This window comes from Strongylocentrotus purpuratus, unplaced genomic scaffold, assembly GCF_000002235.5.
Source record: "Strongylocentrotus purpuratus isolate Spur 01 unplaced genomic scaffold, Spur_5.0 spur5_scaffold_6, whole genome shotgun sequence".
Lineage (NCBI taxonomy): Eukaryota > Metazoa > Echinodermata > Echinoidea > Camarodonta > Strongylocentrotidae > Strongylocentrotus > Strongylocentrotus purpuratus.
The window spans coordinates 7,792,107-7,910,758 of record NW_022145612.1 but is presented as its reverse complement, the minus strand read 5'-3'; the positions used below and the strand labels follow the sequence as shown (position 1 = coordinate 7,910,758).

Below are 118,652 nucleotides of genomic sequence, written 5' to 3'. Positions count from 1 at the left end.
CTATTCTTGTCTGACCTCCCTCACCCAATTTCTCCCAGGGATTTTATTTCTGCGGGCAGAAATTAACAGGGCATTCCCTTTTCATGTTCTCTTATTTTCTATGTTTCTGTTCATTGCCTCATTCTCCCTTGTCACCTGTCTCACCCTACCTCAGCCTAACTAAATTGCACCAGCCCTCTAGAGTAATGTGGAATATTAATCAGGTTTTAAGCCCAACCTCTTGCTGCCATGCATCGTCATCCACATGTGGTGGTCGAATGATCTTCATAATGACACCAAAGTGACACTCGGTGGATCATCAAGGGCTTATGACACATGCTTCTACGACATGTACTCCGCGGTATTTATCTTCACTAACCGAATTCCTTACTTCAACCCTAGTGGACTGTACATAACACTATACCTAACCCTAACCAGGGAGGTGTTTCTAACTCTCATATCCCTGCCTTAACCCTAAACCCGAATCTAATCTAAAACCTAATCACAACCCTACGCTCAACCCTAACCCCATACTTTTGACAAAAGAGAAATTAGTGATCCAGGATTCTCTTTCCTGGGATTGGATTGTGGATACAGGTCTGTGGAAAATCTCCGACAAGGAAAATAGAAATAGATTCTTAACTTTTCAGGTGCCCATTTTAGTATGACAAAATATATCGATAAGTCCTATCCCCCAAAACATATCTTTAACAATTTATTTTTCTTCACATTTTCACTTGCCATTTTAGAATTCTCTGAAGCCACCCCTTCCCCTTCATATAATAGAAAATATTCTCATTTGTTTTGGATGTCTTATAAACATTGGGATGACAAAAATGCACAAATTTCAGCACATATTGCAGAGAAATTGAAGCCTTGAAGTTAAATCGAAGATGTTGCGAGGATTTCAAAAAATCTACAAAGAGCCCAAGTTTAAAAGTAGAGAGATACTCAGCCTGGAGATACTTATTGATTTTTGTTGTCCTTGTTTGTATTTTTTATGTCCAAGTTTTTATAGCAAGATATATTGAAAATCTTGATGAAACAGAGAGGAACTCAAGCGTATGTTTAATAGGGCGTTCCTCGAATAGTATGTACCCCGACTTTGTCAACAAAATTATGAAAATCGTAAAGTCCATACAACTTTTGAATGGGTTCGGTCACTTTCACTATAAACGATCTATAGAAGAAAAAAATGAACAAAATTAATAAATCATCCCAAAATAGCTTTGGAAGTCAATTTGAACACCTTCCGTTTTGGCATGGTTGGAGATATTTTGAACAATCACTCATCTTTTGAGGTCCATTTCTTGCTCCGGTTTGGGTCCATCAGTCCAGCTGATGATATGAGGAAGGGAGAAGCTTCCTTGCGTTTCATATTAGATATCAACAGCTGTCCTTGGGTTAGGGCATTCCCCTCGTTAACCCATTTCATATTTGAAAGCCATCTACAAGGACACCGTTCATGCAGGTGCATCTAAATATACCATGCGTCAGATGGCAAGTCCAGCTCAAAAGCAAGTTAATTCGATCAAAACTAGAAAATTAACAATCAGATCCAGTATTTCCAAAATTTGCGGAATTTTTGCTCGTCATGTAGAGGTGCCATCAACACTTTACTAAATAGAGATGCGAAGGTCGCGAATTCGAGTCCCGGCGCGGCACTAGTGTCCTTTTGAAAAGACATCAATCTAAATTTGCCACTCTTCATCCACGTGTTAATAATGGGTACCGGTAGGAAGGATTTCCTTGAACGCTGTTACCAACGGAATCGGCACCCTGGCGAGAGCCGGGATAATATTGGAGTAACTTGATGAGCACCTTGCATGGCGGATATCTCCAATTTATTATAATCAAAAGGATGTGAGAAAATCAAAGAAATGTTATCATAGTACACATGTACATACGACTTTTTAAAAAAAATGTGAAGACCGATCGTCACAGACAAACTGGCAACTTGGTCGATACTGCATTAATGTCATGAGTATTCTACTGAACGCATAATTATGACTGTAATGTTGTCTATATATTTCCATTTTTAAGATACTGATATTGAGATGGTGGAGATTTATTTCGTTACGATCCCTACATAAATTCTATTTTGTATACAAACATGACAAATTAAATTATTTTTTTCATGTTTATGAATAAGAATACTTATGGTACACACTCAAAAATATCATACAATTTTTTAATTCATGAAGAATGGTAGGTATATAGACACCTTTCCAGGTATGATTTCATCACTCTAATATTATTGTTTCCTGACGAATCCTCTAAAGTTTCTCAAATTATAATTATCAGCAAATATATGAAAATAATGTATTCACTCGATTAGGATCATTATATTCTACTATTTCATAATGCAGTGATGAAAGTAGTGTCACAGACGTCCTTGCATGTAAATATAGATTGCCCAGGCAGGCTTATGCAGGTCAATTTACTTATTTGAAAATCCCTTTAAAATTATATAATCATGTTTATGCAGTATTCTCCAACCGACTTCCCTGGACTTATTTTGAATGATGAGTAGAGGCCATAAATAAATTATATGAATTGTATGGATTGTATACTAATTTCGCATACATTTTCTTTTACTTTTTTTCTTATAAATTCGAACCAGCCCATCAAAATAATGATCGCACAATTATCCTTGGCACACTAGTTGCTGCCTCGACAGCTATTTGATTTCTTACACTTCACTCGCTAACAAAAAGAATATCAATGTATGTTTAAAAGGCGGGCTTATATTTTAGTATATAAGTTGGTTGGAAGAAAAGAATTTACAAGAAACTTTCATTTGATTTGATAAGCTGAAGACAAGATAGTAAATTATATTGTATGTCTAGTGGTCTAATACTATTTCTATTTGAGGGATGTCTAACCTGGTAACATGTCAGAGGCTGTCGGCTCATTTCTATTTATCATTGGTACACTGACGGCATTATAGAAGTACACATTAATCAACATGTCATAAAAACCAGGTGGATATGTTTTAATTCTATGATTCATAGGACGAGCTGCCAATTCCCTCCACGCCTATATCCATGTGTCGCGACCCCCCCCCCCCCGCCCCCCCCCCTCTCTCTCTCTCTCTCTCTCTCTCTCTCTCTCTCTCTCTCTCTCTCTCTCTCTATTTCTTTCTTTGTTGGGGGAGGGCTGCCAGTGTTTTATCTCGTTTTTACTATTCAGTCTATCCTTGGAGGGGGTGTGGTTCCCCTGTTCGACAGCTCCTAAATTGCTCTTTAAGTTTCATCCTCCTACTTCACTCTCTTTCACATTGTTCTATTTTTAATTCAAATTAAATTACTTTACGTAATTCAGTACTGCCCATAATGAAGATGTCGCGATTCTGTGACATAGTGCCAAGTTTAAACTCATATTTTGAATCATGCCCTAAAAATATAACATTCGTTGAAATTTCGCCAATGAGCTGCGGCGATGACGATGCTGATATTGGAAACCTACCTCAAATCCAACTAAAGTGACCATATAATTTTCTACGTTATGATCAATACCAACTGCTAACTGGTGTCATGAGAGTGAGTCCCAAATGTACTTGCCACTTTTCCCAAGTCTTATAAATACGTCATTGAGGGGAGTCGCTAAAGACCCCCCCCCCCTGAAGTGTCTATCGGCAAGTATGGTACCTTTTTAAAACTATTATCAGGAAATTCTTCTACTCTGTCTCTGTATGCCTTTTGTAACCATTGTAAGATTTTGCTTATTAAAACATGTATAGCAAACTTTTCGGAAAATCTATTCTCCTTTTGGATGCTGGATAAGATCATTATAATCACCAATCACGTTCTATTTACGTATACTTTGCCTTTCCAGTAAGATTCGAATGATTTTGAGTTGAACAGATTCGTCAACGAGAAAGAAAAAAAAAAACATGGTTCGATGCCTTCATTGAACCCTTCATCACCTTTTAATTTTTTTGTCAGGATGGTGTTACAGGGCGAGAACGGGGGCACGGGGCACCCCCCCCCCCCTCAACAGGCACACGATTTGGCAGTCATGCCCGGAAATAGTTGAACAACCTTTCTTTTTTTTCTTACGCTTTTCTTCCTCCCTCGTCTCTCTCCTCTCTCTATGTCTCTCTCTCTCTCTCTCTCTCTCTCTCTGCCTGTCTGCCTGTCTGTCTGTCTCTCTCTGTATCTCTCTGTCTCTCTCTGTCTCTCTCTCTCTCCCCCTCCCTACTTCTTCCTCTCTCTCTATTTCTCTCTCTCTCTCTCTCTCTCTCTCTCTCTCTCTCTCTCTCTCGCTTGTCAGAACCTTTTTGGGACATGTGCCCGCCCCTTAGAAAATGAACACTGGTGCCGCCCCCTGTGTGTTGGGCGTCTGTCGCATACGATTACCTCATGTTACATGCACATCATACCCCTTGACGTCCACTCCACGTCATAAGACTCATGATCTCGTATTTAACATCGACTGACAGAGAAAAAGTCTTTCAATCCTTGAACTGGATAAAAAAAATCCTTCAACAGAATCTTTGTTTTCACTGAGTGGTGAAATGACAAAAAGTTTTAAAGAGACAATTAAAAGTTCCCCTTTACCCTCCACTGACTGATTTTATCATTGCATTTTAAAATCAAATCATTTCACGAATTTCATTGTTTTCCTGTGAAAGTCCTTGAAATGTCCTGTATCGCGCAACATGCAAAGAGAATCTGTCAATTTTTGAGCAGGCCTAGTCAAAATATATGTTTTTGTTTTTTTTAAAGTTTTGAAAAGAAAAAAGTCTCCCTTTTGTCTAAGAATATCAATTTTTCATACTCGCACATTTAACGATTTCATTCTGTTCCCGTTTGTACCATAATCTTTATGAATCTAATATTGGCCTGTATTACGTAAGATACGAAGGAAAACAATCTGATAAATATTCTTAAAGAGTAGTAAAATAGTTTTTTTTTAATTCCCCTTTTCCCGTCGCACGAATATGAGTATCATTAAATTGCAACTTAAACCACTGATTTCCCGCTCTCACTCTGTTCCTTGAGTGTAGGGTAATCTATTAGTCCTTAAAGATCTAAAATTGGTCCGTCTAGTGCAATCGAAACGTCATGGTAATTAGAAAGGTGCAGCTTGTTTGAGCCCCACCATGATATTGCCTTCTCGTACATTTTTCTTTAGAAGTATCTAACGAAATGTTCATATTTTCATGTTTTGTCTTTTCAAGGATAAGAATAATTTGGTTACAGATCTCAAGTAGAGGATATTCATAGCTACAGGGGCACACGGTGCTACATGCCGCCCCCCCCCCCCCCCCCATCGAAAGGAAAGCAAAATAGAAGACAAAAAGAGGATAAGGTGACATAATTATATAGGGAGAGCAAGGGGAAAAGGGGCGAGAAAAGAAGACGATGGATGGGACCCCTCCCCTATAATACCAGCGGCATTGTAAATTCGTATTTCAACTGTTATTGTTAGTAAAACCTGCCCCCGTCTCCGATAGCAGAGCCATCTCAAAGGCTAAACACATGCTACGCATCTGCCAACTTGTGGGATCACGAAGAAACACTTGTTATTAATTTCTTTAAAAGGCCTCGTGCTTAGTAATCCAAAATATGATAATGCTTTTCTTTTGTTCTGTAATTTGCAGAAAAGAAATCGTATCTTTCCAGAGGTGTTATCAGAATATCACATTAAGTTTCAAAATAAGAGATTACGAAAACGTTTTAATTCAACCGTCTGTATTTTGTTCATTCCAGCTTTCAGACATAAATAGGGTAATAGAATACATGGACATTCAAATAGGCCTAAGATATTGGTACATTGTGTACTTTAAATAGCTGCAATCTATGCCAACTACATAGTGCATTTCCAGGCAAACTTTTATACAAAATATTGTTTGCACTTTGCAAAGAGATCGTAATATTACCCTCACGGAAATCGGTACAGGTACAAAATAGATCAGGGTTAAAATAAAGAAATATTCACCGAAAAGGGGAATATATCAGATCATGTATCAATCTTACTGTGAAATGTAATAACCACACGATCTGCGAATTACCGCAATAGCAGATCGGATTTGGGCGCTTTAAAATCCGCAACTTTTCCTGAATGTTGTTTTAAAAGTGCTGCTCACACTATTTATTTCTTTTTTTTAGATAAAAAAGGTGTCATTTGGGGACTAGAGTATCATCACTTTTACTAGTATCTTTAACAACGTTACGTTAGCCTTACTTTCGTTGACGTTACTTTTGAAGACGTTTTGGTTATGAAGTCAGCATCGAGTGATGAGCGTGAGGAGTCACTTCTTGAGAATTGGGATACAAATTCTATCAAAAAGGTCAGTTATTCTGTTTATTGTGTTTAACATTCATGACCGTTTTGATTTATCTGTTTATATTTGTTTCTTCACAACCATTATTGATCACATGCGACCTACTGAATTTAATGTTTTGTTATGATTTTGTTTTTGATTTACTAATTTCTTTAAGGTATTGATGTTATGTATTCATTGATATAAGATTTTTAGTAAGTGTATAATGATTTGGGGATACTGGATGGAAGACATTCCCAGAAGGCTTTAACTGCCGTATGACCAGACGACCGAAATCCAGGGTATTCTTCTAGAGCTCCTTAGGCATCACCTCAAATTTTCCTGGAAATTTGCAGAGATTTACACGATTTACAACGATTCCACACACTTTCCTATCATTGCCTGTAAGTCCAAGAATATAAGCATGGTAAGGTGACAAAGACAGAGAGATAGAAAGAGTGGAAATGGAGATAGAGAGAGAGAGAGAGAGAGAGAGAGAGAGAGAGCGGGAGAGAATGAGAGAGAGAGAAAGAGAGGGGAGAGAGAGAGAGAGAGGGGAGAGAGAGAGAGAGAGAGAGGGAGGGAGACAGAGAGAGAGAGGGAGAGAGAGAGAGGGGGGAAGAGAGAGAGAGAGAGAGAGAGAGAGAGAAAAGACAAAATAGTTATTAAATACTTCTAGACTTTTCTTGGTAATGATAATTTTTCATTGAATAACTTCAAAGAGAATATAGGTTTATTTCTTTAATAACTTGATCTTTAGCTAACGCACTTACCAAACATAATTCACGACCCTTGGAACTTTCTCTTTATTCAGATTATCATTACTATGTAGCACTGTTGTTTGATTTTGCGTCTTATCATTTAGATGTTGAAAAATACTATTCAAATATCGGATTTGATTTAATTTAATACTATATACCTAGCATTGTCAGAAACCTATTATATACACCTGGGCCCTGTCTTATAAAGAGTTAATATCTATTTACGATTGATATCAATCGCAACTATGTACATAAGAGATAGTAGACTGCAAACTTGCGATTGATTGGAGGACTTGCGATCGATTTGGTTTTGTTTTGATTGGGTTTTAAGGTAATTCAGTACCAATCGACTATTTATGCCCTTTATGCCTAAGATCATCTTCAACTCGCCGTGCGTAATGACGAAGAACTCAACAAGCAACTCGTTTTAAGGCGGGGCCCTGGATGGCGAGAATCTAACCTTGTTTAAAGATGTCAGCACCGAGCACGGATTGATCTGGATCTCGTGTATGAGACTGAGCATTTACCAATAAACTACATTATACCCCAGTAGAAAATGAACAGTGCTTAACCAACTCTCATCCTATAGTCTTTAATATTGGTAACCATGGTTACACATCCCTTCAAATTCCTCTGGCTATATTCGCAAACCAGGAAAGTACACAGAGATTACGTTACATTTTATCTTGATCATCTAAAGATTATAATTTATTTAAGGAATCTTCTGTCATCTCCTTCAGAGGGATTGAAAATGGAAAAGGATACAGATATGAATTGGGGGTTTACACTCTTCCTCAAAAAACGGTTCACTAACTATACACAAATTGAAAGTGCTCTTGTCTATAGCCTGTTACTTTCTATCGATCTTTTAGTCTACTATTGTAGCTCTACCTCTCTCTCTCTCTCTCTCTCTCTCTCTCTCTCTCTCTCGCTCCCCTTTTTTTTCTACTTAAACCTAATTATACTTAAACATATTGTTAACAAAACTGGTTTCAGCACTTTATCTCATTATATTGAATATGATTATTCATCAATTGATTCACTTATCCATGATGTCTACATTTTATTCACTTGTTTTTATTCATCTATTTATTTCATGCTATTCATTGGATTCCATATATATATATATATATTAATTCATTCAAATTTATTTATTCATTCATATATTAATTTCTATATTTATTTATTTATATATTTATGTGTTCATTTATCAAGTTATTTATTGAACGAATTATAACCGTTTCAAATTGGAAGTGAAGCCTATGTGTTCATTTATCAAGTTATTTATTGAACGAATTATAACCGTTTCAAATTGGAAGTGAAGCCTATAACTATGTTAATGTTTCAAGAACATTTTCTAATTTTCTTTTTTTACTTTTATTTGCAAAGCTAGTTGTTTTATTTAAAAACAGAGGATGGGCTAGTGTAATTCTAAAATGCTTCTAAATATATTTTCAATAGTCATGACTCTTGAGTGATCTTTAGTTATTTCATGATTTGAATTTTGGAAGAGAGCCCAATAAGAATTCAGTATGTGCTTTACGTCATTATGACGCACGTCACATTCGATCACATGAGCTTTTCCCTTCCTTGGTCATGCATGCGTTGTCGAATGTTAGAGATTTTCTCAAAGTCAAAGGAGCACATGAGTTATATATGTTCATATAATTATGTACGAACTTTTATCAGCACTACCTTGTGCTCCGTAATACTCGAATACAATTCTTGGCTTTGTATCATTTTTGAGAATGTAGAAAAAAAGCTGAACAACAAGACAAACTTAAATCTCATTAAACAAAATTTAAATTTAATTATTGCTTTGTCGATAATCTTCCTGCTTTTAATACGCAATGCCTCTACACATCATTGAACTAATTTCATTAATGACCTACGTCAAACCAACCCCCCGAAACACTACAACAACAAACAAAAAATTAAACAAAACTAAATTAGTATGATCAAATTATAATGGAGTTAAAACGTTGACTAGTGTGCTTCACAATAATCTTAAATATTTGTAGATACAAGTATTATGGAGTCACACATAGAAACATGATTACTATCGAACAATTGATAAATATGAATGGCCAAAACCTTGCCAATATTATAAGTATCCATAAGCATAAACATCTTCTTAACGACATAATTCATATTGCGTTAATTAGATTTTGTAATTTTCCCCATTGCCAAAACCCAGTAAACTGCAGACTGTATACGTTAATTGGACTACCGAAGATTGTGTTTTAATTTATGCACGTGAATCTTTCGACGGGTCAGTTTCGCTTCATTCTCCGGCCCCGAATATTACACCTCGTCGGCGTATTAATATTTAAGATAAGTCAAAGTTTCACGCCCGTGTAAAATCTCTAATGGAAACTCAGAACAAAAACAAAGAGAGAGACTTGATTTTATTTGAGCTTTTTCATGCAGTCACGTGTGCTTGGGACACTCATAATTTGAAGAATGAAAACTCTTAAGTCAGTTGAAGCTCTCGTGCGTCATTACCTTGTAAAATGGTTGTCTTCATCAGCTTCTTCCCCTTCACTATTTACTGCAAACTTCCTGTCAGATAGCTCCGTTCCCCTTTTAAGGACACGTTTCCACTTTCGCCACTTTATTCCAAAAAGCTCTAACATTACGCGCGCCCGATTTGCGACCGTCATGACAAGTTTAATGATATTCCCCATGTCCAGATAAAATGATATGGAAGTGGGAATGATTGTTTCTGTATCATAGGTATAGATCGTGCCAAACTGTTTCATCCCCCGGTCTGTGTACACTTCTAGCATTTAAATGACAGATATATTTTATTTTTTCTTTAATTTTATATAACCGCTTCAGTCACGTGGTCTCTAGGAAAGTTTGGAAAATGTGCCGGATATAAGTAATACAAGTCACTCTAAGAGCCATAATAAGTCAAAGTCTTACTCGTATGTTGTCCATGCAAACGTCCCCCGCTCTCAGTGTCCCCCTTTGCCAAACTTGCTCGCTTTACCTCAGACCTATATATCAGCTTAGCAACTACCGGGCGAACCCCCTTTTTAGTAAAGACCTCCCCACAGTCGGCAGGCCTCTGTAAGGACGGATCAGCAGACGACAAGAAATGCCCAGGAAATTCGTCCAAGGATTCCAATTTCGTTCACCGTGAGCTGGTGTTAAGCCATATTATTATTAGGTAACGGCTTGAGTTAAGTGAAAAGCTTGGATTGCGCATGGCTCTTCAAGGTTTAATATAACCATATTAAGGTAACTTTAACAAGACGATTCTCGTGATCAGCTGACTGGATTACAGGTGATTTTTGAGATTAATAAAGGATAAGATTCGGATACCGCTATCATGCCGAGAAGGGAAGACACCATAGATCTGGTAAGTAAATATAATCCTTGCAAAAATAAAGTAAACAAACATCATAAATTATTTTTGTTAATCTTGTAAGTACCATAATGATCATCACCATTTATCCACAGTTCCTCAGCCATTTAGAAAAGAGCGAATGTGCTATCAGGGAACAAAATGTTTTTATATTTGTTTTCTGAAATATTGACAACTGTGATAGGTCGATCGAATTAAGGCACAGGGATGATGCTCTGATGAAATGGCATAGTATACATCTCATATTCTCATTTAGGTTTTATTTGATGATGAAATGTTTATTTTGCATAGTATAATGTTCTATCGCGATGTGTGTTGGCAAAAGAATAATAAATTTTAAAATGCATGTAAGAAAATAAACATGAAAACAATAATAACATACAATAATGATTAACTGTTTTTAGTAAATATTATAATGCATTATACAATCACGTCTGTATTGTCTACAGGTGTGTGAAGGAATTTCAGTTCTTACCGCGTTCCCTTATCGTTGTGATATCTATTTGGAATAACAGGCTATTAAAGCTTCCGTGATGTGTAACACGTTTAATTGAAAGCGGCGTTAATGACCTATCCTCAATAAGGCGTTTCCGATGTACACCCTCCCGCTTTGCATATTGGGGGAAAACAACATATTCGGGGAAAACAATAAACACCTTTTTTACAATTCTTTTGTGTTGAGTTTACTCTAAAATTCATATTTATATTCAACAGAATTATTCATATTGCTTCAAAAAAATTGCTGAAATGTTTCCAAATTACCTGGGAATTAAGTGCCTTGGGGAAGCATCCATACACCCCCTATCGCAGCCTAGGAGGGTACTTCGAGCTGAAAGCACAAAAATAAATTTAGGAACTTTTTATGACATTAGTGTGTCCGATAGAGAAATATATTACACTTCATTTGGTAAGGATTCTATTTTTCTTTTAAATCTCTGCGCACTTGGTTTAAGAACCCTGGATCTTCTACTGATATAATTCGCCCCTCCATCCATCCCCACCCCCCCCCCCCAATCGATTTCTGGATAAATCTCTGTATAAGGACTATACCTAAATGAACATAAGCCGTGATATCATGATGTTTCTTATCGGCTCCTAAAACAATAATGAACCTCCATCTCCTGTTGATCCCCCGATGTCGCGAGTCTTTCCACACCGTTGTTAAAATTCTATCTTTATCTTCTCCTTCAACCATTTATACTCCTGACGTATTTCCTATCTCCCCTACTCCTTTCAAATTGAGATTTCCGACGTATTAGACGCAACAGGGCATAACCTGATAGCTTTGTCCCAATTGGCTGTCTGCTCGCAAAGGATGATGGGAAGGGCTTTGCTTTAAAGGTATAGCTTCAGACATGAAGCATCAGACATTAATCTGATTGACCTTTACCAATAGAGTCCACTTTAACAGAAAGCCCCATTGCAGAAGCAATTATGGACTGGTTGACCCAGCAGTATATATTTTACTGGAAACCGGAATATATTAGAATCAAACATGTCTTGTGTCTTTTTCCTTTTTTGCCTTGAATGGAAGTTGGAGGCCTAAATATGGTTCTGCAAAGTGACTTCATAGGTGTATGTCCTCTCATAACAATTTCAAATAAAAGTGGGGCAATGAGCTAGAAAAGGCCCTTAACTACTGGGATATCACATACAGATATTGAACAGTTGAGTATAGGAAAGATTGTGTTCAAACTTGAAATTATAGTTTGACGGTAGAATATTCTGATGTGATTTTATATAATCTTACATAATTCTATATATATCATATACTTATGATATATGATATTATAATACTGTGTTAGTTGATACTCTCGGTCACTGGAAATTCTATTGTTAATCTTTCGTAAGTGAATAAATATCTTCTAAGAAATATCTCGCATGATAATCATTTACATAAATTTCATCTTCACTAAAGGGCGGTAAAAATGGGCAAACCTCAGAAAACATTGCTGCATCTGATAAGAAACAGAAATAAACATATGATACCACCATGACCAACTCCCTGTAGATCATAAACGCCTAAAAAAAAAAAACAACGCCTACGTCACTCAACAAAAAAGGGGGAAATCCCCTTTTATACTATAACGTCATGACACGGTTAAGAGTGAATTATGGGAAGGCGACAAACACGGCAGGAAGATCAGATAATGCCATGATGAATTATTTCCTTGAAGAGATGTTTTATTGATTTAGTTGTTTGATTGTTTGTTTGTTCTCTGTCTTGTTTTAGAAGATAATGTCGATGGATATTACGGTGCCTCAATGTTGCGTATATTAGTGTAATTAATATGTTGCTACAAGTTATTACTTGCTATACTACTGTTGTTATACTACTACAACTACTACTACAACTACTACTACAACTACTACAACTACTACTACTACTTCTACTGCTACTACCACCACTACTACTACTACTACTACTACTACGACGACGACGACGACGACGACTACTACTACTATACTACTTTCTATCTTTATTGCATCTATCTTCCTTCATACACTATGATCTTTATTGCATTCCTCCTTCACAGCAAACAAAGTTAATAATGATGATGATGGTCATAATAATGATAATTATTTATTTAAAAAAATATGCTATACTTATATCACAGAGGTGTCACTATACAATGTCACTATACAATGTACAGTCATGTACATAGAACATGCACAAGTCCACACAATATTATTTATAGATCTGTCCTGATGGCAGATATTTGACCTTATACAAGAAATTAAGTGATTAAAATCACGGCTTATGAGGGTTTTTAATCTTATCTTAAATATGCCTCATATATAATTAGCAACGGTCACAAGTACATTACTATAGCTTTAGTCCTACGTGTCATTTAGCAACGAGGCTGTTTTTCCAGGCCAATCATTATTACTACTCAAGGTTGATTAAAAATAGTGTCCTTGATGTTCATATTTTGTCACTCTTTGGTTTTTGAATTTTCCAGAAAAGGATTACAGTTTGATTCATTATTGCTTAATTACAGGTTGTAATGTCCTGGAATGTTATTTTCATTGTTTATGAAAGAGTTTCATCAGGATGGTGGTAATAATGGTTTGAACATTCTTGGAAAATTATACCTGTTACAGTTTCGATGTGATACAAGATCTGTCAAACTATTTTCATTTCCCCCCATTGTTTTTATACGTTGTACAATAGTTTAATGACACATTATCCAGTGATTATTATGTCTTTCTGATGAGGGAAAATCAAGAAAGTTAACTGAAATAGGAAAAAGCTGTAAATGATACCGACTTCCTCGTTTCTAATTAGTCTCATCTTGAAGTGCCCCATAGCTCTGCTTATAGTTATGAATCATAATTTCACCGAAAGCCAGCCTCAAAAGCATTGGACAAACATACTACATCCTGTTTTTCTGCTCACTCGAAAACCTCTCTGAGAAAAAAATTATGTCACGTATTGTCTGCCATCAGCTCTACCTGAAAATCTTCGTTTAATGTAGATAATTAATATTTATATATAAACACATAATACATATGTGTATATAAATTAATAATCAATGTAGATGTCTTAAGAGATATTGTGTAAAATATCAAACAATTGTTTTTCAAAAAGTTTCCTTCTACGGAAAAGAAAATGTCAGATGCCAATTGTTTCATTAATGCATTATTGTTATTTTGTATTGCACAAAACATATAAAATCATTAACTATCATTTTTCAAAATTCCCTTTTGTCTTAATTATGTTTATGAATGCTAAATAGTCATGTAGATGTCGATTGTTTCATGTTTTATGTTTTTTATTCACCTAAACGATTTGCCTACAGGTTGTGAATATCTTGAACAATCGTTAAGTTTATCATGTTCCCATCATGAATAGTCAGAATCTGTTTGTTTAATTTTGTTACTCTCTTCAGCTCACATTCTAGATCTAATTAATTATTCGTCCTGGACAATGCACATGTCAGACAATGGACATGAATTATGTTAATCAGATCAAATGAATTGAATTGAATTCTTGCCAATTCCTGATTTTCTGTTATCCATTCACTTTACAAACATATTTCTAGACCGTGATAGTTTTAGTGAAATAAAGAGAGAATAGACACGAGTGTGTGTAGGTACACGGGTGTTATCAAACTAGTATAATAGTTCTCTGAAGTGAAGTAAATATATCACAAGCTAAGTTTTATAGACATAGCTCATTCACAAATAATTGTTGCGTTTTACGAATAATCTTGGGATCTCTAGATCGGCATTGTAGTTCCGACCCCCCCCCCCCCCCCAACAAAAACTGTTAAGCCCCTATAAACCATATTTCATTTAACTATAGTTAGTTTATTTGTTGTTGATGCAAAGATATTCTGCAGTTTTTGGTTTAGGTTGTTGTTTGTTTATTTGAATGTTATTTTTTATGTGTGTGTGGGGGGGGGGTCTGTGTACCTGTGGTAACTTTGTCTTATTGTTTAAGTAGCAGGATATTTAACTATATAAACAAGACCAAACATTACCTGTATTTTATTACAAAATAAAATCGGGTAATACAGTTAGCTAGGTCATCTGCATTCTGCACAGTAATTGCTTTTAATTAGGTTACAGTGAAGTCTAAGCTTAATTGTGATTAATAATAATAATAATAATTACAGTGCTTATATAGCGCCTAACACTTACTTTGTCAGAAGTCTCTAAGCGCTCTACAATAATGCAGCATAATTACCCTGGCTTTAGCAGTGCAGCTGTTACGCGCGCTGCGTTTCAAGGAATAAATTCCTACCAGGTACCCATTTACTTCACCTGGCTCATTATTTAAGGCTTCAAAAAATGACTAACTCATCGACCTTTTAATGTTTAAATGACATTCAGTAGTATCAACATTGTCTAACTATACAATAGAATGAAACAATTCACAATGATATAAATCCCATTGTGCCCATTGTCTTAAACGTCTGTGTGACGTCACAGTAGAGTCATCATTACATCATATCCTATGGCATCAATATTTGAGCTGTATAATCCTCTGAATAATTAAGGGTGGATTATGTTAATGACGACAGTCTGTTGTAAGAAAGTTCAAGAAAAACAATTGCAATGAGAAAAACCAGATACTTCATATTTATTCAATGAATGCTTTACGATGTAGTTATTATTTGAAGTAGTGATTTTCTAGACATTAGGAGTGTAACTGATTTTGTATGGTTGTCCAGATGTTTGTGATTAAAACACTTGGAAGAAACAAAGCCAGTCCGGATGAAGTTTTGTATTACTAAATTGTGCATAACGGAGAATTGTTAATAACCAATTACTCAAGGAATTCATTAATTTTGTTCATGTCGTCTTATAAAATAAAATTCTGAATAAATTTAAATGACTTGTTTTGCGCAACTATGCCCCCGATATAAAGGTCCTGTCTAAAGAAGGGGAAATTCTGAATTAACATGAATTGCGGAAATTTTGTTGATCTATTTTAATCCACACCTCGACAATTTAATAATTTCGCAAGCATGAAATTGACATTAGAATTATTTGAAATACATGTACTATAAGAATAACAAAATTGGTAACCGAATCGCGTTTTGAAACTAGTCCTTACTTCGGTTGAGAAAAATTGCATTCAAAAAGTGAAATAATGTACACGGTCGTCATCTGATTACTGAAGAAAAAAAATTGTAAATAATTTGGGATGTTTCAATTGAGCAAATACTCCATATATCACTAAGGTTACTTAATAATAGGCTAATGTATAGACCTATACTAGAGATTGTAGTTTTGGTCCATGTCATAATAATGGTTATTTTGAACTCACTTGGCAGCATCCAGAAAACTTCCGTTTTTCAGTCCATATTTAAGACCGGTGTGCCTCAAAATAGATGCATTCTGGATCCACTCCGATCACCCGCTAATAGTTTAATTATTTTTGTATTGACATTTTGGCAGTCATGGTATCTGCGGAGTCTGAGCTGAGCGGACGCAACTGAATTATCGCATTCTGTATAAGGATTTTCTCAAATTGGCAACAAAAAGTGAAACGGATGATGAAAGATGTAAAGCCAAATTTCCGTCGCTATTTACTAGAAATATTACGTTTTTAAAACGAAATTTAAAAAGTCATCTGCAATTAGAAGGTGTAGAACTATATACATAGCAACAATCAGAGTTTAGAAAAACGTTAATATTTTGGTAACCTTGTCCGTCATCGCTCTCTTTCATATTATATTTACCTTTATTACAAAATAGTTTGTTGAAATTTGTAACCAGGTTGTTTCTGGCATCATGCGGGGAGGGGCGGTCTTACAATAAATTTTCAAATACCAATTCCGATAGGCCATGGATTTTTAATATCTTATTATATGTCTATATTTCCTTTCCCCGCTCCCTTCCCCGCCTTTTGCATCCATTAGGAGCACACCCCTTCCCGTGCCCATGTATCAGCGCCAATGTTCTGTCATTCTAAGTGTCTTATCCTATTGGCAGGACTAGATTTTCAGTCTTGGAGTCCGTTTGGAAATACTGATGGCGCTGTTTCACATTGAGAGCAAAGATATAGCGAGCAAGAGTGACTGTTTAGGCATTATTGTTGATTAGTTTTGTGAAATACAGTTTTTAGAAATTTCAACTTAATAAAGTTCATTCCTTGTTATGTTTCTTAACCAAAGGATATAGAAAGAACTTCTATCATGATGACCACATACTTTTAATTTTGTCACAAATGTGGCTTTCGTTGGTCAGTCAAAACAAAGAATGGATTAGAATGTTAGGTTCGCTGTTGGTTTACAACTGGCATTAAGTGAATAGTGGTCTAGCGCCCCCAATCACCAAAGGTATGCATGCCTCAGAAGTAAAAGGAAATTAAACTGAAATTATTTGGGCTATCTGTTTCAGATTTACTAATATTTTCACGCAGGCGCGTACACAGGGGGGGGGGGGGGGGGGGTGTTTGGGGGTTAAACCCCACCCTTTGGTAATTTTGTGTGTGTAAACCCCCCCCCCCCCTAAATTTCTCTAAAACCCCCCCCCCCCTTTTGGATTTTTTTTTTTTTTTTTTTTTTTTTTTTTATTAAAAAAAAAAAAAAAAATTCACATGGTTGACCTAAAAAAGCTGACCTTACCCCCCCCCCCAACGGAGCAAAATGTCAAATTTTCAAATTTCGAGACCAAAAAAAAAAAAAAATGTGTCCTCTCTTACCCCCCCCCCCCCCCCCCCCCCCCCCCCCCCCGCTTATTCAGCGGTCGGCTGAGTCGTTGCGATTTTTTTGGGACCAAAAACAAAACAAAAAAGTGACCTCTTACCCCCCCCCCCCCCCCCCTCCCCCCCCCCCCCCCCCCGCTTATTCAGCGGCTGGCTGAGTCGTTGCGAAATTTTCGGCCTGATTTATAAATGTTAAACCCCCCCCCCCCCCCCCCTTGAAAAAATCCTGCGTACGCGCCTGGTTTCACGGGACCAGCCATATTGTTCCACATTATTGCAAATTAGCATAAATGTTACTTTTGTTTAGCGTGATTACTATAAATACTTAACCTATTCCAGTACACGTCTTTGTCTACCTGGTATTACTAGCAGTCGTTTTTTCTCTCTTTTCTTCTCTTCCCCTTTATCAATATAATTATTCTTCCTTTTCTACTTACTTACATAAGACAATCTTTCTCCTTTTTCTCCTCTTCTTTTTTCTTCCTATTTTTCCTTCTTACTCTTTATTTTCTTCTTCTTCTTCTCCCAGTTCTTTTGTTCTTCAATCCTCCCCTCTTTCTCTTCCTCCTCTTCCTCATCCACCCTTTCCTATTTGTATTTTCCTTCTTCGTCTTTTTACCCCCCCCCCCCCCTCTTTTTTTCTCGAAGAAATGGAGACATCATAATTTGAGAACGAAACTTTAAAATATCGTATGCCCGTATTGCTTTATGCGTCTATTCTTCCATCTTTGTCGCAAGACATAGTAGGCAATATACATGTACATACTATCCAGGGACTTCCTATGGGAGGCACCAACGTATAGTTACAAAATATCATGAGAGCATTGTTACACAACGTTAATAAATTTAACCAGGGATATGTGACTTTAACAGTGAATTTATTTATGTTTACTCTCTCGTTATTGTTTTTTATTTAGTCCGATATATAAATAGACTGTATGTGATGCTTTTGGATCTTTATTTGTATCTGAATAGTAACTACAATATGATATTTAGTTGATTATGAAGAAAGTATATTGTGTTTTATATACCCCCCCCCCCCCCCACCCCCAATCCCTTATCCGTTGCCTCACCGTGTAAGTGACCATTATCACCCATGCAATCAGGGAGGTAACACATCTCCCTGATGCAACTATAAAATGTGACCTTAGTTTGTTAATCATCATCCACACGATCGCTTTTTCTTCTTGTCTTCTCTTCGCGTCCTGGTATCGAGTCTTCTAAAACTATATCCCCCAGCATTATAGCAATATAATTATAGCGTATAGCGACGCAAGGATATCAACTCGAGCCTCCCATCTCCTGCATTCTCCATCCGCCATTCCGTAATTTTGATAATCCTCTCTCTCTTGATAAATCACAGAAAGAGTGAATCCCTCTTTGAAAGATTATCCAAATCTTGTAATTACGCATAGGATTATAATCCGTATTTGCCAACAGACGCTGTGCGACCCGGGGTGGTAGTGGGGGATCACCCCCCCCCCCAGTACTTTGAGAACATGCTTGTCAGACACACAAACGCTAAACAAAACTGTGATTACCATTTCTTTCTTTTTCTTCTTGAGAGATATTTTTTAACACTACGGTGCCCCTCCTTTACAAAAACCCTGGCGCCGCCCCTATGTGCAGACGTAGGCTCTCAGACGACGTCTTTGATCCGACTATACCACAGCATCACATAGTCGGGCACATTATTATTAGGCCTAGACATAATTATTCTGAACTCTCCATGAACCTTGCCTTGTTGAAAATCTTTGATGTCGAACCCCAATCGTCGCACACGAAGTCAACGCCGTACCAATTCAGATCATTTTGTATACAGTGCGAGTCAAAAAAAAGTTTACACCTAGAAAATTGCTAATTATTTTCAAAATTATTTATGTACAGTAAATTATTATACATCTTATGAAAGAGTGTTTTATCCCGAATCATTTAGTATCAATTTTTGTGGTATGTGTTCACGTTTGGATGAACTTCCCAGGGGGCATTGTTTGCGAGAGTGCAAAAATCGACTTGCGTCAAGTTGCTTATGTGATGTTTGGATAAAACAATTGGGATTCGGGTATTAATTCGGTCTTTGCAGATCCAAATAACATCCCTAATGCCACACAAAAATATCAACGAACATAAATTTTGTGCGCGCGCGTGTATGTGTGTGACTTTGCCTCTGCAAAAAGCATTATGCAATGCATTTCATTTGATACATTCATCATTCTCTCACTCCGCTAATCCCAACATAATAGATTATGTAGGCGTCACTTTGGCATCACTCTCGTAAACAATGCCTCCTGTTCATCCAAGCGTGAACACATACCACACAAAAATGATACCAAATGATTTGGGATAAAAGACTCTTTCATAAGATGTATAATAAGTTACTGTTCACAGATGATTTTTATAAATAATTACCAATTTTCTAGGTGTAAATTTTTTTGGACTCACACGGTAGAAGTACACTAGCTGTTCCCTGTAATGATGGAATATCTTTTTGTCTTACCCCTGTAATATGAAATGATTGTGAAATTATGCTTTATTCTTATTTGAGAACGTGTTTATCTTTTCAGTACTATATTATGTTTCACTCTGAAGAGTCATAGAGATTGACTCAATAAAGAACAGAGAATTAGATATACATGTAATTTTATCTATACAAAATAAAGCATATTGTCATGATAATTTAGAGCTAAGCATTGTAAATCATCAGAGCATAATTATATTTGCTTTATATCAGTTGTTGAACAGGGGCAATTGAGCGTTAATTGTCATGTCATTTTAATTTCCAATTAGCGGTAGTCAACATTTGACGATGACATTGTAAAGGTGTCACTGCCAAATTGAGGACGCTGTATAGAAAGCATAAACGAATAACATTAATGAATAAACAAAGGTAATCCTTGAAACCTTCTGTGAAATCTGTTTTTGTATTTGTCTAAGCCATACAATGACGCGCAAAAATATTGCTTGGAAGTGATGATACAATTCTAAATGCAGATACTTTTGCATTGCTGGGTTATTCGAAACTTTGTTTCGCTATTATGATTTTAATTTCCCGTCTATTGATCTCAGTCATTTCGAAAGCCACATAAATCATCTGACTGGATACTGTACTTGTATCATTATATCCTGATAAAAGATTGGTTTATATCAGACTCATCAAAGTTTTTTTCAGGATATGAGAGATTAGGATACTACCAATTTACACCTCAGTCAATACTAAACAAATCGTTTGTGTCATTGTTGCATGCTGGTTTTTTTCCTCTATCTCTTTCTTTATCTCATTATAATCCCCGCTGTGATATCCGCGCCATTCAAGCTATCCGTCCATAATGATTTCCATGCGTTTCTCAAAATCCCCCTTTCAATGTTATTTCCTCATTTAACACATTTTATCTTCTTAATCTCTTAGATGATCATGTATTTCCAAGATTAAATGAGATATAATCCCTTCTAATAGAAAATTTATGATTACCACAAACACTGCAGGGTGTGGGGTATATAGCCCCCCTTGAGAAGTAACAAAACAAAGGAAAGGGAGATACCAAGCACCGTATTACAAAGAGTTGATATCAATCGCAAATAAGTAAGCGATTGATATAAGAGATAGGCGAGACTGCAAACTTGCGATTGATTGGGATCAATCGCAACTCTTTGTACGACAGGGCCCAGGGTGGGAAAAAAGAAAAATAGAATCGGAGAAAATCTTGTCGGAATTAATTTAAATCCTCCCCCAATATCTTATTTCGTTTAAAATGATTTTCACGTTTGGATTTCTCGTCGGGAACCCCCCCCCCCCCCCCCCCCCCCCATCTGAGAATATGGGGGATGTCGGTGAATTTTGTCTTTCTAAAATTCTAGCTCCACCCTTGTTTGAATAAATACAGACTAGGCAGGAAACTAAGCACTTATATACGGTCTAATGTTACTTTACATTCTGAATATGAAAGTTATGGATCATAATTATATACCCATACCCATAAATAGATTTGACGAGAGACAGGGGAAATGGACGTAGGCTATATCGGGAAATAAATCATGAACATTATTATCCTGCTATACATGCAGGTATACACGTGGTGATCACAAATAGAATGTCTTCGATTGAAACATTAATTTTGCATCAATATTTATCAAAACCTTTGTCATCTAAACCTTGGTTTAGTCTTGGTGTAATATCATCGTTCATTATTTCTTGATAGGACGTGACTGAAAATAATAGCCCCCCCCCCCCCATAGGGCCTAAACCTTATTTTTCGACCACACACAAAAAAAAAACACCCCTCTTTACTAATGATTGTGATTTCTGCATTAATAATATGCAAAATTTGTATCTTTTTCACAAATTCACTAGTCTGGTAGTGCTCGATTTATTTGTTAGTGTTAGAATCAAATGCAGGATGGTAATTTTCCATCTTGAAGAAATAGTGCATCACTCTGTCTACGCTCAGTAGCCCAAATGGCAATGGTAACTTCCTTGAATGGCTGAGGTCTTTTTTAAAGATAAAATTTCACAAATTACGAAAAGAATTAAGAATATCTTAATTTACTTTGCTATATTACTTACCAATCGTACCCAATCATTGTACCCTCATAGGATTTTTTTTTAATCCAACATAAATTCCGCAGACAGTACCCGAATTACTTTGATGATTTATTACATATAATTTATTATAGAAGCTCCAAACAAGCTGTAAATCATAGCTTCCATTTAAAACAGCATGATAATCAGGTTGTATAGTAATAGCCGACAATGACAAACTCAAGGTGACAACTTGAGATCAAAGATCAAGATAATATACCTAGTCAATGGGAGCTATCATTTATATGACGTCTATAAAGATATGGTACTGTCTTGATATCATGCCAAGGATTCCATTCATGTCTTAGGCTATCAACACTAATCTCTATCTTCTCTATCTCACGAGCCAAATTGGCAACACCAGTCCTACGCGTATAGGCTAGTTGCTGAATGAAAGGATAGAATTATTCATCTCGACTTTGATGTGGCTTAGATGAAAGAATGGGAATATACTACAGCCCTGCTTCAAAACGTTTCATAATTCCAAACGGACATAATTCATTACGTAATTTATGAATAGGCCTACATGCATGTATATCTGATGGCATTGACATGAGTTTAATTTTCCTGCCATACAATGGCCTAAAATTGTAGCCCACCTTTTAAAATATAAGGTTGAACATTTTTTTTAGATAATATGGATACATTTTGCGTATTTGAAGAAATACCTGCATTAAAAAGGGAAATTTACGATGTTTTTTCCCTTGGGGGTAAGTTTTCTAAAGAGAGATTGATGATTTAGATCTATTTGTTTAATTAAAACAATTATATTGCACTTGAATTTCAGGCACACGTTAAAAGCATTTTAAAGAACAATTTTTATTATAATCGTATAACCACTTTCTTGTTTCATTACACGTTCTAAAATATCACTAAACACTGAATAATTTTCCCCTCAATTAATATACCTTCATTACGACTGTTACAAATCAATCGAAATGAACTAGGTTTTACTGTTCGAAGGCAATAATATTGTTGACCTTTCCCAATTTTATTGAATTTCTTATGCCATGAATATTGTGCACAGACTCATAACTATCTCGCATAAACGTCTTTTTTTTTTAAATCAATGATTAACCCGTAAAAACTCCAACAAAACCAATATTATCAGTGGCGGATCAAGGATTCTCTGGCAGGGGGGGGGGGGGGGGGGGGGGGACACAAGTCCGAACATTATGGAACAAGCAAGAAGAACAAGAAGAGAATGGGAACATAGGTGGGGAAGAAGATGAAGGACGGAGAGGAGAAAAGGGAGGAGGAGAACAACAACAACAACAGTATAGGAAGAGGAGAAGAAGAGGAAGAAGAAGAAGAAGAAGGAGAAGAAGAAATGAAAGCATGCTCCTTTTTGCTATTTGTAAAAAATTCCGCTTTTCTTTCTTTCTTTTTTTTTATTTGGTGGGGGGGGGGGGGGCGGCTAAGGACGCTTGCCCAATTAGTTCCCTGAATCTACCTTTGGTTATTGATAGTAAAATGCAGCTTATTTCGATGTGACTCCCATTTGACTTTAAATCGTCCATCAATAATATTATTCATGTGTTTTGAAAGACATCACCTGAGGCTAAGATTCAAATGATTTGATTGCTGAGAGATCGATTCTAATGCCGCCATCCTCTTCATCCCGACCACTTCAAGAGTACCAATCTCCGTCATTGCCGTTACCATGGCAACGATGGTGTGGGCGATCATACATTGGTGGGATTATTGATGGCGTACATGCTTGGAAAATCTGTGAGCTCATGTGTTTACCTATACTCTTGCATCAATATTACCTCGAATTGTAATAATCCTTATCAACCTGCCGTCGAAAATATAGTGCCAAAAGTCTCAAAAAATACACTTCTTCATGCATGTTGAGAAACGGAAAATCACATTTTTAGGAGTCGTATATGGATAACTTCGTTTTGGAATTGAATCCACGTCAAACTAGAAATCATTTCAAATTAGATTCCACTCTAAATAATTGGTTCAAATTGCTCTTTGAGAGTGGATTTCACTATAATTATTAGGGTGAATTTCCATTACAAAACTAGTAAGACGATCACTATATAATTAGGACTCCTTAAAGAGTAAATGTTAACCCTGTTCATTCAGAGATCTACAAAATCAAAGCTTATATCAAAATAATATGGTGACAGTGTGGGAAGATAATATAGAACAAAGAGACCAAAGAAATTTTCTTTAATTATGATGGATAGCTTATATAATGAATTTTAATTCCTAATTTTATATTGCAAACCAAGGTCGATACAATATGTGAACTGTACATCAAGAATACAGTATGCCTGAAATGTTATTTTCTTGTCGCTGTGTATATAGGCAAGTGATTTTGTTCAAATCTCTCTATCTATTAAAATTAAAATTAAAATCTCTTTAAAAAAATACTTTTTGATGTTTATCTCTCTATTTTTCGTATTTGGTGATACACAGAGCTCGAACTAAAAGAAAATTTGTTAATTAAAATCAGTAAATTTATAAAATTTGCCGTGTCACTAAAAATCGGAAACGCCCCTCCCCCATCCACACCATTATCCGCATCGTTTCATATAACCTTACGTCATTAATATCCTCACGTAGCACTTCGAACTGTCAAAGCGTTCAAAATAAAAAAGCAATAAGCGAACTGTTTGATTTTCAGCTATATTGGTTTCTTTCCACCTGTTCCTCACATAAGATGGTGACAATTTTAATTTCACTTCTCACTCCCGCCAAAATAATATAGGCCATATCATTAAAGACTTCGTGTGTTTTTCCCTCGATACTAAATTGGCGTAGCAACATGAGACATGAGGGGGGGGGGCCTCCTTCAAAAGGCAACAAAGACAGACAAGAAAAAAGAAGAGTGTTTGAAAGGGAAAGGAGGAAAGGACTGGACCCTTACCTATATATTCTCCCGTTCCATATGGGTGCCACCCCCCCCCCCCCTCCCCCACCGCCACCCCGGTGTGACTGGGGTATTTATGAAGAGAGAAGAGGGCAGGACCAGCTACTTACGTCAACCGTCATCTTTTATTTTCGAACACGCTCGAGATTCTGGTTGTCTATCTGATCATGTGATCATCCTGAGGAGAGCATGCTCTTGTTCAAGTTCACATCGACCATAGCAGATGTATTTTTCTCTTTCTTCTTTGGTATACTCCTGAATTCTGGTGTACTTGCCTCTCAGTTAAGCTCATAATGTTATTTCCAATTCCCTCCATCTGCCATGCCATTCTATGCCTCATTATGTATTCAACCTTCAATATTATTGTTTATTAAATCATACCGATTCCTTTCTTCCGTCATTCTTTTGTCTGTCCCTTCCAGCTCATGTAACATTTATTTATCTTGCATAAATTTGGTGGTCTTCCTTAACTTAATATTCCTTCATTAACGCTGTAATTTATCTTTCTTTTCCTTTTTTCTTTTTTTAAATTTCATAAATCAAAATTACGTGACGGTGACCTTTCCATAAAGTCTATCGATTTTCCTTCGCAAGAGACATGTGCATGAATAATCGCGTGGCTATACTTAATCCTTGGACAATCCATTTTACAATATTTTATAATATATCCTATGTTATCCGCCCCCTCCCATTTCAACGAAATTTATCAAAACAATTATGTGTAATATACAGGTTTTTCATTATATTAAGTTTGTTAGTCGCATGAATGTAAACGTATAATTGAGAGCGTTATCCGTAAGCAGACTTAATAACAGATGATCAGAATTCTTAGAGAAAGAAAAAAATGTCACAACCGCGCTGTATCGTGGCAATCCTGTTTCATGAGCGGATCCAGGAATTTTGTTAAAAGGGGGGCATGCATGGAGTAGAATGCAGGTAAGGCTGCAGCGTCCCAACCAGTGGCACCCACCCCCCCCCCCCCTCCCACCACCACCACCCGCAGACTCAGGCAGTTAGTCGGTCTATCTTTAGTTTTTATTCCTTCTCCAGTTGAATCATTTTCATGACAAATTAAATCTTCATTGCTATAAAGTTTCACCTTTTTGTTCTTGTTCGCTGTTCCCTCGCTATTGCAATCTAAAACTGGAAAGTGTATATTTTGAGCGAGTGACGTCAGCCATTTAACAGAAATGTGCCCGTACTACTATATGCGTATAAAACAATTTTTATTCTAAAAAAGAAAATCATCATGCATGCTGAGCACATGGTATCACTGTTGTCTTAACTTCGGATGCATCTAAATTCGATTCCAACAGAATCCAAGCTTCTTTACGAACTCGATTCTGTAAAGGCCATCACAATAAGAAGATCAAAGATAACTTCGTTGAATATTCATGACTTTATTATGACGCCATTGATTATATTAAGGCAATTCACAGAGTGCAGGTTCAGAGTCGCTAGAGAGCTTTGACTGACGCACATAGAGTCAGACTAATATAGCTGCGGGGAAGGGATGGGATGATGAGAGTTAAAAGCTAGACCCCGGTGACAGCAAAGAAAAAACAATGGTGGTATGAAGATAGGACATTGATTGATGTGTCTTTTCTTTTATTCAAGAGCCTTTATATCAAACATGAAAGACTATGTGAGATTATTTCGCTATGGTGGACGTAAAAATAATGACTTGTGCTTTCTGTCTCGATTTTCAGACCTATCCTCGAGCCCCCTCCCCTTTCTATGCAAATTATAGGCAGATCCAGGGGAATGCCCCCCCCCCCCCATTCCTAGTAATAGGGGAAAATCTGAAATCAAACCTTTTTCCCCTTTCTATATACAAGGGAAATTGTTGCCCTTCCCCCACTTAAAAAAGGCCTGGAGGAGCGGTGAGATTCCTATAACTATGTTCCAGTGGAGGGGAAATACTATGGGAAAAATTCGCCCTCCCTTCCCCAAGATACTCTCAGATCCGCCCCTAGCTACACGTACGCACCGCATCCTCATTATACGCCATCGCTGATGGGAGATCTCGATCTTATTTACCTTCCAAGTCGGGATGCGATCCGTCTTGATTGCCCGCATGGTTAAGCACATCACAAGACGTATATTGTCAATTAGTGCAATTAATACTAATCTGTGCTTCATTAAAGGAAAGTTGTTTTCAATGATAGTTTAATGAAGAGAGGATTGTTAAGATGCTATCTTCGAAGAGCCTCGTTAATGTTCTGCGAAGATTAATCTTTGTAAACATCGGGATGTTTGACGTACATCCTGTCATGATTGTGAAGTGCATGTACGTGCTGGATCGTGTGTCCTTCTCCCATGGTGTCTTGTCTTGTTTCTTAACATGTCTTGTTTGAGTTGTTTAACCAGGATAGCCTCATCAGTATGTTCTCCCTGAGGACCCTGCAATTATAATATTCTGTCTGTGCCCCCCCCCCAACTTTGGAACAATCTTCCCCATGAAATACGCGAGTCCCCAACGTTAGAAACATTCAAGAGTAAACTTAAGACTTATTCTGTTCAATATGTAATGTAATGTAATCATATTTTGTTTGTTAAACTATAACACGTTATGTAAATATTAACTATTTTTATTGTATGATTGTTATCAGGAATTTGTTATTATAATTATGTATCATGTATTGTTGTAATTTGTAGGTTAGCATAACTTTAATTTTGTTTTTGTTAAGCGTTTAGAAACTTTGTATTAAGCGCTATATTATATACCGATTACTCTGACGACTCATCGATTTTCCATGGTTTTAACACTGATTATACTAAATACATTATTCTACTTCATCAACAACATCACGAGCGACAATAATATTCTGCCCAGGCATATCTATTCCGTCTGCATTGGCTTCTGGGTAGAAGTCATATTCATTCAAAATTGACTAGAAATAAATAATTAAATTGATATTCTAATTTAATTTATATGAGTATACAGTGTCAAAATGTTGTCAATGTCAAAATGAACACTCTAACTGTTCATAATTTTATCGAGAACGGAATCAATGGTGTATTACCTCTTTTTTCACAAGGTTGATTACTTTGCACCGACAAAACTTACATCACTACAGGTTTAATTGAAGAAAAAACATTATGTTGAGAACATATAGCTCATAATAATTGTTATAGTTAGAGAAAGAAAAAAAAGTCGAAGCAAGAAAATGTTCTTAAATATTAATGGCATGTGTTGATCAAAATCACCATGCAATTTCATTTAACTTTAATGAGCAACTAGCTAGGTGACTTCAGCGATATTGACCCCCCCCCCCCCTCTAAAATAAATCTAGAAATAACTAGAAATACCCCCCCCCCCTTAATATACGTCTACAGGGTCGGATTCCGTTGGTCAAAAGTTTAGTTATAAACTGAAGCATTTCATTTTTCCTTTCTGTTCATAAACTGTGAGGGCGTGCTTGTGGAACGAACGAACTTGACCATGATGAATCTAACCATACCCTGGAAACCTGACGTCTCAGTTTACAAAGGTCACAATCTGATTTTCGAATCAGGCTGCTATCTTGATTAGTGATGACGAGATAACACCCAGCTTCGTGAAAGTCACCTTCTGCTATTTAATTTCAACATTGTAGTTGGTAAAGCTGTAATAATAATCCATCTTAAAACCTTGATCGTGCATTTTTTTCCCAGTTATCTTTTTTTAGAAGGGTCCTATTTTTAGGGATCGCTTCGTTTACGCTGGGATCCTTGCTCAATAAAGTAAAGCTCACTCTCAGAGGAGTTATTTAACCGTAACTTTGGAGTGGGTCTCACTATAATTTAGAGTGAATATTATATTCAATTCCAAAAGAAGTAATCCCTGACCCCTAATGAACTGGATGGCCACTCTTCTGCCTATATACCTTTCATCTTGAATATCTTCGCAAATGAATAAGAAGAACCTGAACGTGGCATGAAATTATTTTAATAGAATATTTTAGATTTTGTAATAAATAGAAGATTTTAGATTAGGTCAATAATAAAATAATTCCTTAGGTTTTTTTGTTGTATATGTGACTGTCTTCTATTCATGAAGATTAGAGCTAACATTTTGTCATAGGTTATAATCAATAAAAAATAATTATCCTTCGTTTTTAAACATTAAATTGAGTGCATGCAAGACGTGTTGGCGTGTAGCCTAAAAAGTAATATACCGTTGATTCACCTTACATACAAAATAATTATTGTCGTCATCCTCCGATTTACTGATGTAATTACTTGCATGCAGTATATAATTTTGGTCATAAAATGTGTTTTCATTGCTAAAATAATTTGTGTACAAAATTATCCTGCGTTGGTTTTTTTTCTACTCATGATACAGTATGTGCAAGAGCACGTGTACTCCAATTTACATTATTATCAAGTTTCATATTTCTTTCCACCAAATGATATTTTGAAGGAAAGAATGCCTAGAAAAATTATGTAAATTGTCGCAAAATTTTAATGAGAAGAATTTACAAGCACATGCAGATGCTTGTTTTCAACCTTTAAAAAAAGATAAACAAGTATACATCGTTACAACATATAGTTGGGCATGTTCATATATAACATTAATCTGTGTATCTATCTATACCCTCAATCTCTACCTTAAAAAAAATTAAGATGCTCATAAAACATAATTATATAGTTGTGTTTTTGTGTATATTGTGATAATTATATATTTATTCATACGGACACACACATACACACGCACATACAAAAATATGTATGTATATTAAATCATAGGCCTTGTCCGGTTTTGACCATTAATAATTTATAGCCGAGTAAATCCGGTTTCAATTTTCAAGGGGGAGAGTATAACTATCATCATGAAATCATGACAGCCATGTAATTGCCATCTACCTTGCACGTGAACAATAACTGTCTGCATGTAAACCATACCACTGATCACTTCACGGTTTACTATTCCCGCTTTCTGATTTCAATTATAGTACTTGGCATTTATCCAACTGAAATTGTTTACCCGCACAATATTGAGAAAAGGACAAGAAAATTATATAAACATGCATATTCCAACTCCCTGATTATAACTAACCAGTGGTGCTTTAAACTGAAACCAATCTGATATTTAATTGCAATCTCTTCAGAAGAAAGCTGAAAAGGTAAACGTTGAGTCTATACCTCAAGCTATCGGGAAATAATGCTGGTACCTACCACCTCTATGCGTGTACTCAAGAAGTACCAGTACCACCAATACTGGACATTAGGCGCCGCGCGTGAACCGTGCATATACAAACTAGAGTTGGCTTCCGCTGTTTACCTTTTTCAAATTTCCCGCCCCGCGCAAACAAAAGCTTAGCTCTGAATGAGACCAAGGGGGAGGGTCTTTATCGATTGAATTGTGAGCTTTTTGTGTATTTGCCTTTTGAAGAGCGAGATACAGACGATTTCATTGACAAAACTTCAACTCCAAGTACCGTTATAAAAACCTGCTATAGCGTGAAAATGTCATGTATACTGATCAGAGTAGCTCAGAAGACTGAGAGGTAAACAAAATCGGATCGTATTATCTTTGAATTAATTTTGACTAAATTATACATTGAACAAGGCAGTTTAAATACAAGTTCAAGGCGTAAATGGTAAGGGTCAAATGAAAATAAGGGAATCGGCTGTCAAACCATTTTCAGTTCTGACGATTCCCTCCTTGCCACAAAATTAACAAAATATGAGAGAGAACGCCCCCATGTATACCCCCTCCCAAACAAAAAATATACCTCCGGGCTATGGTGGAAGAAGCATAAATGTGATTTAATTTCTCATCGTTAAAAAAAACTATACTAATGAATGAACTTCGGGTGAACATCTTTAGGCTGTAAAAAGAGTCATGTCAATCTAATTCGTAAAGATAATTGACAGGAATATTCAGTTATTGAACTAGAGGGATATAATTTTGACAAAATTAAGTGCATAACACATCTGATATACATAGGCTATACACAATGAATATCCTCGTTTAATCTTGACACACAAAATAATACAAGCTCTCGTCATAATTCCATACACAGTTTCCACTTTTTTTTTAGATAGATGTTGGAAGGGATGAATATAAATGGTGGGGAGATGAGCACTCAGTAGGAAAAACAAATCCCTATATTTTAACAAAATACAAAACAAAAATAGAAACAGAAATAGGTCAGTCCATGGTCAGTGCTATATAGGTCAGCTATCCGAAGTCATGACCTTCCTCTCGTACGAAGCGCCGCTGCGGTCGTGCATGTGGAGGAGAGAGAAAGTTTAAGTTCACCCAAGGAGGAATTATTCACCACAGACTGGCCAAACATGGGAAGGAGGAAGTGCCGGGGGACAAACTTCGGACCCTGTCCCTCTCCTCTGTTTTTGTTTTTGTTTTGTTATGTTTTTTAATCGTTCATTCTTTAGAATTAGAAACAAAAACTATTATCGTTATGCTCGCATTAATGAATAATGGAAATACAACATACACGGTGATCAGCATGGAAAATGCATGTTTATAATTGCATGTATGTGCATAGAATGGGCAGCAGCTTCACCAATGAGCAAAACAAATTTAGAAAGAAAAAAAAATTATATAAATACATTAAACAATTGTTCTAGACTATTAGTACTATTTCGTTATTTTATAGTAAATGTCTTTTTTTTTTGCGTTGTCAGTCTCCGAATTTATTCTTCAATTAAACAAAAATTATTAGTGAATTAGATGGAGGACATGTCAGATAGTTATTAGATTTATTTATTCGTCTATTGAAATCTTCCGAGACTATACTATTTTTATGTGACATGACTAGGACAGGGTTCTGGATTCATTTGCTTATTTAATCTGGTTATTTCAGATGTTTATGAAGGAAATTAACTCATCAACATGATATAGGTAGTTCCGTGTTCTTTCTATATACCACTGCCACAAAATACACATGCTTGTTCAAATGCTTTCGATCCCAGTTCCGTGACAAAACGCATGTAGACTTCTAGATAGCGATCAAAGATAGTGCATTGACATCACACACAAAACATAGCTCTAGGATACCTCCGTGCATAACTATAAGTGAATGGAGGAATTCGTCGCTTCATTTGCTCAAATTAAAAAATTGAATAGGGGCCATCACTACAGTGACCTGCGTTGGCCATTTTTAATAATTATGATTTTAACAATTATCTAAAGACATTTGTCACTATAATTTTCTCTTTATTTTGTTCAAGTTTTCAGTCATGTTTTATAAATTCATTGAATATTTCTAATAATCTATAAATATCAAAACCCCATTTGGAAGTTAAAAAAAAAAGATATACACCTGTATGTATGTCAATTAGCTCGAAGGAAAAAATAACAATACTGGCGTGTTAGTAGTATACTTCCTATTCTACAACAGGGCCCGCGCCAATTATATAACGGACGTACGGACAAAAGAAAAGTACACATAACAAGTTGATCCACGGTACGATATCGGTAGTATCTTATGTTCTACACGTGCTCAAATTCACCGTATGTTTACAACGAGAGATTGGGCTATATCGACTATACAATGAGGGTAAAAGGTTTGAAAATTAGTGTATTTACAAAAAAAATAGATAGTATAAGATTAAATTTTAATTAAAAAAATAAACTTTTGATGTATTTGAGGATAAATATTGATACTGCTGACAAACATATTGCCGCTTACTGTAACCCTAATTTATTTAAGAGAGTACAAGCACCCCTATAAATAAATGGACTTGCTGATCATGTGAACACCACGAGCCATCACATGTACGTCTGATTCCGAATAACTATATGAATGAAGGGATACGTCATGGGAGGTTCCGATATGCGACGTGCTGATTGGCTGGGTTCGAATACGCGATACTTGGCGCTTAACAAAATATCTCACTTAATGTCTGACACTCGAGCAAGATGGTTGCCTCCAATTTTCTAGAGACACAGCCACCAAGAAGTAGCACTCCTGAAATGGAGGATTCTGAAGTTATGTTATCTCTTTTGGTCCCATCGAGGATACCTAGTCCGAGTCAAACACCACCTCCGCCTTATTCTGTGGAAGATCTTACTACAAACCAAATTAAATGGGTTGTTCGAAAGGTAATTTGCACATATTTTTGCCATGAATTTGTGATGAAGTCGAAGATTTCTTTTGTCTGAAAAGTTCTGAAACTTCTGGGTTTTTTTACGTCAGCTCAATGTTTCATATTCTACCGCCGGCCCATGACCGGTGTTTGTTTTGATTAAGTTTGTTACATATTTCTCTCGTCTTTCGTAATTTCAGGTCGATTTGGGAGCCACTGATGCTGCAAACGGAGATGTTCTTCTTGATTTGGATTTGGACGAAAATGTGAAGGAGAAGAAACGAGATGGCACTCTGCTTGCAGACGAACAGCCTCCTGCTGGTGCCAATGAGGAGGAGGAGGAGGTGGAGGATCCATGGGCCCTGTCTGAACTGAAAGACACAAGCACACCTTGGAATGGTATGTTCATTCATTTTTTAATCGGTCAATAATCATGGCATGCACCTATTTTAGTATTTGCAGGATGGTTTCAAGACATTTAATTTTTGAATTCAATATCATTTTTCATTTTATTTTATTTTGTAAAGTTTTGACTGTTTCTTAAAGTGTTTGTTGTTATAACTTGTTAATCTTTAGACTTTGTCTTTTTGACTAGACCGTTGGACCGTTGGACCGTTGTTTTGTGACAAGTTTGTCTCTGTATAGTTGTAGGCCTAATTGTAATTTTGTATCTGAAAATGAAATGGAATTTAAAAGACAGAGTGAAAGATAAAATAAACCTGCTCTGTTTTGATCATGTTGATTGAGATTGAACTGAATCATTGATGTTGGCTTCACCTCGAGTCAGTGACTAGACTGTGGTTGATGGGAGAGTGAATAATTCTTAGCAGATTGTTGTGGGAGATATTTGTCACTTGTTATCCTTTTTTACTGGCTTTTACAGTAGGCCTACACTATAAATCTCTAGATCAAATCATCAAAAGCAGCAAATTGTTGTTGGCCAAGCAATGCCAATACTGATTCTACATGTAGATAGGTCTAGACCTCTATAGCCTTATAGGCAATAAACCTGTATTCCATTTCCAGTCATCAATGTCAATGATCAAGGGAGTTTAATATTAATTTAAGGATTAGCCTGAGGACTTAAGGTGTAGAAAAAGCTCGAAAGACATCAACTTATCAAGACTTGAGATATCATGAATGCCCAGTATGCCTAGCCTAATTTAATTGGCCCGTAAATCCATAGACTCTACTGAAGAAAAATTAAATTCTAGGCCTACTCATTCTCATTTATTTTAAAATGTACTAGGCCTAGAGGGGTCTAATTCTTATTCCATTACGGTATTTACATGGAACAGTAGCTAAGCCTAAGTAAGATCTCGTTTCACATGAGAACATAATGTTAGTTACCGTTAATCTTTTTCTTTTCCCAGCATCCATGTGGCTCTTTTCCATATATAGATCCGTGTAGATCTAGACCGATGTACTCTTGTTTTGTATTCAATGATTTTCTTTATTTTTGCCGAATAAATAATAACAATAATAGGTACATTAAACAAAATATGTAATTTATTTATGTGGTATTTACTTTAGTTCCCATCCATTTTGTGTTTGGAAAATGTTTTCTCATCGTGAAGTAGATAATTACTTAAGATAATAATAATATGAGAAAAACAGCTGTTTTAATATTTTTTTATTTTAACAGACATAGACTGGATTAGTTGTTAAATTAGGGTAATCACTAATCAAGCTCATATCATTTTTAAGGTTTGGAATTTGGATGGATCGAGTCTTTTATGATGAAAATGATTGTTGAGTTTGGTTTTAGTCTTAGATAATGAGATTGTATTCTCAAAGGATAAAGACAGGCAGGATGTACTTTTATTTACAATGTCCAATAAATTATTCGACAGTGTAGTCCTTTGTTTCAGTTTTGATCGAGTTGTGGAATTGTTGGACATTACATTGTGATTAATGTTGTAGATGTAAATCATGTAACTTTGAGTAGTTTGAGAGTCTAGTTGACATTCCTTACTTAGCCAAGATTGTGAGAAATTTGATTATAAATGATATAGTCTACCCCATTTTTTCTTGAAGTGGAAATGTAAATAGTATACATACATCATGTATGTAGTAGAGTTTGGGCAAATACCCTTTCCTCTCGTAGACCAAAATGTATTTCCACATGTATCTTTACATGGTTTATACAGATTTGCACTTCATGAATTATAAAATTAATTCAAAGATTTGTATTTTTGTCGCTATTAATATTCTTTTGAGATTATGAAGCACAACACACATTACCTATAGAATTACTGTCTGATGATAACATAATTGTTGACATTGTGGAATTCAATCTATTAATTATTCTCACATTGATTCCCCATGAAGAAATATAAAGAGACTTTTCTAATAGATCTCTTTATTCCATCTAACAGATTGACTGATAATATTTTATCAGCTTATTCTGAACTTTATTTTCATTTAATTTGGTTTGTTCTTTGTTGAATTTAAAATTTAAGAAGGCATTTTACAGATTTCAATAAAAAATCTTTGTTGGGGTGGGGTGAATAGATCTAGTTGGTAAGTTATGGTAATTTTTATTTTAACTGTGACTTTAATTGATATGATCACAGCATGCATTAATTTTTATATAATTCTGAAAGGCCCATATTTCCCCAAAAAAAATAATGCAATGTACAACCTGCTTTCAACTTAAGTACCATATGCTTAATATACTGATGGAATACTCTCCTTCGAAAGCCATATGCATCATACATGACACATCTTACACTTATAAAAGAGCATTTCAATGCAGTCCGATCTTTCCCCACGTGGCGCTCCACAAAATGCCGGTACCGGTGTAGGTAACTTCCCTGTATACTCCCTTCTATTCGCACACTAAGCACAATGAAGAAATTCTCTGAATGCATTCCATAGGCGTGGGCACCCAGTTGTGTGTAGTGTGTGAAAGTGTGTGCATTGACGTATAAGGATGGATTGAAAATCTACGGAGCAGGATACATGTACAGCATGTGTGTGTGTCTAGTAGTAGCTACTAGTGAGTTTGCCCTGTGATGTACATGTGATGCATCACGCCATAGAAAGATATGACCTCATCCTTAGTCCTTACACAGAATTCATTAGCAATGCAGTTTTATGCTATTTGTCCAACTCCATGAGGAACAGAGAAACATCTTTCTTTCTATTTTGGGAGTTTAATCCTGCCATGTGTTTCTGTGTAAAAATGGGTTTTAGCTTTCAATGCTATTTGTCTTTGCAGAAGAGGGGGGAAGCAAGAAAGAAAGAAATATTTGTTTGCATTGCAATTTGCAAATTATTTTCTGTTGTCCACCAATAAAGGGGGGGGGGGGGGGGGGGGGAGATGAAAATTTGAAAATGAATGTAGTAAAAACGACAACGGTATATCACCTTGGTTGTATTTTACAAGTTTATATTGTTAATACTACACCAAGAACAAAAAATACAGCGTTAACGAAAACAGATCATGTTTACTCTAAGCTGATAATCTGTTATCATTTATCAGTACGATTTATTTACTCAGTTGAGAATGTCTACAAGATTTTCTTACATTGTTTGAACAGCTTTTGCATTTTTTAAATAATTGAATGATGGATTTTTTTCGATGTATATTTATTTAGTTATTATTTATTCAATCCAAATTATCCAATACTCAGAATTGATTAAAGATCAATTTTTGTTCATTAAGATTATTATTTGCATTAGCTTATTTGTTCAATGATTTGTCGAAAAATCCTGTTTCTTTGCCAGTCCTAAGTTAGCTTCATCAAAGCTAATGAATCGATCCCATTTTTCATTGTTATAATTATAGAGCTAACATGCTGTGGCAAGATGAGCCGAGTGTTAGTAAGCTGGATCTTCAAGCCTGTTCTCATCATTGGACTTCTTTACTTCTTCATCTGTTCCCTTGATCTGATGAGCTCTGCTTTCCGTCTCCTTGGGGGTAAAGAGGCTGGCGAAGTCTTCTCCCAGAACGATCTTCTCAACAACCCTGTCTGTGGTCTGATGATCGGCATCCTGGCTACCGTCCTAGTCCAAAGCTCCTCCACTTCAACCTCTATCGTTGTCAGCATTGTAGCGGCTGGAAGTAAGTTTGCCAGATTTTTTCTTCCCCAGTTTTGCTTGAATAGTTATTTCGTTGGGAAAAAGGGAGTAATTTGTTATAATCTTAATGTTGCAGTAATGTGTGCAGGCTGAACAAATTAAGTTGAAAAGTCAAGGAGGAAAAAAAGTAGAGACTAATCCCCTTTGAATTACCAAGGTTATATCCCAAGTTCAAGCAGGAAAAAAATGAAGTATGTTTTTGCAGTTTTTTTTTTCTTTCTTTTCCAATGAACTGATCACAATTGTTAAATGATTTATTAATTTTATTTTTCAAACCAGTCCTGCCTGTCAGACCTGCCATCTTCATTATCATGGGAGCCAACATTGGTACCTCTGTCACCAACACCATCGTGTCCATGGCCCAGTCTGGTAACAGGTCAGAGTTCCGTCGTGCCTTCGGTGGGGCGGTTGTCCACGACATGTTCAACTGGCTCTCGGTGATCTGTCTGTTGCCTCTGGAGTATGCAACCGGCTACCTCTATCGTCTGACCAACCTCATTGTTGCTTCCTTTAAAATTGAGACCAAGAAGGGTGCCAAGTTGGAACTGCTGAAGGTGCTGACCAAACCGTTCTCCTTGAGAATCATACAGGTGAGAACACGACTTTGTTCAGTTCGTTTAGAAACTAAAATCTTGATAATATATATATATATATCTGATAAGCGCTTTGAGAGGGCCTTCGGTCCTGAAAAGCGCTATATAAGAAAGAACTAGCTATTATTATTATTATAATGCAAAATTCAAAAAATGTGATTTTAAGATACAAAGGATGATTTTATACAGTTGAATATGTGTACCCAAAGTAGGGTTACCCTTAAGGCAAGCAGAAAAGTTGACAGTGTAAAGACATAAAGACTTTCAGGACATGTTCTATATGTTTCCTAAAGGGAGTCGTTTTAGGTAGCCAGTATACAAATTAGATTTTAATATGTCATGTCGAGCAGCACAGAATCAAGTCTGAAATACATCCTCTTAAAAAGAAAATCATAACATTTGTTACGTTTCTAAATAATTTCTTTTGTTATCTTTTTCTTTAGATTGACAGCAAGAAAATTTCCCAGATTGCGACTGGAGAGCTAGAGGCTGAGAACCAGTCCCTCCTGAAAGTGTGGTGCAAGACAGAAGAGGTCCCTCAGATTGTCAACCAAACAGCCAATGCCTACATTGCCAACACCACTGCTTACCCTCCTACTTATACGACCGGTTGGGGAGGCTGGGGAGGCTGGGGAAATGTTTTCAACACCTCCGGCACTGACACTGGATTTAATAAGACTACTACTGGATATCCTGTATGGTGGGACGCTACTGGTACATCAACACCTCCCAGTGGCAACCCTACCACAGACGCTTCGGGACAGATCACCCAGATGGTGAAGATCAATGTTGAGAAATGTAAGTATAAAGAAATATTTTATTTTTTATTTTAAAGTTACACTATGTGTTTTGAGTCATACTTGTTGATAATAGACAAAGGAATCAAGCATATTTTTTAAGTTTGAAAGGATGAATTTTTTAACTTCATAAATTGTTACATATTGGAACAAGAAAATCAAATGCTCCTTACATGATAAGCTATCTACTAAATAATTATGAAAAAGATCTGTTGGCATTGTATTTTATGAAATAAACCAACCTTTTAATATTTCCTTCTCCTTTTTTTTCTTTTATCCAGGCCACTTCATCTTCAATAATACCGGTCTGTCAGATCGAGCTATCGGTGGCATCCTCCTCGTAATTGCTCTGGTCATGCTCTGCAGCTGTCTCGTCATGATGGTCAAGGCACTTAACTCCCTTCTCAAGGGTCGTGTTGCTGGTATCATCCGTAAGACCCTGAATGCAGACTTCCCTGGACCCTTCCGCCACCTGACGGGGTACGCTGCCATTCTGGTCGGTGCTGGCATCACTTTCTTGGTCCAGAGCAGCTCAGTCTTCACTTCCGCCCTGACACCACTGGTTGGTGTAGGGGTCATCACCCTTGACCGTATGTACCCGTTGACCCTGGGTTCCAACATCGGCACCACAGCGACGGGTCTACTCGCTGCCATGGCCAGCTCTGGGGACAAGCTGGAAAACAGTATCCAGATTGCACTCTGCCATCTTTTCTTCAACATCTCTGGCATTCTCCTCTGGTATCCCATCCCTATAATGAGAAATATTCCAATCATGCTGGCCAAGAAGCTGGGCAACACCACCGCAAAATACCGCTGGTTCGCCATCATGTACCTCATCCTCATGTTCTTCTTCCTACCCCTCTCCATCTTCGGTCTTTCGCTCATCAGTGTGTGGTGCTTATTAGGTGTAGGTGTTCCCATCATCTTGATTACTATCTTTGTCGTAGTGGTCAACACCCTCCAAGCCAAACGGCCACAAGCTCTACCAGAAAAACTGCTCGACTGGGAATTCCTGCCCCTTTGGATGCACTCCCTTTCACCGCTGGATCGCCTTATATCCAAGCTCCTTTCCGTGGGAAAGAGGTGTTGCCCATGCCGATCAAACTCTAAAGGAAGCCACAATATCAGTGGGCAACCACTGGTACACAGCAATAGTGCTTCCCCGGTCAAGGTGCACTATGACGTAGTGAATGACCGCACAGAAACTTTGCCCGCCTCGGAACTTGGCAATAACGGCGATGCTAAGCGATTGAGCACCCTATGACCACACACTCCCAAACCATAGATATCGTGCTAACCATGTGTATTATTTCTAGGGCAGTGCAAATTACCGATATTTATATATTTGTTTTCCATCCAGTCACTGATTCAGAAAATGCATGGCGCAGGAAATATATTTTTTTATATACATGTCTTAGTGTACACAGCCCATCTCTTGCTAATATTCTAGACTTAAAAATGAGTGGGGAAAAGTAGGACAAAGCAACTACATGTATTCTTTTCAACAATTACAATTAATTGGAAAGATAGAATAATGTCCTTCATTTGCGGATTTTAATATTTGCAAATGCCAAAGTGTGCCCTGGCATCATTTCTGATGCAAATCATTTTCAACCTGGATATCCTAAGTAAGACCTCAATTTTAATGTATATGTCCAACTTATTATATAGATAATATAATGGTTAGTTAAATTATGTGTTCACTTCTGAGAATTTTATAACGTAAATTAAGGTGCATACATACATAACTAGCCACCAGACTTTGTCAATATCCTTTTTTTTTCCTTCTTAATTCTTATGTTCTCAATCAACAAGATGATCTGGTGAAATCTGTAAATATAGAGAAATTTATCAAAACATTTTTTATATATAAAGTGTCAACATATTGTACTCAGTTGCATTAATTAAGCATCCCCCTCTTTTCGTAATTTAAAAAAAGAAAACATTGGACATGGAAAAAAAATCACAATCCTCCTGTACAGCATGTAGTTATTTGGAGGTAGTGTAGATTGAAACATTCCATCATTTGGACTGGTCAGACATCTTCCAGCATATGTATTTTTGTTACATAAATTATTTATTTTGCTTTGTGACTGAATGACTGAAATCTCATTGTTTGACACATATTTATTTTCGTGAATGTACATGTTAATGGGTAACTTGTAGGCGATATCTGAAATGAGTATCTTTCAAATGGCAATACAGAACATTGAGAATATCAACAGTAAAACTTTCCTGTTCAGAAATATAACCCAAAATAACATTTTTGAAGACTTAAAATAGTGTTTCCTACAATAGCTGTATCATTTTACAACAGGGTAAGTTGCATTATATTTAATGAATTCATTCAGGGTTGTTCTGTACATGCAAATATCGGTAGGAAGTTTTGGCTGTTGCATATATTGCTTTTTGGTCGAATCACTGCCAATCATCAATGAATAATCTTTTGACCATGACAATCATATCATCATTTTTCTGTTTTCAACAGAAGTATTCTCCATTGGACAACTAAAATACCTGTCATTTATCGCACACAATGTCATTGATTGCCTTTACCCCAGCTTGACTTATGTTATTTATATAGAGTGCAATGAAATCCAATCCAGGGTAATACCAATGAATGATATAATTAATATCCTAGCTTGTGATGGTTCAGAGCCAGAAAGGCATTAGAGCTTGTAATTGAACACCTAAGTGCCTCTCTGATTCTGAAGAAGTCATTTCATGGCTTTTGTGAAATGTCTCAACATACTGTGTTATAGCATGCTGCATTATGTATATTGTATAAATACATAAAGTGTAGTAAACTTAATATATGTCTTCATCGTATGTGCCTGGCTTTACATGTAGTGATCCATTCAAAGATTTCTGATGTTCAGGATTATAGAGAAAAGAAGAATACCTGTATTCTGTAATATGGCAGTTGTATTTTTGTTTGATTTTATTTTCTATTTTGTTTTCTATTGATGCTTAATAAATGAGCCAAAGACTTAATAACAATCTCCATGATACTTTGTTGAGTTAAAGTGTTTTACAGTGAAGGTGATATAGTTGTGAGAGACAGAAAGAACTTGGAAGAAATGGTTTGCAATGGAAAGGAGAAAGACAGATCCATATCAATAAACACAGAACTTTGAGAGTTGTAGAGAGACAAAAAATATGAGCTATGATCCATTTTATTTTTCAGAGAGATGGTGAGAGATAAATTTTATTTTCAAAGAGTATCAAGAGTAGTTTTTGCCCGAGAAGTATTTCAAATTCAAAATAAAATGCTCTATGGCAAGCACTGTCACAGCTGGTAGAAATCTAGAGCACCTTAACAAATTGAATGGCAGGGACACGTATTTGAAGAAAATTGGGGAAAATTTGCAATGTATAATTTGGCTATATTCCTAAACCTCTTTGATGAAATAGAGCCCAGAGCAATTGTGACCAGAGCAAATGTTTGAGTCCTTTTCGCTCAGTTGGCACATGTATTGGAGAATTTAACCCTTTAGGCACTACATTTATCTCATAGATGATCTTTTATGTCTGCAGCCCTAAAGATTCGACTTGAAAATGAGTGAAAAATGCTTTTTTAATTCTTTAATAATTACGCTCCTGTAATTCTTGATAACTCAAAGAGCAAGTGTACCAAATTAATAACATCTTTTCACATTATTAGATTGATGTGTCAATTTGACATACATGTCTTATGTCTTCAAAGTCATGCATAGCTTTTGTTTTTATTTTTTTGTACAACATTTTAATGCTGTACAATTTGTATGGCTTACTGTTTGCATCATTATAATATGTAGACTGAAAGTTGATGTTGCTCGTTTTCTCCGTTCAGAATTGGGAAGTTAGACACATTCACAGACATGTAGGCTCTTGCAATTACCTCTATAATATATCCTCTTGCCACTCCTTGGATGTTTTTCTCACTCCTCATTAATCATTCCTGTTCAGTATTTATATAGCTACATTTCATCACTCCACATTACACTTGAGTCCTCTCCCCTTCCCCCTCCCCCCCCCCCTCTCTCTCTCTCTCTCTCTCTCTCTCTCTCTCTCTCACACACACACAAATTTATTTCTCTCTCTCTCTCTGGTAGAATTTCTTGAATACTGTGAAGTGGAAAAACTAGGCACAAAAGCAAATTCTCACTTCCTATCAGTTATGTAAGAAATACCAGTCAGACATATAAGACAAAAAATAGTAAAGGGGTAAATTTACCATATTAGACATGGAATACCAAAGAGGCAATTTTAATTAAAAAATATATTTTGCCAACTGTTCACAAGAACAAATACAGAGGAACTTATATATCAATATTCATTCTATAACTGCATTTAATTCTAACAATAAATTAGGTCAACAATTACCGCTTTTCTGTAACAAAACAAAATTCTCTGAAATATCTAACTGTAAAGACCATTCTTATGCTCAGTTTGACTTTTCTATAACTTTCACTAATCCGTTTCCCCAAAGTTTCTTCTTTGGCTCAAAGCAAAAGGTTTTTGGTATAATTGTATTACATTGGATAAATAAATAGCAGTGGGGGTCTGGGGGAGGGGGGAAGAGACACATGAGGGCAGGGTGTATGTGCACCAAACAAACCCTGGCATACATTTACCCAACAAAAGTGCGCCTCATTTTTACACATACATGTAAGCCCCTCCCCTTTTTATTCTTTCTTGCTTATCAAAGATTTTGTCATACCTGTGCAGATGTGCTCTCCGGTCAAGGAATCAAATAGTCTTATGGTCAAATACATTGATGTATATTGTATACTACATGTATTTCCCAAAGTAAGCATCTCTCACCTCTGGTTCCATAAGCACAATCATGTGATCAACATGTGATTATCAAACGCTGCACCTCCTAACGGACAAGTGACTAATTGGAGGCCTATCATGGAAAACTTGTTGATATGGAGTTGTTCCAACTTTAAAACTTGTATGGTTGCCAAATGTCTTAAAAATCAATGCTCCAATAAATGCTGTCATATTCTAACACAAGGCTATGTTTTACACAATGAATGTGATTAACAATTATAATCATAGGTATAGAAATTCTTCAGAAAAATTTTCTTATTAATAATGTCACTAAACTTAGTTAAAATCTGTACCCCCAAAAACCCTGAAAAGTTTAGTTTTCCACAAAGCCGGTACATTAGAGGTGAATTATTGATATAAAATTGGCTTTTCTTCAGACGGTAGGCCTTAAGTTTGTTTCCAAATTTACATGCATGTGCAATAAAATTGGAAAGAGCTTCAAAACATAAAAAATGCTATAAATCATTATGAGAATGTAGAAGTAAATATAATAATTCTAGTCATGTAATGTAATAATAATAATAATAGCTCACATTTATAATGCGCCTAATACTACGTTTCTAGGTATACCTGCTTAGATGGTAAATACAATGAATGGATGGCTGAAGAATGGATAAGGAATATAGGTTTAAGAAAGAATACCAGATGGAAGAGTACTTTGAAGAGAACTTGAATGCTTGAATCACCACCATTTTCACCTCTATCATCAGGGGTAGACTGACCATGGGGAGCTTGGAGAGTTTTGGGAGTATTTCCCATGGGCCACTTGATATTTTAAATTGAGAGATGACCGACTTCTCATTCAAGGGCACCCGTTGATGTATCTTATAGGTTGAGTGGGCCGCTCACATCAACATTCCCAAACTGAATTTCGGTCTCAGTCCGCCCCAAGCTAACGTCTTGATCCTCTTGATCCTCCTCCTCTTCATCATCCTCATCATCTCCTCCCTACTCATAGAGGACATCATCACCAGTATCATCATCACCTTCCTTGAGCACTTTGAATGAAAGCTCCATGTTTGGCTACCAGATCTTGGACTAAAACGTCTTCCAGCTCCTTGCCATCCTTCATCTGTTCTTCAGAGAGCTCCAGCTCTGTCTCCGAGTCTGCAGTGATAACGGTGACCTTCCTCCGTCTCTCCTCCAGAATGTTGGCAACTACTACCTAGACAGTCAGAAAAATAAGAAATGTAGCAAGATATACAAATTATACATACTATATAAGGGAAAAGTTAATGTCAAGAATATGCGAAACTTGCTTTTTTATAAAGTAGTGTCATTCATCTGTATAGGCTATTTGGAATTCAATAAGTTTGATTTATGTAGCCGATAATGCCAGAAATAATTAGGACTTTTTGAGTTTCTAGGATAATTACAAAAAAGAATACATTTCCTATGAAAAAAAGGCAGATTTTAAGAAGCACATGCTAATTTACAGGGGCTATGTTCACAAGTTAATTAATAACATATATATTTACAGTATTATACAAATAACCCTAACACTGTTCTTATGATCAAAATGGGAAGTATTCTTTTTCTTGGTATTTTAGTTTAATAGAGCTATCAAGTACTAGCTAATAGCTATGAAAAGCATAAAGATCTTTGGCGCAGTTCTTCATGTATGGGACAAAACATAATGGACTAATTCTAATGATCTGTTTTTAAATTAATCAACTTTTCTGCTCTGTTATGATGCAAGATAAGCCTACAATGACACCAGTAGGACACTCCAATGTCAATATTGTGGAAAAAGTAAATGTAAATAATATCCTTAGGAGAAACCAAACCTCTTGATAAAGGGATTATCAGCTAAATATTGACTCTTTAACAACAGATATGGAATGATGAAATGGAGGTCAATATCAAAGATAAAGCGATTAAACTACAGGACTGCGAGAAGAATATCAGTAAATTTATACCAATTTCACCACTTAAAAATCAAAACATGGATATCTCATTCTCTCTTGAAGGACACTGCAATTTCCTCAGGTTTTGGGGTTATGAGTATTTTTAAACAATTTATAGTAGGATAGAATCATACAGGATGATGAAATTGATGTCAATAATTACATAGCGAATACAAAATTATACACTTAATTATAACATGATGGATTCAGTAATTCATCATATTGATTAACTCATTCACTAATTTGGTACTGCACGAATCAAGTGTGACAACATGCAGTCGCTTCAGAACCGAAGTGTTTTGCGTAGATATCTAAGAACTTTTTAAACAGTAGGGGAAAAAACGTAGTTGTTATCATGAAAATCAATGCTGGTAGTTTACCTCAACAGGATTGTTATAAAAAAGTATTATCAACTTAAGAGTCATCATTTTCACTACATCTGGATGGGAATGCATTTCAATAGAGTGGTGAAGTGTGAAGTCATCAAAAATCTATTTTTAGAATTTCTCAATTTTTTCTTCATATTCCGAACGAACACCAAAAATAATGTCCAAATGTCGAAAACCAATTGAATATGTTAAGTATTGGCCAAGATATGACCATCTGAATGAATATAATTATGTCCTATGGGAGAACTCAGTGTTATATGCTCTGGCTCCTAACCATTAGGAGCCAGAGCATATAACACTGAGTTCCTATTGGGAGTATATTTATTCAGATGGTCATATCTCAGCCAATACTTAACATATTCAATTGGTTTTCGACATTTGGACATTATTTTTGGTGTTCGTTCGGAATATGGAGAAAAATTTGAGAAATTCTAAAAATTGATTTTTATGACGTCACAGCTTCAGTACTCTATAAGTTATAACATTAGTCTACTAATAATTAGCAGTACACAAAACACTTTTATTATCTCAAGATTTATTCAACAAATAAAGGCTTCAACAGAGCAAAGCCAGTAAAAAGCACTAAGATGAAAGTGTCTGGTAAGCTAAAGTTGGATTGCTAAAGGGTCTTAACTCACATTATTCAACACATACTTAATGTCCTTCTGGCTCTCAACAGGCAGTAGAATACCATGTTCTGTTGACGAGTCAGACTAACTTCATCTTGTCTGATCATTTCGACCCACATATAGTAGAGAGAATATAATAACCCAATCCCTTTATAAAGTTAGTTTTGAAACTAGAGTACTTCTATTGATTGGTGGGCCTACTGAATGCTCCATCACATAGTACAATTATTGATTATACCATCCCTGGGAGGTCATACAAGGGTGTTGAAGCCTAACTTCATATAAGAATATATAATCATATAAGAACAAAAACAATGTTAGAGCGGCAGAGACAGAAGCACGTACCTGCTCGTTACCTGTGGTCACATGGCATTATGTACCCACATTTTGCCCGCTCAAGTCAAAGCAAGGCCTATAGACAGTAAGGTCGTCTACCGGCCTACGTGATATTTCAACTTGAAATACATCTTGAAGTGTCTTATATATCACAGACACGTCTACTACACATCTACTGAGACAAGATTTCCTTTCAATTAAAAGTTATGTAGTCCATCCTCTTGCTACATTAATCCAAGTTATATACCAAAGCCACCTTGTGAAATTCATCAGGTTAGACGTTTCATAACTTGATAATTGCTACGGCTAACAAATGCACAGTCTGCATCCAGGTCAATTTCTATTCATCTAGTGAGAATTAATTTATCAAATTCTGTGTACCTTTTCATTGCAATTACATACATTTTGTGGATTGCCTAAATAACTTTTGATTCAGAGACTTGAATATACTAGTAGAGTATATTAAAGTAGAAAAAGCAAAGATTTCTGCACACACATGTCCATTTTTGTTGCATTGTTACATTGTATTTGACAACATTAAATTTCAAAAAGAGAAAATAAGGGTTTAGATTAAAATCTTTAGAGTGTCAACCTCTTGAGGGATGCATATCACTGTTTTTATTGCTCATTGGCAATTTTAAAAACCTCTACACTCATGTGATGATACTAGATATTTCCTTTCAGATACATTTGTACATGCCTTTTGATGAGAATGATATAAAAATAAAAGAAAATTGTAATGTTGCCAATTTGAAAAAAAGAGGTGATCAATTTAGCGAATCATTATTGAGGGATGCAATCATTTTATGAAAGAATATATTACCTAGACACATACCTCAGAAAGTTCACTCAATGTGTTAAAGGTTAGTATTGCAGTGTAGAGACATGACATGTATCCCAATGCCCATGGCAACATCACCAACAAAATTAACTCCTAAATGGACCTCATTTTTGGGGAAGATCATATATCATCTGCAAACTGTACACTGGGAAGATCATATATCATCTGCAAACTGTACACATATCTAAAGAGAAGTTGAAGTATGGTTCACTTGTAAAGTTAAAGTCAGAATCCTGTCGTTTGAAGGATGCTAATGTTGAAAACCAATTATTCAGTTAAAATTGAGATTCAGGTAATACAACACATGCTCCTGCAACAATTGCTCCAGATCAATTTCCTACTCTTAAAATTCTGAACTTCAACCATGGGCCCAACCCCTGTACACAACCCTAACCATAAAGCTGGAATAAAACCATTTTGCATTTGCAACCCTTACCCTAATGTTATACTGCTGACAAAACAAAGCTAAGAGGAGTCAGAGCAATTTATCACTATAGCAAAATTGGTTTGGGATTTCCTACAGACAGTGTATTGGCCTGAATATAGCTCTACTACCAAGCATTAGGCTGGAGTGAAGCATGACATAGGCTAATAGGCATGCTGTACAGTCCTATTAAATCCAGGATTAATCTCTGATTAAAAATGATCATATCAATTCCTTTCTGATCTCATAAGATTAATTGTGACCATTGAATATTAGTCTAATAAGCACTTTGGGTTAGAATTTATTCATAGTTGATTAGTTTCAACTTTCCCACAATGATAAATTTTAAAACAAATAACAACAAGTGTTACAACGCCATTATTGTTCAACATTTTTTTCTTCCTTAAACCAAATGAGTTTAAACTTAAAAAGTAGATTTAATTATTTCTATTATTTTCACCAATGTTTCCCCTATCAGTCTACTGAGTTTGAATAAAGTGTAGGAATAATTATTTCCATATGATTAAATACAAATGTGCCTTTAAAAAAAAAAACCTTTGAAGGTGACTTTCAGCATATACAACCAGTACAGTGCGCTGGTAATCCTACTTAAACGAGTAGACATTAAAGGAAACTAGACGACTTTGATTTCTTCCTATGACCCTATGTTGAGGAGCGTTACATGAGATCTGACACTGTTTTCACACTGGCAATATTTTGCTTAACCCCGTACTATAGGTGGGGTTAAGGGGGGGTCTTAGCCCCACCTATAGTACGGGGTTAAGCCTATTCCACTTTCTGTTCAGACTGGTTTTTACCAAAGTGGGCTAAAGTGGGCTAAAGTTGGCTAACCCCACCTATAGTACGGGGTTAACTAACCCTGCAAAATAGCAGGGCTAACTCCGCAATTGTGGTGCTAACTCCTGCTAACCCCGCAATTGGGGTGCTAAGCAAATGAATGAGAACAGAAACGAAAAATAGTCCGGTACTACGCAATGGAGCGTATCGGAGCTGGCCAGATGCGAAGTATGTCCAATAATAACATTCACGATATCCGGGGTTAACGAAATGCAGTGAGAACAGCGGGAATTTTCTTATTCCGGAATAGCGAGTGTGAAAAGCCCCCAAAAATAGTCCGGGGTTAAGGATAGTACGGGGCTAAGCAAAGTACGGGGTTAAGCAAAACCAGTGTGAAAAGAGTATGAGTGACTCCTTCCTGGAATGATGTTAGATGATCAATGGGTTTAACAGCTCTAACATAATCTATATGTTACAGATTCCATCACACCAAACTGGGATGATCATCACATGATATCTAGATGCTCGACATTCATAACATAAAAGCCACTGGCTAATCAAAGTACAGTACTGTAAATAATTAAAGTAAAAATTAAAAAAAGTGTAATGACACGGTCACACATCTAAGCAAAGGTAATGTTTCAATGAATTGGATTGTTTATTTTTTTTATTAAAACATCCCAAATGGACATAAAAATAATTCTTGCCAAGAGGAGGACAAACAGATAAAATAGTGAACAACTTTCAGGAGGTAGTTCAGATGAACCATACAGGGTAAATAAGGACAAACATTGGAAGAGGGTTTTCTTCTTCTCAATAATGAAGCAGACCCTTTCATTACTGAATAAGAAAATGTCAAGGGTCTGCATAATTCATTAGGGAATATCAGGGGTGATAGTGAGCACTAAAAAAAAATAGGTTTTTTGTTTTCCCCTCAACCACGCCCCCCTTGAGTAAAAAAAAAAAAAAGGCGATTCGCGGGGAAAAAACGGCATCTACCAACATTCCCCCCTTTCGAGTAAGAAAATTGGGAGAAAAAAATAGGGCAAAATAGGGAAGAATAGAGAAAATAAGGGGGGAATCAGGAAAATCAGGATAAAAAAGGGAAGAAAAAAAAAATCTTTTTTTTTTTTTTTTTTTTTTTTTTTTAAATCGGGAAGAAAAAAAAAATCGGGAAAAAATCGGGAAAAATCAAAAAAAAAAATCGGGAAACCGATTTAAATCGGGTTTTTATCAGGCCTGGAATATACAGTGTGAGTCAAAAAAAAGTTTACACCTAGAAAATTGCTCATTTAAAAAAAAAATCATCTATAAAAAGCAAATTATTATACATCTTATGAAAGAGTGTTTTATCCTGAATCATTTGGTATCATTTTTGTGTGGTATGTGTTCACGCTTGGATAAACAGGAGGCATTGTTTGCGAGAGTGCAAAAAAACGACTTGCACTTCAATTTTTGCACTCTCGCAAACAATGCCTCCTGTTCATCCAAGCGTGAACACATACCACACAAAAATGATACCAAATGATTTAGGACAAATCACTCTTTCATAAGATGTATAATTATTTACTGTTCATGGATGATTTTTTGAAATAATTAGCAATTTTCAAGGTGTAAACTTTTTTTCGACTAACACAGTATTTCACATTTATTTTCTGATTTGTCCCTAATCATCAAATTTATGGGGAGCCAATGCATGTTTGAACAAGAATGTTGTATGAGTAGAGCCAGCAGGATAAACCACACAGAGGGCCAGCCAAACAAAGGGATTGACAACATCGTCTACTGTAGTCATGGCAACATGATTGCTTGGAATCACAAGTCCTCAAACTGCAGGGTCATGATCCAATGTGTTCTTGGTAAATTGGGGAGGTCTTTTGATTAGTCTGCTTCGTATCCAATTCATTGTTGTCTTGAGTATAACAAAATTCCACATGAGTTGATATTTTTTCATATTCAACCCTTACATGCTATGGATCTAACCCCCAGACTGCTACATTGTACATACATGTATACCCTTATGTCTGTCAAAAGTCAATAGTGGTTTTCCATTGTTTGTGTTATTAGTCAGTCAAAACGATTTGCCCTTCATTGCATTTCAAGGGCAAAGTAAATCACTATTAAAGTGTGATCAATAAAGAGTGATTTCCAAGAGAAAGAAACACAGAATAACAAATATTAAGGGCAATTTTTGTCTGCCCATGCATTTTTGTAAATGTATGTACTCAGAATGCAAAGAGGTAAAGAGGGGTACAAGAAGCACACCAAATGATTAACACCTTGTCTGAAAATGTCCTTTTTTTTAATTTAATGCAAGATAAATTTATGCTCAATTCACACAAATATTTGTTTTCCCTCAAAAAAGAATAAATTCACCTTTAACAAGAGTTCTAACCTTTAATCAATGATTCAAGATTTTATCGTACCTCTAATATAAAGACACAATATAAGACAATCCCTGAAATTGGATTTGCTATCTCCAACAGGGAAAGGCGGTCACTTTAAGGGACACAATTTCTAAAGAAAGACAAACAAAATGCTAGTATTTGAGAATTCAATGGCTATGACATTATTCATGTACATGCTCAAGGTTCTGACTGTCCTGTCCAAAAGACCAAAACATCCATTTTCAAGGGTGTAGGTAGCATGAGGGAGGATCTTAGTACTATTTAAACTCATTTATCTGAATTTTGCTCAGTGCCACTGCTTCTAGTGTACTACTTTCATCTACAAAATTATGTTTCATCAAAGAGAATTGTTCATTTTCAAAGTGGCATAAACATTGAGATGATTCCATTGTAACCCATGCAGCACATAGCATCACTTATATTTTACGATCTACAGTACAGGGTCAGGCGAACATAAGTCACTATTTATATATCCGGAGAAAGAGAAAGATGCAATATCCAGTACATCCTAAACAGTCAAACAATTTGTGATTTGTTGTGAATAACGCACATTTCATATCAAATGAATGCATTTAATTGAGAGAGGTCACTTCAGTACCGGTATGTCTTTCCTCAACGTCATAATTAGATTAGCTGCTAGACAAAAGGTAGGGTGGAAAAATGTGTGAGATGGAAGAGGGAAATTGAAATATTAGTTCAAGGAAACCTCTGATACTGTACAGACAACATTAATATAACCTTCAATTCAGTATCTATTAATATCAAGTAATCAGTGTGCTTGGTGACATGACATACATATATATATATATATATATGAACATGAACATAAGTAATATTGAAATAAAATATTTGAGAGCCACATATCTTTACATGGCATAAATACATAAAATTTAGTATAATTATAATTTGCTATATATTTAAAATACAGTGATACCAGTTGGGTTTTGGTGATTCTGTGCAATGACAACTTAGATTATGTAATTTCTCCATTTATTTCATTAAAAAATCCTGATTCTTGTCATGGTTATGTCATGAGACTTTTGAATGAAATAAATGGAGAAAAGATATTAACACATAGCTTTCACCACATTACAGTTTTTAAAAAGCCTGAAAAGAGACTTTGACACGTTCAAGCCCAATATGCCCTGTAGTCCTGTACATTATGAAGCCTGAAAAAAGCCACTGTTCCCGAAGTAACATAATCTGAAATCACAAGATAGCCCAATGAGCACCGGATCAAAACCTTCTGAAAATACAAACATTGCTGTTCCATAATTATAATGGCAGACTGAGCAGTCAAAGAACTATACAAATGTTTTAAATTTTCGAGAGACATTCAAATGAAGAGATTTCAATTTGTCGGTTCGGCAAAATCGGATTGTTATCTGACTCTCAATGTGACTTTCGTTACACCTGTGCGTGAGTTGAATCCTGCACTGATCAGACAAAAAGATTATGAGGGAGAGAAACAGAGAGAGAGAGAGAGAGAGAGAGAAAGAGATTGAGACCCTGTTCTCATTATGAGTTTGGACCATGGATTGCTCCAAGACGGCACAATCTGTAGCGCAGGACAGAGAGGGCCATGAGAACTCTCCAGGTTTGCACCTGCAGTCAGTTGGGGTGCTCTATTAAAAGACTCCCCATTACATGAAAGCGCATATACATTTCTCAATTTAATACAAAATGACTGGTTGCCACTGAAGTCAACAAACCACTTCTAGGGTGTTAGTATTACAGGAGATAGCTTGATGTGAAGCTCACAAGATCCCTCTATCTCATGTGCTACACCCCCAGGAGGTGCTCCAAAGGTTCCCTGTTTTGGATCGCCAAGGCAAGACATTTGGTGGACCAGAATGACATTGCAATATTCTCACCTCAGATATAGCATAATTTAGCGCCCACTGGATAGCACTATCTCTTGTAATGAGAACAGGGTCTGAGAGAAAAAGGTGAGGGTTCTAAAAAAAGTGAGAGAGAGAGGGAGGGAGGGAGGAAGGGAGGAAGGGAGGAAGGGAGGGAGGGAGGGAGGGAGGGAGAGAGAGGGAGAGAGAGAAAGAGGGAGAGAGAGAGAAAGAGAGGGAGGGAGGCAGGGAGGGATGGAGGGAGGGAGGGAGGGAGGAAGGGAGGGAGGGAGGGAGGGAGGGAGGGAGAGAGAGAGAGAGATAGAGCCGAGAGAGAGAGAGAGAGAGATAGAGAAATAGGCAGAGGCAGGCAGACATACAAAAAAGATCAAGACAGATAGTGATAATCTTTTCTGCCTTCTGTAAATGGCTTCAAAAGCACGATTCTTCTACTCCCTGGGAGTCATCTGTTTTTTTAATTAACTGTAAAAATACAGATTTGCCTTATTTGTTCAGCAACCCCGGAAAAAAAATCCACATTTGACCTTCCCTTTATAAGATGAGTAATAAACAATTGAGCTACAGAAAGCAGAAGCAAAACCAAAATAGATTAAGTATTACCGGTAAGTGGATGACCTCATTTTGAGGCATGCAACCCATCACAACTCTATCACATGCACATCAAGTGTATCTATAGTCTGTGTCACAGTTGAATCTAACTCATCCCTCCCCCTGTCTGGCCTAGGAAATGTATTAACCCTGGTTATGCTGAACTGCTTTACTTATCTTTCATCATTCCCCTATACTCCTCTTCTCTCCCATATTTTTCACTTTAAAAATTTTTGCTTACCGGTAGTTCATATACATTTAAAAAATATATAGCTTCCCTAAGCCTGTCTACATGTACCTATTGCTTATTCTGTTCTCCCATTCCCTGCCCCCGCCCCCCTGCCGCCTCTTAACTCCATGCCTACTCTCTTCCCTCCCTCCCCTAACCCTGCCTCCTTTGCCTCTACCTGCCTGCCTTCACTCTGCATCCCCTATGCATCCCTCTCCCTCACTTGCTCCCTCCCCTGGTTATCTTTATAATTTTTTTTTTTTTTTTAATGATCTTTCATCATTCCTTACCAAATTTACAGTTATTTCCTGTAAAAAATTCAAACAAACTTGTTCTGTTCATGACATGAACTATTTTTATTTTTCTCTCTTCTCTTCATCTCTCCTTTGTACTCATGCAATTTCCTATTAATTCCCTTTACCTCCATTCTCTATCCCTCCCTAGCTTGGTACTTCTAGCTACAACCCTTTTGTAATTCTCACACTCTTTTCATTAGATTATGAAACAAAATGTAATTTCTCTTTGCATGATTTGTTATTGCTTGAAATTTGAGAGCTAGTGTTGCATTATTTTATACCCCCACATATAACAATACCCCCATATTACAATACCCTTCACATATTGCAATACCCCCACCAATAAATATGATCTAGTGCTTTTCAAGTGTCCCTTTGCAAAAGGGTTTATTACTGGTAACATAATATGCAGGCACTTACAAGGCAATTATACATCTAAATATGGACAAAACACAACACAAGAGGGCGTAAGACACATCAAGAGTACTGTACATATTCTTTTAATTTTCACTATGGCTAGAGAGATAAATTCTCTCTCTCTCTCTCTCTCTCTCTCTCTCTCTCTCTCTCTCTCTCTCTCTCTTCTCCCTCCCTCCATCTATCTATCTATCTATCTATCTATCTATCTATCTATCTATCTATCTCTCTCTTTCTTTCCTTCTTTCTTTCTCTCTCCCTCTCTCTCTTTGCAGCTCATACTCCAGATCCATCTTACAAAAAAACTTAATTATCTAAAAATCTGACATCATTCATAGGGTCCATCAAAATGTAGAGCAAAAACTTCTTTCTGGCATTGACGGTAGTTAAGCTGAGTCTATGTCTGGATCCACTGACCACATCTTCCCCTTAGGTTAAAAAATATGTCAGTTTTATTAAAGAATTCACCATCTTACATGTTATTTCTGTCTGATCAATCATATAGCAGGCTTACCTGATGCTGGTATGTATCAAGAGCCTTTCTGGATTTGAGGAGTAGAAGCTTGGGATCCGTCTCCAGCTTGAAAGAGACGATGAACGCTTCTGGAGCCCACTGGTGGATAAGAACTGGAAGCATCTTTGGGACAGAGCTTAGTTTGACCTCTGGAGGACCCTCTGATGACTGCATCTTGTGTTCAGGCTGTGTGGAAGAAAGAAAAATTGCATTTTCAGTTATCTAAATTTGTTTACATTCCTTGGGTATGATCTAGCATTTCCTCCAGTCAAAAAGACTGTCATTGTCAGAATGATCACAATAAAAAGTTAAGTTTACCTTGAAGCTATAAAAAGGATGTATAAAAGGATGCAAAACTTTTTGGGGAATGAATAGTCTTGTCTCATGATGCAGAAAAAACAAGGAAGGCAGTGTTTTCATTTTAACCTCTCATTTATGCAAAAAATAGTTACAATCAACAATCTTTATAGTTTCTCATTTTTTGTTTTCATTGTTGAAAAAGAATGTCTTACAGACTGATGCATATGTTCATTAACATTAAATGACTATTTACTCTATTTTGCCATTTTCTTAACCACACTTTCTAACAGGTAAATCAATGTGCCCATCCAAGTGTGAAAGTTCCAAACTTGATCTTCATCAAAGATAGTAGAGTGTTATTTTTAAAATTTAATTTGATATATATTTTATTAATGATTTATATAAACATTTTGAACAATAAAGAGTGTCCACTTTTTTCAAACATTTATTGCTGCGTGTATGACATCAGTGGTAGTTAATTCAATATTTCCTGGGCTTATAACTGTTTTATACCAAAATTTTATCAAACCATTATAGTTTTCCATGTTTACATATGATTCACTTCTTGAAATCCAGATCAGTTGGCAGGAGCGGATCCATTATTGCAAAGGAGGGTATTCTTAAAAGTTTCTGACATGCTCCCCCCTCTGCACCCCATTAAAAAACCCAACAAAATAACAACTACTACAAAAAAACAAAACATCGCCACCTCAAAAAGGGGTGGGGTCACATAATTGGAGTTGTGTTCTTCAGGTATGCTACTTTTGTTTTGAAGGGGGAGGGGGAATAGGTCGGATGTGTACACCCCCCCCCCCTATGCCATTGCAAGTCTATGTCTACCAACCATTTCAGCCCTGGGTATGTAGAAGTCTGAGACCGCTGCTGCCAGGAGGAACATGCTCTTCTGTTCCAACTGACCCAAGACGTCGGAGATGCTTTTCAGGAAGTAGAGGTAGTCTTGAAGAGAGAAGAATGGGATGGAGAGAAGACTGTTGGAGGAGGATGCTGAATGGTAGGCTCGTAGCACCCTGGCAAGTCTAGTGGACTCATTTGGTTTTACTGTCAAGAAATATGCAAATGAAATTTAGGATGTACTACATGTATACCCAAGTTCATAACTTGAACAAAAATGAGCAACAAAAAGGATAGATAAATATTTTTACTAGAAATATGAAACAAATTAAAATAATTTTGAGGTAAAACCCGGCCAAATTTCAGTTGTTTTAAGCATATCTACACAAAGAACTTTGATTTTCATACAGGGATTCTCAAACTGATTAATTTGACAAAAATAATTTTCTCTGCAATAATTCCGCTATACATTGCCATGCTGGATGCTCAGAAAGCATTTGACAGGGTTTGGCAGGAAGGTCTTCTGGCAAAAATAGCAGCAACACACCCGTCCCCAGGTCTGCTGCATACCATTGCAGAATTCTACAACACCTGCTCAAGCAAGGTGTTCTGGGACCATTCTGTAGGACCCTCTTTTCGTGTCCTACAAGGAGTAAGGCAAGGAGGTGTTTTATCTCCCATGCTCTACACACTCTACATTGATGACCTCATCAAGCTCCTGAGAGAATGACATAAAGGTTGCACAATCAGGAACCTCTGCATAGGTGCCATAGCATTTGCTGATGATATTGCTCTCCTTAGTAACAACCCAACATAGCTACAACAGATGCCTAACATCACATTCCAGTATACTCAAGAAAGAAGATACAAGATCAACCCCACTAAGAGCGCTGTCATTGTGCTGAACCAACATCGTACAATCAGCGGACATTCCTGGCATATCGATGGCGAGCCAATAGATGAGGTATCCTCCTACAAGCACCTTGGCATTACCAGGACATGTGACCCTCAACATGATTATGCAGCAGATTCAATCACCAAAGGATACAGATCCTTTTATGCCTTAGTTGGAACCTCTCCACTCGGAGCAAGGGTTGTACCTCACATCACGTAAAAAGCTCTGGACAACATTCTGTGTGCCACGGATGCTGTATGGCTGCTCCAGCCTGCCTTTCTCCAAAGCAGTGCTGAATCGCCTTTTATTACCAAGCTTTTCAATCAGTCATTATGTACTGGTATTGTCCCAAGTGCGTTTAAAACTTCTCATGTAACATCGGTGTTGAAAAAGCCCCATTTAGATCGAAATGATTTAAAGAATTATCGCCCTATAGCTAATCCTATGTTTGTTGCTAAAATCAGTGAATGTATTGTAGCTAATTGAAAGTGTATCTTAACAATAATTGTCTATTTTCTGATATGTAATCAGCTTACCGGCAGTTTCACTCAACAGAAACAGCACTGCTCAAAGGCCGCTCGAGTTTATTTTATATACAAGTCCACTCAGTGATGTAATAAATGGACATAGAAACATACACCATGTAACATACGCGGACGATTTTCAGTTGTATGTAATCCTTGAACCCTGTCACCGGTTGGTTAGCTTGACAAATCTTGAAGAGTGTGTTAGTAATGTGAAATGTTGGGCACAGAAAAACTATCTGTTTCTCTCTTTCTCTCTTTCTCGTTCTGCTCACCTTCTCTGGCTCTCTCTCGTTAAGCATAACAGTGACAAATCTGAATTACTTCATATCACATCTCAGTTTCGTAAACCCTTGACCTTGCCAGATTTTGTTTTAGATGACAAAAAATTGTGTACCTCCGAATCGGCCAAAAACCTGGGTGTTACCATAGACACTGCTCTTAATATGACTCACATAAGGAAAGTATGTAAGGCTGTATCTTATGGTATCCACAAAATTTGTAAAATTAGGAATTTGTTTAGATAAACCCACTACAGAACGACTGATACATGCATTTGTCACTTCCCACTTAGACTACTGTGATGGCCTTCTAGTTCATTTGTCACCCTCCAACCTTGTTCCTCTTCAGCGTATCCAAAATGCTGCCGCTCGTCTAGTTACCCGCTCAAGACCTTATGAACATATTACTCCAATCCTCCACAATCTCCACCGGCTGCCAGTTCTCCTTGCCTTTAAAATCTGTAACGGTGAATGCCCCACGTACCTTTCCAGTCTCGTAAAATCCAAACACCCCTCCTCCATGTTGCGTGCTTCAACTTCCTCTCACTTTCAACTAATACCTGGCCCTCGTGTGAAAACAGATACGGTGATAGAGCACTTTCTGTAGCCGCCCCCCAGTTGTGGAATAGCCTCCCTTCCTACATCCAAAATGCTCCTTCTATATCCACTTTCAAAGTAATGTTAAAAACCCATCTGTTCAAATCTATATCATGAATTTTGTCTTCTCTAAACATGTCAATTAAATAAATGATGTCATACTAGTATTTGTTATGAAATAAGTCATCTTTAGCACAATTTAAGTTAGATTAGGTTTATTCATTTATTCATTTATCTGTAACAAACTGTAATTTTGTAACGTAATATAACGTAACATACTGTAATTTTGTACTGAATAATATTGTGGACATTGCTTCACTTAATGGCTGCTGGGACAACAGCACCACAGCGCATAGAAACAATGTATTAGGTGTGTTATAAATGTGATCAATTATTATTATTATTAAAGCACAGATCCACCTGTTCAAACAAATATTGGGGCTTCCAATAACATCAGCTGATGAAGCCGTTTATCTGCTTACCGATACCTTCCCGATTAGTCAGCTGGTCTTACAAGATAAGCTTCTACTCCTAGGGCAGATCTTTAACATTGACTTGGATAGGATTGAATACAGGATGCTCCTTCATGGTATCTTTTCCTACACCTCTTCTATCCAGCAATGGCGCTTGGCTCTAAAGCAGCTCAGCCTTCCCACTCTAGACGAGCTTGTAATAAAGCCCCCAACTATGGAAGCGGATGGTGCAGTCAGCAGTGATGCGAACTTCTGAGTCCAGACAGCGTGTTGGCCTTACCTACAAGACATCTTTATCCCTGTGGACCAGAAGACCTAAACCAAAGGCCAAGGATCTGTATCCTGGGCATATCGCCATGCCAAGCTTTAGGCCAGCTATCACCATTCGAGCCCATATCTCCTGCAAAGTCTTCCTGATCCAAGTCAGGCTTGTCAGGATCAGGAAGGAAGCTGATGACTGCTGTCGTATGTGTCGGGCAGAGCGAGAAGATGTTGAGCACCTTGTTTCAACTTGCCCAGCCCATTCATCTGTGCATCAAGGCCTTATTAAACGTATTAAGGATAACCTCAACACAAAACAGTTCACACAATACTTGAGTCTGTCCCTACGCTGTTCTTGGAGTCGGTGCTCTTTCTCCCTCCTGGATCCATCAGCGATAGTGCCAAAACACAGCTGCATACAATTATTTATACGCAATCTTCACACAACCCGTCAAAATCTACTTAACAACCTTTAAGTACCCCAACGACCTATAGAAAGCCATTTATGGAACTTCAGCAGACTCACAGTGCCGATGATCTCCGATGTTAGCAGAGGAAGGATACAAGAGAGAGAAAGATATTCTACCTGTTATTGCACTTGAACTTGACTTGGTCTCATCTGGCATTACAAAAAGATCAAGGAGTTTCTCTTCTGGGAAATGCCTGACAAAGGGCTTGGCTGACTTTGCCCGATGCAGGAAGATGACAGCATACCCTGCTGCTAGAAAGTATCTGGAAATATCAAAGTGATTGAAAGGGGAAAAATAATATTATTTAAAGTAAAGGTTGAATAAAACTCTAAAAGTATTAGTGACATTACAATAATGGCCAAAGAGATGAAGGCTATTAGGAAGGCTATGAAAGCAATGAATATGAAAGAGCATATTACTGGGGATGAGTATTAGGCTGCCTAGGAGGTCTTTTTTGTCTTCATTGATTACATGATTTTTATGATAGATAATCTTTACATATTTTGAATCCCTTTGATTAAACACTAATTATTTTGTTACCAGCCCTTAATCAAGAAGGTTTGAGATTCTCGATAGTTGATACTGCATCAATATATGATTATCTGTCACCCTAAAGCTAATATTGAGCTCTGGTAGAAAAATGAGAGAAAAAGTGATAAATTGAGCAATATCCGATTAAAAATAGGAAGTTATGAATTGTTGAAGTTGTCATCAGTGCAAATTGGCAACAGTGTGACATATAGATCTCGCAAGCTTTCATTATCTTAGTTCTTGATGACGGAATAGATTTGTTTCATACAGCCGTTGTATAATAACAAACCAGTATTTGCAAGAATCATATTTATGGTGAAAGTATGAATGAAAATTTTCTTAAGGAAAGTTTTTTCATTGAAATTTTTCATTACAGGCCAAATGGGAGGGGACATTGCAGGATACGTCACAGAGTTGCCAATTTGTGTTTGATTGATCGCAACTTCAAATATTCATAAATTTCTTTTTAAATGGTTTTTGCTCATACTCTCACTGACCTGTTTCTCTTTTTTTTCTGCTTCTATTAAAACCAACTTAATATCAAGGTGGACTTTCCCTTTAAAAATTAATTGATATTATATACATTAGAACATTAGAGCATCAGTAATTTATTCTTACTCCTACCAGCCCCTGTATAATTATATGGTTGTGTGGCCGGCAGAAAGGCATTAGCATGTGTGCATGCCATAAAGCAAATTCCTGGTCACTTCCTTTTAATCCCTTTTTTAAAAACATGGCAGGGATTTCTCTTCTGAATAAAAAAATCAAGAAGTGAATATGGATGGTAGCTACATAATTTGGGTATTTTTGTATCAAATACAGTTAACTCTGCATAACTCGAAGTCCAACTTTCTCCAAGTTCAATCAATTTGTTTGACCAAATCATGCGAAGCGTATGTTCTTCTGCTAGCCGCGACACAATAGTTGATGTGATATATTAATTTGTTACCATACTCTGTGGATGCAGCACCTCTGGTACCAGTGCTGAAGTTATCAATGAATCTCACGGTTCTGCTTTCCATTGGTACAGCTGTCCCTCCAGACTGTTTGATGAAACATTGAAAGAAGGATGGTTAAAAAAAAGATTAGCTGCAATAGACCAAATACATTCCCCTCACATGGTGATGCTGACACTGTGCCCTGTTAAAAAAAATATTTGTTTTATTTTCTCCCAGTATTCTTTCATCAAAATTGGCTCCCAACACTTTAGTACGGAGCCCGGGAAGGGACATGGTAAAAATATTTTTATCTCGTTAAAACGAGATAGTATCTCGTTTTAATGAGATAGTATCTCGTTTTAATGAGATAGTATCTCGTTTTAATGAGATAGTATCTCGTTTTAATGAGATAGTATCTCGTTTTAATGAGATAGTATCTCGTTAAAACGACATAGTATCTCGTTAAAACGACATAGTATCTCGTTAAAACGAGATAGTTATCTCGTTTTAATGAGATAGTATCTCGTTAAAACGACATAGTATCTCGTTTTAATGAGATAGTATCTCGTTTTAATGAGATAGTATCTCGTTTTAATGAGATAGTATCTCGTTAAAACGACATAGTATCTCGTTTTAATGAGATAGTATCTCGTTTTAATGAGATAGTATCTCGTATAAGTCCATTGCATACTGGAACCGGGTGGTCCCTGTATTAAGCCTATGGGAGTGAGAGAATTCAGTAGTCCACGGGTTAACAACATAATACCCGCGAGGCTAGACTAGACTGCGCGCGCTCGCTGCTTAATGCAGTAATAGCGTATATAGCCAGGCGGCCATGCCATGCCAGGCCTTGTACGTATGTACTACTATTAAGTTACGTCTACGGTAGATCAACTGAATTCAACCAGAAGTTGCCGGTTGCAATCGCGAGGATTGAAGGTTAGTTCACTTCTTTTACTTATTTATGGCCGGGTCATTCAATGTAAAAGTGAACAAACAGCTAATTTAACAGATTTGCTCTTTTTCGCGATCAGTTCTAGATCTGTGTAACGTTAATTTTAAGACTGCTCAATTAAATTAGCAGACTGCAGTCCCCATCGGAAGCGCCCTGTTCTGGGGCCCGACGCTTCAGGCTCTCCGCGGTCTGGGTCTGGGACCCTGGCCTTGGGCTTGGCCTGCTGGGAAGGCTGTGGTCATTTTGCAAGCTAGAGACAAAGTAAACTAGATCTAGATCTAGACGTTACTTTTTTACGTGCTCGCATTGCAGTAGAAGTGTTGAATTTTCGTATGTATAGATCTAGACTAGTCTAGATATACGAGGAAAAAGCAAGCAAATGTCAGAATTGTAAAAAAAAAAAAACCCTCATATTCCACGGCTATTGATGTCTAGTGTGTAGAGTCTAGATCTAGATTCAACTATGCAATATGCAATACACCGCAACTTAGTCTTAGTATAGATCTAGATCTATTTCAGCGGCGCGGCGGATCCAGGATTTTTCAAAAGGGAGGGCCGAAGTTGGACCGAAATATCAGCCTCTATTTGGCGTTGACGGTTGGATCCGCTGAGATTGCATATCTGGCTTCTCTAAATGCCTCTGAGCTCTGTCATTTTGTCAAAAGAATGCCCCCAGAAAGATGGTTATTCCTGTCTAGGCCGAAGTCTGCTCAGCCTCAGGGCCTCATCAGGCACCGGAAAAATTCGCTGACCAGCGAAAAAAGTGGAAAAAATGATCCTTGGCTTTTTCAAGTGTCTGTTTAGATCTAGTCTAGATCTACCCAAAATATTCCTTGACAAGCAAACAAAAAGGAGAAGGGGAGGGCCATGGCCGATTCCCCCCCCCCTTGATTCCGCCACAGTATAGATTCTATGACTATGTTGTTCAAATTATTTGCTAGGTACCAGTTTACTAGTAGGTTTATTGTCACCCTTAGTCCTTACACTTCTAGCCATGTAATAACATTAACAGTAACTGGGATTTTGTCAAAATGTTTACATTTACGTATCTAGAGGCTAATAAAAAAACATCAGTGCAACACTGTTGAGTATGTTGAAGCACTAAAAATAGAGGATTTATTTATTTAATAAATTTACTGTCTTCATATTAACTTTCATTGCTAACATGTTGAGCTATTTGATAAAAAATTTTTTTTTTTTTTTTTTTCTCAGTAAATTTACAATATTTTAATGTTTAAATGTTGCTGAAATAGTTACTTGACAAATGCAAAGTAAGATTAATAAACAAAAACCAGTGTGCATGAAAAGTTTATTTAACCAGTTCTTTGGGGGGAAAAACACTGTTGCCTGTGCGTTTTAGATAGGTATACACCATGGGGCTAACGTAGTGAGCCCCATGCCTGCAGGGGTGGTTTATTGTACTAGTAACTACGAGTGTAGAAAATCAATAAGTTTTGAAATATTATAAATAAGGACTAGACCTAGACTGCATGCATGGCTGGAATACTCCCCCAGGGAGTGGAGAATGTGCATACATTGTGTGCGGGCAATCCTGATTGAATCCGATGACCGGGGACGGGGTAATAATAATCTGTAAACTGCTTAGATACATTATTAATGTCTTACTCTTAAGCACTATAAAAAAGCGGATTATTATTATTATTGATTGTGTTTTCAATATTTTAATTTTGTATTCATTGTATTTCTTCAGTAACTTAATGCCTGGCTAAAACATCGACAAACTTAAACTAATGTCATACATAAGTGTTAATACATGTGTAGGATCTACATCTATATAAGTTAGTTGGGAGTAGACTCTAGACCCTATATCATACATGTATGTATATGGTCCATCCATGCATGGACCACATACTCATCTCCCATCTTCCAAAAAAGAATAGCTAATGATTTTGGTAACAAAAAAATTGCCTCACTAATCATCACTGCTTCTTTGTTTTCTGTCTTCAGCGTGTTCTTCGGCAACACTGAGGCAGCATTTGAGAAGAAATATCCCTTAGGCTCAGCTCACCAATTGAAGGACAAGGACAAGGGTTCTATCCAGAGTTTCCAAGTAAGATAATTCCTCTTATAATCCTATTCAGTGTAAGTGTTAAAAAAAGAAACTGAATTGAAATAAGAAATTAAATTAGATAGAAGAATAGGCAGCAAGATGAGGGGTAATGGAATGTAAGTTCTAGGAAAAAGTTTTGAAAACACTTGTAACGATTTCTGGATCTGGATGTATACGATGCTGGACCAGTTGGTATATGATTGCAGCAGATAAGAGAGGGCGCAAAGAATAGATAGTTGAATCGTAGGTGGCTCTTCTCAATCTTAGACTTGAACACCTTTGATGATGGACAGACTATTGATTACTTATTAGAGTACAGACTCAGTAATTTTGAATCCAAAGGACCTGTAGATGGTACGTACTGAACTGATAGACTCTTAGAGCTGTAGCGTACCTTTAGGATAGACCTAAACAATCCAATTTTCTGGGCATTAGTTGGCACATAACCTTATTCTTGAAACTTATGACCTAATTCTTGTGCAGCCCTGATATGGGTATTAATTGCACAGGTCACTTACTGACTTTTTCTTAAATTCTCTTTTTAGGCACAATTTTTGTAGGGTGTTTTCTGCAGCTGTGACCCATGCATACACACCCTAGCCTCCAGCACAGCATTGACCACCCAGCTAATCTCATTCAGGTATGACTTTCTGGGATTGATTTGAAGCTCAATGAACAGAAGGCTCAAGATTAGCTATTGTCACCTTCATTAGGGGTGGGTTCATTAGGATCAGGGGTGGGGGCTAAATGGAAAAGGGAACAGATTTATCAATTTTTTTGGTCAAAATGCATGATCACATGTAACCAAACTTGGCAGGAATCATTCAAAATTCTACCCATGGATGTACAATTTTTAATCATGCATGTAACTCAATAAATGTCTTAAGATTGTTCTAAAGATAAAAGAAAGGGGCTAAAGTGTGGTTCGATTCACCTCTCATTCCATGTGTATACCTTCACCATGTACAAAGTCTATGGCACTAGACTATGGAAATGGTAAGCTGTCACTGGCAATTCAATGCCAATGATGAAATAAATGGCAGTGCTTGGAGTGGTGACATTAACCATAATGCGATTGAAGTAAATAATGAAATGTTTCATGTATTTAAAAAAAAAATGCATTTTCAGATTGTAACCGATATATGTATGACTATAGGAATCATCCATGAGGATAGGAGCTCAATGTAACTTAATTCAAACTCTCTGCAAGTGAGAATCAGCAACAGGTAAATTATTCACAAGTTGCATATTATAGTAAGTTCATACATGTACCTCTTCAAAAAACAGAAAGACTAAACATTTTATTATATTTCAAGAAATGTAGGTAATTGTTAGTCACTACCTAAGCCCCCCCCCCCCAAAAAAAATGCATCATTAGTCGTCACTGTTCCCTCCTTTTTTCATTTTCAGCATTTTCCTTGGCAACATTGAGGCAGCATTTGAGAAGAATTAACCTTCAACTCACCAACCTGCTCTTAGGCATTTTCTTCAAGGATGCTATCCACAGATGCCAAGTAAGTGGAACAGATATACATGTACGAGGTGTGTCAGAAAAGTTCCAGGACTGATATCACAAAAGAAATATATACCCAAATTACAGACTTTGAGTTTTCCCTTTCGAAGCAATCCCACTGGAGTCTTACACAATGTCCCATCTTTCTCTGCCATGCCTCCATGCACTCCTGAATGATTTTTCTTGGATCCTCTGCAGCTTTTTCCGTCCTCATGGCCATGTTTACATCTTCCACATTTGTAACTCTTTGTGCGACCAACCATGAAACCCCTGTGTGCCCCATTATTTTAGGGAGTGACAATTTTGCCGCATTCTGCCAGACACTCCTAATTCAAAGGGCTGTAACTTTTTCTGCAATCGTTATGAAGAAAAATTGTGTCCAGCAAAGTTGTCTAGTTTTGTATTGGCTTTCCAGTCATATATATTTCTCCCAAAGAAACAAGAATTTAGTCATGCAATTTCAAGCATATTATTTGGTTCCAGAACTGAAACATTCAATATAACATTACTACAGTGTTTAGATACCTATACAAGTGGAGAATAAAACTTGTTCATGACAGTTCCCAGAGTAGCCCAATGGACTCGTGTTGGGTAACAGTTTTTTGTTTGTTTGTTTTGTTTTGTTTTTGTTGTCGTTGTTCTTTTTTTTTTTTTGGGGGGGGTTATTTGAATTAAATGTGTTATTATTGTAGAGATAGGTAATGCAAGGTTGTGCAAATGGTAATGTGGCCCCAATGAGGTCCCATATCCTTAGCAGCTCCACAGGGAGCATGTGAATTCATCTGTAAGCTCAGGTGAGCATTAATCCCCTTATTTTTCCCAGTGCACATGTGCACACTTGAATTGTTTCCTTGGAAACATGGAATGCACATGGCAACTATTACAGTTACAGTCCTCTTCTTCTTCTTTTTTTTTTTTAAATGAGACTTTTCCTTCTTTTGAGATGCCCCCTCAAAACTCATGATGCATCTTACCAAATTCTCTTTCCATTCTATCTTTGGAAGATGTATAAGCATTCTTTCTTTATTAGTTAGATGTTTGAAGATTTGTGAGAAGGATAAATTAAGACTTGGACATTATGTTTCTTCATTGATTGTAAACTTCCTGATTTTTGCATGTAATATTTATAAATCTTATTTTTTAATTCTCCTGCAGATAGCTACAGATTGTGTTAAGGATATGGACTCTGAAAACATGGCGAAAGGTGGACAGAAATCCTTAATAGATTTCCTGAAGGAACGACAAGTGGAGGAAGCTTTGCTCAGAGCCATGGAGAAAGATAAGGTAGCTCTTTGTGTATACATACTGTTCATATCTCCTTTTTTAAAAGAATCAAAAGTATTGGAAAAGGCACATTATTATGTGACAGAAATGATGTAAGAAACTGGTAATGCCTTTATAATACTCCAGTGCTGCAAACAGATTTCATGTGTGCAGGCTAATGTCTGTTTGTTTCTTTCAAAAGTAATACCAAAGCCAAAAGAAAGTGCTCTGCATATAAATGTGCTTACTGTCATATGTTGAAGTGTAGAGATAAACATTTAGCTATGGAGATTTGTCACAAGAAAGTCAAGCATCCTATTTCTTTTGGTGATTGCAGTATTATACCTCTGCATATTCCATTGTTATGGGTAGAAAGATATGTGACCATTTGGTATAAATTTTAGAAGTTTTTAAAAGCAAAGTGAGATCAGGTGAGCCTAGTGGTTGCTCAACCCCCTTGTTTGGTGAAATTAGCAAAAAAGGGTACTTCCAAGGGGGCATCTCGAAAATAGTGCCATAGGTTTATGTACATCGAGCACTTTGTCAAGTACTTTAGGTAGGGTTGATGTTGCTACATTCTTCTTTAAGTAGATGGATGAAAATTCTCTAATTCAACAAAGATTTTACAGGGCAAATTGGAAAACAAAACTTGAAAATTAATGATAAAACTACACCCAAAATCTCACAGAACAAAAAACCTAAGTGGTATCGACAATTTATAGCTATAAGGTGAGGTAAGGGACTCCATTGTAGTAATTCATTTTGATGAGAATTTTATTGATAGCCAATGCTTACATGTGATGCTGGTCCAATATGTAAAAGTCAATGTCATAGATCACTCAACTTTGGTGAAGGATGTCTGTTTTCCAGATATTTACAAAAATCAAGATATTTTGCTGATATTCCAAGAAATGTACCAGTCTTTATGTGTTGTAAGTAATGTAATGTAAGTTTACATACAGACAGGCAAATATTTAGGCTTAACCCTAAAGAGGCCGAGTTATTTAGGCTATCTCACAGCAGGGGGGGGGGGGGGGGTCGACTGCGCAATCGCCACAAAAATCGGCGTGCACACGATGCTTGTGACATAATCTACAAAATTGTATATTTAATTTTTCTGAATTTATTGAATTTTATTTTATATTAATTAATTATGCTAATTTATGCATGGAATCAGACATTTTGCTCTAAATCACTTAAAGGTCCAAAAGTGCTAATTTTGGTCTAAACACTCTACGTAGTATTTTTAGCAAATGAACTTGAAAAAAATTCCCGTATCAATCTGAATTTCTTGTGTATTTTATTGTCTTTAAAATTTCTCATGTATTTCTTTGTTTTTTGACCTTTTGTTTTTTTATTGTTTTTTTCGACAAAATTTGTCGGTGACACTTTTGCGATCATAAACAACATAGAATTAATTAATTTTAATCAATAGAAGTAAAAATATTCATACATCTATGAATTTTCTCTGAAAACACAATTTGTATTGAAAATGTACATGAAATCACGTTTTTTTTTAGCAGTTTTTGGTCCGACGTGCAAGTGCCAAATGTTGTGTACCTTCGGAACCGCGCGCCCAGGCATTGCAAATTTGGTGTCAAAAGATGCGAGAGGTTTGAAAGAAAAAAGTCCTGAAACTTCGCGGTAGAATTTGTTTGCGTTGCAGACATATCGCACGAAACGTCCCCCGGCCCTGTTAGGGTTAAAGAACAGATAAAAACAGCAGTGGTTCAATGGGCAAATAATTTATTCAGTTCACCCATGATCTTATGTATGTAGGTCAAAGGTCATAGCTCATCAAATATGCAAAATAGCTAATTATATATGCAAAAATGTGGTTTCCATTCGATAACGTAAGTAATGTTGTTGAGTATATAAGTCAAAGGTCAAAGGTCACAGCTCATTAAATTGCAATAATTGCTAGTTATGTAAATTTGTACCAGGCTAGAGGATGCTACGCTTTGCGTTGCCCTTGTTAAAGAGTAATTTGGGGTTTATTGAAGTATGGTTACCATGTGTAATATAGAAGAGCATTCGCTTCTAATCTCCCATCTGAAAGATGTTTTTTTTTTTTAATTCCTTCTCAGATTGACTGCCATGCCTTGCTTGAAATGGATGATGAATGCTTGAAGGACTACCTCCCTGCCTTCGGTGATAGACTCGCTGCAAGGGCATTCTGCAGGTGTCAAACTAAAAACGAAAAACCATCGTCAAGCCTTCTGGAAAGGCTGAGAACAAGACTTTCAAGAAAAAAAAAGTCAGTTGATGACAATCCCCCCTCAAAAAAACGTAACAATGCACACAAAGATACACGAAAATTAGAAGTAGGGTGGATGGATTTTGACTATGCAACAAAGGAATTAAAGCAAGTGAGGAGTCAAGGCGGAGGAGGGACAAGAGAAATAAGAGCAAACAAGAGCGAAGGACTAGACAACCTTCTTGCAACTGCAAAAGGGCTATTTTTCCCTGATGGTAAATCCAAAAGGGGTAAAATTGAAGACTACGAAGTGGACATTCAAGATTTTAGAGGATGTGAGATGAGGAATTCCACTGTAGGCGAACTGTATGAAAATGCGAAATCACGTGTTTTGAGACTATACCTGTGCACCAAAAAAAAAAATAGAGACCAACCATCGACAGAAACCTCTTCAGACAATCAAAGTGAAAACCAGCCAGAAGAAGAAAGTGATTCAAGTGACTGTTATGTTGTCCAGTTTGGGAGAAAAAGTGATGAAGGCACACAATCTCAGCTAGATGAAACATTACCATTAAACCTTGAATATGTTGGAGGTTGCATGATAGATGATGATTGTGAATTACCACCAATACATTTGGGATTCTCGGACTTTGAAGGTCAATCTGTAAACCCACAACGATCCACTAATATTAGTGCCGAAATTCAACCTCCAAACCAAGCACAAGCCACTGACAATGGTGCTCACACTCAACCAAGAAACCAAACACTAGATACTGACAATCGTGCTCAAACTCAACCAGGAAACCTACAACAATCCACTGACAATCGTGCTCAAGCTCAACCAGGAAACCTACAACAAGCCACTGACAATCGTGCTCAAACTCAACCAGGAAACCTACATCAAGCCACTGACAATCGTGCTCAAACTCAACCAGGAAACCTACATCAAGCTACTGAAAATGGCGATCACACTCAACCAAGAAGCCAACAACAAGCTGATGCTCAAATTCAACGTGCAAACCCTCAACAAGCTGCCATAGATTATGATCTTCAGTTAGATGATGCGGGAATTCCTTCAGATACAAAAGCTCTGCAAATCCGTTTACATCGAAGCAATATCCAAGCTGAAATGATTGCACTTTTCAAGACGCCTGAGATCCTTAGTATCCAGTTGAAGGTAACTTTTGTAGAGGAGTTAGGAGTGGATGCCAGAGGAGTATCTAGAGAAGCATATAGTGCATTTTGGAACTCCTTTTTTAATACATCTGCAGATGGCGAGGATTACAGGGTGCCTTCATTGAACCCTGAATACGGTTTGGAGGAATGGCTGTCCATAGGGAGGATTTTGTCAAAGGGATACTCTGACCATAACATTTTCCCTGTGCAATTGGCCCCAGCCTTTCTAATAGCCGTCATGTTTGGAGAGGAGACAGTGTCAACTGAGGACTTACTTGAAACATTCCTCCTGTTTCTTAGTCCACTTGAAAGAGCTACAGTGAAGCAGGCTCTACAAGGAGATGTTCTGTCAGATGACGAGCAAGACATATTTGAAGACATTCTAGACCGTGAGGGATGTCACTCTATCCCTAAAGGGGAAAATGTCCGGCCCACAATCTACCAACTGGCCCACAAAGTTATCATACAGAAGAGTATGTATGCACTGGAGGGCATGAGAAAGGTGGTCAGAGATGCCCTACACTCAGCTTTTCCAGATGTTAACTCTATCAAGATAATGTATGGCTCTCTAAAACCTACTCCTAAGAAAGTCTGTGATTTACTTGCCGCAAATCCTCAAACAAGGGAGGAGGCCCAGTCGCTTAGATTTTTGCAGCAATACATCCGAGCCCAAAACGAAGAAGGTCTAGGCACATTGTTGAGATTTTTGACAGCTTCGCCTGTAATGACTGCCACACAGATTTCTGTACAATTCACAAATACCACTGGATTAGCTCGAAGGCCAGTGGCTCACACATGCGGACCAATGCTTGAGCTGCCAACAAGTTATACTTCATATAGAGATTTCAGATCAGAGTGGCAAGCGGTACTTTCAAGTGGCTACCTCGCCATGGACATTGCATGATTTTTTTTTTGTGTTTGTTGTTTTTGGTTTGTCTCGCGCATACTTCAAAGTTAGGAAAATTGGTGTTAACCTGTATTTTCGAAGAGATGTTTTTAAGTGTTTAAATAGATCTTCAACATGTATTGTCAATCGATATGACACAAACTTTGGAGGAAATGATCCTTAAAATGTCAATACCAAATTTCTTTCATGATTTAAAATATAAATATGAAGTATGGTATTTCATAAAGAAAATTCATAGCTTTCATTTGACTCCAATATCTAACTTTAGTTTATTGGCAGTGGAATGTTAAACATTTGATTGTCTTGCTTTAAAACTCGTCCAGATGTCTGCATGAAGTATGAATAGTTTCAAATTATTCTGTAGCAGGTCCCTAACGTCCCTGTCATAATAATGGCCTACCATCAATGCACAGTACACGTTGCATGGTGTGACATGCATTACATGTAATAGCAAGTTCACCTTTACTTGCACTTTTTTTCCCTTCTCTAATGATTATTTTAGTTTTCTTAATTCTTTTTAAATTCCTTGTTATAGATTCTTTTAAATGCTGTGACATCGCTCAATGGCAGTGAATACGGTTTTTAGAACAGGAATTTTTTAATCAAAATTCATGACGATTTTTACAATGCATTATATGGTTGCTAATAACATTGCCTAGGTTTTGTCAGTTATTCCTCCAGCTTAGTGAAGTTTAATTTAACCCATAGAGATACAGAGCTTTCTTCAGGTCTGAATTAATCAGCTTTCACTCCTCAAATTGGCAACAATTATTATCTTTTTCCTCTCATAGTCTGAAAAAAAAATTAAAATGGATATAACATTAATCAAAATGAATAATAATTGCAAAATTTAATGTAAAATTGCCAATTTTCACATGTAAATAGTGATTACATATTTTCATTGCATTGCCAATTGAGTTTAATGATTAGTTAAAGTTAAACTGCTCGTCAGCATGCCCTTATGATAACTCTTTATATGCACCCATAATTCTTATGTTGGTACTCCTGTTTCCAGATATGAATATATTTGTTATATTACAGGTTACTTTGGAGGAATGGGCTAGAGTGGAATAACCGTAACCCTGAAATTCTGGGAAAAAAATAATTTCCTGAAATCATCCATTTTGTTCACGGTCAAGAACAAAGTAGCAAGTTTTGAGTTTGCCCTTGTAGTTGTCTTTTGTTAGGTATTTTTCTTTTAAAATTATTGTTACATTTCCAGCTCACCTGAGCCAAGGACTCGCATCCTGTCAGTTGTGCGCTGTCCATCCTGCCGCATCTGGGAACTTTTTTTACATTTTTATCAAAATTGAATTGTTCAGTTTGAAGTGATGATATACATGTGGGGGCTTGACAAGAAATAGCGTCAAGTTAATTAATTAGCATGCTGAGAAGAGCATCTATCCCCACAGGGCTCTTGTTAATGATGTTACATTTTTCTGACATTGTTTTGTTTCATAATTTTTCTGTACTAGTTACATGTATTGTATTAATTGTTAACTTATATCAGTGCCCGATGCACTTGTTTTTTAGTTCATGGTTATTACATGAGAAGAACGGTTTTGTCCATTGATAAGTCTTTTTAGTACTGATCTGCTCTATTCTCTTAGTAAAATTGACCGTGTCCAAATACGTTGGAAAAGGAAAGCCCTAGGATAGATCTTCAAACTTGTTTACAAATTGCTTCCTACGTCATTATGCGAACACATTTCTTTAAAAGGATGTTCTTACGGGCTCAGAAATTCCGGCCATAAACTATCTTAAGGAAAACTCAAAACAAACAATGGGATTTATCTATACGGGTGTCCAATTATACAACGTGTTGCCTGAAAGAGTATCTTTTCTCAAATCGTAAGCTCTTTGAAGCAGAGGTAGATGCATTGTACCATTAAAGTGTCAGTCTCCCCCCAACCTCCACCTCCCTCTTTCTCTTCCTCTCTCTCTCTGTCTTATGTTCTCCCCTTCTCTTCCTCTTTCTCCTCAGACTTCCCCCTATATGCTCTCGCGTCCTCTTCTTCCCTCATCTTTGTTCTCCTTTTCCCTTCAGTTACTATACAAATGACACAGACATCTTACATGTATTGTTAGGTTTTCTTGTTTTTATTATGTTTCTCTCATTGTTATCGTATTCATTTCATTATCATGCTTAATTAATTATGCTTATTATTACTAGGTTGTTTCTCTGTGTAGTTCTATTCAATGTAATTTCTGTATGATTTATGTTTAAGTTTTTTACCGTGGTTAAATAAATTCAATCAATTATTCAATGAAGACTTTTTTTAATTGGTCCCGACAGATGAGCAAGCTCCCATTACATAATAGGTATACTATTATGTTCCCTATGGCTAGCCATCTTTGTAGAGCCACCCAGGTGGAGTAAAACTAAGAGATCAAAATGTCATCTGTCCATAGTGCTTACAAAAATGTGAATAAATTAAAATAAAAAAAAATTTGGTGGGTATATTGTTCATGCATGGGGACCCCCATATTTAGCCAAAATCAAAGGTCATGTAAGTATTTTAATATTCCAGCTGTCACTTTAAGGACAATTATACCCATACATCATTAACATAAATATTTAACTTTTAAGCAGATTAGTGAAAGTTTGAGCAAAATTAGATGATCCATTCAAGAGTTATGATTTCTTGAAATTTGATAAATTCCACGTCGCCCTCTCTTGATAAGAATTTGTGATGTCATAGGCGAACAGCAATAATATACAAAATTTAGGGGAAAAAAAATCACAAAAGGTCATTTTTCTTGGTAATCAAAACAAAACTTGACCTATCTCATTCAGAAAGCATACAAAAGATATTAACCTCTACATATTTCAATAAGATGTTGAGGGATTCCTCACTGATTCCATGTTCTGATTCCTGAAATCAAAGGACTGTGTTTGTATAAATCAGTCTGTTGTCGAAGTGTTATTTTTGTTTACTTGCAATTAAAGTTATACCTGTCATTCATCTTGCTCGTTTCCCAAATGTCTTATGTGACAACAATAGTGTTGGATGTCCATGTTTTTGCCTTCTGTGTCAATTTTTTCTTCTTCTTGTAACGTTGCTTTTCATGTGTGTGGGTGCCTATTTTCACCTTTACATCTATATCTATTGAAGATGAAGTACCACTGTGGAGCAGAGAAATAACTGTTATGTAACAATTAGATGGAAATTTATAGAAATTCGAAGACAAGTAAAAAAAAAAAAAAAAATCACAATTTCAGACATGTAATTGTTCAAATTCAATAAAATGTCTTTTCAACAGAAATTTCAAAGCATACAATTGGTAAATCCTTACATTAGCAATAACTGAGTGAAAATTTAGCCCCCCCCCCCCCCCCCCCCGGGCTATTGAGGGTTAAGATATATTTTGCTTCAGGGGTTTCAGCTTAATTTCCTGAATGCATATATTTAAAGCAACACAGTAATCTCCTGCTTCAGATGGATGTACAATTCTAAGGCATCCTGGACTTCCATTGGTTGATCAAGGTTGTCTCTTTTCATAATATACACACACAAGTCATATACATCTTTGTCGCATGGTACGGTAGATCGGAATACAGCATCACTTATGCATGCAGCCAGATCGTCATCATCAACATTGGTGCAAAGCTGATCTTCAGTACCCCAGATTTGTGGAGTATGATACATCATCATTGGATGGCCACTTGGTACATGGAGATTCACAGAGGGTCGGATACGGTGATTGTTCCATATATCAGCCATCTTGTCTAGCTCTGTCTGTAAAATAATTTGTGAAACAATACTACCATGGTGAAATTACTGTGTGCAACGAATCTGATAAATACAACTTTAAGTTATTAGTAATCCAATTACGGCAATATAGAACTACTTGATTAAGAACCTGATATATTAAGGCCATATTCTTGGTCTAAGTCCTCTGCAGTTAATTGTATTGTGCACTCACAATATATTGTACGGTACACATATGCTACTGAAATGCCCCAATTTTATGCCCTAAAAATTCTGATGCATGTAACTTTCAGATTAATTACATGGCAAATTTTCATATTTTTGTTCCAGAGCCCACAAATGTTGACAATAAGTGACAATACTTCACCTTTTCAATTCCATTGAATCATGCTTAGTCTTTTATCCCAAACCTTCAAATGTGACACCGGGCTGCCTCAGAGGAGCGGCTGCCATGTGAGGAATGTAATTCGCATGGATAAGAGTTCTTTGCATATCCAGCTTTTGTGGCAAGTAAACTGTTCCAAAGCATTACATTATTCAACATGCCTTTACATAGTTAAGTCAGATTTAGATGTAGTTCCAAAGCACATTTTGAGGTCTGAACTCCTTGGATCTTTAGTTCCAGTGAACCCCCATTTTTGGTGAGCCCCCTAATTTTGCCTCTGCTGTACTTGTGGCACATATACCTACATGTACATGTACCAGCATGTGGGGTGAATGCCCCCAACCCTCATAAAATAAAATATATTGTAAATGTAATAAGAAACACAATTTTTTCAATGACTAGATTCCAAGTTCTGTCACAAAGATGCATGGTAACCAGTGCTTTTCTAAATCATTAAGAAGAGTGAAATGCCTGGCCAGAAAAATTAATTATCATTTGGGCATCACTAGTAAAGTAAGACATCATTTGGGCATCAAAAAACATCATTTTGGTACGGTAAGCAATAGGCACCATTTGGTCATCAGGAGGCATCAATGGTCATCAGAATAGGCACCATCAGAAACTGGCATCACAGTCATCATTCAGGCATCACGGCATTATTTGTTCAGAAGAAGGCATCATTAGTCATCACTGTGAAAGTTTCTAGGACAAGGCTTTATGATGCCTCCAAAAATTTAAGTTTTAGTCACTAAAAAAGCCTTAGAGAGGAAGCCTTTTTGATAGCACAACTATGAACAGGTTATGAATGGAAGTTTATCTGACTTGACTCAGGACGTGTACATATACAAACAACATCATGGGGGGGGGCTGGAGCAACCACGCCCTTTCTGATCTCGGCCGTGGATCGATGCAACATTTTCCACCAATGTACAGTCTGATGCAAACTACAAGACCGTATAATAAATTTTTCAAAAACTCTATTTTTAACTAATTATGCAAATTTATGCAGAAAATCATATTTTGCCATCTAAATCAATTTAAAAAGGTTGAACATTCCTTATGACATGTGTAACAATTTTCTTAACAAAAAAAAATGCAGTAGCAAAATATTTCTTTGTCAAATAATGTATTGTTTAATGAATATCTTATGTATTTCTTTGTTTTTGCAACCTTTTGTTTTATTTGTTTATATTTTGTATAATTCTACTTAAGAAACTTTGATAATTCAGAACAATTTACATGTATTTGTCAGTCAGGGTCAAATGTTACATTGTATGGGTCGGAGCAGGTCAGGAGAAAAAAAAAACCTAAATGATTTACATGTATGACCATTTTCCTGATATCATTTCTCTAATGCCAATTTGATGACTTCTGATGCCAATGATGACTTATGATGCCTGATGCCAAATGATGGCTCCTGATGTCTGTATGATGTCTGATGCCAAATTATGCCTTTTGATAACTGTTTGATGCCTATTTGGCCTATTTGCCATTAAATCTAATGTTATTTAGAACTATTATTTCAAGGGTTTCAAGGGTTCCAATTGCTGCCTTTTTGATGACTCTGATGCCACCATTGCATCAATGACTTGTAAATCAGTCATCATGATGACTGTTCTTTCTGGTAGGGTGCTCACCTGTAGAATGCTCATGAAACAGAACTGAACAAGATTCTTGTCTAGAAAGTCTCCAGTGAAGTCCCCTCTGTCTGACAGCCTTCTGAAGGTCTCAATCCAAAAATGTGTACATTCCTTCCGCAAAAATGCCCACCAGTATTCAATCCTTTGATTGCTAGTGCTTGATCCTTCGATGTACACTCTTCGTTCTAAGTCATAATTATGATGAAAGAAGTTTTGAAAGGCACAAATGTGTCCATTTTCGGTGCCACGATCAGCACGAACTTTGCAAGGGAAGCCACCACATTCCATAACAGTTTCCAAGAAGTATCCTCCTACTAATTTTGGATCATTGTTTGTATTATACACATTCAACCACATTACTTTTCGTGAATAGCCATCTATGCATCCACTGATGCATAATCCAAACGGCTTTAGTTTATCATATCCATCAACGTGCCACACATGATTTGGTCCTTTAGCAAAGTAAGAACGTCTGGTTAGTCGTCTAGCTGTTCTGGCTGCTACGCCTTCTGGATCCAGATACTTTAAAATGACACGAACATCCTCCTTTCTCACATGCATACCATTCTGTCTGCATTTAGCATGCATCATGCGGTATCCGTGCAACTGACCTGACCCTTGAAGCTCATGCTCAATAAACTGTACCACATCAGCTAAGTTAGTGTAATGTCGGCGACGAAAGTTATTCAGAGCTAATATCCTCTTGAGATGTCTTTCACTAAGTTCTATGCCATGTTCTTGTGCTAAGATATAAATGATTTCCTTATAGGACATTCCCAGGTTAAAGTACAAACTGATCAAATGATCACGGCCAGCCATTGACTGTGTTCAGTGGAATGCTGACGCTGATGCTAATGCTGATCTTGGCTTTGATTAGTTCTAAGCTTTCCCACCAAGTCAACCGACTATTGGAAATCAATCTGATGTCGATGTGCCAGAGCATATGTATGAAGGAACCTAGAAAGATAAAAAATAACAAAATATTATAACAATATAACAATAATGCTATTAGTAAAATAATAACATTTTAGTCATACTCATAATAATCATAATAATAACTAGAAATATCACTGAAGGTGATTAATACCCCCGCCCCGCGCAGTTATTCATTGCGTCACAGTATGTTTTGTTTTTCAGTTTTTGGAATAATATGCCGTTACCATGGCAACACACATTCTGTCACTGTCCCAAAATGTGTCCTACACATCTACACTTCAAAGCAAACATGTGTGCCAAGTTTAATTTGAAAATGCATTTTCCCCTCAATTGTTGGCATAATATGTCGTTACCATGGCAACACATTTTCCCCCATTCTTAAAAAAGTTTCTTGCCCATCTACACCTCAAGGCCAACATGTAAAAAAATTGATAAATCTGTTCCCTTTTCCATTTAGCCCCCACCCCTGATCCTAATGAACCCACCCCTGATGAAGGTGACAATAGCTAATCTTGAGCCTTCTGTTCATTGAGCTTCAAATCAATCCCAGAAAGTCATACCTGAATGAGATTAGCTGGGTGGTCAATGCTGTGCTGGAGGCTAGGGTGTGTATGCATGGGTCACAGCTGCAGAAAACACCCTACAAAAATTGTGCCTAAAAAGAGAATTTAAGAAAAAGTCAGTAAGTGACCTGTGCAATTAATACCCATATCAGGGCTGCACAAGAATTAGGTCATAAGTTTCAAGAATAAGGTTATGTGCCAACTAATGCCCAGAAAATTGGATTGTTTAGGTCTATCCTAAAGGTACGCTACAGCTCTAAGAGTCTATCAGTTCAGTACGTACCATCTACAGGTCCTTTGGATTCAAAATTACTGAGTCTGTACTCTAATAAGTAATCAATAGTCTGTCCATCATCAAAGGTGTTCAAGTCTAAGATTGAGAAGAGCCACCTACGATTCAACTATCTATTCTTTGCGCCCTCTCTTATCTGCTGCAATCATATACCAACTGGTCCAGCATCGTATACATCCAGATCCAGAAATCGTTACAAGTGTTTTCAAAACTTTTTCCTAGAACTTACATTCCATTACCCCTCATCTTGCTGCCTATTCTTCTATCTAATTTAATTTCTTATTTCAATTCAGTTTCTTTTTTTAACACTTACACTGAATAGGATTATAAGAGGAATTATCTTACTTGGAAACTCTGGATAGAACCCTTGTCCTTGTCCTTCAATTGGTGAGCTGAGCCTGAGGGATATTTCTTCTCAAATGCTGCCTCAGTGTTGCCGAAGAACACGCTGAAGACAGAAAACAAAGAAGCAGTGATGATTAGTGAGGCAATTTTTTTGTTACCAAAATCATTAGCTATTCTTTTTTGGAAGATGGGAGATGAGTATGTGGTCCATGCATGGATGGACCATATACATACATGTATGATATAGGGTCTAGAGTCTACTCCCAACTAACTTATATAGATGTAGATCCTACACATGTATTAACACTTATGTATGACATTAGTTTAAGTTTGTCGATGTTTTAGCCAGGCATTAAGTTACTGAAGAAATACAATGAATACAAAATTAAAATATTGAAAACACAATCAATAATAATAATAATCCACTTTTTTATAGTGCTTAAGAGTAAGACATTAATAATGTATCTAAGCAGTTTACAGATTATTATTACCCCGTCCCCGGTCATCGGATTCAATCAGGATTGCCCGCACACAATGTATGCACATTCTCCACTCCCTGGGGGAGTATTCCAGCCATGCATGCAGTCTAGGTCTAGTCCTTATTTATAATATTTCAAAACTTATTGATTTTCTACACTTGTAGTTACTAGTACAATAAACCACCCCTGCAGGCATGGGGCTCACTACGTTAGCCCCATGGTGTATACCTATCTAAAACGCACAGGCAACAGTGTTTTTCCCCCCAAAGAACTGGTTAAATAAACTTTTCATGCACACTGGTTTTTGTTTATTAATCTTACTTTGCATTTGTCAAGTAACTATTTCAGCAACATTTAAACATTAAAATATTGTAAATTTACTGAGAAAAAAAAAATAAAAAAATAATTTTATCAAATAGCTCAACATGTTAGCAATGAAAGTTAATATGAAGACAGTAAATTTATTAAATAAATAAATCCTCTATTTTTAGTGCTTCAACATACTCAACAGTGTTGCACTGATGTTTTTTTTATTAGCCTCTAGATACGTAAATGTAAACATTTTGACAAAATCCCAGTTACTGTTAATGTTATTACATGGCTAGAACTTAGAAGTGTAAGGACTAAGGGTGACAATAAACCTACTAGTAAACTGGTACCTAGCAAATAATTTGAACAACATAGTCATAGAATCTATACTGTGGCGGAATCAAGGGGGGGGGGGAATCGGCCATGGCCCTCCCCTTCTCCTTTTTGTTTGCTTGTCAAGGAATATTTTGGGTAGATCTAGACTAGATCTAAACAGACACTTGAAAAAGCTAAGGATAATTTTTTCCACTTTTTTCGCTGGTCAGCGAATTTTTCTGGTGCCTGATGAGGCCCTGAGGCTGAGCAGACTTCGGCCTAGACAGGAATAACCATCTTTCTGGGGGCATTCTTTTGACAAAATGACAGAGCTCAGAGGCATTTAGAGAAGCCAGATATGCAATCTCAGCGGATCCAACCGTCAACGCCAAATAGAGGCTGATATTTCGGTCCAACTTCGGCCCTCCCTTTTAAAAAAATCCTGGATCCGCCGCGCGGCTGAAATAGATCGAGATCTATACTAAGACTAAGTTGCGGTGTATTGCATATTGCATAGTTGAATCTAGATCTAGACTCTACACACTAGACATCAATAGCCGTGGAATATGAGGTTTTTTTTTTTTTACAATTCTGACATTTGCTTGCTTTTTCCTCGTATATCTAGACTAGACCTAGAGTCTAGTCTAGATCTATACATACGAAAATTCCACACTTCTACTGCAATGCGAGCACGTAAAAAAGTAACGTCTAGATCTAGTTTACTTTGTCTCTAGCTTGCAAAATGACCACAGCCTTCCCAGCAGGCCAAGCCCAAGGCCAGGGTCCCAGACCCAGACCGCGGAGAGCCTGAAGCGTCGGGCCCCAGAACAGGGCGCTTCCGATGGGGACTGCAGTCTGCTAATTGAGCAGTCTTAAAATTAACGTTACACAGATCTAGAACTGATCGCGAAAAAGAGCAAATCTGTTAAATTAGCTGTTTGTTCACTTTTACATTGAATGACCCGGCCATAAATAAGTAAAAAAAGTGAACTAACCTTCAATCCTCGCGATTGCAACCGGCAACTTCTGGTTGAATTCAGTCGATCTACCGTAGACGTAACTTAATAGTAGTACATACGTACAAGGCCTGGCATGGCATGGCCGCCTGGCTATATACGCTATTACTGCATTAAGCAGCGAGCGCGCGCAGTCTAGTCTAGCCTCGCGGGTATTATGTTGTTAACCCGTGGACTACTGAATTCTCTCACTCCCATAGGCTTAATACAGGGACCACCCGGTTCCAGTATGCAATGGACTTATACGAGATACTATCTCATTAAAACGAGATAACTATCTCATTAAAACGAGATACTATGTCGTTTTAACGAGATACTATCTCATTAAAACGAGATACTATGTCGTTTTAACGAGATACTATCTCATTAAAACGAGATAACTATCTCGTTTTAACGAGATACTATGTCGTTTTAACGAGATACTATCTCATTAAAACGAGATACTATGTCGTTTTAACGAGATACTATCTCATTAAAACGAGATAACTATCTCGTTTTAACGAGATAAAAATATTTTTACCATGTCCCTTCCCGGGCTCCGTACTTTAGAGAGGCTTCAAATGAAACATGTAATTAAGTACTTTGGCTTGTGTAATGGCCATCGAAGAGAAATAAATAAATTGATTGTCAACCCCAAAATTGCTAAAAAAAATTATAGGTCTAACTGTTAGATCTAGTCTATTATATAGTCTATATTTGTTTTTGTTTTTTGGGGGGAATCTGAATAAGGAAATACCACATGTCTATTACTTGTATGCCTAATTAAGATTATGAATTCACTATGAATGAAGGGATTTAAAAAGGGTCCTGGGTACATCTATGACTGTGTGTCAAAAAACCCTACTCACTTAATAATAATATGTCCCTACCGGTATTCATTTAGATCTATGTTAGATCAAGGCCTACTAGGTCTATAGTCAGTAGGGGCGCTGGTCCGAGAATAAGGATCGTCTTCATAAACAAGGATCGTCTTCTTTAACACTGACCGATGCGTCCTCAAAAATAAGGACCGTCTGCATTTTTGCAGACGTTTCATATTTTTGATCGGCGCATTGGCAATGCAAAAAACGGATTCTGCAATGATTTTCTTGATGCAATTTACATTGACTTTGTACAGAGACCTTCACATTATGAGCAATAAATCCTTGGGAAGACGGACAACCCATAAAAGTAGACGACAACTAGAGTTATTTTCCCCTGGGGAATCCATTTTTGGCATCGCCAGCGGGCCGTTCTGTAACATGAAACCCCCAGAGCGCCGATGAAAAAAAACGTTCTCGAAAATGCAGACAGCCCTTATTTTTGAGGACACATTTTGTCTTCATTTATGAGGATATCCTTGTTTATGGGGACGATCCTCATTCTCGGACCAGCGCCCCTACTGATAGTAGACCTATACCTTAGTTCAATCCTGCTTTAATCTGATCATACTAGACTAGGCTATACAGGAGCTAAGTAATAAAACTACCGTAATTGTTCAATGTTATTTTGTAGTGATGGCCAAAACAAGTTTTGACAAGGTCAGCAGGGCCAGGGCCAGGGCCTTTTCATCTAATTTTCTAAGGACTTTATTTGCATAAGAATACATGTAGCAGAAACTAGCGGAACCTTCAAAGTCAAGTGCCCAGGAGTTTCGGCTCATAATGATCGCGAGTATCCGATGGATTACGGACAAACAGCAAAATCAGGACATTGTAAATGATTACTGTCGTCGAGCTCTTACCGTAATGAGGACCACATTTTTGCAGCCAGTTTGATGTTGCTTTACAAAACTTTCAACTTGTCTGGTTGTATGTTCAAAATTGTTGGGAGGTGGGAAATCCTCAAAGAAAATACCAAAGAAATGCCTCGATGTTTGCGACATCATCTCACTCTCAGCTCCCCAGCTCAGCTCGATGAGATGTGATGCGTAGTATAAATTAAGGCTCTTGTATATTTAAAAATGTATATTTACAAAATCATTCATTTTGACCCGTTAATAACAGATTGAATCGAAGATCTTACGTGTGATTCGTCATCTTTTACAGGGTGCAGTCTACTAGAACTTTGAATATTTACATATTACCAACCTCATAGGAAGTAAAAAAAAAAAAGACCCAAGTTGGGCCTAATTACGCATGTTGTATTCACTGATGATAAACAAGTTATAGGCCTAGTAGATCTAGAGTCTACATCAATTATCTTACACCATTAGATGATATTTGTAAAAAATAAGAAGTTTAGAATATACAAGTTACTTTTATCATACTGCTAAATGGTTACCGATCAACAAGGATACATTTACATGTAGAGTCTATTTAAATAAAAATGATATTATATTATTTCTCCCCCCCCCCCAAAAAAAACCTTTGGCATGAATCAAGACTAACTACATTCACGCGTCCAGTTCGTGAAACTCGATTTGTCTCTAAAACATTTTGTTTGGCAGTAACATTTCTTCAGCAGTCAATGCGTTATAGGCCTAGCGCATGATCTGAGCACATGCAGACAAACGGAGCAATACATTCTGCTGGCCGAAATCATATTTTGACGATATTACATTACAAAAAACACCTCTCGTGTGATCTTGATTGACCTGGGGACGGCCAGATTCATTTCAGAGGCCCGTGATCGGACGTGTGTGTGATCTTCACCAGATAGCGACTGAGCTGTTCTGGCTTCTGCAAGGGCAAGGTTCGGCTTGCAAAGACTTAATTGAATCGGCTGAACAGACATCAATTCATTGAAGTTCAGGGAAAATGTTGGTATCAAGAAGTCTGAGAAGGTATTTATTGTCAATTTTGTGTGTTGTGAGCATTATTTTTATTGGTCAATGGTGCAATATGTCAACATGGTCAACAAAAAATAGATAGCGAAAGGGTAAAGTTAGATCTAGACCTAGATTCAAGTTCAAGTTCAAGTTCAGTTCAAGTTCAAGTTCATCTAGGCCTATCCCTAGATTCTAGGCCTAGAACTATTTCATTATGATTAAAAATAAAAGACATTAATTTAAGCCCAACTAAGGTGAAACTGACTGACAGTTAAAATAACAAGTTTCCTTGACCTTTTGAGCTTTGTTTGGGTGAAATTGTGACTGTGAGTGTGCCTTTAATTATTATGATTAAACATAGATCTAGTCAATAGATTTTCACCCAGGGGGGGGGGGGGGTAACTACTCAGATTTAGTTTGGACGGGTGTATGCCGCTCAAGCCTCAAAACCCCTATCCATCATTAGGCGATATTTAGGGGCATTTTTCTTGGAAAAAAGACCCATTTTTCACAATTTTTCTGTCTCTTTCGTTCGTTAGCCTCTGATTTGGGTAAGGTCGGCTCCTTACCCAAATCAGAGGCTAACAAACTCTCTAGCAAACACCAGAAAGTTTCGGAAATTTTGAAAAAACAGACCAACTCTTAATAGTACTTTTTTTTAAGTGGGACCCTTGTTGAGGGATTTTTTGTGAAAAAGTGATCTGTTAGACTTAGAGCGGCACACCCTGTATGTCCTAGTATGTGAGTATCCCTCGTCACTCGGCCTATTAATATGATTGTAGGCCTAGGCTAGATCTGTTATTTCTTTGTCATTGTGTCACATCCAATTTGCTTCCTCAAAGTGGCACTATTTATTAGAATTCCTCACGTTTCCAAAGTTTACAACATATCAAGGTAGACTCGACGGGCAAGCTGAATTCAACGGGCATGATGGTAACCCTCTCGGTGTGGATGGCACACATATTATTATTCATAAATCATATTCATAATGGACCAGAGGTAGTGAGAAAAATTAATATTAAAATCTCAAAAATCAATATTTTATGAAAATTGCCAATTTTTTCAGGACAATAGTGTTTATAGTCCTCTGTATAATCAACTTAGATGTACTTAGGGACTTTAATGCTCCTATTTAGAAGCATTTTTCATTCATGGTCATCACAAAAATATACTGCAACAGAAATAGATTGCTTTCTGCACAAAAATTATCATTCATGTGTTTCAAGGTAAAACAATCCTGGATTAGAGGACATTTATGCAAGAAAATCAATAATCAGTGGTGCACAAGCCTATCAAACTTCTGTTCTAGGGGTTAACATTCTGAGTTTGTGAATTAAATAAATAAAAAAATAAAAAATCAGAAAAAGAAAATGCTGAATCAATCGCCTCATTGCACGAGCACCTTCCATTGACTGTGTCTGTTCAAGAAGACTCCTATTCATGAGTATCTGATTAAATCAAAGATCTGTTTGCATTTAAGTTTTATAACCTTTGAGCTAACAGGGGTGTACAGTAAGTCCTATACCTCAAGATAAAATTAAGTATACTGCTTGCTCAAATAATGTGCGGTGCCAACGTTTGGACATTTGTTCGTGCATAATTGCATATTGTCCATGCGTACCTGCATAATTCGTCCTTGTTTTCACGAAGTGACGGTAGTGAGGAAAATCGTAACGCAAAGTAAATGCAATTTTTGTTCACTACCGTCACTTCGTGAAAACAGCGACGAATTGTGTAATTGTGAACTGTCTGATGTTTGCATGTAGTGATATAATACCATTTGTCATAATGTACAACAGGGCTGCCAACCTTTGGAAAGAGTTTGGAGTGAGACATTGCGAGGGAGCGAAGCGACCAAGCCCGAGGGCGCGAAGCGCCCGAGGGGGGGGGGGGATGGTGTGGAAGGGGGGGGGGTGTCCCCCCTTCCACGGTAGGGAGCTTTTACAATTTTGCAATTGAAATGGTGCAATCTGGTGCATACTTTAACCCTGATTCCACAAATACATAATGCAGGATTCAAATAGGTTAATTGATTTCATGAAGTACACTGACCTTGAAAAAATACAAACTTCCACATTTGTAAGTGCATTATTCACAGACACAGTCACACTCTCAACACACTCTTTTTGGAAACAAATTAAATCAAAATTTCGTTCACAATAGAATATACAGAACATAGTTAATAAAACTGCCATATCGATTATAGACAAGCACCCTTCCAAAATCATTCTTACTCTCGTATAAACGATCGAAACCATGAATTTCAATATTTCAAGACAAGAGTTTAAACTCACCTGTACCGGCAGAAGCCTGAAGACTTTATCCGATCGCAAACACTGAGCCACCCGGGCCGGGCCGGGCTGGGGGCCGAGCGAGATGTACAGCGATGACAGGCCATGGCATCGACACTCGCTTGTCGTGTCGATGTCTCGCACAAAAACCCCGCTTCATAGTAAAGTGACGACGTCACTCACACACGCAGGATAAGCCAATCGCAATTCACTATCTTGTCTTTGCGCGGCAAACCGAAACCAATTTGCATTGATGGTTTAGCTTTGCGCATGAGTGGTTAAAAAGATGTTGAAACTTTCGGCAGGGATATTGAATATCCGATTTAATAGACCTTTTTTTTTAGTTTCTATTTTCGGGGTTCAGCGTGAGAGTTCCTATGATCAGCGTGAGAGCTTGAGAATTGGGTGAATTGCGTGAGACTCACGCAGATTGCGTGAGAGTTGGCAGCCCTGATGTACAAGCAGCATGCCATCTGATACCAGTCTAGACTGTATGGTTTCAATTTGTGTGGGAAGAAAAGATAAAAAGTAAACATCTGCATGAATCAATTATGGATTTGAAGAAGAGGTGAGAAATCTAATAACATTTATGTCAGCTTTTTTTTGGAGCCTAGACGGTATTATGCATACTAATGATTCTATACATATCATCAGTTAGAGATCCCATCTAATGTCAAGGGAAGCCTAATAGTGGAACAGTTAAAAAACTAAAAGGACAGTGTTTCTTTTTCATATGAGTTTCAGACATTGACTGATTTCATTGTTCCATTTAAATGTAACCTGTTGAAAACAGTTGAATGCTAGGCTTGAGATGATTATATTGTGTACGTGTTGTACACAAATTATATTTTATTCAACAGGTTAATTTAAGATACACAACATTTACATTCATTATAAATATACATTGCAAATTCATAAATCCCTTACTGAAATTTGCCCTTGGTATGTATTGAGTTTTACATGTGCTTAGCTTGTGTAACTATATAAATTTCTATCAGATTAGCTGATTAGCATACATGTAGGCTGTAGCTGGTGTAGGCTCCAAGAGTGAGAGAGAGTGATAGCGGATCTCTTGTTGTGAAAGGTAAAAGGTCACAGTGGTTTATGTGTCCTAGCCCAACTTATTCAGTCTGTCATCATTACTGGGTTCATGGAATTTTTTTGCAGATCGTGAGCACAGCCCTACGTCATGTACACATTTTCAAAATATGATAAATGAAGCACAGAGGCAGTTCTTTCTTTATACAGGGGACCAATTACCAAAGAATATTGTGCTGTGTTTAAAATTGAAGGCCTACTTTTTTCATTAGACGTTGTAAAAACTACAGTATATTTTCGTATAAAAGAGAATAAGAGACTTTGCAGTTAAAATACATTTATGCGAGTGCATAGACTCAAATCTCGTCTATGAATGAAATTTCCATGTGGGCTTCAATGTAAAGTAACTTTCACCCCTGGGCTCCGTAATCCGTAACCGTAACATGTAAATATTTCAAAATATATTCATTTATCAGGCCTGATAATTATCCGATTTATATCGGTTTCCTGATTTTGTCCTAATTTTTTTTTTTTCCCGATTGTACCCCTTTTTTCCCAATTTTTCCCAATTTTCTTAATCAAAAGAGGGGAATGTTAGATGCCATTTTTTTTTCCTGAAACTTTTTTGTTTGTTTATTGTTGAGAAAAAGAAAAAAAAGTCCTCACTAGCCCCTGACTTAATCTTCATAGGATGGGGGATATGGGAGATTTTTTGTCTTTTCACAATATGCAAATGATCTTTATCTCTTTTTCTGGTGTTGATTGGTTCCCTTCAGTTTAAGAGCAACTCTTGTTACCCTATTCTTTGTATGCACAGAATATCACTGCAGCGTGTATCAGTCATCCTTGGACAAATGAGGATGTCGTCGACTGCAGGTGCAGAGGAAGATGCTCTCTTTGAGAAGATAAACTCAACCGGCATCATCACACTGAACAGACCGAAGGCCCTCAATGCCCTCGACTTTTCTATGGTCAAGAAAATAACACCAAAGCTAAAAGTAAGTCACATCAAGTATCTTGAAGACCACTATTTATTACCCCCCCCCCCCCCCCAAGACTATCGTGTAAAAGTCATTTGTATGTCCTTTGCAAATGTTATGTAGACTAAATCCTGTACAAAAAGATTACCGGTAAAGAACAACAGTTGAGTGTTTATTTGCTATGCAGTAAATTCAAGGGAGAGAAAACAGTTACAGTGATGACGACAGATCATTTCACGGTAATGCTGTGCTGCACGGCCGATGGCAGAAAGCTCCCTCCCAACATTATATTCAAGCGGAAGACAATGCCGAAGGTGACGTTCCCAAAAGGCGACATCGTCAGGGTGCAGGCAAAAGGCTGGTTTGATGAGGAGATCACCAAGGACTGGGTAAAGACGGTCTGGGTTCGACGAGATGACAGCACTTCAAGAAAGCGGAGTCTTCAGGTTCTGGATGCCTTTTGGTGCCAAAAGTCGGAGCCAACGAAGATCCTCCTGCAGCACCACAACACAGACATCGCCATCATCCCTGGGCAATGATATCGTTGCTGCAACCAGTTGATTTCTCCATCAACAAGCCTTTCAAGAGCGGCCTGCAGCAGCGGTAGACGTCTTGCATGATGGAGGGGGAGAAGACGGATACCAAGGACACGCAAGGAAGATCTGCCGACCATCTGCGAATGGATCTCAGACGTGTGGGACTCGATCCCAACCGAGGTGGTAAAGCGCTCCTTCCTCAAGACCAGTATCTCCAACAGCCTCGACAGGACTGAGGACGGCCTCAAAGACCTCGATGAAAGCGACGATGGCAAAGACGAGGACGAGGTATCGTCGGATGGAGAGCTACGGGAAATCGTCCTATAAAAAAGATTTCTTTAGGTTTTAAATATCTGTATAAACGCAAACAGCCCTTTTCAGGTCCTCATATGACCAAGAAAGATACCAAAATAAACATTTTTGTTTATTGTCCTTTCATTTCTAATTTTTATGCCTCCGCTACAAAGTAGCCGGAGGCATTATGTTTTCTGGTTGTCCGTCCGTCCGTCCGTCCGTCCGTCCGTCCGTCCGTCCGTCCGTACGTCTGTACGTACGTCTGTACGTACGTCCCGTTCTCGTGATCGCATTATCTCAAGAACCAATTGATGGATTACCGCCAAACTTGGGTCATGTATGTATCTTGCAAAGCCAATGAACTGATTAGATTTTGGGGTCACGAGGTCAAAGGTCAAAGTTCACAGGACTTATTATGTATGCAAAAATAGTTCGTGATCGCATTATCTCAAGAAGTGATTGATGGATTGCCGCCAAACTTAGGTCATGTATGTATCTTGCAGAGACAATGAACTGATTAGATTTTGGGGTCACGAGGTCAAAGGTCAAAGTTCACAGGGCTTATTATGTATGCAAAAATAGTTTGTGATCGCATTATCTCAAGAACTTATTGATGGATTACCGCCAAACTTAAGTCATGTATGTATCTTGCAGAGCCAATGAACTGATTAGATTTTGGGGTCACAAGGTCAAAGGTCAGAGTTCACAGGGCTTATTATGTATGCAAAAATAGCTCGTGATCGCATAATCTCAAGAACCAATCGATCAATTACCGCCACACCTAAGTCATGTATATATCTTGCAAAGCCAATGAACTGATTAGAGTTTGGGGTCACGAGGTCAAAGGTCGAAGTTCACAGGGCTTATTATGTATGCAAAAAAAGCTTGTGATCGCATTATCTCAAGAACCAATTGATCGATTACCCCCAAACTTTAATCATGTATGTAGCTTGCAGAGCCAATGTCATGAACTGATTTGATTTTGGGGTCACGAGGTCAAAGTTCACAGGGCTTATTATGTTTGCAAAAATAGCTTGTGATCACGTTAAAGAACCGATTGATGAAAATAATTTGCTTTTAATAGATGCAGAAAAAACAAAAGATATAACAGAGCAAAAATAGAGTAAAATCGAATAACTAATTAGGAAGTTATGACATTTTTGCAATGAAGTATGAAAAACTATGGAACTTAGAAAGTCACTACACAAATTGCCAATTTGGTTATCAGTTTGTGACGTCATTCCCTCACTATTTATCAAATGCTTTATATATCTTTATCCCATTAATTTCCTTTTAAAAAAAGCTTGATTTCCCTATGCCTCTCCCAGGTTATATGATTTGTATCATATAGCGTACATGACATTTGACAAAAACTGTTATGAACTTTGAAGAACTGTTACTATTTTCTGAATATGGTATACCGGTATTCATAATCATTGATTTTTACATTAATAGATTATCAAAATTCACATTTTTCATGATTTAACTGAAAAAATTAGTCTATATTAGTGCGTCCATACAAAAGCATATTACTATCAATATAACTTGTATGCTGGTGTGAGGAAATTAGATTTTTAGGGGGGAAATTGGAAATTTATATTAACAATATAAAGAACACACTTGGTGGATAGTGAGACAATAACATCAACGACTCATGAGTGAGTTGCCAATTTGTCTTGTGATTTTTAAAGTTTTTTATGTCATTAAATATTCATAACTTTAATATTAGTTATTTGATTTTGCTCAATCTTTTTTTTTAATTGGTTTTTAATTGTCTGATTTTTCTGCTTCTATTGAAAGCAAGTTATTTTAAAGTGGACTTGCCCTTTAAGTGCTGGCTGACATGTTTTTGTTCTAATATTGAATCATAATGTTTCATTTGTGTCATCAGAGGCACCTCATACAAATGTTTTTACTCTTTAAAATCTTAACCGGAGAGCCCTCATAGAACTTGTATTGACATGCACACATAACCCCGAGGTAAAAGTATGTACCTTGGGTATGGTATGTGCCATTATAGAGGAGAGATCACTCTTTTAATTGATACATATAGATATTCTGTTTTGCTTCTACCATTAGGTATAGACATCCAGACCTCTTACCACACAGACCTTCTTTATGTAATGGGGAATTTGGCACTGAGAGGGTTATAGACTTACCAATTTGACTTCAGAAACTGGCACAAATCCAGATGACATCACTGTAATTTGTTTGAGTACACATGGTCCAGTAGTGAGCATCTAATGTGTGTTGGTTCCTAGTTGACATCCTGGTGGAAACTGCTCCGTTGCATCTTCTATTGTACGGCATGGCTATGCTTTGAGTGAAGAGGCTGATTGGAGATCGCTAACTGTAAAGGCTGGAAATAAGGTCAATGGTCACATTAATAATTCTGTAAATTGTCTACTTTCACAATAAATCAAGACATATTTGTATAACATGGAATGTGTTGGAATTTGTTGAGGAGAAAGGTGAGCTATAAAGTGAGCTTACATTTTTTTGCACCAAAAACTTATTAAAATGAGAATATTTTTTTAATCAGACGAATTGAATTGTTTATATGGTCTTTTTCTTAATATCTCAAGAAATAATAGCTAAAATCTTTGTCTATTAGTAACAGACCTGGGTTTGAAAACGTTGATTTTGATAGGCTGTTAAGCCCTAGTTGTTACCATGGTAATTGCCATTGACCGCAAAGTTACCATCAATGGTAAGTTTTATGTAACAGACCCAGTTGTATTGTTTAAGTGAATATTAAATATATTTGCATAACATACATTTTAAAGAGATCATAGATAGATTTACCATTTGTTCAAAAACTGGCAAGAATCCAGATAACATCATGATCACTGTAATGTGTTGCACTCTGCCAGATGTTGGTAGGGGTATTGGAGTAGACATGGTCCAGTAGTGAGCCACTGATGTGAGTTGGTTTCTTGACATCCTGGTGGAAACTGCAACATTGCATTTGCCGTTGTACTGCGTGGCTGTGCTTGGATGTGAGGAGATTGATGTTGAAATCACCAACTATAAATGCTGGCAGGTGGGTTGCATTAGCTAATTCCAAGAGATGACAGAAGGCTTTTGTGAATTGATTCATACTTGACTTGGGATTTCTGTAGACATTCACCAAGAGAAATGGAGGGTGGGTCAGGGGCTTGATGATTGCACTTTGGATCTCCAGTTGAGGCATGTAACATTCCATCGCATGCAGATTGTATGTTGAAGATGATCTGATGAACATACACAGCCCTCCTCCAGGATTTGATGAAAATCTGTCTTTCCTCAGCTGATCAAAGTTTTGAAGATGAAAGTTGCTTTGTCTGTGTTTTGAAGTTAGCCATGTTTCTGAGATAGAAATTGCAATGCAGTTTTCAAAGCCAGGCATCTTTTTCAAGTCTTCATGATGGGCAGGTAGTGACCTGACGTTTTGAACTGCTATTAGCACAGGTTGGCTCTTGTCTGTGAGTGCTGCAGAGATGTCATCATATGTTGTTTGTAACAGCATATCTGTGCGCATTCGTTCCATTTCAGCCTTCACTGCAGTACTTGCTCTGATTTTGCTTTCATGCAGATCCAAGAGATGGAGACCTGAGCGTTTTGGGACTCTGCTTAGAGCCACATAACATTGACCATCTGCGAATCTGCTCTTCATTGAAACAACTATATCTGCTACCGTGAGTCCTTGGACTTTGTGAATGGTAGTTGCCCAACAGAGTCGCAGGGGGAACTGGCACCTTGTTACTTCCAAGCCTTGTTTCTTTGCAGAGATTGAGAACTTAACATCAATTCGCTGGATTGGTACTGCTGTAGTGTGTTGTGATGTGCCATAGTGAATTGACAATCGCAATGCTGAACCAACTGTAGGGTTATCAAACTGGATCAGGACTGCCTTTGGATTGCTTGCTGGTGGATTGCATTCAACAAAATCGACAACTGTCCCAAGTGCACCATTAACAAGTCCGTCTGTGACATCCATATTTCTGGTGAGCATCACTCTAGAACCAACTTTTAATTCCAAGACATGTGGCAATCCACCTGTGAATCTAGCATCTGTACTTGTGACATGACTCTTCAGACAACTAGGCTTTTTGTCTACCGCTATACATCTTCTGATTGGACCTTCTACCTTGCTTAGTTTCTCTGTGTTGTATTCATTGACTCTTGCATTTGTAGCAAATACATGCAGTGCATCTGAAGGATAGTTGTCATCGCTCGGTGATATGATGCATTGTTCTAGGGTAGTCATGTCTTCCTGTGTTTGCTCTCCTACTCTGATTCTGTTCAGAAGTTCTGCAAAGGCTCTGTCATCTTTTTGCCTCATGATTTCATCCAGCTCAGCAAACTGGAAGTTGTCTTGCCAAAGGGAGCCAGCCAATCTTGCAAATAAATCTGCAGCATCTTCAAACACAAATTTCTGACAAACTGGTGCAAGCTGGTATAGATCTCCAAATGCCAGAACGGATATGCCACCAAAGATTTTGTTGACGCCTTTAATTTCTCGAAGGCGCTGGTCCACAGTCATAAGAAGATCGCAACCTACCATGGATACCTCATCTATGATTAAGATATCCAAATCAGCAAGTTTGCAGCGTAGGGTATTCCTCTTTTGATCACTCAGTTTTTTGTAGACTTTGGTCTGACCCAGTGGTAGGAGAAATGTTGAGTGCAGGGTGCTTGCTTGGATGTTGAATGCTGCAGTACCAGTTGGTGCAGTCAGTAGCACTCTCACTGCTTCTGGATTACTTCCTTCATGTTTCAACGTACGAATAGCCATCTGGTAAATGGTAGATATGAGATGTGATTTGCCTGTTCCTGCACCTCCTGTTACACAAAGCTGCACTGGCTGTAGATCAACGTGTGTCTTGCGGCTTTTCACCAAATCCACACACCAGTTATTGATGTATGAAAACACTTTGTACTGCCCAGTGTTTAGAGTTAGTACACTGTTCCTGTATTGTTCATCAGAAAGGTAGTTCGGCCTGTGTTCAATGGCTAGTGGAATGGTAGTACCAATACATGACTCCTGAACGTCAGTAACTGTCTGATCGGAACTTGGTTGGAGAAAACTATGATCGGGGTGGTCTTGAGGAGGATCTGTCTGGGATTCTGCATTTTCCTGCTGGGCTGCTGTATCGAGAGTATCCCAGGCATGTTCTGGTGGTCCTAATTGTTCATGCTCTTCAATAGCATGCTCGATTATTTCAGTGAACGACTCCAGACTGGATCGCTTTGACAAGATGTCTTGGGAGATGGAGTGATAATGCTCAGCATACGTCCCATGGCCATTCTTTAGATCAAATTCTTCTCTTCTCCATGGATGGTAGAGCATTAGCATGTGGTGACAGTATTTTTCTTCCTCTTGTGTTTCATTGAACTTGTGGTATCTGATAATGCGTGGCTTCTTGCGTTTTATCATGTAGCCCTTGCCATCCATTAACTTGATAGGTGTTGCCTTTGCTGCACTCGATTCAAGAAGATCAGGGTGAAATTCTGCTGATTCTTGTGGTTCTTCCTGTACCGTATTGTACGAAGAAACATACCAACTGACAAATTCTGCAAGAGTCATCTGCTCCAGAATCAATGGCCGATGTGCATATTTTTGAGGCATGGTTTGGGCATACACATCCTCACTTTCTTCATCGAGATTCTCTAAAATACTTTTGGGTTTCAAGAAGACAACTCTGTTTTCTGGAAGATCTGTTTGGATGAAAACTGTCTGGAAAGTGGAACGATGAAGTGGCAGACCAAGCACTCTGTAAACAGCTTCTTGTGCACTGACTTCTCTGGCATTAAGAAAACAGGATGCTACTTCCTTCATTCTGTGCTTGATGTCTGAGTCCTTATAGGATTTGCTTACTTCTTTCAGCGCCTGTCCCATTTCTCGTTCATCCTTTGTCACATAGGAAATGATGTAGTGAATGCAGGCATATGGATTGCAGACAAATTGAAGATCCATATTGGCCTGCCATGCTTTCAAGACGACTGGGTTGTATGAATTGATATTGACTTCATGAGGTTGTCTTCTGTATACGATGGATTTTCCTTTCAAGTTGACACCAAGAGCTTTGTTGTAGTCAATTTCGGAAATGTTCACCTGATGAAGTAATTCTTGCACTGTGCTTTTGTCACTGCATTCTCCTTCTAACGCATCTTTTACTTTGTTCAGTATCTCTGTTGAAGATTTGACAATTCTTTGTTTCTCTTTTGGATCCTCATCAGAAGGTGTGTCTGCCACCACTGTCTTAGAAGCCATGGGCCTTGGGTAATGAAATCTACAGCTCTTCCCAGTTTTGCGGCATGATGCAGAGTGTGAGTGCCTTTGCAGAGTAGAAACTAGAGTATGCATCAGCTCATCATCATCATCAGAAGGAAGTTCACAGGTGACATACTGATCAATGAACTCTGTCACATTCTCCTCGGTGTCATCATGTCGTGGTGCTTGATCTATCCACAGCACACAGTGAGCATGAGGGGAACCTCTCTGTTGGAATTCAATGCGATACATGTAGTTTTTCACCTTGCCAAGTGGATTCACGTCAGACAGAATAACATCTCTGAACAAACATTGTAGTCTGTGGTCAAAATGCCTTGCTGCTGTTACTGGATTGGATCCAAGAAGCTTGCATTTGTCTTCCCATGACATGTTGGTGATATCATCATCTGACAATCGCTGTCCCTGCTGAAGAGCAATGGCTTGGAGTGTGTCTGTCCATCTGAGGTCTGCTGCAGAAAGGGTAAGGAACCAAGTGAAAAGTCCTAGCTGTTTCACTCCAGCCAGTATCTTGAACATGACACTTTGCCAGTATGGAGGTGAGCCTCGGACAGTTTGCAGCATGTTGTAGGCCTTATCATTGAAGATGATTCTATTCAGTCTTTGAGGATCTTTAATTAGTCCAGCTGTTACCCTTTCTCCATCATCTGTGTTGATTCTTGCCTTGCGTAGAGCAACAGAAATGTTGTCCATTACTTGTTTGTACTCTGTGATGAACTGTGCGAAGAAGAGATATTCTACATTTCTAGCGAATCTTGAATCCTTGTTCAAAAGTCTTGCGTTGAAATACTTTTTGGCAGATAGTTTAGTGCATCTGTTGACTTGAAACCCAAACTGTCCAGTTGGAAATAATGTAGGAAATGCTTGCTCCTCGCAGTGTTCATCCATCATGATAGATATTGGTTTTCTCCCCTCTCCAGGTGCGATGCTGTAGATGCTGTCTGAGCTCATTGTAGGATCAGTGGGTTGCACACAGGTGTCATATTTGATCCCTCGCAGACGATCTCTGGGATCAGTTTCCTCCTCGTCCATGTCTATTTCTTCATTTTGATTTTTGTCATCATTTTCTCCTGCTGGTCTTGACCTTCCCTCGTCAAGATCTCTGATTTCCGTATCACCAATGTTCTTGTCCGTCACTGCTTCTGTAAGTTCCTTCCATATCTCAGGATCTTCATTTAGACATTGTTCCTCCCATTCACTATTTTCCACTGTTGCTAAGTAGAATTTGTTGATTGTTTTTAATTTTCCAAGAGCAGCTTGAACCATTCCTGGACGAATGTTCTGGTAAGCCACATGACTCTTGTACTGGATTTTTCGTTTCAACTTGAGTGGAATGATACCAGCCTGTGAAGGAGTCCGAGGGAGACTTTTACAGACCTTTTCTGCAATCACAGGGACATTTACAACAGCACCCTTTATTCCGGCTTGTTTTCCTCTCGGAAGTGCCAGTATCTTCATGAATGGATATCGTTGAGCTAGGAGTCTTGCCTCAAGCTCTGTGAGATCTTTTAGTTCATCTGGTACATCAGCCACTTCAAGTTTATTGGACACACACTGTGGAGGTACCTTCTCTTTCTTTAAGTAGTTATTACAAGTCTTGCATATCCATTCAAGTCCAGCGAAACTTGTGTACTTAGTTGTGCATTTTTCCAGGAAGTTAATACTAGCCTTGTATGAACTTTGTCGGAAACTGAAGACTGATTGCCTGTACATTTGTCTATGGCAGCTTGTACACACATACACTGGAGCTTCATTCTTGTGCATCAGAAAAGTGGAGACTATTTTCTCTATTGTTGAGGGATGACGTGCTTGTTTCTTTCGAATATTGTCATTTACTTGAAGTGTTCGTTTCTCATGACGAGTTGTCCTTTTTCGAACAGATTGTTTTCTTAGTCTATCTGCCTCAATTTGCACTTCTTTCACCTCATCCGGCAAAGATCTTCGGTGAAGAAGTTTTTTCCTCCTCTCTTTTTCATCATTCTGTTGTTTTACTTCATTTGATTGGTTATTGCGTAGAGATGCTTTCCGTTTCCTTTCTTTCTCAGCTTCCATTTCCTTTACCCCGGCAGGAGTTTCCATCCTTTTTTTGTTGCGTAGAGATGCTTTCCGTTTCCTTTCTTTCTCAGCTTCCATTTCCTTTACCCCGGCAGGAGTTTCCATTATTAGTTTTTTGCGTAGAGATGCCTTCCGTTTCCTTTCTCTCTCAGCTTCCATTTCCTTTACCCCGGCAGGAGTTTCCATCCTTTTTTTGTTGCGTAGAGATGCTTTCCGTTTCCTTTCTTTCTCAGCTACCATTTCCTTTACCCCGGCAGGAGTTTCCATCCTTTTTTTGTTGCGTAGAGATGCTTTCCGTTTCCTTTCTTTCTCAGCTTCCATTTCCTTTACCCCGGCAGGAGTTTCCATCCTTTTTTTGTTGCGTAGAGATGCTTTCCGTTTCCTTTCTTTCTCAGCTTCCATTTCCTTTACCCCGGCAGGAGTTTCCATCCTTTTTTTGTTGCGTAGAGATGCTTTCCGTTTCCTTTCTTTCTCAGCTTCCATTTCCTTTACCCCGGCAGGAGTTTCCATCCTTTTTTTGTTGCGTAGAGATGCTTTCCGTTTCCTTTCTTTCTCAGCCTCTCTTTCCTTTACCCCGGCAGGAGTTTTCGTTCTCATTTTCTTGCGTAGAGATGCTATCCGTTTCCTTTCTTTCTCTGCCTCTCTTTCCTTTACCCCAGCAGGAGTTTCCATTATTAGTTTTTTGCGTAGAGATGCCTTCTGTTTCCTTTCTTTCTCAGCTTTTCTTTCCTTTACCCCAGCAGGACTTTCCGTTCTTATTTTGTTGCGTAGAGATGCTATCCGTTTCCTTTCTTTCTCAGCTTCTCTTTCCTTTACCCCAGCAGGAGTTTTCGTTCTTTTTTTCTTGCGTAGAGCTGCTATCCGTTTCCTTTCTTTCTCAGCCTCTCTTTCCTTTACCCCAGCAGGAGTTTCCATTATTAGTTTTTTGCGTAGAGATGCCTTCTGTTTCCTTTCTTTCTCAGCTTTTCTTTCCTTTACCCCAGCAGGACTTTCCGTTCTTATTTTGTTGCGTAGAGATGCTATCCGTTTCCTTTCTTTCTCAGTTTCTTCTTGTTTTTGAACAGCAGTTTTCCTTGATCTCAAAGTCAGCATTCGCCCTCTTTCTTTACCTTTTGTCATTGTTTTTGCTTCCTCAGATAGCTTTATGCGATAGAAAGCCTTTCGTAGCTTTTCCTTTTCCTTAGTCTTGATTTTCTTCTTCTTTGCTGTCTTCAAGGGACCCTTTTTGGTAGATTGTGTTTGCTTTTGCTGGACTGTTTTTTTTTCTTCTTGTGATTTGAAGGTTTCCTGTTTGTTTGATTGATCACAAAAATAGTCGAACAGGGTGTTCTTTGAACATGAGGGCTTTGATGGCAAACATGAAGATACAATCGCTGGAGTCACTTCAAACATATCCTGTGCTAGACCAATACTTGCTGCCAACTCATGTGTGTGTCTCACCACTTCCTCAATTCTTGAAAATGAAAGGACAACTGCAGAGCCATTTGAATGTCTTAACCCTTCATCATCTCTGCTGTGGCTGTCAAAGAAGAAGTATTTCTCTCCAGCATGTAGTAGTCCGATTGTAGAACATGGTGTCTTTGAGCCAATGGTGATGAACAGACATGGATGTTTCACAGAACCTTGTAGTATTGCATCAGAGAGACAGTATTGTCCATTATCTGGAAATGACTCTGTGTGAACTAAATTTCCAGCGAGTGGATCTGCTATTCTTACTTTGTAAGTAACATTGTGAAGTCTAACATATTCTGGTAGCTCGTTGATCATGAAGTAGATTTCACTTGATTTCCTTTTCATAATTTCATTTTGGTAAGTATTTGCACCCCTATGAAGAATACAGTTCACATCACTTTTACTCCAAGTTGTTGGATTAGTGTCTTGAGCAGTCACTAGAAATTGAAGTACATTGCATGTACATTGTCGCCCTGCTGCAACTCCAAAAATGATATGTCCTTGGTGGTAGTCTGCTTTGGTGACAAGAGTCTTTGATGAACCTCCTACAATCCTTGAACTTTGCATCCGTTGTCTTATTAGTGCAGCACGCTGCTTTGCACTCTGTTTCTTGACTTTCATTGTGGATTCTGGGAAAAAAAAGTAGATAAAATAATATAATTTAATATTCTGTTTTTTATATAGCGCCCAATACATTGATCCAACAATGTGCCTAAGTGCTTTACAGATATATTATTACCCCGGTCATCGGATTCAGGCTTACCCGCACACAATGTATGCACATTTTCCACTCCCTGGGGAGTATTCCAGCCAGTCGCCATTTTACAAGCGCACACTTGCTCATCCAACCACATGAACTTTTGCATCCTACCGGGTACCCATTTAACACCTGGGTGGAGAGTTACAAGTTTAGGTAAATATCTTGCCAAAGAATATTAGTGCCATGTCTCGATTCAAACCCTCGACCTTCGCATCTTCAGTCAAGCGCCTTAAACCACTCGACCACGACACTCCTAATCCTAATAAGTCACTTAGGAGATCATAATTGATATCATTCATGTTATAATGAACAAGATTGCAATCTTATCAGGGAAGCAAATTTAATTCAATTAAATTTGTTCTACATTGACTATTATGCCAATTTAGAGGGGCTCTATATGGGTATTTTGGAGCTAGATTGCCCATTTCTTAACTGAATCCTATGCTTAAATGTACAGTTTCATGCATAATGACAACATACTACACTATATACAATCCAGCGATGGAAGAACATTAGTTAGACACAAGAATATAGTGGAGTAATGAGCAAACTCCTCACTTAACCACAAAATTTCTCATCTGGTTCTTTGTCATGTACAAATAATTACAAAAGTTATCCAATAATTAAAATAGGTTCACTGTAAACATTTACCTAAATGTCATGTTGCTTGATATTTCAACTGGTGGTTTCCACAAGTCATGCCACTGATGATAGACCTTTCATGGATTCTTCTCAGTGGTCCTGCATGATAAATATAAAAAAACATCACCACATTTGAAATATATCATATTCAATAGTGTTTTCACTCTCTCAATACAAGGGCTATATTTGTATGCAACTTGTATTAAGAGAGAGAGTTGAAGTGAATTCAGGACTATGTGGTTGGGATAAATATCACTTTTTTGCATGTGTTTTGTTGCATTTTGCATCAGTGTAAATCCATTCCACATTGTCTAGAATTCACCCCAAAAAATGATCCTTTAGCCATATTGCTGTCATAACGATTTCATTTTTAATAAGAGATTAAAGGAAACACTTCGATAATGTCCATGATTTGAAACTTATTTTAAACCCTTGATCTGAATTTTTTTGTTTTTTTTGTTAATGTTTTCTTTTTTTTCCCTTCAATTTTTGTGTTTTATCTAGAGTCAACAAATGACACTTCATCATTTATGACAGCAATATGTTACCGGCACCACGGCGAGGACGCGGATCATGTATTTAGACTAAACACAGCAGAAATATGTCCAAAACCTGTTCCACAATGGATTTGACTTTTGTTTATAATTATATGACGCACATAGAGCATTTTGCAAACAAGCCTTGTGTAAAGTTCATTACTCATGGTTAATACGAGTTATCAAGCAAGCACCCTGTCAAGTTGTATTAATGGACGGTTCTGCTGTGTTTAATCTAAATCGGTGCCATTTTTTTTGTTTTTTTTTTTGATGTTGTTTATTAACATTGTAAAACATGAACATAATAAAAGACATAATTTTAAACATTGATATACATGATCATAGAAGATTGATGTACATGAACATAGAAGATTGATATACATAGTGTGTAGTTAATTGTCTAGAGTGAACAAAGTATACAACGATCATATAATGCAATTATATGATATTAGTATGTGCCATTTTCATGTGTGTTACTATTGAAAGGGCCTAATCAAGGCTTTAAAAAATATATAACCTTGAATATCATATTTTGGAATTTTTGTTCTTGCTCTTCATAAGCCATACATTTGCATAATTTGTCATTGATAAATATAATACTTATAAAATCAACTACTATACCACTTGTCAAAATGATCCAGTTATGATCCAAAATGAGCCATGAAATAATTAATTAATTTAGGTCAGTGCTCATTGGTTTTCCTGCCACTGGCAAATGAACATGTGATCACATAAATATAAATGAGCAATCAATCGAAAGGAGCTTTTGGGAAGGATTCTTCTTCAACTTGAATTTTTAAATAAGGACTGGTAGCATCTTATACAAAACAAAGGAATGTGTAATGCTTACAGGACATACAAAATGACATTACAACTCCTGAGAGCTGCCTGCGGGTTGGAGTTCTCATCTGGTTTTTTTATAATAAGGACTGGTAGCATCTTATACAAAACAAAGGAATGTGTAATGCTTACAGGACATACAAAATGACATTACAACTCCTGAGAGCTGCCTGCGGGTTGGAGTTCTCATCTGGTTTTCTTTTTATATTTTTTAGTCTTGTTCATCTGTATCGGAGCCATTCTATCCCAAAAGTCATCTGCTCCAGAATCAATGGCCGATGTGCATATTTTTGAGGCATGGTTTGGGCATACACATCCTCACTTTCTTCGTCGAGATTCTCCAAAATACTTTTGGGTTTCAAGAAGACAACTCTGTTTTCTGGAAGATCTGTTTGGATGAAAACTGTCTGGAAAGTGGAACAATGAAGTGGCAGACCAAGCACTCTGTAAACAGCTTCTTGTGCACTGACTTCTCTGGCATTAAGAAAACAGGATGCTACTTCTTTCATTCTGTGCTTAATGTCTGAGTCCTTATAGGATTTGCTTACTTCTTTCACCGCCTGTCCCATATTTCTCGTTCATCCTTTGTCACATAGGAAATGATGTAGTGAATGCAGGCATATGGATCGCAGACAGATTGAAGATCCATATTGGCCTGCCATGTTTTCAAGAATACTGGGTTGTAATGAGTTGATATTGACTTCTTGAGGTTGTCTTCTGTACACGATGGATTTTCCTTTCAAGTTGACAGTAAGAGCTTTGTTGAAGTCAATTTCGGAAATGTTCACCTGATGAAGTAGTTTTTGCACTGTGCTTTTGCCACTGCACTCTCCTTCTAACGCATCTCCTACTTTGTTCAGTATCTCTGACAATTCTTTGTTTCTCTTTTGGATCCTCATCAGAAGGTGTGTCTGCCACCACTGTCTTAGAAGCCATGGGCCTTGGGTAATGAAATCTACAGCTCTTCCCAGTTTTGCGGCATGATGCAGAGTGTGAGTGCCTTTGCAGAGTAGCAATTGCTGTCCCTGCTGAAGAGCAATGACTTGGAGTGTGTCTGTCCATCTGAGGTCTGCTGCAGAAAGGGTCAGGAACCAGGTGAAAAGTCCTAGCTGTTTCACTCCAGCCAGTATCTATTCAGTCTTTGAGGATCTTTAATTAGTCCAGCTGTTACCCTTTCTCCATCATCTGTGTTGATTCTTGCCTTGCGTAGAGCAACAGAAATGGTGTCCATTACTTGTTTGTACTCTGTGATGAACTGTGCGAAGAAGAGATATTCTACATTTCTAGCAAATCTTGAATCCTTGTTCAAAAGTCTTGCATTGAAATACTTTTTGGCAGATAGTTTAGTGCATCTGTTTACTTGGAACCCAACTGTCCAGTTGGAAATAACGTAGGAAATGCTTGCTCCTCGCAGTGTTCATCCATCATGATAGATATTGGTTTTCTCCCCTCTCCAGGTGCGATGCTGTAGATGCTGTCTGAGCTCATTGTAGGATCAGTGGGTTGCACACAGGTGTCATATTTGATCCCTCGCAGACGATCTCTGGGATCAGTTTCCTCCTCGTCCATGTCTATTTCTTCATTTTGATTTTTGTCATCATTTTCTCCTGCTGGTCTTGACCTTCCCTCGTCAAGATCTCTGATTTCCGTATCACCAATGTTCTTGTCCGTCACTGCTTCTGTAAGTTCCTTCCATATCTCAGGATCTTCATTTAGACATTGTTCCTCCCATTCACTATTTTCCACTGTTGCTAAGTAGAATTTGTTGATTGTTTTTAATTTTCCAAGAGCAGCTTGAACCATTCCTGGACGAATGTTCTGGTAAGCCACATGACTCTTGTACTGGATTTTTCGTTTCAACTTGAGTGGAATGATACCAGCCTGTGAAGGAGTCCGAGGGAGACTTTTACAGACCTTTTCTGCAATCACAGGGACATTTACAACAGCACCCTTTATTCCGGCTTGTTTTCCTCTCGGAAGTGCCAGTATCTTCATGAATGGATATCGTTGAGCTAGGAGTCTTGCCTCAAGCTCTGTGAGATCTTTTAGTTCATCTGGTACATCAGCCACTTCAAGTTTATTGGACACACATTGTGGAGGTACCTTCTCTTTCTTTAAGTAGTTATTACAAGTCTTGCATATCCATTCAAGTCCAGCGAAACTTGTGTACTTAGTTGTGCATTTTTCCAGGAAGTTAATACTAGCCTTGTATGAACTTTGTCGGAAACTGAAGACCGATTGCCTGTACATTTGTCTATGGCAGCTTGTACACACATACACTGGAGCTTCATTCTTGTGCATCAGAAAAGTGGAGACTATTTTCTCTATTGTTGAGGGATGACGTGCTTGTTTCTTTCGAATATTGTCATTTACTTGAAGTGTTCGTTTCTCATGACGAGTTGTCCTTTGTCGAACAGATTGTTTTCTTAGTCTATCTGCCTCAATTTGCACTTCTTTTACCTCATCTGGTAAAGATCTTTGGTGAAGTAGTTTTTTCCTTCCCTCATTTTCATCATTTTCATCATTCTGTTGTTTTACTTCCTTTGATTGGTTATTGCGAAGTGATGCTATACGCTTTCTTTCTTTCTTGGCTTCTCTAGGAGTTTTGCTTTGTCTTTTAATTCATCACCATTTCTTTCTTTCTGCTAGGATCGAAAAGTTAGGCCCCATATCGACTCTCATTTCTTTCTTTAAGTAGTTATTGCAGCTCCTGCATTTCTTCAAGAAGGAATCAGGGCTACCCATGTGAACAAATAAATTATATTCTCTACTAACTGTCTACTTCTAACTGGATCATTTTGACAAGGTGTCTTTTATCATATTGAAATACTAAGAGTTGGCATTGTACGTATTATATTTTTCTCAATATTAGACCCCGTTCTCACTCACTTCCTAGACTCATTTTTTTTCTTTCTATCATTCGTCATGTTATTTTTTGTTTTCCTTCTATCAATTCTTTTTCTGTTTTTTTAAAGTTGTTCTTTGTTTTTCGCAGTTAGACCGATCCTTGTTAAAAGAAAAATAACATAAAAGGTGAAAGAAGAAAAAACAAAGACTAACATAGGGAAAGACAGAGAGAAAATGATAATTAATCAAAATTTAAAAGATAGAAAAGAAGATGAAAGATGAAAAAACAAAGAATAGCATAAGAAAAACAGTAAAAGAGAATGATGGAAGGAAAACAAAGAATAACATGACAAAAGATTAAAAAAATGACAAAAAGAAAAGAAGAATAACATAAGAAGTGAAAGAAGGGGAAAAAAGGGAAGACAGAAAGAGAAAATGATAAAGAATAGATAATCGAAAGATCGTGCGTAACATTTGACCTGCTGACCTTTGCAACCCCAGCAACAGGAGCGGTCTAGCTCGTTCGGGCTATACCATAGCAACAAGAGCGGTCTAGCTTGTGAGTAAGAACATAAACGAAGGTTTCTTTTATTATAGTAAAATACTAAGAGTTGGCATTGTATGTATCATATTTTTCTTAATATGAAGTTAAACTGACATATTATTATTACTTTTAACTTCCAGTTGCATAAACCATGCACTTGACACTATGATTGCAGTTAATAAGTACATTTTCAGAAATCTCAGCAGATCTAATTGACAACACCTTGATAAGACAATGCTAAAACATGGTTAGAGTACACTAATACACCTTGCACCCTAATAAGTATATTTACTCTATACATTTTCAGAAATCTCAGCAGATCTAATTGACAATTAACACCTTGATAAGACAATGCTAAAACATGGTTAGAGTACACTGTTACAGTAATACACCGTGGACCCTAATGGATGCACAGTGTCATGATCCTTTAGCCATATTGCTTTCTGATATCATTGCAGCGCAAAAAGTACAACTTTGATTTGTAACCTAAAAGCGCGACATTCAAATTTTGTTATGTGCAGAATGATGTGAAAGCAATATGTTACCGGCACCACGGCGAGGACGCGGATCATGTATTTAGACTAAACACAGCAGAAATATGTCCGAAACCTGTTCCACATTAGGATTTTACTTTTGTTCATAATTGACGCATATAGCGGATTTTGCAAAATCAGCCTTGTGTGAACTTTGATAATTACTTATGGTTAATATTATTAATAAGGCAAGCACCCTTTGAAGTTGTATAAATGGACAGTTCTGCTGTGTGTAATCTAAATCGGTGCCATGTTTTTTTTTTTTTTTAAATCAATTTTATTAACACAGTAGAACATGAACATAATAAAAGACATCATTTTCAACATTGATATACATGAACATAGAAGATGTGTATACGTCGAGTGTAATTAATTGTCTAGGGCTATCAAAGTAAACAACGATCATATAATACAATTATACAATATTAGTGTGTGCCATTTTCACATATGTTACTATTCAAAAGGCCTATTCAAGGCGTAACAAAAATATATAACCTTGCATATCATTCTTTGGAATTTTTGCTCTTGCATTTCGTAAACCATACATTTGCATAATTTGTCATTGAAAAATAAAATACTTAAATCAACTACTATATATATACCACTTGTCAAAATGATCCAGTTAAGATTCGAAATGAGCCATGAAATAATTTAGGTCAAGCGTAGGGTATTCCTCTTTTGATCACTCAGTTTTTTGTAGACTTTGGTCTGGCCCAGTGGTAGGATAAATGTTGAGTTCAGGGTGCTTGCTTGGATGTTGAATGCTGCAGTACCAGTTGGTGCAGTCAGTAGCACTCTCACTGCTTCTGGATTACTTCCTTCATGTTTCAGCGTACGAATAGCCATCTGGTAAATGGTAGATATGAGATGTGATTTGCCTGTTCCTGCACCTCCTGTTACATACAGAGCTGCACTTGCTGTAGTTTAACATAGGGCTTGCAGCTTTTCACCAAATCCACACACCAGTTATTGATGTATGAGAACACTTTGTACTGCCCAGTGTTTAGAGTTTACTCTTCATCAGAAAGGTAGTTTGGCCTGTGTTCAATGGCTAGTGGAATGGTAGTGCCAAGGCATGACTCCTGAACGTCAGTTACTGTCTGATCGGAAATTGGTTGGAGGAAACTATGATCGGGGTGGTCTTGAGGAGGATCTGTCTGGGATTCTGCATTTTCCTGCTGGGCTGCTGTATCGAGAGTATCCCAGGCATGTTCTGGTGGTCCTAATTGTTCATGCTCTTCAATAGAATGCTCGATTATTTCAGTGAACAACTCCAGACTGAATCGCTTTGACAAGATGTCTTGGAAGATGGAGTGATAATGCTCAGCATACGTCCCATGGCCATTCTTTAGATCAAGATCTTCTCTTCTCCATGGATGGTAGAGCATTAGCATGTGGTGACAGTTTTTAGCTCATCCTATTGTGGTATCTGATAATGCATGGTTTCTTGCGTTTTATCATGTAGCCCTTGCCATCCAGTAACTTAATGTGTTGCCTTTGCTGCAGGGTGAAATTCTGCTGATTCTTGTGGTTCTTCCTGTACCGTATTGTACAAAGAAACATACCAACTAGTAAATTCTGCAAGAGTCATCTGCTCCAGAATCAATGGCCAATATGCGTATTTTTGAGGCATGGTTTGAGCATACACATCCTCACTTTCTTTGTCGAGATTCTCCAAAATACTTTTGGTTTTCAAGAAGACAACTCTGTTTTTTGGAAGATCTGTTTGGATGAAAACTGTCTGGAAAGTGGAACGATGAAATGGCAGACCAAGCACTCTGTAAACAGCTTCTTGTGCACTTGCTGACTTCTCTGGCAACAGGATGCTACTTCCTTCATTCTGTGCTTGATGTCTGAGTCCTTATAGGATTTGCTTATAAACTTCTTTCAGCGCCTGTTCCATTTCTCGTTCATCCTTTGTCACATAGGAAATGATGTAGTGAATGCAGGCATATGGATTGCAGACAAATTGAAGATCCATATTGGCCTGCCATGCTTTCGAGACGACTGGGTTGTATGAGTTGATATTGACTTCTTGAGGTTGTCTTCTGTACACGATAGATTTTCCTTTCAAGCTGACACAAAGAGCTTTGTTGTAGTCAATTTCGAAAATGTTCACCTGATGAATTCTTGCACTGTGCTTTTGTCACTGCATTCTCCTTCTAATGCATCTCTTACTTTGTTCAGTATCTCTGTTGAAGATTTGACAATTCGTTGTTTCTCTTTTGGATCCTCATCAGAAGGTGTGTCTGCCACCACTGTCTAAGAAGCCATCGGCCTTGGGTAATGAAATCTACAGCTCTTCCCAGTTTTTGCGGCATGATGCAGAGTGTGAGTGCCTTTGCAGAGTAGACACTAGAGTATGCATCAGCTCATCAGAAGAAGAAGAAGGTAGTTCACAGGTGACATACTGATCAACGAACTCCGTCACATCTCCTCGGTGTCATCATGTCGTGGTGCTTGATCTACCCACAGCACACAGTGAGCATGAGGGGAACCTCTCTGTTGGAATTCAATGCGATACATGTAGTTTTTTTTACCTTACCAAGTGGATTCACTTCAGACAGAATAACATCTCTGAACAAACATTGTAGTCTGTGGTCAAAATGCCTTGCTGCTGTTACTAGATTGGATCCAAGAAGCTTGCATTTGTCTTCCCATGTCATGTTGGTGATGTCATCATCTGACAATTGCTGTCCCTGCTGACTTCCCAATTTTTGTGGCACGTTTTTGAATGTCCTTGGATGTTTCACCAAACATGATCCTGTAACACTGGCCAATGATACATAATGAGATTGTCATGATTTATGTAAGTGTAAGATCCATGTTTCCTAATGGAAACATACTTTCTATTACAGTGGGAAAATAGCTAAGGGTGTTTGGCTTTTTGTTGTTCCTTTGTCTTTAACACCTTTTCTTTTTTTTCTGCGAGGATCGAAAAGTTAGGCCCCGTATTGACTCTCATTTCTTTCTTTAAATAGTTAATGCAGGTCTTACATTTCTTCAAGTAGGTATCAGTGCTAGCCATGTAAACAAACAAATGATATTATTTACTAACTTTCTTCGTCTAACTGGATCATTTTGACAAGGCCAGTGTCTTTTATTGTAGTAAAATACTAAGAGTTGGCATTGTACGCATCATATTTTCTCAATATAAAGTTAAACTGACATATTATTATTACTATTAACTTCCAGTTGCATAAACCATGATTGCAGTTAATAAGTACATTTACTCTATACATTTTCAGAAATCTCAGCAGATCTAATTGACAACACCTTGAAAAGACAATGCTAAAACATGGTTAAAATACACTGTTACAGTAACACACCGTGGACCCTAATGGGTGCACAGTGTCATGATCCTTTAGCCATATTGCTTTCTGATATCATTGCAGCGCAAAAAGAACAGCTTTAATTATTATATTTTTAATAGCAGGTGGGAACAATGGGGGAGGAAGGGGGGGGGGGGGGTTCGAAACCAAAAAGCGCAAAATTATTTTTCATTTATTTGCAGAATGATGTTAAAAGCAATATGTTACCGGCACCACGGCGAGGACGCGGATCATGTATTTAGACTAAACACAGCAGAAATATGTTCAAAACCTGTTCCACATTTGGATATTACTTTTGTTCATAATTGACGCATATAGCGTAAGTTTTAAAACCAGCCTTGTGTGAAGTTCGATAATTAATTATGGTTGATATTATTAATTAGGCAAGCACCATTTGAAGTTGTATAAATGGACAGTTCTGCTGTGTGTAATCTAAATCGGTGCCATGTTTTTTTTTCTTTCCTTTTTTAAATCAATTTTATTTGCACAGTAGAACATGAACATAATAAAAGACATCATTTTCAACATTGATATACATGAACATAGAAGATGGTATACATTGAGTGAACTTAAAATTGTCTAGAGCTAACAAAGAAAACCTTGATCATATAATCCAATCATACGATATTAGTATGTGCCATTTTCACGTATGTAACTATTGAAAGGGGCCTATTCAAGGCGTAAAAAAAATATATAAACTTAAATATCATTCTTTGCAATTTTCCCCCTTGTTCTTCTTAAGTCCACCATACATTTGCATAATTTGTCATTATAAAATAAAAGCCTTAAATCAACTACTATACCACTTGTCAAAATGATCCAGTTATGATCCAAAATGAGCTGTAGAATAATAAATAATTTAGGTCAGTGTTCATTGGTTTACCTGCCACTTGCAAATGAACATGTGATCACATGAACATGTCGATTGATCAATCAATCGAAAGGAGCTTAATTTGGAAAGGATTCTTCTTCAACTTGAATTTTTAAATAAGGACTGGTAGCATCTACAAAAGAAAGGAATGTGTAATGCTTACAGGACATACAAAATGATATTACAACTCCTGAGAGCTGCCTGCCTGCAGGTTGTAGTTCTCATCTGGTTTTCTTTCTTTTTTCGAGTCTGGTTCTTCTGTATCAGAGTCATCTCCCATCTCAAAGAGCTCAGAGAAACTTTTTTGAGATGCTGTCAGATTCTCTGTTGTTTCTTCTAGTTTCCCTTTCAACTCTTTGTTGGCCTTCTTCAGTTCATAGTTTTGCTTTGCCAGCTCTGTGTTTTTCTCCCTAATGCCGGCCATTTGGCATTGCACTTTTTCTGCTGCCCTTTGGATTCTAGAGGCGCGTTTTTGGATGTCCTCAAGTGACACTTTCGTTGATGTTTCACCAAACATGATCCTGTAACACTGGCCAGTTTTGCTTTTTTGTTGTAGTCTGGTTCATCTGTATCAGAGCTGTCTTTCCCAAACTGGATGAGCTTATACATGTAGCTTTAGAGAAACTTCTTCGAGATGCTGTCAGATTCTCCTTCGTTTCTTTCAGTCTCCCTTTCAGCAGGCACTTTTTAGTTCATAGTTCTGCTTTGCCAGCTCTGTGTTTTTCTCCACGAGGACTACCGGTACCATTCTCTCCCAACTGGAAGAGCTTTAGCTTTTGAGAAACTTCTTTGAGATGCTGTCAGATTCCCTGTTATTTCTTTCAGTCTCCCTTTCAACTCTTTGTTGGCCTTCTTTAGTTCATAGTTCTGCTTTGCCAGCTCTGTGTTTTTCTCCCTAAAGACTACCCTCTGACATTCCCACTTTTTCTGTTGACCTGCCAATTGTAGCATGTTTTTTAATGCCCTCAAGTGACTCTTTCATTGATGTTTCACCAAACATGATCCTATAACACTGGCCAATGATACATAATGAGCTTGTCATGATTTCTGTAAGTGTAAGATCCATGTCCCCTAATGGAAACATACTTTTTATTACAGTGGGAAAGTAGCATAGGGTGTTTGGCTTTTTTGTTGCTGCTTTGTCTTTTATCACATTTTCTTTCTTTCTGCTAGGATCAAAAAGTTAGGCCCCATATTGACTCTCATTTCTTTCTTAAAATAGTTAATGCAGGTCTTACATTTCTATAAGAAAGTATCAGTGCTAGCCATGTAAACAAACAAATTATATTATTTGATATATGTCTTCTTCTAACTGGATCATTTTGACAAGGTGTCTTTTATTGTAGTGAAATACTAAGAGTTGGCATTGTATGTATCATATTTTTCTCAATATAAAGTTAAACTGACATACTATTATTACTATTAACTTCCAGTTGCATAAACCATGATTGCAGTTAATGAGTACGTTTACTCTATACATTTTCAGAAATCTCAGCAGATCTAATTGACAACACCTTGAAAAGACAATGCTAAAACATATATGGTTCGAATACACTGTTACAGTAATACACCGTAAACCCTAATGGGTGCACAGTGTCATGATCCTTTAGCCATATTGCTTTCTGAAATCATTGCAGCGCAAAAAGTGCTGCTTTAATTATTATATTTTTAATAGAAGGTGGGTACAATGGGGGAGGGAGGGGGGGGGGGTTAAAACTACAAAGCGCGACATTCAAATTTATTCATTTGCAGAATGATGTGAAAGCAATATGTTACCGGCACCACGGCGAGGACGCGGATCATGTATTTAGACTAAACACAGCAGAAATATGTCCAAAACCTGTTCCACATTAGGATTTTACTTTTGTTCATAATTGACGCAATTGCGTTATTTGCAAAACCAGCCTTGTGTGAAGTTTGATAATTACTTATGGTTAATATTATTAATAAGGCAAGCACCTTTGAAGTTGTATAAATGGACAGTTCTGCTGTGTGTAATCTAAATCGGTGCCATGTTTTTGTTTTTTTTTATCAATTTTATTAACACAGTAAAACATGAACATAATAAAAGACATCATTTTAAACATTGATATACATGAACATAAAAGTGAACTTAAAATTTTCTAGAGCTAACAAAGAAAACCTTGATCATATAATGCAATTATACGATATTAGTATGTGCCATTTTCACGTATGTAACTATTGAAAGGGCCCTATTCAAGGCGTAACAAAAATATATAAACTTAAATATCATTCTTTGGAATTTTCCCCCTTGTTCTTCTTAAGTCCACCATACATTTGCATAATTTGTCATTATAAAATAAAAGCCTTAAATCAACTACTATACCACTTGTCAAAATGATCCAGTTATGATCCAAAATGAGCTGTAGAATAATAAATAATTTAGGTCAGTGTTCATTGGTTTACCTGCCACTGGCAAATGAACATGTCATCACATGAACATGTCGATTGATCAATCAATCGAAAGGAGCTTTTGGAAAGGATTCTTCTTCAACTTGAATTTTTAAATAAGGACTGGTAGCATCTACAAAAGAAAGGAATGTGTAATGCTTACAGGACATACAAAATGATATTACAACTCCTGAGAGCTGCCTGCCTGAGGGTTGTAGTTCTCATCTGGTTTTCTTTCTTTTTTTCGAGTCTGGTTCTTCTGTATCAGAGTCATCTCCCATCTATAAGAACTCAGAGAAACTTTTTTGAGATGCTGTCAGATTTTCTGTTGTTTCTTCTAGTCTCCCTTTCAACTCTTTGTTTGGCCTTCTTCAGTTCATAGTTTTGCTTTGCCAGCTCTGTGTTTTTCTCCCTAATGCCGGCCATTTGGCATTCCACTTTTTCTGCTGCCCTTTGGATTCTAGAGGCGCGTTTTTGGATGTCCTCAAGTGATGCTTTCGTTGATGTTTCACCAAACATGATCCTGTAACACTGGCCAGTTTTTTTTGTTTTTTTGTTGTCTGGTTCATCTGTATCAGAGCTGTCTTTCCCAAACTGGATGAGCTTATACATGTAGCTTTAGAGAAACTTCTTCGAGATGCTGTCAGATTCTCCTTCGTTTCTTTCAGTCTCCCTTTCAGCAGGCACTTTTTAGTTCATAGTTCTGCTTTGCCAGCTCTGTGTTTTTCTCCACGAGGACTACCGGTACCATTCTCTCCCAACTGGAAGAGCTTTAGCTTTTGAGAAATTCTTTGAGATGCTGACAGATTCCCTGTTATTTCTTTCAGTCTCCCTTTCAGCTCTCTGTTGGCCTTCTTTAGTTTATAGTTCTGCTTTGCCAGGTCTGTGTTTTTCTCCCTATGGATAGCATCTGCCATTCCCACTTTTTCTGCTGACCTGACTATTGTGGCATGTTTTTTAATGCCCTCAAGTGACTCTTTCATTGATGTTTCACCAAACATGATCCTATAACACTGGCCAATGATACATAATGAGCTTGTCATGATTTCTGTAAGTGTAAGATCCATGTCCCCTAATGGAAACATACTTTTTATTACAGTGGGAAAGTAGCATAGGGTGTTTGGCTTTTTTGTTGCTGCTTTGTCTTTTATCACATTTTCTTTCTTTCTGCTAGGATCAAAAAGTTAGGCCCCGTATTGACTCTCATTTCTTTCTTTAAATAGTTAATGCAGGTCTTACATTTCTTCAAGAACGTATCAGTGCTAGCCATGTAAACGAACAAACAATATTATTTACTAACTGTCTTTTTCTAACTGGATCATTTTGACAAGCTGTCTTTTATTGTAGTAAAATACTAAGAGTTGGCATTGTACGTATCATATTTTTCTCAATTTAAAGTTAAACTGACGTATTATTATTACTATTAACTACCAGTTGCATAAGCCATGATTGCAGGTAATAAGTACATTTACTCTATACATTTTCAAAAATCTTACCAGATCGAATTGACAATTAACACCTTGAAAAGACAATGCTAAAACATGGTTAGAGTACACTGTTACAGTAATACACCGTGGACCCTAATGGGTGCACAGTGTTATGATCCTTTAGCCATATTGCTTTCTGATATCATTGCAGCGCAAAAAGTACTGCTTTAATTATTATATTTTTAATAGAAGGTGGGTACAATGGGGGAGGGAGGGGGGGGGGGTTGAAACCAAAAAGCGCGACATTCAAATTTATTCATGTGCAGAATGATGTGAAAGCAATATGTTACCGGCACCACGGCGAGGACGCGGATCATGTATTTAGACTAAACACAGCAGAAATATGTCCAAAACCTGTTCCACATTAGGATTTTACTTTTGTTCATAATTAACGCAAATGCGTTATTTGCAAAAACCAGCCTTGTGTGAAGTTCGATAATTACTTATGGTTAATATTATTAATAAGGCAAGCACCTTTGAAGTTGTATTAATGGACAGTTCTGCTGTGTGTAATCTAAATCGGTGCCATGTTTTTTTTTTTTTTTAAATCAATTTTATTAACACAGTAGAACATTAACATATTAAAAGACATCATTTTAAACATTGATATACATGAACATAAAAGTGAACTTAAAATTTTCTAGAGCTAACAAAGAAAACCTTGATCATATAATGCAATTATACGATATTAGTATGTGCCATTTTCACGTATGTAACTATTGAAAGGGCCCTATTCAAGGCGTAACAAAAATATATAAACTTAAATATCATTCTTTGGAATTTTCCCCCTTGTTCTTCTTATAAAGTCCACCATACATTTGCATAATTTGTCATTATAAAATAAAAGCCTTAAATCAACTACTATACCACTTGTCAAAATGATCCAGTTATGATCCAAAATGAGCTGTAGAATAATAAATAATTTAGGTCAGTGTTCATTGGTTTACCTGCCACTGGCAAATGAACATGTGATCACATGAACATGTCGATTGATCAATCAATCGAAAGGAGCTTAATTTGGAAAGGATTCTTCTTCAACTTGAATTTTTAAATAAGGACTGGTAGCATCTACAAAAGAAAGGAATGTGTAATGCTTACAGGACATACAAAATGATATTACAACTCCTGAGAGCTGCCTGCCTGCGGGTTGTAGTTCTCATCTGGTTTTCTTTCTTTTTTTCGAGTCTGGTTCTTCTGTATCAGAGTCATCTCCCATCTCGAAGAACTCAGAGAAACTTTTTTGAGATGCTGTCAGATTTTCTGTTGTTTCTTCTAGTCTCCCTTTCAACTCTTTGTTGGCCTTCTTCAGTTCATAGTTTTGCTTTGCCAGCTCTGTGTTTTTCTCCCTAATGCCGGCCATTTGGCATTCCACTTTTTCTGCTGCCCTTTGGATTCTAGAGGCGCGTTTTTGGATGTCCTCAAGTGATGCTTTTGTTGTTGTTTCACCAAACATGATCCTGTAACACTGGCCAGTTTTGTTTTTTGTTGTTGTCTGGTTCATCTGTATCAGAGCTGTCTTTCCCAAACTGGATGAGCTTATACATGTAGCTTTAGAGAAACTTCTTTGAGATGCTGTCAGATTCTCCTTCGTTTCTTTCAGTCTCCCTTTCAGCAGGCACTTTTTAGTTCATAGTTCTGCTTTGCCAGCTCTGTGTTTTTCTCCACGAGGACTACCGGTACCATTCTCTCCCAACTGGAAGAGCTTTAGCTTTTGAGAAATTTCTTTGAGATGCTGACAGATTCTCCTTTGTTTCTTCCTGTCTCCCTTTCAGCTCTCTGTTGGCCTTCTTTAGTTTATAGTTCTGCTTTGCCAGGTCTGTGTTTTTCTCCCTATGGATAGCATCTGCCATTCCCACTTTTTCTGCTGACCTACTGACTATTGTGGCATGTTTTTTAATGCCCGCAAGTGACATTTTCGTTGATGTTTCACCAAACATGATCCTGTAACACTGGCCAGTGATGCTTTTTTTGTTGTTGTCTGGTTCATCTGTATCGAAGCTGTCCTTCCCAAACTGGAGGAGCTTATAGCTTTAGAGAAACTTCTTTGAGATGCTGTCAGATTCTCCTTCGTTTCTCCCCGTCTCCCTTTTACTTTTCTGTTGGCCTTCTTTAGTTCATAGTTCTGCTTTGCAGCTCTGTGTTTTTCTCCCTAAGGACTACCCTCTGCCATTTTTCTGTTGACCTGCCAATTGTTTTTGAAAGTCCTAAAGTGTCGCTGTCATTGGCGTTCCACTTGATATGATCCTGTAACACTGGCCAATGATACATAATGAGCTCATCATGATTTCTGTGAGGGCAAGATCCATGTCTCGTAAAGGAAACATACTTTCTGTTACCGTGGGAAAATAGCATAGGGTGTTTGGCTTTTTGTTGTTGCTTTGTCTTTTATCACCTTTTCTTTCTTTCTGCTAGGATCGAAAAGCTAGGCCCCATATTGACTCTTATTTCTTTCTTTAATAAGTTTTTAATGCAGGTCTTACATTTCTTCAAGAAGATCAGTGCTAATCATGTAAACAAACAAATTATATTCTTTAATAACTGGATCATTTTGACAAGGTTTCTTTAATTATAGTGAAATACTAAGAGTTGGCATTGTAAGTATCATTTTTCTCAATATAAATTTGAAATGACGTGTTATTATTACTATTGACTTCCAGCTGCATAAAATTAGCGATTGAAAATATGATTGCAGTTAATGAGTACATTTACTCTATATATTTTAAGAAATCTCAGCAGATCTAATTGACAACACCATGAAAAGACAATGCTAAAACATGTTTAGAGTACACTGTTACAGTACTACACCGTGGACCCTAATGGGTACACAGTGTCATGATCCTTTAGCCATATTGCTTTCTGATATCACTGCGCAAAAAGAACCGCTTTAATTAATATATTTTTAATAGGAGGTGGGTGAGATGGGGGGGGGGGGGGAGGGGGGGTTGTAACTTAAAAGCGCAGCATTCTTTTTATTCATGTGCAGAACGATGTGAAAGCAATATGTTACCGGCACCACGGCGAGGACGCGGATCATGCATTTAGACTAAACACAGCAGAAATATGTCCAAAACCTGTTCCATATTTGGATTTTACTTTTGTTCATAATTGACGCATATAGCATATTTTGCAAAACCAGCCTTGTGTGATGTTCCATAATTACTTATGGTTAATACTATTTGTAAGGCAAGCACCCTTTGAAGTTATATAAATGGACAGTTCTGCTGTGTTTAATCTAAATCGGTGCCATGTTTTTTTTTTTTTTTTTACATATATTTTTTTATTAACATAGCACATAAACACAGAATAAAAAGTATTGATATACCGGTACATGAAAATACACGATGAACATACACGTTGTAGAAGGTGTGTAGTGTATATTGCATCTAGAGTTAACAAAGTATACAATAGATGATCATATTATGCAATGTGCAATGTTCACTTATGTATAGGGCCAAAGGGCTGTTTACAATAAATATATAACCATAAATATTATTCTTTGGAATTTCGCTTTCAGCCACATCACCATAATTTGCATAGAGCTTACATGGTCATAGTATGCAATTATACAATATATCAGTATGCGCCATGGCTATCAATGCATGTTAACTATTTAAAGGGATCTAGTAACATATTGTCCTAATCCTCAAAATCCCATTATTAGTTCTCCTGGTTCCCTTATCCCTTGATGTTTTTGTATGAACAATAAAAGCATGGGACAGGCTTTGTTTTAAGAATTTCCCTTTCATTTAAAAAGCCCCACTGCATTACTTACAGTTACTTGTGCCCTCTCTATAGCAAACAAAGCCAAAGCCCCCATTGTCTTCTTTTTCTTATGTTAATTGAGAACTGATTTAATGAGATAACCACCTGTCAGTGACCATGCATAAAGGTCTAATCCCTCCTGGTCAAACTTGTGCAGATAGGCTTTAAACTACCCACTGGATAGCTGTAACCATGCTCATTACTCAGCCATATCCTTCCATTTAAATTGAAATTTTCACACAACAATATTTCATCTATCAACCATTTGTCACTTTTTGCACTTGTCAATAATCACTTTAAGGTTTATAACTAAAATGTTACCTTCAATATCGTTCTTTCAAAATTTGCATTTAGCCTTCTTGTTCTTACAATTAATTACAATTACATTTGCATATTTTGTTAGTGATAAATATTACACTTAAATCAAACAACAATTATAAATATTGACAATAATGATAGTCATCAGCTAGTGCTCATTTGTTTTCCTTCCACTGGCAAATTGTGATAACATTAGCAGTGATCATTTTTTTCAATTTGAATACATAACTTGTTTATTCTTGGGAGTACTTATAAATGAAACTTTGACTTGGAATGATCATTTACACCACGTAACAATGTGCATTTCTAAAAGTATTTGAATAATCTCCAAGCTAAAGTTTCTTCTACCCCATGCAACCTTATTCCTACTATATAATTCGCTTCAATTATATCTTTTGAATGCAGAAATAAAATCTATCAAACAAACAAACAAACTTTTCAATAGTAAAAGCTACAATAAACTCTGGTTCATGATATAACAGTATAATTATAGTCAGTGTGCATAATCATACATTCCTGCCACTGGCAATTCAACATGTGATCGGGAGCTTTGTTTAACATGACAAATTGTCCCCTGATAATATAAAATTCAATGATAAGGGCAGGTTCTCTGTATTTAAAAGTAGCATGAAATGTCACTACAAAATAAAAAAAACCTACATAATAACTTTCCATTGAATATCAACTACAATACCAATTAGTTGATGGTTGATGCTAAACAAAGTGATATCATTGTAGTTAATGCTCATTTTTTACCTGCCTGGCAAGTTAACATTTAATCACATGAACACGATTTGAATACTGAATTAAACGGGGCTCTGATAAAGTGACAATTAAAAATTCAATCATAAGGACAGGTAGCATCTTGCTACAGAATAAAAAGCAATGTGTAATTAAATGTTTACAGTACATCCTACAATGGCA

At 37.2% G+C, this 118,652-nt stretch overlaps 5 protein-coding genes across 6 annotated transcripts; 2 read left to right on the top strand and 3 right to left on the bottom strand.

The window, feature by feature from the left end:
* The first annotated feature begins 10,063 nt into the window (after positions 1 to 10,063).
* LOC576137 (sodium-dependent phosphate transport protein 2C) lies at positions 10,064 to 41,516 on the top strand. 2 transcript variants are annotated; one of them, XM_011667633.2, is made up of 6 exons: positions 10,064 to 10,378; positions 33,247 to 33,445; positions 36,840 to 37,115; positions 37,412 to 37,722; positions 38,169 to 38,523; positions 38,804 to 41,516. In XM_011667633.2, exons 1-6 carry the CDS (start codon positions 10,349 to 10,351, stop codon positions 39,784 to 39,786), a joined length of 2,154 nt encoding a protein of 717 aa, XP_011665935.2. In that variant the 5' UTR covers positions 10,064 to 10,348; the 3' UTR covers positions 39,787 to 41,516. The 2 variants fall into 2 exon arrangements, with proteins under 2 accessions (XP_011665935.2, XP_802027.3); XM_796934.5 differs by lacking the exon at positions 10,064 to 10,378 and adding an exon at positions 32,822 to 33,062.
* Positions 41,517 to 43,935: 2,419 nt separating this feature from the next.
* On the bottom strand, positions 43,936 to 61,205 carry LOC115930015 (phosphopantothenate--cysteine ligase-like). The gene is made up of 5 exons (XM_031000333.1): positions 61,112 to 61,205; positions 59,748 to 59,893; positions 56,123 to 56,337; positions 54,979 to 55,164; positions 43,936 to 44,505 (listed from the first exon to the last, which is right to left on the bottom strand). Exons 2-5 carry the CDS (start codon positions 59,785 to 59,787, stop codon positions 44,323 to 44,325), a joined length of 624 nt encoding a protein of 207 aa, XP_030856193.1. The 5' UTR covers positions 59,788 to 59,893; positions 61,112 to 61,205; the 3' UTR covers positions 43,936 to 44,322.
* Positions 61,206 to 61,761: 556 nt separating this feature from the next.
* Positions 61,762 to 74,149, top strand: LOC105438559. Its single transcript, XM_031000331.1, has 6 exons — positions 61,762 to 62,039; positions 64,024 to 64,126; positions 64,672 to 64,766; positions 65,537 to 65,640; positions 66,795 to 66,923; positions 68,990 to 74,149. The coding sequence occupies exons 5-6, from the start codon at positions 66,819 to 66,821 to the stop codon at positions 71,177 to 71,179; spliced, it is 2,295 nt and encodes a 764-aa protein (XP_030856191.1). The 5' UTR covers positions 61,762 to 62,039; positions 64,024 to 64,126; positions 64,672 to 64,766; positions 65,537 to 65,640; positions 66,795 to 66,818; the 3' UTR covers positions 71,180 to 74,149.
* A 353-nt stretch (positions 74,150 to 74,502) lies between these two features.
* Positions 74,503 to 81,427, bottom strand: LOC115930014. The gene is made up of 5 exons (XM_031000332.1): positions 81,155 to 81,427; positions 79,057 to 79,159; positions 78,417 to 78,511; positions 76,918 to 77,877; positions 74,503 to 74,922 (listed from the first exon to the last, which is right to left on the bottom strand). The coding sequence occupies exons 4-5, from the start codon at positions 77,737 to 77,739 to the stop codon at positions 74,593 to 74,595; spliced, it is 1,152 nt and encodes a 383-aa protein (XP_030856192.1). The 5' UTR covers positions 77,740 to 77,877; positions 78,417 to 78,511; positions 79,057 to 79,159; positions 81,155 to 81,427; the 3' UTR covers positions 74,503 to 74,592.
* Positions 81,428 to 91,875: 10,448 nt separating this feature from the next.
* Positions 91,876 to 98,307, bottom strand: LOC100890415. Its single transcript, XM_030972829.1, has 2 exons — positions 98,128 to 98,307; positions 91,876 to 96,912 (listed from the first exon to the last, which is right to left on the bottom strand). The coding sequence occupies exons 1-2, from the start codon at positions 98,305 to 98,307 to the stop codon at positions 91,876 to 91,878; spliced, it is 5,217 nt and encodes a 1,738-aa protein (XP_030828689.1).
* Between the last annotated feature and the right edge of the window lie 20,345 nt (positions 98,308 to 118,652).

Coding starts and splice junctions, on each gene's coding strand:
- LOC105438559 (XM_031000331.1), top strand. CDS start 66,819: ATGGACTCTGAAAACATGGCGAAAGGTGGACAGAAATCCTTAATAGAT. Junction 66,924..68,989: donor GAGCCATGGAGAAAGATAAG/GTAGCTCTTTGT, acceptor ATTCCTTCTCAG/ATTGACTGCCATGCCTTGCT.
- LOC115930014 (XM_031000332.1), bottom strand. CDS start 77,739: ATGGCTGGCCGTGATCATTTGATCAGTTTGTACTTTAACCTGGGAATG. Junction 74,923..76,917: donor GTTTCATGAGCATTCTACAG/GTGAGCACCCTA, acceptor ATTATTTTACAG/ACAGAGCTAGACAAGATGGC.
- LOC115930015 (XM_031000333.1), bottom strand. CDS start 59,787: ATGCCAGATGAGACCAAGTCAAGTTCAAGTGCAATAACAG. Junction 56,338..59,747: donor AAGTTCAAGTGCAATAACAG/GTAGAATATCTT, acceptor ATTTCTTGACAG/TAAAACCAAATGAGTCCACT. Junction 55,165..56,122: donor ACATACCCAGGGCTGAAATG/GTTGGTAGACAT, acceptor TCTTCCACACAG/CCTGAACACAAGATGCAGTC.
- LOC100890415 (XM_030972829.1), bottom strand. CDS start 98,307: ATGGAAACTCCTGCTGGGGTAAAGGAAAGAGAGGCTGAGAAAGAAAGG. Junction 96,913..98,127: donor GAACGGAAAGTCCTGCTGGG/GTAAAGGAAAGA, acceptor AACTACTTAAAG/AAAGAGAAGGTACCTCCACA.
- LOC576137 (XM_796934.5), top strand. CDS start 32,880: ATGGTTGCCTCCAATTTTCTAGAGACACAGCCACCAAGAAGTAGCACT. Junction 37,723..38,168: donor TCTCCTTGAGAATCATACAG/GTGAGAACACGA, acceptor CTTTTTCTTTAG/ATTGACAGCAAGAAAATTTC. Junction 38,524..38,803: donor GAAGATCAATGTTGAGAAAT/GTAAGTATAAAG, acceptor TCTTTTATCCAG/GCCACTTCATCTTCAATAAT.